This window comes from Mus caroli, unplaced genomic scaffold (genome assembly GCF_978045245.1).
Source record: "Mus caroli unplaced genomic scaffold, Mus_caroli_1 scaffold_15, whole genome shotgun sequence".
Taxonomy (NCBI): Eukaryota; Metazoa; Chordata; class Mammalia; order Rodentia; family Muridae; genus Mus; species Mus caroli.
This window is the reverse complement of record NW_028227270.1, coordinates 67,292,559-67,436,737: the sequence shown is the minus strand read 5'-3', so window position 1 is coordinate 67,436,737 and position 144,179 is coordinate 67,292,559. Positions and strand designations below refer to the sequence as shown.

At 45.3% G+C, this 144,179-nt stretch overlaps 2 protein-coding genes across 6 annotated transcripts; both read right to left on the bottom strand.

Moving 5' to 3' along the window:
* Nucleotides 1-35,351: 35,351 nt before the first annotated feature.
* Nucleotides 35,352-39,577, bottom strand: Nxnl2 (nucleoredoxin like 2). Its single transcript, XM_021181084.2, has 2 exons — nt 38,951-39,577; nt 35,352-35,917 (listed from the first exon to the last, which is right to left on the bottom strand). The coding sequence occupies exons 1-2, from the start codon at nt 39,250-39,252 to the stop codon at nt 35,749-35,751; spliced, it is 471 nt and encodes a 156-aa protein (XP_021036743.1). The 5' UTR covers nt 39,253-39,577; the 3' UTR covers nt 35,352-35,748.
* Nucleotides 39,578-60,498: 20,921 nt separating this feature from the next.
* On the bottom strand, nt 60,499-113,460 carry Spin1 (spindlin 1). 5 transcript variants are annotated; one of them, XM_085831075.1, is made up of 6 exons: nt 113,442-113,460; nt 91,259-91,459; nt 86,373-86,421; nt 73,999-74,252; nt 68,681-68,914; nt 60,499-64,086 (listed from the first exon to the last, which is right to left on the bottom strand). In XM_085831075.1, exons 2-6 carry the CDS (start codon nt 91,308-91,310, stop codon nt 63,887-63,889), a joined length of 789 nt encoding a protein of 262 aa, XP_085687201.1. In that variant the 5' UTR covers nt 91,311-91,459; nt 113,442-113,460; the 3' UTR covers nt 60,499-63,886. The 5 variants fall into 5 exon arrangements, with proteins under 5 accessions (XP_085687201.1, XP_085687203.1, XP_021035941.1 ...); XM_085831077.1 differs by lacking the exon at nt 113,442-113,460 and adding an exon at nt 112,937-113,160; XM_021180282.3 differs by lacking the exon at nt 113,442-113,460 and adding an exon at nt 112,675-112,795.
* Nucleotides 113,461-144,179: the final 30,719 nt, after the last annotated feature.

Sequence of the window (144,179 nt, the reverse complement as noted above, 5' to 3'; positions counted from 1 at the left end):
TACTTTCTAATGTCTTCAGTTAAAATATATAGTTTCGTTTATTTTATGTACTGCTCAACACAGGAAGCTAGCGACTGACTCTAGAAAGCAAACAGGTGAGCCGGCTGCAGACTCCTATTGACGTTCCTTCACAAAGAAAACTACATTTCCCAGCTGTCCTTGTAGTTATCTGAAGACCCGGTGACTGAGTGCTGCTGGCCAATGGAAAGCAAGTAAAAATTAGACATTTTGAGAGCCGATCTCTCAATACACCTCCCAGGGTTTTCTTCTTCTCTGCAGCTTTGAGATGTGGGAAGAGCACTCAGGGTGTGCTGCGCTGTGTGGTAAATGGTATCTGGCTTCTGTCATGTTGATTTGCTGCGAGAGAGTTCATAGTTTGTTACCGCAAGGCACTCTAACCTATTGCCTCATATGTTTGGAAACTCTAGCTGACAACTTTAATAATGAGTTCATAATGAAACCTAAGTGTGAATTTTGAGGGCTCCTGATTTGGTTGAGGGACCTTGATTTGCCAGTAGATTCAGCAGTATCCCAAAAGCATCAGCAAGAAAAGAAAAAATACCCAAGTTAGAGTTGGTTAAGATTTTAATTTTGTGCATCAAGGAAATTTATGGAGAAAATGAGAAGAAAGCTGAAGAATGGGAGACCATATTTGCCAAGGAGGTATTTAACAGGGGTCTGGTACCCAGGCTTCTGTCTACCCTTTAGCCCTACGGCTTATTGAAGACAGTGGATCATTTGAAACCCAATTGGGAACCAGAAACACCAAAAGAAATCTTAAAGCTGGACAACAAAACCCAGTCAAGAAATTGTCAAAAAGTGTCTGTAAGATGGCTCAGGGAATTTTTTTTATTAGATATTTTCTTTATTTACATTTCAAATGCTATCCTAAAAGTTCCCTATACCCTTCCCCGACCCTGCTCCCCTACCTACCCACTCCTACTACCTGGCCCTGGCATTCCCCTATACTGGGGCATACAAAGTCTGCAATACCAAGGGGTCTCTCTTCCCAGTGATGGCCGACTAGGCCATCTTCTGATACATATGCAACTAGAGACACGAGCTCTGGGGGTACTGGTTAGTTCATATTGTTGTTCCACCTATAGGGTTGCAGACCCCTTCAACTCCTTGGGTGCTCTCTCCAGCTTCTCCATTTGGGGACCCTGTGTTCCATCTTAGAGATGACTGTGAGCATCCACCTCTGTATTTGCCAGGCACTGGTACAGCCTCGCATGAGACAACTATACCAGGGTCCCTTCAGCAAAATCTTGATGGCATATGCAATAGTGTCTGGGTTTGGTGGCTGATTATGGGATGGATCCCCGGGTGGAGTAGTCTCTGGATAGTCCATCCTTTCATCTCAGCTCCAAACTTTGTCTCTGTAACTCCTTTCATGGGCATTTTGTTCCCTATTCTAAGGAGGAATGAAGTATCCACACGTTGGTCTTCCCTCTTCTTGATTTTCTTGTATTTTGCAAATTGTATCTTGAGTATTCTAAGTTTCTGGGCTAATATCCACTTATCAGTGAGTGCATATCTAATGACTTCTTTTTTGACTGTCCGGTTACCTCACTCAGGATGATATCCTCCTGATACATCCATTTGTCCAAGAATTTCATAAATTCATTCTTTTTAATAGCTGAGTAGTACTCCATTGTGTAAATGTACCACACTTTCTGTATCCATTCCTCTGTTGAGGGACATCTGGGTTCTTTCCAGCTTCTGGCTATTATAAATAAAACTGCAATGAACATAGTGGAGCATGTGTTCTTATTACCGGCTCAGGGAATTTAAAGCTTGCCACACAATCCTGAGGACCAGAGTTCGAATCCTAATACTCATGCAAATGTTTGCTGAGTGGGTGTGTAGCCTGCCTGTAATCCCAGCGCTGAGGAGACAGAGACAGAAATCCCCAGGTTCTTTGAAATATTGAATATTTATGATGTACACTATATAACAGAAAAGCATCTAATTAGCCATAAGCATCTACTGTACAAGCTAATAAAGGAATGGGAAGGGAAGGGAAGGGAAGGGAAGGGAAGGGAAGGGAAGGGAAGGGAAGGGAAGGGAAGGGAAGGGAAGGGAAGGGAAGGGAAGGGAAGGGAAGGGAAGGGAAGGGAAGGGAAGGGAAGGGAAGGGAAGGGAAGGGAAGGGAAGGGAAGGGAAGGGAAGGGAAGGGAAGGGAAGGGCCTTCGCTGAAGCACTTCCTCACATTTAGTCAGCAAAGACGGCAGCCGTTAACAATAAATATGGTGTGGGACTTGGCATGCTCAGTCTGTGACATGTCTGCTACATGAATACAGGGATCTGACTTTGGATCCCTAGAAACCACGGTTAAAAAAAAACAAGAAGCTAGGTTGTAGGTATGTGCATGATATCCCAGTCGGGAAAGCAGAGACAGGTAAAAGCCAGTAGCCCATTGGCCTTCCACACCAACCACAGGGGTGAGCTCCAAGTTCAGTAAGAGATTTGTCTCAATAAATAGATAGATAGATAGATAGATAGATAGATAGATAGATAGATAGATAGATAGAGGGGGGACTAGAGAGATGGCTCACTAGTCAAGAGCACTGGCTGCTCTTCAGGAGGACCCAGGTTCAATTCCTAACACCCATACAGCAGCTTACAACCATCTGTATCTCCAATCCCAGGAATCTAATGCCCTCTTCTGCCCTCCTTGGCCATGGCATGCACATGGAACACAAATATACCTTCAGGCAAAGTACCCATGTACATAAAATAAAATAAATTACTGTAGATAAAAATTTAAAAAGTAGAGAGCAATTGAGGAAGACACCCTGTATCAACCTCTGGCACACACACACACATAATCAAATGCACACATGTATATACATACACGCATGTTATTGCATACATAATCACACAAAAAATAAAGACAATTGGACAGATGTGTTAAATAAAACAAGTCTTCTCTCGTCAATGGTTTTCTTGCCATATTTTATGACTATGTTCGACTTCTCCTTTAAATCAGCACATGCTCTGGTTTCCGAGTGCCTACCCTGTGTATAGCAAAGCTTTTCAGTTGCCATTGGCTAAGGTAGAAAAACAAAACAAAAATCCATCAGGTGACCAGAAGTTTGTTCAGGGCCTGCATAAAAGCACAGGAAACAAGGACCCTCAGGATACTCAGTGCCTCCGTGACAACAGGTGACAGGAAAAGGAGGTGGCCTAAGGACTCCTAAAGTGCTTCTCTCCATAAAAGCCAGGAAATCTCTGACAACAATCAAGCTGTGCGGCCCATGTGCAAAAGAAAATCTGGGCTCTCATGAACAACCCTGACAGCGATTTACCTCACCCTGTCCAGTTGCCTCAGAGGAATTTTAATGGGCCACCTTTGTTAGAAACTGTCATTATTTAATCTGTCTGGTGACTGAGCAGAAGTTATGGTCACTGGGGGTTCGCTCAGTGAGAAAAGCTTTCTGGAACCTTCTGTAGTTACCTAGTGTATATGGGACTTTGGAGTCTATTCTCAGCACTAAAAAAAAAAAAAAAAAAAAAAAAATGGGCATGACCAATGGCTGAGACCTAAAATTCCAGTACTAAAGAGGCCAAGGAAGGAGGATTACAGGTTTCAGAGCAGCCTGGACTATATAGTTGTCTTGGTTAGTCTTCTTGACACAGCCAAAGGTATCTGGAAAGGGGACATCCTAACTGAGGGGTTGTGCAGATCAGATTGGCTTATATCTGTGTCAAAATGTCTTGAGAGCGGCAGAAGAGAGAGCACACCAATCATGTAAGAGCAGGGGAAGAGCGGCCCCAGGGCCACTGCTCTGCATTGGGTCTAGGGTGGGAAAGATGGGATATAGATTTTGGTAAGTAATAACTCAGGAGTATCAGAGGGGAGGCATCAGCAACATGGAAGTTTGGGAGCCCCGCAGCCGCCAGGGCGATTAGAACAAATTCATCAACTACTGCTACATCCATGAAGATGGCTCAGCAAGTAAAGATAAGTGATAACTTGATCTTAGCACACAGGACCCAGGTATGTGGCACACATCTGCAATCCCAGCATTCCAATGGTGAGATGGGAGAATCCATTGACAGAAAACTAGCCAGAGGTTTGCAGGTCGGCTAGTTTGGAGTACACAGCACAGCACTAGAAACGAGAGAAGAGAAGCCCTGTCTCAGATCACGGTGGAAGGAGGGAATTGACTCCCAAAATGTTGTCATTCCACCTCCACGCACACACTATGATATGTATGTACTTGTGCACACACATGCACACTCTCACACGCACACACTTTTTTTTTTTTAATTTTAAGAAGAATGACTAGAAGTTTCAACCAGAATCTTAGGGGGAAGGGGAGAGAACTTCCTAACTCCATGGGGTCAGCATTACCTTAAAACCACACCAAGACAGTATCATAGAGAGAAGAATCACAAGCCAGTTTCCCTATGAAAACAAGTGCAAAAGTGTCCCAGAATCAACCCACTCATTGCATTTCCATGGGATGTCAGATTCCCAGCAAGAACTAAGACCCACAGGCGCTCAAGACAAAGAAGATGATACCTGTGTATATAGCTCATATACATCTTCACATAGGCTTTAAATCCTCCTGATTTGTAACACTAATATGAAACAAAAGGGGTTTGCTTTGCAAATAAGTGTCAGACGATATCCTTTAGGAAGTAGGGACAAGCAGAAAAGGCTGCGTGTTTCACACAAGCTTAATTTTTTCAAATATTGTTGATCAGCAGATAGTTGGACTAAGAGTCGGAGTCCAAGTATATGGTGGACCAGCTCTACTAGCAAACTGGATCCAGGTACATGGTTACATTGTTGTCAGGAGTCGGAGGATAGTTCAATTCACAAAACTCAAGCGTCGCACTGTGTCAGCGGAGGGAAAGCAGAAACTCATCATCAGGGTGCCATCTCTGGAACTCAGTTCTCCACACTGAAGGCCGTCATTTCACCTCCAGTTGAGAGTCTAACAGGCTTTGGACTGGCTTCATTCAGCTTGAGATGTGGGCCCACTGACCATGTGTGTCTGGTTCTCCTCAGACTGCCAAAGCCTTCCTTTAGTGTCTTTTTTCATGTGTCTCCCTGGGTACCTTTTAAGAAGGAGCCTTCTCTTCACGTTCTTAGTCTAGTTAGCTTTAAGTTAACACCGCTTGGAATCGTCTGAGAGGAGAGCCTCGGTTGAGGAACCACCCAGATCACATTGGCCTGGGAACATGTCTATGGGAGAGTGTCTTGAGTGTTGATTTAGATAGGAAGGTCCAGCCCACTGCAGGTGACGCCATTCCTGGGCAAGAGGCTCTGAGCCATATGTAAAAAAGGTAGCTAAGCATGAGCCATTGAGCAATCCAGAAGTCAGACAACAAGCAGAAGGCTGATATCTCAGAAATGTTTCGTGCTAGCTGGTTGATTTATTCCTCCGTGGTTTCTGTTCCACGAGCCTGTTTAAATCCTTGCCCTGACTTCCCTCAAGAATGGACTGTGACCTGGAAGTGTAAGCCAAATAACAGCCACCCCCCACACACACACAAGTTGCTTTGGGTCAGGGTGTTTTTATCACAGAAGGGAAACTACAACAGCCAGTCATCTCTTCTCTGTGTGATCAGCAACTGTGTTATGTTTCCATTCCAATGCCTTCCTCTCCTCCCACTCCAGAGCCATGCGTCTTTCTGCCCACTCAACAATACAAACTGAATATGACGAATTTCTCAGGTTCCGTGTGGTTGATATCAGACTCATTTTCTACCCTAAACCTTCTACCCTGCGGAGACTTGTAACTGCGGGCTTTCCCACTCATGAATAAACTCCCCAAAATAATGACTCTGAGACTTCTTACATATGAATAAAATGCCTAGGCCACTGCTTTTGGCTTGTTTCCGATAGTTCATAATCTCTACAGAGATTCCTTGACTGTTTTAATTACATGCCTAATAGTACACAACCTGACACAGTCCTGGGTGTCACGACTGGCCTCTCCCTGTCACCATTCAGCATCCGATGGTCAGCAAACCCTGTGGGTTGTCCCTCAAACACAGCTCTGCCCACTTGTCCCCTAGATTTCCCAGTCTGCTCTTTCAGGTCATATATGGATTCTCCTTTGGCTCCTTCAGCTAATTTTACCCTCTTCACCCCTTTGCAGCCAAATGGTCTTTTCATTCCTAATTGGGAAAGGTGCAAAAGATTATCTCGGTGTGAGAACAGGAGGTTAAAGGAGAGGTTTAAATCTATACTCAACCAATGCCACTATGGCAGATAAGAGAGGATCTCGGGTTCCAGAAGTCCGTGCCTTCCTCTGCTCCTAATTAACTATAGAACTCAAAATCTTAAGCCCGAGCCTCCATTCCTGTTAAGGAAGCTTGAAACTTCCTTCCCTATTGTGACTAGAGCTTTGCTGCCAAGTTTGTAAAAACTTAAAATCGCTTCCCGAAGATAACCAATGGGCTGGAGGGGTATGGGAATCACAGTACTCAACCCAGGATGTATTAGTTTCTTTCCTGTTGCTATGGTGAAATATACAACAAAAAGCAACTTAAGGAAGTGAGGATTTATTTTGGCTTATGGTTCTGCAGGAATACAGTCCATAGTGGTGGGCAAAGAATGACTTTAGGAGCTGGGTGGGCTTGATTCCATCCTCAAAATCTGATCCCTCCCAGTGATGTACTCCCTCCAGTAAGGTTCCAGTAAAGCTCCTCCAGTAAGGTTCCACTCCCTAAAAGCTCCATAATCTCCACAAAGAGCACCACCAACTGAGGACCAAGTGTTCAAATATCTGAGCCCATGAGGGACATTTTATTTATTTGTTTGTTTGTTTGTTTGCTGTATATGGTTATATACAAGTACACTGTAGCTGTCTTCAGACACACTAGAAGAGGGCATCGGATCTCATTACAGATGGTTGTGAGCCACCATGTGGTTGCTGGGATTTGAACTCAGGACCTTTGGAAGAGCAGTCAGTGCTCTTAACCACTGAGCCATCTCTCCAGCCCCATAAGGGACATAAAAAAAAAAAAAAAACAAACCTCGGACCATTATACAGAACCTCTCTGATGTTTTGGTAAACTCTACAGCTCTGAGGTCTTTCTTTGCAGTGCCGCTGAGCATGAAGAGAAAAGTGCACAGGACACATCCTTATTGATGATTTTGTTTACATTTTTGTTGTAGAGGCTGATTGGCTTCAAACTTTCAATCCTCCTGCTTCAGCCTCCCCATTGCCAGTACTATAAACACTCACCAGCATTTCTAGCTTTCACTAATGAGTCTCTTCATAAGAGGAATCATGAGTAATAACCTTGCGAAGGGTTATTATATTGTGCCAGGTGTCACTTTTTGGTACAACAGAGCAGAATTTTGTTCCAGAGTGGTAGAGAGTCAAATGTAAGTGGGGTTCTGTTTTCCCATCAGCCTGAGCTCCCCTCCAGGAATCCGCAGGATCTCTTGCTTGATTTGAAGGAAACCACATTCTGGGAAGAATTCACTTGTGTTGGAAAAAGACATAGCAAATCCAGATGGCAGATCCTTGTCTCCCTGGATGTTCCTCCCTGTGGCTGCTCCAAGTCTATATTTAGCATGATCTGAGTAAGAAACACACGCTGGGCTAAACTCGGCCCAGAACATCAGCTGTGATTTGTGGCCAGTAGCAGTTATAAATCTCCCAGTTGGAATCTCATCCGGTTGCTACTGGATGGGCTCATTTTCCTGACACCCCACGGCTGTAAATATGTAGAATTAGACTGGACAAGAGGCAGCCCTGTTTATATCGTCTCTCTGTCTGTAATTGTATCTGTTTGCTCCACTGGTTGTTTAACAAGATGAATGCCTTTAAATCCCATTATTAATTATGGTCATTTATTCGAGGGCACTGACAGTGAGCCAACAGAAGAAGAAGAAAAAAAGGCAGCTTCAGCCACACTCACCCTGCTGTGGATTTTCTACTGGGAAAAATAAATCCTGCATAGCTACCAGCTACTGAAAATGGTAGGCTCACCACACAGGAGGAAAAAGACCATAGTAGGTAAAGATATTTGAGCCAAGCTAGACTTTAGGAACATGGTGACCTTGGGATGAAGCCAGTGGAACTGGCTCTGTGTCCATGTATGGGGATTGAATTTGTGTGGGAGTGGGGCTGGCAGTGTAGGCACACCAAAGCACAGAATTCAATGTTCACATTTCAGGCCTATTCCTGGATGACCAGCTTGGGCCCCTTTGCTAGCCCGGGGGAACGTCCCCACCAAGCAAGTGAGGTCTGGCTAGGTAAGAGAACAGCATGTCTAGCCAAACCTGGATAATACAACTCTTTATGAAGACTGTATCTGTGTTCATTGTCCACTTGACAGCATTTGGAGTCACCTAGGAGGGGCGCCTGCAGGCACACCTGCGAGAGATGCTCTTGATTAGGTAGGGATCGAGGTAGGAGGACACACCCTAAAAGCATCATTCCCTGTGCTTGGGCTCTGAACCCCCTGTAAAGGAGGGAGCTAGCTGGGCACCAGCATTAATTTGTCACCTTCCTGGATGAAGATGCAATGGTGTCAGCCACCTCCACCTTCGCTTTCCACATCATAATGAACAAACCCTCAAACGATGAATCAAGAGAAGCCTTTCCTCCCTTAAGTTGCTTTGACAGGGTGTTTTATTACAGCAGCAAGAAAGGTAATTAAAACAGGGTCTTACTATGTAATCCAGGCTGGCTTTGAGCTCACTGTGTAGCCCAGGCTGGCCTTGAACTCTGTATCTACCTGCCTCTGCCTCACAAGTTCTGAGAATACAGAACATGGCACCATGCCCGGCACAAGCCAACCCATTCTGTCAAGTTCGCGGACAGAATGCCTCATGGGTTTGTGCCTATTCATCCAGATTCTTTCTTCCCAGGTGTAGCAGAAGATCCTCCATCTACCTATATACTCCCACCATGTGCCCAGTTAGGTAGAAACTTTAGACCAGCACTTCTCAAACTTCCCAATGCTGTGACCCCTTAATTCAGCTCATCATGTTCCAACCATAAAATTATTTCCATTGCTACTTTTTTTTTAAAGAATTAATTTTATTTTATATATATGAGTTACACTGTACACTGTCGTTGCCTTCAGACACACCAGAAGAGGGCATAAGATTCTTTACAGATGGTTGTGAGCCACCATGTGGTTGCTGGGAATTGAACTCAGGACCTCTGGAAGAGCAATTAGTACCCTTAATCGCTGAGCCATCTCTCCAGACCCATTGCTACTTCTTAACTGTCATCCTGCTACTGTTATGAGTTGTAATGGAAATATCTGTGGTTTTTGATGGTCTTAGGCAACCCCTGTGAAAATGTCATTTGACCCCCCAAAGGGGTCTCGACCCACAGGTTGAGAACCACCCGTGTGTTCAACCATGCATTTATAGAAATGTGCATAACCATTTTTCTTTTTGTAAATGCATGTCGTCGTTGGCTGTGTGGTGTGGAGATCAGGTCCTCAGAGCCGACAGACTTCCTCCTGGCAATGCTGTCTACCTTACAAGCCATGAGTTCTCAGAAGAGGTGGTTGGGGTGCTCAGTTAGGAAAGCTCTTGCCTCACAGGCATAAGGAACTGAGTTTGAACCCTAGAAGACACATTTAAAAGAGGGGTGGAATGGCACTCACTTAAAATCCAAGACCTGAGGAAGCTGACAGACAGATCCCTGGGACTCACTGACTAGCCACCCTAGACTACTCAGTAAATTCCATTCTAGCACTGAATGTTCTTCCCAGAGGCCCTAAGTTCAAATCCCAGCAACCACATGGTGGCTCACAACCATCTGTAATGAGATCTGATGCTCTCTTCTGGTGTGACTGAAGACAGTTACAGTGTACTTAGATTAAAATAATAAATAAATCTTTTTTAAAAAAAAACAACTAACAAACAGAAAAGGTGTATAGTGATGGTGAGGAATAGTACCCAAGATTGTACACACACACACACATACACACACACACACACCCATACTCCTATATACACATACATGGACTCACTGCCCTGAACACAGATAGTGAGCAGTCAGTTGTTATGTAAACCCACCAGGGCCTAAAGCTTGGCAGAACCATGTAGGAACCAGTGGGTTCCTCAAGTTGAGAATACAGTAGTGCTGGAGATAAGGCAGCTAGGCCCATAGACAGACAGACAGACAGACAGACAGACAGACAAAGAGCTTCAAAGAGAATTCCCGAGCTCTGTGCAGAGCTGTCTCTGACAGCTCAGCTGGATAGCTACCCTTTCTTCAGGAGGACTCTAGCCTAGGCCAACTGGTTTAGAAAATTACTCCTCACTTGCCCGGGGCCAAGATTACCATGTGTCTTCACCAGCCAGTGAGTGAGGAACCTCACACATCTTAGATTCGAAGGCAGGCTCCCCACAGAAATCATGCTTGCGTGGTGGGGAATAACTAACCCTAGACGAAATGTTGCTATGGGTAAAATGTAGCTTAGGGCTCAGCCCTGAAGGGAACATCTATATAAAGCTGCAACCCAAAGCTCAAGGGACATCATAGAGAGGAGGCAGAGAGGACAAAAGCTGGAGGATGGGGAGGTTGCCTTGTAATGTTGTCTTCTGAACATATGGTCCTCATGCTCACAAATTCATCGGCCTGTGACTCCAGCTGCAGGAGACAGACACCCTCTCCTGGTGTCCGCAGGCACTGAATGGATTGTGGCATGCTGACATGCGCATGAGCAAAATTCTCACACATGTAAATAAGAATAAATAAAGTCCTTTAAAAAAAAAAGACCAGTGAACACTCTAGCATGCAGCACTAAGTGGATTCAATGGGGCCCCCATGTCCAGATTGACTGATCTCATCTGTCCCCTTCCATGCCATCTTGCTTTCTCTCAGGGCCAGTATAGCTAAAGACGGTCCCATGTGACAAGGGTAGTCCACCAAATCATCTCCCTGACCCGAGGTCAACTGTGCCAGGTAACACAGTCACACAAGGGAAATGCATCATGTTTACAGACCCAGGGAGGACAGTCTTCATGACGTCTTCTGATTCTGCCACTACAACAGTCTATAGATAAGAACATGACACGCTTTCATTTAACCGTATTTACTTCTATTTACATGTATATGAATGTATGCTAGGTTTGTGGCTTATTTACTTCTATTTATATGCGTATGGATGCATGGTACATATGAAGGGTTGCCACAGAAGCTAGAAGAGGGCGTCTGATCCCCTGGAGCTGGATTCATAGGTGTTTGTGAGCTGCCTGACATGGGCGCTGGGAACTGAACTCAGTTCTTCTAGAAGAACAGGAATTCGTATTAGCCCCTGAGCCATCTTTCCAGCCCTGAATATAACACATTTTTAAGACTCATAAACCAAAGGAAACTAGCCAATACGTGCAGCTGGGAGAACATCGATCCCTTTTGGAAAACAAATCACATTGGAGCCTTTTATGATGTACATCAAAGTAAACACTGATGATATTGGAGACTTAAATACAAAACTGATACCATGAAAACAGAGCAAATGGAACATGGAAGCAATTACTTTCCCCTGCGTTAAATAAGGACAGAGTTAGAGACGTGAGCCTCTCTGGGGTGGCTTTTATCTCCCTCCAGTTTCTGAGATGGAACCCAGGGCCTTGGGCTGGTTGGACGAGGCTTCTCGTGCTGAACTTAGAATGGCCTTTACCCTCTAAGTTGTAAAGCATCGGACGTGCCAAGACTTTGTGAGAGAAAGAACACCCCAGGAAAGTCACTCCTGCACACACATTCTGCCACCAGCGGAATTACAAAGGAGAGCAACGTGTTTGATAGTTGGAATGTAACCATCCATGTTTTAAGTTTGAAAAATATCTGGGCGCTTGTGTGTGTCCACAGTAGAGCACGTGCCCCACATGAATGGGGCATGAGGCCCTGAGCTTGGCCCCTAGCACCACAGAAGGCGATGGGTGTCGAGGAGAAGGAAGGAGAAAAGAAGGAAGGGGAAGAGGAAGGAAAGATAAATTCTTAAAATCTTTACACATTGAGACTACAGAAATAGCTCAATCCTTAAGAGTACCCGCTGCTCTTTCAGAGAACCTACGTTCAGTTCTGGGCACCAGAATCATGTGACTCTCAACTGCCTGTAACGCCAGCTTGTGGGAAGGATTCGACTCCCTCTTCCTGTCTCTGCGGTTACACACATACTCACAAGACTTACGTGCATATATAAGCAATAAAAATAAATATTTTTAAAATCTTCTGGGGCTGGGGAGATGTCTCGGTGACCAAAGCACTTATTTTGCAAGCGTGAGCACCTGAGTTCAAACCCCGGGCAACCACAGACAATCAGGCTGGGATGGCAAGCGCCTGTAACCCCATGGGAAGAGACACGCAGATCCCTGGAGCTGGCAAGCCAGTCTGGCCAAAATGCTGAACTCTGGGTCCAACGCGAGAACCTGCCTCAAAAAAAAAAAAAAAAGACAGAGAAGTGGCCTGGTGTGATGGCTAAGGGGTGTTGGTGCTTGCTACGGGGGAGGGGTGGGAGCCTGGGGGGTGTCAACCTGAGTTTTATCACAGAAAACACACAGGAGGAGAGAACTAACTCCTTGTCATTGTCTTATGTCTTCTGCATGAGTGCTATGGCTTGGGTAGACACATGCATGCACACACACACATGTGTGTGTGCACACACTCAGACACACTCACACAAACACACGCACACTAAATAAGTAAATGCCAGGCATGGTGACATACACCTTTAATCCAAGCACTTGGAAAGCAGAGGTAGGTGGATCTCTGTGAGTTCCATGATGGACAGGGCTGTGTGGAGAGACACTGTTTCAAAATAAACAAACAAAAACAAATAAAATGAAGAAGTGCTTAAGATAAACACTCATCATGAACCTCTGATCTCGACACAGGCGTGCACTCATGTACAGATGCCACACACACAAAATATTAATCCTTAAACATAAAAATATTCCCCGTTCCTCCCCTCATCCCCTTTCTCACCCAGTTCCCTCCCTCCATCCACCTCCCATGTCTGTTTTATTTCCCCTTCTGAGTGAGATTCGAGCATCCTCCCTTGGGCCCTCCTTGTTACTTAGTTTCTTTGGGTCTGTGGATTGTAGTGTGGGTGTCCTGTACTTTATGGCTAATGTCCACTTATAAGTGAGTACATACCATGTGTCTTTCTGGATCGGAGCAGCTTCACTCAGGATGACATTTTCAAGTTCCATCCATTTGCCTGCAAATTCCGTGATGTCTTTGTTTTTAGTAGCTGACTAGCATTCCATTGTATATATGTACCACATTTTTTTATCCACTCTTCAGTTAAGGGACATTTATTGACATTATTAATGATATTCTGCTATGCCTACAAACAGGAACCTAGCATAGTTGTCTCCTGGGAGGCTTCATCCAGCAGCAGATGGAAACAGATGCAGAGACCCATAGCCAAACATCAGGCGGAGCTCAGGGAGTCTTGTGGAAGAGATGGGGTAAGGATTAAGGGAGCAGGAGTGGTCAAAGACACCACAAGAAGACCTACATAGTCTACTGACCTGGACCCACAGGGGCTCACAGAGGCCGAAGCACCAACCAAAAGGCATGCAGGGGCTGGACATAGGCCCCCTACACATCCATAGCAGGTGTGCAGCTTGGTCTTTATGTGGATCCTCTAACAACTGGAGTGGGGGCTGTCTCTGGCTCTGTTGCCTGCCATTAGATTCCCTTCCTCTTGGCTGGACTGTCTGGTCCATCCTCAGTGGGAGAGGATACGCCTAGTCCTGCTTTGACTTGATGTGTCCAGGTGGGGTGGTACCCGTGGGGGCCTTCCCTTCTCTGGGATGGGGAGAGAGTAATGGGAGAAGGGATTTGTAAGGGTGGGACCAGAAAGAGAGGAGGGAGGGGGCTGCAATCGGGATATAAAGTGAATAAATAAATAAATTCATGAAAAAAATAAGTATTTTAAAAATCTTCTGGCCTACTAATTCCACTTCTGGGAATAGACAGAAGGGAAATTACAAGATAAAGGTAAAATGTCTATCAGCAGGGATGAGCAACAGGGATATTACAAGAATTTTGCATCTGATGTTCAAAAGCACAGCAACCGATGCTCAACCATCTGAGAGTAAACTGAGGTTCTCAAGGTGGAATACTACGTAGTCATTAAAAGAATCCAGGGAGACCTGTAAGCTGAAAGAACTTTTCAGCACATGTCATGTGCCTGCAGAGACTGGGCAGCTGTGGGACCTCTTGGCTTTATTGTATTTCCAGCATTTTGCAATTTTTTTTTTCCTCCTGGGGAATTCTTTTTAGCTTGGAGTGATGGGCCCCCTGCTGGTAGAGTGTTCTCTTAAAAACCCTCAAAACTTCATGACATGTGAATGCAGTCTCCTCTTAGGGAACAAACTCATGGGATGCTAGAGTCCTATCTACCAACCCAAGAGATAGAAGACTGGTTATTTGTTTGACAGTCTGCGGGCGTTTTAAATAAGAAAGCAAGACGGGGGTTGAAGGGTGTGGTTCAGTTGGTAAAGTGCTCAGCTGGCTTGCACAAAACCCTGAGTTCCATCCCTAGCACGTTATAAACAGAGGTGCTGGCACACATCTGCAAGGACAGCACTCGGGGACTGAAGGCAGGAGGGTCAGAAGTTCAAGGTCATTCTCAGCTGTATAGTGAGTTGAGTTTGAGGTCATCCTGGGCCACAAGAGGTTGTCAAAGAAAAGGGGGGGAGCAAAACAGGAAACTGGAATAGGAGCAGAGGAGGGAAGGAAAAAGGGGGGAGAGAAGGGGAAGAGAAAGGAGGGAGGGAAGAAGGGAGGAGAACAAGGTTCAAATTCCCTTTCTAGTGGCAAGGGGAAACATTTGGCTCCTGGGAGTGTCAACCCCAAGACCCTGCTCCCTCAAGGTGTCTAGAGACTCATGTAAAATGTGACACAAGGCCTGGTTCTTTGTCTTGCATCTAAGGAGGTGAGAATGTCCTGGCACACTGGCCTTGTCTAGCTGAAGGACAGGAGAGGAAGAAGTGGGGACATCTATGTGCCTGCTGCTCCAGGGGACATTTACTTGGAGCCTGTTCCTACACAACTGTTTTTCCTTTTCATAGAATCACAAGAACAAAGGCATAAGCAATTTCTTCCCTCTTGCCCTAGACCCTGACCATGAAATGCTCCCCAGTCCCAGTCATTCCTCTCATCTGGAACTAAACTACCAAAACAACAGATACAGGCACTGGGGACACAGTCGCACAGTCGTCTGCTGGCCCTGGAAAGACGCCTGGACAGACAGACTTTGATCTAGAATTCCAGGGCTTTAGTCCCAGAACACCTGAGCCTTATGTACGGTGAGCATATTCGCTTCTTGTGAAATTGTAGGGCTGGTTGGAAAGAAGTTGCACAGGGCTGTGCTGCCCTGGGCAACCGTTCTCCACACTCACTGAACGCCCTCAGAAACCTGTCACAGGGACCTGGATAGATGGCTCAACGGTTAAGAGCACTGAATGCTCTTCCCAGAGGTCCTGAGTTCAGTTCCCAGCAATCACATGGTGGCTCACGACCATCTACAATGAGATCTGGCGCCCTCTTCTGGCGTGCAGGCATATCTGCAGGCAGAACACTGTACATGAAGAAGAAGAAGAAGAAGAAGAAGAAGAAGAAGAAGAAGAAGAAGAAGAAGAAGAAGAAGAAGAAGAAGAAGAAGAAGAAGAAGAAGAAGAAGAAGAAGAAGAAGAAGAAGAAGAAGAAGAAGAAGAAGAAGAAGAAGAAGAAGAAGAAGAAGAAGAAGAAGAAGAAGAAGAAGCCTGTCACAGTGGCCCTCAGAAGCCTGTTACAGAGACCCCCATAGCAGGGTAAGGACTTCCTCAAGTGAAGACCAGACACCTTGAGTTTGAACACCTAGGGACGTGCTCTGACTTTGCCACTATGACAAGTGACAAACATTCACTCTTAGAACTTCTACTCTGGCTCCTTTAAGCGATTTCTTAAAAGCTAGAATTCTTCTATAGTGGCCTCTCACTAATGGCCACTTGGCAAAGGCAAGATTTTGTTTTGTTTACTCTTTTAATTTATTATCACCTTATTTACTTGTGTGTGTGTGCGCGCGTGCACACGTGTGCACGCATGCATGCGTACATGTGTCCATTGGTACACATGTGACATGGTATGCAGGTGGAAATGAACAACTCAGGAGGGTTGGTGATATTAGGGTCCAAGAGTCACTGAAGGAAGAGTCCAGACTCAAATAGTATGCAAAGGCAAACAGTGTTTACTCTGTAGAAATTACCAGCATCTGGGGGTCAACCATTCCTCAAAATGGCGAAGACTCCAGGAACTCACAGGTCCTTTTATGCAGGGCTAGGGGACTCGCCCAGAAGGGTTAGGTAACCTCTAATATGGTTGGTAGAGGCAGAGCAGTGATGTTAGTACAATTCTGATTGGCTACTCTGTTAGTTTCTCTATATTTGGTAAGGCCTTGGTAATTTCAGAAACCGGCTCCGTTCTGGCTTTGTTAGCTCCTGCAGCCAGGTGTCCCAGGAGCTGCTCAGCTCCAGACTTATCTTTCCTAAGTCAGAGTTGTCACTGATCAGCAACCCTTGGCCAGAGACTTCCTCTGAGGACCCAGTTTACTTCCCAGAGAAAATGTTTTCAATCCCAAGGTTTTGGAGCTCTCAGTGAGAGGAGCCCCCTTTCTTACTCTCTCCATATGCTCTCTGATCTTTCCTAGGTGGGCAGAGGATGACCACCAGGTGTGCGTAGGGGTTGTCACCTTAGAGAACCAGTCTCTTATAAGGGCTGTAGACACCATAGCCTGTGGCACTCCGGCCTGGAAGAGTATAGGTGGGAAGGGAAGGGAAGGGAAGGGAAGGGAAGGGAAGGGAAGGGAAGGGAAGGGAAGGGAAGGGAAGGGAAGGGAAGGGAAGGGAAGGGAAGGGAAGGGAAGGGAAGGGAAGGGAAGGGAAGGGAAGGGAAGGGAAGGGAAGGGAAGGGAAGGGAAGGGAAGGGAAGGGAAGGGAAGGGAAGGGAAGGGAAGGGAAGGGAAGGGAAGGGAAGGGAAGGGAAGGGAAGGGAAGGGAAGGGAAGGGAAGGGAAGGGAAGGGAAGGGAAGGGAAGGGAAGGGAAGGGAAGGGAAGGGAAGGGAAGGGAAGGGAAGGGAAGGGAAGGGAAGGGAAGGGAAGGGAAGGGAAGGGAAGGGAAGGGAAGGGAAGGGAAGGGAAGGGAAGGGAAGGGAAGGGAAGGGAAGGGAAGGGAAGGGAAGGGAAGGGAAGGGAAGGGAAGGGAAGGGAAGGGAAGGGAAGGGAAGGGAAGGGAAGGGAAGGGAAGGGAAGGGAAGGGAAGGGAAGGGAAGGGAAGGGAAGGGAAGGGAAGGGAAGGGAAGGGAAGGGAAGGGAAGGGAAGGGAAGGGAAGGGAAGGGAAGGGAAGGGAAGGGAAGGGAAGGGAAGGGAAGGGAAGGGAAGGGAAGGGAAGGGAAGGGAAGGGAAGGGAAGGGAAGGGAAGGGAAGGGAAGGGAAGGGAAGGGAAGGGAAGGGAAGGGAAGGGAAGGGAAGGGAAGGGAAGGGAAGGGAAGGGAAGGGAAGGGAAGGGAAGGGAAGGGAAGGGAAGGGAAGGGAAGGGAAGGGAAGGGAAGGGAAGGGAAGGGAAGGGAAGGGAAGGGAAGGGAAGGGAAGGGAAGGGAAGGGAAGGGAAGGGAAGGGAAGGGAAGGGAAGGGAAGGGAAGGGAAGGGAAGGGAAGGGAAGGGAAGGGAAGGGAAGGGCATTCAGTGGGGAACTCGGCTGCTCAGCTGCTTTGACCCCAGCCCCACCCCCACCTGCTCTGGGATCACTGTGGTGCAGTAAGGGACCAGAGGTGAACCAGTCTTAGAAACCAGTCTCAGGGAAGAGGGGTTGGCTATAAGTAAGGCTGCGGAGGGTTGTGCTTTCCACTTCTCTCCAGCATCTGGGATCCAGTGACACATGTGGCCCTGGTGACTGGCTCTGATGGCACACACCTTTGATCCCAGCACTTGGAAAGCACAGTCAAGAGGATCTCTGAGTTTGAAGCTAGCCTGGTCTACACAGTGAGTTCCAGGCCTATCAGCCAGTCAGGTCTCTCTGTCTCTGTCTCTGTCTCTGTCTCTGTCTCTGTCTCTGTCTCTGTCTTTCTCTGGCACTGTGTGTGTGTGTATGTGTGCGTGTGTGTGTCTGACTCTGATTTCTGTCTCTCTCTCTCCCTCTCTCCCTCTGTGTGTATGACCCAAATCTCTATCTAATTCTCTGTCTCTCCTCTGTGTGTGTGTGTGTGTGTGTGTGTGTGTGTGTGTGTGTGTGTGCGTGTCTCTCTCTCTCACACACACACACAGTGGCCCTGGTCATACACAGCTGTGATTCCTCTGGTAGGCCCCCCCTCCCCTTCCAAGTATTTGGGTTCCTCCCTTAGCGACCCCTACTTTGATGGACACTGACCCCCCCCCCAGAAGTTTTTCCAGTTTAGAAAGAATATAGTCATGAGGTGGTTCGTGGGCTTCTAACAAAAATATTAACAGAAAAAAAAGGCAATGTGAAAATGACAGAGTGTAAGTGGGGTTGACTCCTGTGTGTGTGTCTGTGTGTGTGTGTGTGTTCACTCACACTCGTGGGAAGCCCAAGAACTACTTCAGGTTTTATGCCTCAGGCACCATCTACTGTTTTCTTTTTGAAACAGGAATTTTATCTGGCCTGGCATTCACTAAATAGGCCAGCCTGACTGGCCAGCAAGGTCAGAGGGTCTATCTGTCTTTATATCCCACAATGTGTGCCCCATGCCCAGCTTTTCACGTGGGTTCTGGGGACCAAACTGAGGTCCTTATGCTTGGGTGGCACACAGTTTATTGACTGAGCATCTCCTCAGCCACTAGGCATTATGATAAAGGCAAATACTATTTGTATAGAATGAGGCCCAGCAGCCCTCCAGACAAACTTGTCATAAACACAGAGTGACTGTTCTGACACACCAGGTCCTGGCTCCCTGTCAGGTGAGTTGATGAGTGGCCTGTGGGGTGGGAATGTGCAAAGAACCATGTTAGACTCTTAAACTTTGCACCTTGGGATCAGTGAAGGTGTTGATTGCCTTGAATCCCTGTGAAGAGTCTAATCCCTAGATAATTCTGAGGAAAAATTCCTTTCAACTCGGGGTTCTAGGCTCGACAACACATTTGTCCAGTGTACAAAGCGTTAAAGACATTTCCATGCCTCTCCGCATACTTCATGTAACTGACCCTTCCTGCACCTTCCCTAAATAACTACTGGAGGTGATCTGGGCAAAACTGAGAAAACACGAAAGCAAAGAAATATTGACTCTAACCTGGGAGAGTTGAGGGGAAGCCGCAGCAAGTAAAAAAGATGCCACAGGCATAGAGATCAAACAGTCTGGATTTGATGGGTTTATAGAAGTTTCCAGACCTGAAGGTATCTAGGGAAAGAGAGAAACTAAAAAAGCAAATAATTGAAAACAAACATTTTGAGACAATATAACAAAATGTAGCTAGAAAATTATACAAGTGGAAAACAAAGCAAATAGAAAGTCCAGTAAGAACAGTTCTGCAAGGCAGAAATGTCCACATTATACATGCATTTACTCCACGGGGCCTCAAGAAACAATATTCATATCACTTCCCTAATCTTGTATAGCGTGTTGATGTAACTGTATTTGAATGTGAGATCAAAAGTATAAATGTGGGGGCTGGTGAGATGGCTCAGTGGGTAAGAGCACCCGACTGCTCTTCTGAAGGTCCAGAGTTCAAATCCCAGCAACCACATGATGGCTCACAACCATCCGCAACGAGATCTGGCGACCTCTTCTGGAGTGTCTGAAGACAGCTACAGTGTACTTACATATAATAAATAAATCTTTAAAAAAAAAAAAAAAGAAAGAGAAAAAAAGAAAAGAAAAAACAAACAAACAAAAAAAAGTATAAATGTGTGAGATTAAAAAAAATCTGTCATTATGAAGATCTAGTTCACAATGTCTGACACTGATCAAACAATAATAATATAAGCCCACTGACTGGAAGCATGGAAATCACTCACAAACAAAACAGCCAAAAGGGATGTGCTGGCTGGTTTTATGTGTCAACTTGACACAAATTAGAGTCTTCAGAGAGGAAAGAGCCTCCATTGAGGAAATCCCTCCATGAGATCCAGCTGAGAGACATTTTCTCAATTAGTAATCAATGGGGAGGGGCTTAGCCAGCCCATTGTGGGTGGTGCCATCCCTGGGCTGGTAATCCTGGGTTCTATAAGAAAGCAGACTGAGCAAGCCACGGGGAGCAAGCCAGTAAGCAGCACCCCTCCACAGCCTCTGCAACAACCTCTGTCTCCACATTCCAGTTCGCTTGAGTTCCTGTCCTGACTTCCTTCAGTAATGAATAGCAATATGGAAGTGTAGACTGAATAAAACCTTTCCTCCCGACTTGCTTTTTGGTCATGATGTTTCATTGCAACAATAGAAACCCTGGCTAAGATAGGGCAGATTAAAAGTGACCATCTCGGGGGCTGGATAAATGGCTCAGCGGTAAAGAGCACTGACTGCTCTTCCAGAGGTCCTGAGTTCAATTCCCAGCAACCACATGGTGGCTCACAACCATCTGTAATAGGATCTGATGCCCTCTTCTGGTGTGTATGAAGACAGCTACAGTGTACTCATATACATAAAATAAATAAATAAATCTTTAAAAAAAAAAGTGACCATCTCTGGGGCTAGACAGAGGCTCATTATTTACAGTGCTTGCTGCTCTTCAAGAGGACTTGAGTTCAGATCCCAGCACTTACATCTGGTGGCTCACAATGGCCCATATCTCTAGCTCCAGGAAATCAACACCTTCTGGCCTCTAGGGACATATAAACACATGTGGCATACATTCTCATAGACAAATACCTATACACACACACATACACACACACACACAACTTTTTTAAGTTATTATTTAAAAACTTATAAATAAAAACCATCACACGCTAAAATTGACCAGACTAAAAACATATATACATATTTGTGTGTGCGTGTGTGTGTCTGTGTGGTGTGTCTGGCTCAATAACTTGAGGAAAAGGTTATCAGCAGGAATGTACTTTTGCTCTCTCTTTATTAACAGGTTTGATGCTTAAGAGCCTATGTGTGGTGACTTTTGTCTCAACATCTGGAAATGGGATGTAATGAGTTCACTTAACAGAGTGAATAAGCCGGGCGTGGTGGCGCACGCCTTTAATCCCAGCACTCGGGAGGCAGAGGCAGGCGGATTTCTGAGTTCGAGGCCAGCCTGGTCTACAAAGTGAGTGCCAGGACAGCCAGGGCTATACAGAGAAACCCTGTCTCGAAAAACCTAAAAAAAAAAAAAAAAAAAAAAAAAAAAAAAACAGAGTGAATAAAATTGGAGTTTTCACTGGGAGTGGTTCACTTCTGCGATGGTTTGTAGTGGCACTATTAGAGGTGTGGCCTTGTTGGAGGAAGTGTGTCGCTGTGGGCATGGACTTTAAGATCCTCATCCTAGCTGCCTAGAAGTAGGTCTTCTCCTGTTTGCCTTCAACAAGATGTAGAAGTCTAAGCTCCTCCTGCACCATGCCTGCCTGGATGTTGTCATGCATCCTGCCTTGATGATAATGGACTGAACCTCTGACCTATAAGCCAGCCCCAATTAAAGGTTGTCCTTGTAAGAGTTGCCTTGGTCATGGTATCTGTTCACAGCAGTAAAACCCTGACTAAGACAACTTCCTTCAGCAGGATTCACCTCTAAACCCCTTAAGAAATGAAACAGGGATGTAGCTCCATTAGTCTTGAGCTTGCTCTGGGTGAGAGTCTCATCACCACATAAGAAGAGCATGGTGGTGCATACCTGTAACCCCAGGACTCGGGAGGTAAAGGAGGAGAAACTGAGGTGCAAGATCATCCTCAGCTATCTATTGAGTTCAAGGCCAGCCTGGGCTACATGGGACCTTTCTCAAACAGAAAACCAAATGAAGTGGGAGAAAAACGACAGAGAGGTTTTCCATCGGGCCAGCTCATAGATGCCCTATCTTATGGTGCAGGACAGCCAGAGGCAGAGTCTCCGATTCCTGGAGGTTCTGGAAACAGAGCTGGTACTCAGATGATTGGGTCTGAGGAGAGGGTTGACGGTGCTCTCTTTGCCCCACTTGGGTTGTGTTGCTCGCTGGATGTTAGAGGATTGGATCAACTTGCTCACACTGCCATGGCATTACGCCAGAAATTCCTCAAGAGCTTCAGCAACCGGGACTTATTTAGGAACATTCTAGAATTTATGAGTTCAAGTGTAAGACACCATCGGGTTTGCTTGTATTTACCTGGGGATGCATGCATCATGGCGTGCCTGTGGAGGTAAAAGGACAACCTGTGGAAAGCAGCTTCCTCCCTCCACTGTGTGGGTTCTAAGGATCAAACTACGTCATCAGGATTGGTGGCCTGTGCCTTTACCCACTAAGCAACCCCAGCAAACCTATTTCTCTTTTTATAAATGCGTCAATCCTAGAGGATGAAGACCTCACAATTCTAACCTCATTTAACCTGGATGACCTCCTAAAAGACTCCATCTCAAGATCCTTAGTCTGACTACAGGCCTAAATACAGAGTATATGATGGAAGGGGGCAGGGGGAAGCAATTCCCTCACACACTAGGGAGTTGTGCCCTGCTCCCCCCCCCAAAATGAGCCATAGTTTGAACTATGCTCTTTTACAATCTTTCTGATGTTTCTAGTTAGTTATTTTACCAGAGAAAATTAAATGGTTATTTTATTTTTAAGATTTATTTATTATTATATCTAAGTACACTGTAGCTATCTTCAGACGCACCAGAAGAGGGTCAGATCTCATTACGGATGGTTGTGAGCCACCATGTGGTTGCTAGGATTTGAGCTCAGCACCTTTGGAAGAGCAGTCAGTGCTCTTAACAGCTGACTCATCTCTCCAGCCCTAAATGGCTATTTTATATTTTTTAGTAAAACAGTATATAGTGTATCCCTACTAGATCCACAGTGGAGATACATGCTACAATAAAAATTGAAAGGGTCGGCTGGGCGGTGGTGGCGCACGTCTTTAATCCCAGCACTTGGGAGGCAGAGGCAGGTGGATTTCTGAATTCGAGGCCAGCCTGGTCTTCAAAGTGAGTTCCAGGACAGCCAGGGCTATATCTACTCATTACAGAAGGGGAATGGATGTCAGACCCAAGTATCAATACTACTGAAGTCAAACATGGTTAAATCAATAAGTTTATTGGAGTTACTTGTAGGAGCATAGACAACTTAAAGGAGGCTGAGTTACCGAAAGAACCTGTAGAAGGCCATTCTCTCCCTCTGCCATGTGGGTTCTGGGGATCCAACTTAGGTCAACAGGATTGAGTGATGACTCATAAAAGTTGCAGCCCTTGGGCTCTCTGCACAGCCTCCAGGCATCTAACAGAACAGAAAGTCTCTTCCAGGTGGTTCTGTTGCTCTGAGTCTCCACTGCAGTCCTTACTACTTATATTCCTTGGGGTTAGAGGAGTCTTGTATCTAGTCAGTTTGAGGGACTTCCTGGGGCTTATGCATTGTTTATTGCCTGAATCTCAGCAAACCTCCCTATAGAACTTTCTGAGTTTTCATAAACTTTCCTTCAGGATGGGATGTTTCAACTCACAGGAAATTGCTGAACGACCAGCAGTGGTGACATCACCAGCAAACCCCAACACCAGGAAGTCTAAGCCTCCACCCTGAGCCAGCAGCACATCAGTACCACCCATCATCTGATCCTTCCAAGTGGGAGTGCCTGTGTTAACTGATGTCTCCATTGAGTCACTCCACTCAGTGATGCTGAGCAGGGCCCAGAAAGGTAGTCCGTCTCAGGGCAGATTAACATGTGGTTTCAAATCTCCTTGACCTTGCTCAGATCTAAAGATAAAATGTGTGGATAAGAGGATGTTCCATGAGGTTCACAGAATGATCTATGATAGCTATGTTTTCAATTTTTTGAATGAGTGATCTTATGTATATAAGAAGCCAATGTAAAAGAATAAATAGCAAGTGGTGGATAGAAAAATGGAAGGAAGGAAGGAAGGAAGGAAGGAAGGAAGGAAGGAAGGAAGGAAGGAAAAGAAGGAAGGAAGGAAGGAAGGAAGGAAGGAAGGAAGGAAGGAAGGAAGGGAGGGAGGGAGGGAGGGAGGGAGGGAGGGAGGAAGGAAGGAAGGAAGGAAGGAAGGAAGGAAGGAAGGAAGGAAGGAAGGAAGGAAGGAAGGAAGGAAGGAAGGGCCAAAACAGGCACTTAAAACACCCAGCACAGCTGGGCGTGGTGGCGCACGCCTTTAATCCCAGCACTCGGGAGGCAGAGGCAGGCGGATTTCTGAGTTCAAGGCCAGCGTGGTCTACAACATGAGTTCCAGGACAGCCAGGGCTACACAGAGAAACCCTGTCTCAAAAACCAAAAAAAAAAAAAAAAAAAAAACCAAAAAAAAAAAAACACCCAGCACAAATAGATTGAGGACACTACTTTAGCAGCCTGCTGGAGTTCCCAATAGAGTCCCGGGCAGAACAAAGAGCCCCCTCCTGTGAGACTTCTAGAGAAATGGTTAAACGACAACAAATAGAGATAATATTATCAAACAGGTGCTCATCCAACAGGACTCAGCTGGGAGGTTGAGGCAGTCAGCTCCCAGGGAGCGTCCTCTAGTCCTCTCCGTGCCTGAGCTTCCAGCTTCCCCTTCCCACTTCAGGCCCTTCTCCATCACAGGATAAACATAACAATGAGTCACAAGAGCACAGAGTTTTCACTGTTGGGCTCTTTTGTCATTCTTTCCTCACTGTCATGGAGTTGTGGGTGGGGGGAGGAAGGCCATCCCTAGAGGTTACTTTGAGATAAACATGCTTGGGTCTGAAATAGGGTCAGGGACCAACCCTGCTTCCAGAGCCAGTTTCTAGGTGAGCTAAAACAGCACATAGAAATTTACCAATAGAATCTACACTACAGGGCATTGGGAACAAGCAAAAGAAACGTATTCTAAATACTACCATTTCGTTTTTCAGACTCCACTTAATCAGAGGGAGAAACTAAATTCAAGGTCCCAGGCCCTAGGGGAGCTGGGGACTTTTCTATAGTGGAACAGCTTCTGTTGTATAAACAGTTGTCTGAGTCCAGTCATCTCAAGGACAGCTTCTCCATCTTGCTGGCAGGGTCAAACAAGTTCAAGTTCCCAGGCAAAGGAATGAACTCCTATTCCACTTCTCCAAAAGTTTTCTTGTCTGTTAATCCATGAAGAATACAGAAATTTCTGTTATCTAAACCAAGATCCATAAGTGATAAAAAAAAATATGTAACCAATCACCTGCTATGCCCTAAATAACTACATGCAGCTGACCTGCTCCTTTGTCCCCTTATCACTGTGAGCTCCAAACCCAATGTCTAGGAGAATGAACTAAGGGCCTTGAAGCCAGGTGCCCTCACTTTATGTTCCCATCCTTAAAATGTTGTACAGGGGCTGAAGAGAGGGCTCAGCAGTTAAGAACACTGGCTGCTCTTCCAGAGGTCCTAAATTCAATTCCCAGCAATCGCATGGCGACTTACAAGCACCTTAAATGGAATCTGATGCCCTCTTCTGGTGTGTCTAAAGACAACTACAGTGTATATATAAATAAATATATATATATATATATATATATATATATATATATATATATATGTATGTATATATATAAAATGTTCAATCTCCTCTTGGCTTCCACTCCAAACCCAACAAGGGGAATGAAGAGGATCTTCTCTGGAACTTTGGTAGTTGCTCCAAGAAAATGATATGCCAGGCATTCAGGCAGTTACTGATGGTACCCTCTTCAAATACATGGAATTCAATCGAAATGATCCAGCTTCACCATTGATAGCAATCCTAACCTTCCCATTCATTTATCGAACTATCTCCTAATAGGTGCTAAAGAAATGAGGTGAACCAAAAAGTATACACTGAAAAGTAGGACAGCCACGCTGAAGAACACTGGCTTCCTTGTAGGATGGGCTCTGATTGACAGGCAGGACTCTTGGGAAAAGAAAGCACCCTAGGGCACAAAAGCTAGTGTCACCTCTGCCATGGAGCCTGGTGGGAGTTCTGAATGCCTGAGCACAGAGCATGCCTGGCATCTTCATGGCCACAGAACAACTATGCAGGCTCAGCTTCTTTAAAGGCCAGGGAGGGAGAGCCCAGCATTCACAAGGAATCCTGGCAGCCACACACTCTTCCTAGAAGGCTAACACAAGCCTGAAGGGCCCCAGAGCCAAAGGAACATTGCCACTGTTAATACCAAACGCGGTTACCATCTCCTGAGGGACACTGTGAGCCAGGCACTATCTGGGGTATTTATAACTGCTACCGACAACACCAGGCCTGCAGGGAGACAGTATTTGGGTGTCCCTAAATTCATACTTTGAATCTCCAGCGTGAGACAGAGGCACCAAAGAGTTGCATGTTGGGCTTGGGACACCGCCCAGTAGGGAGGAAGGGTGCATGCCTGGCACACACAAAGTGCCAGTTTTGATCTCAGACCTGTATAAACAGATCACAGAGGCACATGCCTGTAACCCCAGTATTGGTAAGTAGAGGCAGAAGAAGCAGAGGGTCCAAGTTACCCTTGGATGTTCAGCAAGGCTAGCATTAGCCTGGGATACATAAGACCCTGTCTCAAAAAGTTATTAAAAAATCAGGTCTAGACTATGACTCAGTGGATAAAACATTTGTACAAGGATGAAGATCAGAGTTCAGGTTCTCATAACCCACATAAAAGTTTGGTAGATGTGGCAGCCAGCTGTGATTCCCAGCACTAGGGAGGGAAAGACACAGGAACCCTGTGTAAGATGGCTAGCCGGGTTACCCTTATTGTGAGCTCTGGATTAAATGGGATGATCCTGCCTCAATAGATAAAGAGGAGAGCAATTAAGAAAGACATCTGACATCTACTTCTGAAAAAGTAAAACGTAAAAACAAAATTCTAGGCCTTTAGGCCCAGGCTTGGGAATGTGGCCTTTGTGACTCAATGTTCCAAGGTATGCTAATCATAAAACAGATAGCAACATTCCTCCACCCACCTGCTTCCTGGGTTCAAAGAGTGTTCATTCAAAGAAAGTCACCCTGACCATTACTGGAACCAGCTATGCAAATGTGCTATCGTTAGGGGCTCTTAGAAACTGTCTTGAGAAGTAACCCTCACAATTACCAGGTATTCCTCATGACTCTTGTGACTTTGCACTTCCTTGTGACTCTTAACTGGTATTTTTGGTATTTTCCAACAACACCCTCCCCACCTCCTTGAGTCGTGGTTTCTTCCTTTAAATACCCCCTTATCCAGCTACTCGGGCGCCACGGTCCTCTACCCCTGCATGGTGTATGACCGTGGGCCCGAGAGTGCTCTTGAATAAAAATCCGCAGTTTGCAGCAAGACCGTTTCTTGTGGGTGATTTTGGGGTGTCGCCTCTCCTGAGTCAGAACATGGGGGAGTCCTCACGTTGTCGGTCTTTCACTTCCAGCATCACAAGCACACACACAACATGGACACACAACTATGTGCACACACATGTGCACACAGACACAATACACATATACAATATGTGCCTGTACGCACACAGCAAATAAGTCTTTCTCCCTTTAGCATGCTTTCCTTTCTCTCCCCTGGTTCTCCATCCATAATAAAAGTGATCAGCCCAAAATCAAGCTGAGAAAAGGGGCAGATAAATCACCTGTCTGCGTAAGCTCTGCTTCCAACACACACTGGCCAGGTCACCTATGCAATGAGAGCCAAAGTGGCCCAGAAGAGGCAAGAACAGGGCTCCATTTGCTTGGGACTCTGAAGCCACCATGAGAATAACCCAGTCAAGCCTGCCAGAAAACAAGATGCAGAGGGACCAAGATGCCCAGCTGCCTGCCTGCCTGCCTGCCTGCCTGCCCACTGGCCATAGACTCATGGAACCGTCTAGCAGACACGGTCCAGCCACACCCTGAACAGAAGCCTAGGGACTCCTGTACTGATGGAAAGTTACAGTGTCCTCACTATTTTGGTGGGAGATTAGTGTCTCACTGTGTGAGTGTCAGACTGTATTAGTGGAGTGGGAGAAGGATTACCCCATAAGTCGGTAGACACCGCTGACCTGCCATCCAGAAAGATAAACACAGGTCCCTGTTTATACTCGTGTGCGTGTGTGTGTTCATATGTGTGCTGGAGCACATGCGAGTGGATTATGATTTGGAGACAGGAGAACAACTTCAGCTGTCTTTTTTTTTAGTACCATCCACCTTGCTATTTTTAAAAAAGATTTATTTATTTATGTTATGAATATGAGTACACTGTAGCTGTCTTCAGACACACCAGAAGAGGATGTCAGATCCCGTTACAGATGGTTGTGAGCCACCATGTGGCTCCTGGGATTTGAACTCAGGACCTTTGGAAGAGCAGTCAGTGCTCTCAACCGCTGAGCCATCTCTCCAGCCCCCCACCTTACTATTTTAAGATAGGGTTTCTCACTTATGCTAAGTTGGCTAGCCAATAAGCATTGGGGTCTGCCCCCTTGACATTCCCAGTGCTGAGATTAAAAGCATGGATCACCATGCTCAACTCTTTTTGTATTTTTAATTGGTTCTAAGAGATCTAACTCAGGTCCTGACCCTTGTAGAACACACTTTACAGACTGAGCTATAACCCTAGGTCCTGTTGTCATTCTTGTACCTTGAATCTATTTCCCAACAAAGTCCTATATGCATATATACACAGACATTTGATGCACTAATAAAGGCAGGCATCAGAGCTACTGACACAGGACTTTAGTAATATGGGTTGCAGTGTTCATAGACTGGCAGATTGTACAGACTTGAAAAGGAATTCAGTAAGAATTAGAGTTTCTACCATGCATGAGTTATATGGACCAGGCAGATTCAATTGCAGATGCAATTTCTGATCTGGAAGAGGTTTCGCTCTAATGAATCAAAGAGAAAGATTAGACACAGGTAGATATAAAGGCTGACTGGAATGGAAAGATGGCTCAGTAATTAAGAGCACTCACTGCTCTTGCAGAGGAGCCAGGTTTGTTGCCCAGCAATGTGTAGCTCACCCTACAATTGCTTATAACGCTAACTCCAGTAGATCTGACATCTTCTTCAGACCCCACACTGCACACACATGGTACATATAAACTCATGCAGGTACACACATATACATAAATAAAGATGATTGCGAGTACAGCACTTAAAATTGAATCAAAAATTAATATGGAAATGGAACACTTGTGAGGAAGAAACAAGGCATGTCTGTCTTAACCAGGGTTTCTATTCCTGCACAACATCATGACCAAGAAACAAGTTGGGGAGGAAAGGGTTTATTCAGCTTACACTTCCATACTGCTGTTCATCACCAAAGGAAGTCAGGACAGGAACTCAAGCAGGTCAGGAAGCAGGAGCTGATGCAGAGGCCATGGATGGATGTTACTTACTGGCTTGCTTCCCCTGCCTTGCTCAGCTTGCTTTCTTATAGAACTCAGGACCACCAGCCCAAAGATGGTACCACCCACAAGGGGCTCTCCCCCCTTGATCACTAATTGAGAAAATGCCTTACAGCTGGATCTCATGGAGGCATTTCCTCAAGGGAGGCTTCTTTCTCTGTAACTCCAGCTTATGTCAAGTTGACACACAAAACCAGCCAGTACAATTTCATTCAGCCAGTACATTCACTGCAAATGCTCACCTACAAGTCATGAAGCCTTAATCCCTAGAATTTATACTTAGCATAATAAAGGATCTATGTATATGCATTCATGTGGGTGGGTGGGTGTGTACAGGACCTTATGTGTCTCCCTAACCACTATCCCTCTTAGTGTTTGAGACAAGGTCTCTCATTGAACCTGGAGCTTACCAGTTTAGCTTGGCTGGCTAGCCAGCGAGCTCTAGGGTTTCTCCTGTCTCCACCGTCTCAGCACTGGGATTGTAGGAAAGGGTCGGGTTTTCAATGAGCAATCTGGTGATTGATCCAACTCTGGTTCTGGTTCTCATGTGAATAATAATAATAATAATGATAATAAAAAATCTTTAGCCAATTAAGTCTGATTAGCAAACAGAAGGTAGTTTAACACTGATAATCTTTCAGCTAAAATTAACATAGGCCATCACCTTGCAAGGATAAAGGCTTAAAAATACAAGTGCAGGCAGGGTGTTGAGTGAGTGGTGGGTACTTGCTTGGCATGCCTCTGTGCTTTGAAAGTCAGCCCAAGTGTGTGCAGCCGAGAAGAGCCACCTTCCTCCTGCCTGGCAAGCATGTCTCTTCCGTCTTCTTCCTCCCACCAAAGACGTGTGTTTGTGTTGTGTGTATATGTGGTGATGGGGCAGGCATATGGTATGTTATGTGGAGTGTGTATGTAACACAGTGTGTGATTGTTGTGTAGCAATTTCCTACAAATTAAAAAACCTCCATTCAGTGGGGAGGTTTGTTCAGATGCAATCAATTCTACAGACTCAGAAGTTCTGAGGGAAGGCTGGTGATGACCCAGGAAATTGTAAATGGAGGCTTGTTAAGATTCAGGAAGTGAACAACTCAAAAAGTCCCTGAAACTTGCCAGAGGCACAAGGCCTCTCCTTCCTTTAAGCTGTATAGGCAATAAAGTGTTGCCGGATATTTGATCATTCTGTTAACCCTGAGATTGTGTTATTTGCAGGGGGGGGGGGGGGAGACGACACCTGTTTTGGTGTGGCCCAGTCGTAGCACACACCTTTAATCCATAAGCTTTCTTTCTTTGTTTTTGTTTTTTTGTGTTTTGTGTTTTTTCGAGACAGGGTTTCTCTGTATAGCCCTGGCTGTCCTGGAACTCACTTTGTAGACCAGACTGGTCTCGAACTCAGAAATCCACCTGCCTCTGCCTCCCAAGTGCTGGAATTAAAGGTGTGCGCCACCACCGCCAGGCTACCCAAAAGCTTTCTGCTTGAATATTGTAAACAGGATTAAATAAAGTCAACCACAGGTCAAAGGGTGGAACAAGCAACCAGTTGATAGGAAGTGAGCATAGGAGTATTAAAAAAAAAAAAAAAACACAGAGTAAGAGGAAGTCAGGAGGATGGATAGAGAGACACACAGGAAGTAGAAGGAAGGGACGTTCAGTTTAAAGGAGGTTTTGTGAGATGGCTTGACAGAGAGGCATTCCTTGCAAGATGTTGGCTAGGAATCAAGGCCAGCTGGGTGCTTTCTCTGCCTCTTAGCTAGCAGGCTTTTATCACAGCATCTGGCTCCTGAGTCGTCATTGGTAAAATTGAATGATTGAGATTTGTTAAGACAAACAAATAATACTAGTGACTGCTGAGTGATAAGACACTCTTTAACCTATGAAGAATTTCCTGACAACATAGATTCCAGGTCCTTGTTGGGGTATGCATGTAATCTGAAGGAAGAAATCTCTGGCAGAGGGGAAGAAGTCCAACCCACTCCAGGTCTGCAGTGACCAGGCAGCCTGGCTTGTTATTAAATGTGAGACACTTATGGTCCCATGGCTTGACTTCCAAAAACATAGACATGACACTTGATGGGTCCTTAATGCGCAGGTTCGAGGGTGCATGATTCCCCAGGAGATCTGCCTAGAGGAGCGTCTGTGATCATCTCAGCTTGACTCCTGCCGCACATGTGCACCCCCTGCGGCACATGCGTACATGATGCTGCTGGGCGGGGACACACTGTGTGGAGCAGGGTGATAAAGGTGGAAATTGATGTTCGGAGAAAAGACAAGCATGGCTGTCATGAGATGAAATTGTTCTAGAAATTGTTCCCTCTCTTCATAGGGAGCGGTTATTGCTTTTGTAACAGAAGTCATGATACAGATACAATAGTTCTCTGCAAGGAAGCAGACATTCGGGAAACTAGTTGCCAGAGACATGTAATATTAAAGAATGTATCTCAGTGAACTAGGATTCTACTTCTTAGAAATGCTTGAAATGGACCCCTCCCCCCCCCCCCCCCCGCCCCCGGCCATGCTAGGCTAGGGCTCTTCGCTAAAAGCTAGCCCAAGCCCATCAGTATTGTAAATGATCCATCACTCCCCCAGCTCAAACCATTCCAGTGGGAGGAGGTCACCTTCTCTGCCCTTAAACCTTCTATGTGTGCACATTCCTCTGTGTGTGTGTGTGTGTGTGTGTGTGTGTGTGTGTGTGTGTGTGTGAGAGAGAGAGAGAGAGAGAGAGAGAGAGACTGACTTTCTGCCTGCCTGCCTGCCTGCCTGACTGACTGACTGTGTGTCTGTTTGCTAACCTCAAACACTCCCCAGGAGCTGTCCTGGGGAATTACCATACTTTTTTTTTTGAATTTATACAAAACTGAAGGACCCACTGAGCTAAAGCCAATTCAATCTTTTTATTCTTAAGAGTGTCTCTCATTGGCCTGGAACTCACCAGGTAGGTTACCACAGAGCCGGTGAGCTCCGGGAATCCATCTGTCTCTACTTCCCCAGTGCTGGGATTATAAACTTGTGCCACCACACCCTGCTTTTCACATGGGATTGAACTCAGCCCCTCATGCTTGCATGGGAAACATCTCATTCACTGAGCCCTCTCCACCCTTTAAGAAGAAATCTACGGTATAGCTCACATATAGACGAATATCTAGAAAATCCACATACGAGGAATGCTTACCTTTCAAGAACATGTGTTCAAAAATGTTGGGAGCACTGCATGACAGTCCTTGCACCCCTGGACCAACTAAAGACTGTTAGGTGGAGCTGCTCTGATCACTGTATTTGCCTCAAAAGACATCACACAGGAACACCATTTTCTTCCGAAACCAAGCCTAATGACAGTATTTTTGTGCCTCGCTCCTAATTTCCAGCTGAAGGACCCAGCAGGCTGACAAGATCCAAAAGTGAAAGCCGGGCTTATGGTGGATCATGAAGTTTCTATGCTTGTATCAGATTGTGCAAGAATGGCAGCACAGATGCACGAGACTCACAGTCCCGAGGCAGGCCAGCGCTCAATGGCAGGGGGCTGGATGCTTGAACTGTAGGCAGCCTTCTCTTACTGTTGGCAAAGAGAATGCTGTGCTCAGCCCACTCTCTCTTTCTCTGTCTTAAGCTTCATGTGCACGACCGTTTGTACCGGTACACGTTCACGTGGGTGCATGAAGAAGTCAGAGGAAAACCTTGGGTGTTGGTCTTCACTTTCTACCTGGACAAAGGACTTGTTTAGCTACTACATACCATACATTAATTGACCTGCAAGCTTCTAGGGACTCCCCTGTCTCTACCATCTGTCTCACTACAGGAAAACCGGCATTATAGATGCTCATTGCCACACTCAGCCTTATGTGAGTCCTGGGGTTCTGAATTCAGGTCCTTACACTTGCACAGAGAACTCCTTATCCAATGAACTGACTGAATAGATCTGAGTAGGAATGGCCCCTATCTGAGTTTGGGTCACTATTGCTGTGATAAAACATGATGACAAAAAGCCAATTTGGAAGGAAAGGGTGTTTTTGTCTCACACTTGCACATTGTAGTCCATCACTGAAGGAAGTCAGAATAGGAACTCAAGCAGGGCAGGAACCTGGAGGCAGGAGCAGAGGCCATGGAGCTGCTTACTAGCATGCTCAGCCTGTTTTCTTAGAGAATACAGGACCACTAGTCTAAGGAATAGCACCACCCACAGTGGGTTGGGCCCTCCCCATCAATCACTAATTAAGAAAATGGCCTATAGGTTTGCCTACAGCCTGACCTTATGGAGGTATTTTCTAAATCAAGGTTCTTTCTTCTCAAATGACTTTATCTCATGTCAAGTTGACATATAAAACTATTCATCTCCACCTCCATAAGCTCATATATGTGAATGCTTAGTCACCAGGGAATGACACCGTTTGAAAGGATTAAAAGGATTTGGAGGTATGGCATTGTTGGAGGAAAAGTTTCACGGAGCATGGGTTGTTAGGTTTCAAAAGCTTATTGATAGCCCAGAGTCCCTCTCTCTGCCTACAGATCTCTCACCTACTGCTCCAGCATCTGCCTGAGTGCCAGCATGCTACCTGCCATGATGATAATGGACTAAACCTCTGAAGTCAGGCCCTAATTAAATGGTTTCTTTCATAAGGGTTGCTTTGGCCTTGGTGTCTCTTTGCAGCAATAGAACAGCAGAACAGTGACTCAGGCAGACCTCATCCCATGGAACAGTGACACCCACATTCAGAGTGAGTCTTCACACCTCAGTTAACCTAAACTAGGAACTGTCACACAGACATGCCCAGAGGTTTGTCTTTTGTGTGTTTCTAGATCCTGCCCAGCTGCCAGTATTAACCACAGACACACATTGGAAAGTATTGTGTAATTTTAGAATATTGCAAATATCATAGAATTAACCAGGCAACAGGAATTGCTTAGTTCCATTATTAATCTTATGAGGCCACTGATGAAAATATAGACTGTCACCGAGTGACATGCCTGTATGCACAGCATGACCTTATAGCCTTAAAATGCTAATTAATTTCTGTCTAGGTTATTGTACTACTATTGAAAATAAAAGGGGCTAGCTGATAAAGGGCTAGGGGTGATGGCTCCATCAGTATCGTGGCTGCCACACAGGGGTGAGGACTTGAGTTCAGATCCCTGGACCATGTAAAAGCCAAAAGTGACATGTCATCTGTAGCGCCACATTGGGAGGTAGAGTCAAGGGGATATCTGGAGCTTACTGGCAGGTCAGTAAGCTTGGGATATAGCTCAGCAGTAGTGTGCTTGTCTGGCATCCACAGGGCCATGGATTTAATCCTCACAGCGTTATCCAAACATAAACCACTGAGGAGGCTAGAGAAGTGGCTCAGTGCGCTTTCAGAAGACCAGAGTTCAGCTCCGAGCACTCATCTGTCAGCTCACAGTTGCCTCTAACTCCAGCTCCAGAGGACCCGATACCCTCTTTTAGCCTCCACAGGCACCTGCACACACATAGACACACAATACACATAATTCAAGAGAAAAATCATAAAAATGTAAAAAGGCAAAGAATCATCAAGGAAGACACTGGACATCAACCTGTGGCCTCTGTGCACAGGCCCACATGTGCATGTCTCCCACACACAACTGTGTCCACTTATAAAACACATACATACACATGGGGAACCGATAGAGTGCTTGCCTAACAGGGGTAAGGATGTAGACTCAATTCCCAATTCCAAAAGAACAGAGGGAAGGAGGGAGGGAGGGAGGGAGGAAGGGAGAGAGGGAGGGAGGGAGGTAATGGGAGAGGAAGAAAATAAATAGTATTTAAAGAAGAAAAAGGAAGAAGAATGGGGAGGAGGAAACGAAGGGGGGAGAGAGAAAGAAAAGTGTGAGAAAAAACAAAGGTTAGAAAAATCTTCCAAGATGAGGCACATAGATGAAAGACCAGCTTAAGCACAGTATTTACTGACTTGACCTTCTGTTAGTACTTGGTTTGAAAGGAGAAAGAAGGACACCAGAGCTGCTTGAAGTGTGAGTGTTGGTTTATTAAATTACACAGTCTACAAACCTGAGTAATAAATACGTTTTACCAAAGCATCACAAAAATGTCATCAGAAAATGCATCACCTCATAGGTCAATTTACCAAAGAAATTTCCTGTAGGAAAGAGCATCTTGCATAGAGCTCTGTTAGCTCGTGGCTGATGTCTCCTGGATCCTAGGCACCGGTGGAGAAAGCTGTAAGAAATAAACATTCACTCCCAACGGAGCTCTAGGACCCACAGGGGGCAGACGGAGTTCTTTCCTGGGCAGTTTATGCTTTCTGTCACAGCATGGTGACTCTACAATGACATTCCTCTAGCAGAGAAGGGAACCAGCTAAGCCCTCTTTGAAGATAGTTGCCCTGAACTTCCAGCAACTGCCCTGGTCACCCTGAGAAGTTTTGGAAAACATCGGCTGCTTCCACCCAGTTCTGAAAGCAAGCTAGCCCGCGCTCTCGGATCTGCTTCCGCCCTTTGTTGGTGATGACAGCTCCGTTCTGCCTGATGACCACCAGCTTCGGGATGGCGGTGATTTCGTACCTCTTCTTCAGTTCACTGAGGACAGAGGGCCAGAGGGTTAGGGGTGCTGCAGGTCTGAAAGGAAGGGGGCTATCTGTAGGTTCTGTGCAGGAGCTGCCATTGTAGATAGGGATGCGAACGTCCTTTGGTTTCAGCAGCCACAGGGAATCCAAGATCCAACTCCTTTCAGATACCAAGGGACAACCATGCTATATCAATCTCAAGCTGAAGATATGATCAAAAACGCTTATGGAACTTAAAATACAATTATCCAAAACTCAAGTAGCCTGTAGTTCCAGCCTCTCAAGGGGCTAAGGCAGAGGGATTACTTTAGCTAGTACATTTGAGACCAGCTTGAGCAACATAGGGAGAGTGTAAGATGTCCTCTAGAAAGGATTTCGAACAAGGCAGGGCCAGAAAAGAGCTGCCTTGGTGCCAGGAGCCTGTGGAGATCAGGAAGAACTAGACATCTGAATCAGAGAGCCCTAAGCCACTGTCTACCCAAGAAATGAAATCCGAGCTGACCTACTTTCCTTCCTTCCTTCCTTCCTTCCTTCCTTCCTTCCTTCCTTCCTTCCTTCCTTCCTTCCTTCCTTTCTTCCTTTTTCTCTCTCACTCTTTCTTTCTTTCTTCCTTTCTCTCACTCTTTCTTTCTTCCTTCCTTTCTTTCTTTCAGATTTATTTATGTATTATATGTGAGTACACTGTAGCTGTCTTCAGACATCCCAGAAGAGGGCATCAGATCTCATTATGGATGGTTGTGAGCCACCATGTGGTTGCTGGGATTTGAACCCAGGACTTTCAGAAGAACAGTCAGTGCTCTTAACCACTGAGCCATCTCTCCGGCCCCTTGGTCTACTTTTCTACAACTCCAAACATATCAGCTAAAGGGAGAGGTACCCTAACACCTAGCAACGTCCCAAAAGGCAGATCAGAGGCTGGGCCAGCAGGAGGATGGGAAGGTGCCTGCTAGGCACCATGGACACTGCCCACATCCCAGCCTATGAGGACCAGCATTGCAGTGATGTCACTCTAAGCTCTTCAAAGGTTCTCATGGGAGTGGCAACCTGTAGCATGAACATCTGCAGTTGCTTAGAGACCTGGTTCCACCATGTATGGTAATGCATGTCTATAAAGTTAGTACTCAGGAGGCTGAGGCAGGAAGGTCTCTTTCTAGGCAGATAAACTCAGTCACAGAGAAGGGGATAAGATGAAGGCCAGAAGGATGTGACAGATGTCGTAGTTATTCTCTTGAGACAGTTCTCTCACCTAAGCTAAAGCTGGCTGTTTCAGCTGGACTGGCTGGCTGGCCAGTGAGCTCCCAGGATCTGGCTGACTCCACCCCTTTCTGGCTGACTCTGTCCCTTCATTACTAGGGTTACATGCAGCCCTGTTTGTTTTTGTTTTACTTATGTGCTGGGGATTTGAACTTAGGTCTTCACACTTGCACGCTTACTCGCTGAGCCAGTGCCCCATTCTCCCTTACATTGCTTTTGTCAAATATTTTGTCACAGCAATAAGAAAAGTAATACACACCGAGCCCTTTCACAGACTAGGTCAAGCTCATTCTCTGATCATCTTCTTACTTAGTCATAAAACGTCTTTCCTACCATCCTCGCGGGCAACCCAGCGCCCTAGTCTCCAGAGGGGCAGAGTTCTCCGCCTAATTAGCGCCACCAGCACCATCTCAACTGCAAAACAAGTGTGTCCCTTAAAGCTACATGTAATTGAGTGTGCCACTGAGTCAAGTCACATTTTAAAGCACAGCCCTTGAAGCAGTTCTCAAGGGAGTCCTTACGCAAAGGCGATCAGCTGTCACTTAGACTTACTATCAATGGGATTTTCATGGTACCAGCAGTAAGGCCTCAAGCCTGCCCCAAGGCTAAGCAGCTTCCCCAGGGTTCTCCACCTCCCAGGGAATCACCTAAGAGAATGAGTTCAGGAAAACCCCAGGGAGGTGGTTCAGACAGTAAAGAGCTTTGCGAGCATGAGGGCATAAATTCAGTCCCGAAAAACCACATAAAAAACACTCAAAATCCCAGAACTGAGAAGGCAGAGACTGCTGCCCTAGGGCTCACTGGCCCGCTAGCCTAGCCAGCTAAGTGAATTACAGGAGAGTGCAAGGCCCTGTCTCAAAAAGCAAGGTGGTGACATCTTCAAAATAACAGCAGAGGTTGTCTACTGACATGCATGCACAAGTGCACACGTGTGAACGTGCACACACAGACACATATACACACAGAGAGAATAAGGGGGCTTCTAGTTATTATGAATCCATGGGACATCGCAAAGTTGGCTTTGCTTCGTTTTCCAGAAAGGATTCACCGGTAGCATCGCAACTTGGATAACAAAGCCAGGACCCCGAGTTAGAGGATACCCAGGAACTGACATCTGTCCTAGAAGCGGGCCGGTCGGGGGGGCGTGTTATGAGATCTCCATCTGGACTCTTCCATACCCACCTCTCACTCCTTATAGCTTCTTCTCCTGAAACTCTCAAGCCCTGCCTACTCTAACATCTGTCTACCTCTGGTTCCTCTATACGTATTGGGAAAGCATCCATGTTAACGAAACTTTGTAGTTAGGGAACTCCATCGCTATAGGTAAAAATGAAGTCGCAGGGATGGCTAGCTAATATTTGACCTAGTTCTTCCCGCTATGAGCGCTATGAGGCTCTCCCCACTCCTCCCGGGGTACATCCGCTCCCCCCAACTCAGCTCTGTGGATAAGACGGGGATCCACAGCGTCAGGAGGGTGGCTTCCCACCCTTCCTTCTGCCCACTGATCAAGGAGCCTAGCTAAGGGATGCCAGCCAGCATCAGTACCAGTCCTGGGGCTCCTGAGACATGTGGATCCCTGACACTCCAATCGTAATAGGCAGAAAACGCTGGCAGACTGAAGCCCTGTGGATGCTGAAACCAAGATTCGGGGGAATTGGCCCGCATTGAGATCTGAACAGCAAAAAAGGCCAGATAGGAAGTTACGGGCCCGCGTCTGAAACAACAGCAAGGTACAGGAGCAGTCCTGGGGGAGCCAGAGCGCCAGCCCCGTGACCCCTGGGTCCCCACTCACTGCCGGTAGGGGTCGTGGAAGGGCAATGCCAGCCAGGAGCCGTGCAGCTCGCGCATGAAGTCCAACATCTCCTCCGCGCTGCCATCCGCCGACACGAAAACCACCTCGAAGGGCGCGGGCCGCCGCGCCTCGCTCACCAGCTCCGTGTAGAAGTCGCAGAGCAGCGGCGTGAAGTCGCGGCTGGGCGAGCACCGGCCCGCCGCAAAGTACAAAGCTACCACCTTGTTCTGCAGCGCCGCCTCGGCCTCCACCACCGTGCCCTCCCGGGTCACCAGGCGTCGCCCGCCCAGCACGTCCACCATCGCCACGGAGCTCGGCGTGAAGAGGACACAGTGGAGAGACGAGCCCTGGGCTGCACGGGCACCTGTTAGCTGGAAGATGACACTGAGCCTCCCGCAGCACTCGGCGCCTCTCAGCCCCGCCTTCTGCTGGAGCAGCTCACCTTGAGCCGGAGGGAGGAGGGAGCACAGTGGCCACTTCAGAAGCTGCGCCAGCAGCGATGACAGCTGGGTGCCCCGCTTCAAAAGCAGAGCCACGCCATCAACCTCTCCCACCACCCTCTATTTTATCCTGCCTTGCAAACCCGAGACCCTCTCTACCCACCCGAGTCCCTTAACATCCACCAGAGCCCTGCCCCGATCCACCTGCGCCCCGCCCATCGGCATCCTGTCTTGCTCACCCGCAACTAGTTCGGACATCCGAGACTTGTTCGGGTCCACGCCCCCATCCCACCCCACGCGCCCAGTTCCACCCCACCTAATCCACTCCTGCTCTGTTCTGCGGACGGGAGTTCTGTTCCGCCCACCAGCCCCTCCCCACCTCACCCAAAAGAGCCTAGACTCTCCAGGGCTCTGCCCCGCCCGCTGCCCCTACTCCTCCAACCACGCCACGCCCCTCACCCTCCCTTAGAGAATCTTCCTGCCCCAGATAAGCCTTACAGTTTTCCTGGCTCCAGCTGGCCATCTCCAATCCGCCCTCCCAATCCAGAAAAGCATTCCCTCATTGAGCCTGGAGCCCCGCCACCCCCACCCCCCCCCAAGCTGTTGTGTCTGCTTAGGGCCTCTGAAAAGGGTTGAGGAAACTAAAGGGTTCTTCTGCCTCTAATCGAAATAGGCAGGCTATGGGGAGCCTGGCCTCTTGTGTTCCGGATGTATACCTCCACCGCCCATATCCTGGAGTTCTGGAAGAAAATTGAGGGCAGATCTCCACGTTGCCCGAGGAGAGCCAGAGTGCTAAAGATACGCAGGCGCTGTGAAGGTCCAGAAGTTTTTACAGTAAGAAAGTTTCAGCTCCCTGCCAAGCTGGAGGAGGCACTCTTGTGGGTCAGCGTGTACCGGCACACCCAAAACCTTAGGCATCTAGATAAATAACTCTCAAGAGCAGTATTTTAAAAATTAAAGAGTGGGATCTGGAGAGATGGCTCAGAGTCATTAAGAGCGCTGGCTGGTGGCTCTTGCGGAGGACCCGTGTTCTTTTGTCAGCACACTCAAGGTGGCTTACAAAACTTCCGCAACTCCAGTTCTAAGGGATCACACACCCTCTTCTGGCTTCTAAGGGCACCAGGCACACACGTTGTACAATGCAGGCAACACATTCATACACCTAAAGTAAGAATAAATAAAACATATTGCAAAAAGGTTCTAGGAAATTATTAAAACTTAGAGGCAGCCGGGCGTGGTGGCGCACGCCTTTAATCCCAGCACTCGGGAGGCAGAGGCAGGCGGATTTCTGAGTTCGAGGCCAGCCTGGTCTACAGAGTGAGTTCCAGGACAGCCAAGGCTACACAGAGAAACCCTGTCTCGAAAAACCAAAAAAAAAAAAAAAAAAAAAAAAAAAAAAACTTAGAGGCGGTGAAGGAAACCAGCATATAGGATCCCAGATCATGCCACTTTGGTGCGCTGGTTGTTTGAAGTTCTAAGCACTCTGAAAACAGCAAACCAAGGAGAGGTTTTCCTCTGTGCCTCCCCATTGTGGCCTCAAGGCAGGTTTGCTGAGAGAACTGAACTGCCATTGACAGAGACTTTCACAATTCCCAGACAAACTGCCTGAGCCTCCTCCATTTCCTGTGTATTCCTCCAAGGACCTGTTCATCTCCAGTAAGTGAGCTACGCCTGCCTTTCCCCTGCGGGGGTGGACTAAATCCCTCGACCCTGTCACATTCACGGGTAGTCAATCTTCTATCCCCACATCAACTGCTAAAGAGTGGATTTCCCCTATGCACCTGCCAAGTGTGGCTTATTCAACAGACACCATGGAGTGTCTGTCCAGCCTGATTTTGGAAGCCTTCAGCTGCCCTCCCGCAGAGGCAGCCTATCAACTGCAGGGGTGATGGGACTCTACATTGCCTGGGTGCCCAACTTGACTGGTCCCCTCTCAGAGCTTCAGTGGACTCTGTAGAGACGTGGAGGGATGGTGACTTTCGATGTAGAACTTCAGGGGTCAGCAAGCTGGCTCTGTGGCTTTAGATATTTGTGGTTAAGTTCTAAGCTGAGTTCGTCCCCTGATCTCAGTGGAAGGAGCAGTCTTACTCCCAAAGGTTATCCTCCTGCCTCCTTTATATGCAAACCACAGCACTTCAAAGAGTCAGAGCTTCAAGCAAAGCTTCAAGTTTATTGATGAAGAAGGACGGACACACTTGAGCCAAGTCAAGTGCGGCATCAGAACAGGAGCTAACTGTTGTAAGTGTGATTTAGCATTTGGTGTTCCAATGTTAATATGTTCTCCATTTACCAAAGCTGAGGGAAACTTAAAAAAAAAAAGTGTCCTTGGTCTTATTTCCTTGTTGTAAGATGTGAGGTTTTTTTTAAAAAAAGGTTTATTTTAGAATTATTAATGTGTCTTTCAGTTGTACAGGTGCCCGTAGAAGCCAGAAGTGAGCACTGGCTCCCCTGACGCTGGAGTTAGAAGCAGTTGTGAGCCACGTGCTTTGGGTTAGAACTCTAATCCTCTTAACACAGGCTGAGCCCACAAGTTTTTTGTTTGTTTGTTTGCTTTTGGGTTTTTTTTTTCCCCTGTAGGTAAAATTATAAGGTGATTCACAGACAGGACTGTATCTGAGCAGAAGATTTGGTTAATAAAAAAAAAAACTTTTTAAAAATCAAAGTAATTTTGTGTGGGGAGCGGGTGTGGCCACGGCCCCAAGATGGCGCCCAGGACTGCAGCCAAGTCTTAAGACTTGCAACTGACTTCCTCAAACACCTGAAAATAAGCCACGTCCATCATGAGAGCTGTGCAGGTGCACCATGACTCAAGATCAGGCCATTTGACGAAGGCCAATGAACTGAGATTACTCGGACTGGGCTGATGGGGCGTAGTTGAGGGGTTATATAAGGGATTGCGATTGGGGGCTAGAGAAGATTCCTGCTTGTATGTTGAAAGGTTCCTCAATAAACTGCTTTGAGAAGAACGCTGTGTCGTCGCTCTTTTCTGCTGGTCGGAGACAGAAGCGACAATTTTGCTCTTCAAGGTCACAGAAAGATCCAGACCTGTTTTGATATTGAGCATGGCTCGCTGGATGGCTTAATCCTGTGATATTTTCAGTGAGGGAGCGAGCGTTCTTTTTGTGTGTAGTCTCTGTGTGGGTGAGCCTCCATTGTGCTGTGTGCTCAGCCAGACACAGGTGGTAAGTATGGGGCTCGTCCTTCCCCATGCCTGCTTAGCTGTTTCCCTGTCTTTCTATCTGGCCTAATCTCCAGATGGCCTTCTGATCCAGAGAAGGAAAATGAAGCGGGCCTGCGAAGATTGCTCAGTTGATAAGAGTGCTGGTCTAACATGCACAAGGCCCTGGGCTTCATCCCAGCTCCTTATAAACCAGGTGTGCTGGCATGTACCTTGCAGTCCAGCACTTGGGAGGGAGAGGCAGGAGAATCAATTTAAAGCCATCCTCCACTTTGTATGAGTCTGGGGCCAGCCTGGGCTACTTAAGATCATTTTTTAAATAATGAAGAAGGGGCATGGGGCGTGTATTTTGAACATTGTATGAAAGAACCTGAAGGAGGGGAAATGTGCCAGAGGGGTACAGGTGTGTGAGGTGAGAGACTCCTAGGTAACAGAGCCTTCACATCTCAGCACTGAATAAGCCAGAAATAGCTGGAGGCCTCCTCCTGCTGGCTCAGTCTGTCTGGTGTGTGGGTCAAGTGGGCTTGGCCAGGGAAGATGATCAGATGGAGGTGCTGTTCCGTGATGGTTCATGACCCTTTTGGGAAGAGGAAAGGCATAGACAACTGGAAGGAGCTGAGAGGAGTCGGTCAGCAGTTTTTATTTTGCGTGCAGAGGCCAGACTTAAGCTAAAACTCCAGAATGAGAGGGTGGGCAGGAGAGAGGGGACTAGACACAAACCAAAGCAGAAGCGCCCCTTGTAAGGGAGAGAGAGTATGGCTCAGCTCAGAAACTTGCTCCTCACGTCCTCAGGTGCAGTGGAAAGCCAGGTACTCCAAGCAAAGGAGTCCTTTGGAGTGCTGGGGTCCTAAAGGGACAGACTCACCCCATCCCACCCCGCAGGACATGTGCCTTGGCCTGGGGCTGGTGTGGGGGAAGCTATAAGGAGCTCCTTCTAGTGTGCCCAGAGATCTGGACAATGGAGTCCCACTTCTTAAGGTCATTGCTGACCACCCCAAAGTAGCCAGTCCCCAAAGACCTCCCTGAGGCCCCACCCCACCCCCAGATACACACTGCAGCCATCTGCCCCCAATCCTGCCCTCTCACCTAAGGTGGGAGCAAGAGTAAGGACAAATCGGTTCCCACCAGACTTCGGCTAGTCTCAGCCTGCCCTGCAGGATCGCAGGAAATGGGCTTTAATGATGGCGTGAGCAGTTTCCCTCTCTAGGATCCTCTCCTCCCATCCTGCCATGGAGGCCATGGGAGGTTCAGTTCCACAAGCAGCTGGTGAGGCTGGAGCCAGCAACGGAGGGCACAGACACAAGTTACCAGGGAGACACCCAAAGCCCATTAGTTGTTGCAGGAACAGTGATGCAGCCAGAAGGTCACTGGGTGTGAGCATAAACTTCTCAGATTTCTGATCGGAAGCCACAGGGCTCATTCAGGAGCTTTGCTCTTCCCCACATTCTTGTCAGGAGCAACTATCTTCGTCCAGCGTTTGGGAAATGAGGTAAAACAGAAGCAGTGAAAACAGACTTGAGTTTAAGGAGTGATTTAATCTACCCACTGTGTTTATAAAACAATTGCATTGAGACTCAGGGCGATGGATGCTCACAGCTAGAGTGTCTGCTCAGCACGTGCAGGGGTCTGGGTACCATCCCCAGGACTGTGAAAAATATTGCTCCGAGCTTTACAAGTCCTTTCTAATCTTCTTTTCAAGTAGGCCTCCTTGAGTCCATACTGGGCCTGCCTAAATCAGACTCAGAGAAGAATCCTGCTAAGTCACCCATCCCCCATTGCTATCTGATTTCCTTGACCTGCCTTCAGCAAGAATGCCATTAAGTGGGCTCAGCAAGAACCACCCCCCCTCCCCCCCAGAATATGTGTGTGCACAAAACAGTGACCCAATGATTTCTAGAGGCCTACTTACGAATACACAAATATAATTATGGGATTTTTATCTGATTAGCAAACAAATTAGACATGAGGGTACAGACACCACACTGAATTTCCTGGCTTTGAATATTCATGTTTGCGTTATTTTCCTGTATGGATATGGTGTGTGTGCCCAGGAGTTGACAATGTTAGGTCTTCATGACTGGAATACACACATGAATACCACATACTATGCTGAGAAGTTAGTGCCTATAGTGAGATATTAAGAGGACAGAAACTTAATCAGGTCAGGGCTGGGGAGGGGACAGAAGGGTGACTTAAAATGAAGAATGCCATTAGAATGTAGGCTCATGATGAATTCATGTGGTTGCATAAGAGAGAGAGGGTAGATATGGCCAAAGTACAGAATGCACATAAAATGAAAAATGTCATTTTCATTTACAGCCATTACTGTAGTCTATCACAGATTCACCCAGAGGCTTGTCTCAGAGAAGAATCCTGGTACACTGCACACACACACACACACACACACACACACACACACACACACACACACCATTGGCATCCCGGTCACTTTCCACCTAGCAGCCATGGTCAGAAGTCCCATCTGTCCTAATAGTCAGACTTAGCTCTTCTCCCTCACTGATGGTGGGTCCTGAAGAGTCTGTCAGTGCCACCTTCAGATTCCAGTTCTGTTCCTCTTTAGCATTTATCAAAGGCCACGACACCTTGGCATCCCTCTAGCTGCAACACAGACTATGTTCTTCGTGGCCTGGGATGTGTGGCTCAGTAGACTGGTGGAGTGCTTGCCTAGTACGCATGAGGCCCTGGGTTCAACTTCCAGCACCATGCAAACTAGGTGTGCTGGTACAATCCAGTATTCCTAGCACATGGGAGGTAGAGGAGAGGATCAGAACTTCAAGATCATTCTTGGCTACATAGTGAGTTCAAGACCAGCCTGGGACACATGGACTCTGTTTTAAAATCACGAGGAGTTTCATTAAAAGCGCATGCACGCACGTGTGTGTGTGTGTGTGTGTTCATGCACACACATGTGTGGCTGGGCATGGTGGTACTTAGTTGCAATCCCGAAGAGGGGAAGACAGGAAGATTGCTAAAAGATTGAGGCTACATAGCAAGAGCTTGTTTAAAATAAATGATAATATAGGTATAATTCCTCTCTTTGAAAACAGAAATTACAAAGTCAGACAGGGAGACTTTGACCTTACTGAAAATGAGAAACAGGCTGCTGAAGCACTGCTCAGTGGTAGAGTGCTTGCCTAACATGCACAAAGCCCTGGGCTCCATTCTTAACATCACAAGAATAAACAAATAAATAAATAAATAATGAATGAATGAATGAATGAATGAGGGGACTGCTCTTCTAGAGGACACAAGTTGGGTTCCCAACATTAGAAACACAGATAGGCAGGCAGGCAGAAAGACAGACAGACATGTGATAGATGAAGGGGCTGCTCTTCTAGACACATGGCTCCAGCTGTATATGTAGCAGAGGATGGCCTTATCCAGCATCAATGGGAAGAGAGGTCCTTGGTCCTATGAAGGCTCGATAGATGCCCCAGTGTGGGGGAATTGAGGGTGGGGAGGCAAGAGTGGGTGGGTGGGTGGTTGGAGGAACACCCTCATAAAAGTGGAGGGGGGGCTGGGAAGGGATGGGATAGAGGGTTTCTGGGATGGGGGGGGAGAACCAGGAAAGGGACTGGTTACACTTGAAATGTAATTAATGTAATGTATTACACTTGAAATGTAAATAAAGAAAATATCCAATAATAAAAAAAAAAGAGAGTAACAATGCTCTGGGGGCTAGTTGGGAAGAAAAGGAGTGGAGGGTAAAGAAGAAAGCCTCATGAGAAAGAAGAATAGGATTGAAATAATATACAGGTATGGAAATGCCATAATAAACCCATTATTATGTGTAATTAATGCATGCTAATAAAAACATTAAAAAGAATCCCTTGCCTAGTGCAGTCCTCTAGATTTTTATTTATTTGGGGGGAGGTGAATGTCAAAGGACAACTGGCAGGAGTCAGTTCTTGCCTACCATGTGGGTCCCAGGATTAACTCAGGTCATCGGGTGTGACAACAGGGCCCCCACTGGCTGACTCTTGAGTGCTGTGTGAGGATGGGATGCTGGAGCTGCTATCAGTACAGGAAAAAGCCACAAAGGTTTTTCTGAGATATCTGCCTGAACGTAGCACTGCTAAGCCTCAAAATAAGTGGTGATTTGTCGTCTAATGATCAACTCAGACAGACAGTCTTCAAATGTGTTCTACCCAGTCTTTGTAGAAGGAATCTCTTAGGTGTGTTTGGAAGCTTCACCTGTCATATAAAGCTGATTGGCCTATAAGCTTAGGCAGGGACTAGAAGGTGGGCCATCCAGGAGGGAGACTGGATTCTGGCAGAGAACCAAGCAAGGAGAAGGAGGCCGGGAAACAGGGAGGACAGAAGATGGGAGCTGAGCAGAGGTAACCAACCACGTGGTAGAAAATAGATTAGAATAAACAGGATATTAAGTTATGATCTGATTGGGACACCAGACAAAGCTTATGGCCAAGGCGTTTGTATTTATCTTGAGTCTCAGAGCCATTATTCCAGGACCCTAGAGCCGTAAGGGAAAACTGGGTTTTTATAAGTCTTTGTTGATGTTTTATTATCCCACAGAGGTAGGTTTTCAAGGGCAGAAGACACTACCAACATATTTGGCTCCTTTCCCCTGCTTAGGTTCACCTCGATAGAAGCTGTGCTGGAGAAAGAGCTGGTAGGACCTAAACCAAGTCAGCGGCACTGAACTGCTGCTACTAATCACTGCACGTTTCTATAAACCACAGCACAGACAGATGCACTGCGCCACCATGTTTCCATGGCAACGTTTCCATGGAGCCGTTTTTCATGGCTGTGATACCACAAATGCCAGGCCACAGACACAAGAATACTCTGTGCTCTGCAGTGCAACTGTGTAGTCAGTGACTGTTTGGTGGCTTTCTCCATGAAACACTCATGTGCTGTTGAGTTACCAGCTAGACTAGCCACCTTTTGAGGCAACATCTTATCTTGTATACACAACTGGTATGTGAAGTATGCATATTTAGCCTTAGGACGTTATCTCAGGGATGAAATACACTGGGCTCATTCAAGAAAAACAAGTGCTGTTATTTGTTGTCTGTGATCCCTCAGCATCTTTCAAACAAAACATAGTTTGGATACATTTTTACACAGATTCAAGAGCTCAACATCTCCCCAGTGCAGGGGACTGGTGGTGGCTTACTGTGTGTTGATAACAATCTTCTCAGGCTCTAGGGGTCCTGCTTAGCCCAGGGACCCATCCTCCCTGAACAATCCCTTTTCTTCTGGCCCCAGACAGCTGTACCAATGTTTATCTTTCAGGCTCTCCTAGAGTCACTGTCTTCATCCTCCAACCCAGGGTGACAACTGCTCTGGAAGTGGTTAAATGGCAGCCCTGACTCGAAAGCAGAGTAGGGCAGGACCTGAGTTAACTGAGGTAGGAAGACCCACTGAGAACTTGGGCAGCAGCATCCCTCTCTGCCTCTAGACTATAATTCAGCGCAGGGGTGTGTCCTCAAACTGTAAGCCAACTAAAGTCTTCCTTCATTTGCTTGTCAGATAACTTTGCCACACATCAACAAGAAAAGCAACAACTGCTTACACTGGAAGGATGTGCTCTGTGCCACAGCCACAGTTATAAGGGGAGCATGTACTGAGGAGGTGGAGGGGAGGGAACTCCCACAGCCACCAGCCAGTCAACCACTGAGCTCTGCCTGGGGACTTCTCTCCAGCCCCATCACACTTGAAGCTTGCAGGCCTGAAACCAGTTTCTAAGCGTAGATAGCAGTCTCGTGGGAGTAACTGAGACTCAGCCAACAGCTATGGAGCAGCGTACAAAAAGCACAGTACAAAAAGCAAGATCAGCATCCTGATACCATACACGACGTTGTCATCTCCCTCTACCCCAGAAACCACTGCAGGAAGCTTTTGCCTTGCCCCACTGCCCTCTTTTCCCTCTCCCCACCCCCAACCCCACTAACACAAACACATGAAATAGTTCTGCTCTGCCAAACACACCAGCTTGCCAATAATTGACTCTCTAAGGAGAAGATGGTTTTCCCTAGTGGGGAAAAAGTAAAAATAACATCAAACACTCCGATGGGAGTACTGTGGAAGGGAAGCGGGGTCCCTTCATGAGCTGAAGAATTCTTGCTTTTGTCTTTGCAGTGTTGTGGGGGGGCGGGGTTTCAAAAGCAGAGCCCCGGTGAATGCCAAGCAAGCCTTGACCACAGAGCCACACCCCAGCCCCAGGTTGTTTTGAGGCTAAAAATGTCTCACTAACTGCCTCACAGGCTTAGGCCTTATAACCTGAAGGGTATTCTCTGTGCTCCTGGAAACTCCTTCTAAGGTACCAACCCCTGCCCTGCTGTGCCTCCCAACCATGCCGGAGACCAGGGATCAGGACAGAATTAGGAACCGAAAGGCATCAACAGCCACGATACTGAAATACAGGAAATATCACTGGCCTTCTTAGACTCCTGATGTATACACACAAACTTCATAAAGAATAAAGGAGCCGGGCGTGGTGGCGCACGCCTTTAATCCCAGCACTCGGGAGGCAGAGGCAGGCGGATTTCTGAGTTCGAGGCCAGCCTGGTCTACAAAGTGAGTGCCAGGACAGCCAGGGCTACACAGAGAAACCCTGTCTCGAAAAACAAAAAACAAAAAACAAAACAAAAAAAAAAACAAGAATAAAGGGCTGCAGAATGATGTACATCTGTTGATGGAGTTCTTACTAAGCACTCGACAGTGAAGGCAAGAGGACCAAAAGTTTAAGATCATCCTTGGTTATGCATCTAAGGCTATCCTGGGCGACATCGCCTTTTTTTTTTTTTTTTTTTTTTTTTTAAAGTGCTGCTCACTGCTGGAGTTATCATTTTTTTTTCTAAGTAATTTTACAGTCAAGGCTTAAAAGAATACAAAGAGAAAAACAATTCTTTTCATGTATTCTGATATTTATCATTTCAAAACCTAAAGTTTCTAAAATTCTTTCAGATCTGAAACTTCAGGGTCATCAAACATTTTAGAAGGCTGGTCTTCTGTGTGACTTCTTGTGGTCCCCACCCCCACCCCCAATTGAAAGCTCTGCCTTGCTTTTTTCAAGGTATGTTCCCGAGTCTCACTACTAAAACCACTAATTAAGTGTAAACTGGGATTTGTGGTGTTTACTCTTGTCATTAGTCTGCACCTTGCTGAGGAGCCAAACACTGTTTATGAGAACAGTCCCTAGCCCACACCTCTCCTGGCCCTTTGTTTACTTCCATCTCTATGGAGGGTTTTTGTTTTGTTTTTTTGTTTTTTTTTTGTTTTTTAGGTTTTTTTGTTTAACAGCTACAGGCCTGCGTGAGGGATTTTTAAATTATATTTTATACTGTGAGTTTTCATTCCCACTTTTTCTAGAAAGTTGCCTATTTTGCTCAAAAGCATAAAACTGTTGATAACCTTCTCATAACTATTAAATACTTCATCCACAATGGGACCCTCCTTAAATGGTTTCTGTATTCCTTTTTAGAATTATGTATGTGTGAGGACATGACTGTAGGTGCCAGGGGAGGCCAGAGGGCTCTTAGAGGCCTCCTTGGAACTGGACTACAGGTACTGTAGACACCGGAATGCAGGGGGCTGGGAACGGAAAGCTGTTACTCAGCAACAGTACGTACTACGCACCCTTATCCAGAGCCACTTCAGTCACTCTCTCGTTCCCCACTGCAGAAGCTGGGCACTGAACCTAGATCACTCACGCTTGGGCTACTGAGACAAGTCTTACTATGTAGCTTAGGCAGGCCTTGACTCCAAGATCTTCCTGTTTCAGCCTCCCCAGTGCTTGGGTGGCCGCAAGCCAGACTATGGTCTCTTTGAAACAACCAACCTAGCCTGGCTGTGCCTTGTCAAGTCACCCTGTTGGCTCTCCTTTAGTTTTTAGCTAAGACCTGTGTCAGTCCCAAGTGTCTTTCTGCTCTTTTGGGCTTACATAAGGCCTTGTGTTCCTACTGAAAGATCACAAATCTTGATGAAAATATTTGCTGGATTTAAGGTATTTTGCAGCTTTTGTGATTGTTTTCCTTTTATCAGCCTTTCAAAGAACAAGCTTTCAAAGAGCTGAAATTTAAAGGTTGGGTCGCTTTTTGGATGGCTGTTAATAGGCATGAAGCGTGAAGGACATGAGAGTCCATGCACGGCATGACAACGGACCCTTTTGGGTTGGCTGCTCTGAACCTTCTGTGCTATGAAGAAAGAAGAAGAAAAATAAAAAGCTTGGTTCTACCAGTTTGATGACAGGACACTCATCTACTGCCTTCTTGTGGAGGTCAGAGGACAACTTGCAGGAGTCTGTTCTCTCCTTCCACATGGACCGACCTGCTGTCAGGATTACACGGCAAGAGCCTCCGCCACCAGCCAGCTTTTTAAGACTCTGGTCAGCTGGAGAGAACTCCCTTCTAACTTAGCTTTTTTCCAGGGTTTATCCCAGATGCTAGATCTCACCAAAGGTGCTTTCTCCCTTTCCAGATGAGCTGAGCCTTCTGTTCCCTTATGTTATCTATTATGCACTACCTGTTTTTCTATTGTTAGATTCGCCTCACTTAACTGTGTACCGTGCCTTCCTGTAGATCATTGTTCATGACATTACCGCCACTATTCCTGGGGAGTGACCTGCAGTTTTCATGTAATATTTTGTCTGGATATGGTATAACTGGGGTAACACTGGCTTCAGAAGACTCAGTAAGTGTACTCTGTTTCCTTATTAATGAAATATTTGAGGTAATTAACTTTTAGTCGTTTATTCTGCCTATCAGTCTGGAGGCTTCAGGACCAAGAAGCCCGGCTTACTTGTCTCTATAAGGCAGTACACCCTCCTTTTCTGTATCCACAACTCATCAGTAAAACCGTCATGAGTCAAGTCCGAATTCTTATTACAGGAATCCCTTTCCTTCCACTTTTAAATTGCGCGTATGGGTGTTTTGTCTGCATGTACCATTAGTGTGCAGTACCTACAGATGACAGCTCTCTCCCAGACTGAATTGCAGAGGGGTTTGAGTTACCATGTGAACACTGGGAATCGAACCGGAGTCCTCTAGAAGAGCCAGAACTCTTAAGCACTCTAAGCCTTCTCTTCAGGCTCATAGTTAAAGGGATCTTTAAAAAAAAAAAAAAAGATTTACTTATTATTATTATACATAAGTACACTGTAGCTGTCTTCAGATGTGCCAGAAGAGGGCATCAGATCTCATTACAGATGGTTGTGAGCCACCATGTGGTTGCTGGGATTTGAACTCAGGACCTTCGGATGAGCAGTCAGTGCTCTTACCTGCTGAGCCATCTCGCCAGCCCCATACAGGAATCTTTTCATGATTACTTATTACAGTCTGTAATAAGAACACCCCACCCCCCACACACACCAAGGAGTTTAACATTAAGGGGGACTGGGATGTAGCTGGTAATGTTTTCCTAGGGAACACTGGGCCCTGGGACCCTATGACCCAGCATGGGGACTCACTCATGTGGCTCAGGCTGTTTAGAGCAAGTGAGCTGGTGCTATACCTCACAACTACAGCCCAAATGCCTGATAAAAGGCTCAGCAGAGAAAGTGCTTGCACGCAAGAACCCAAGTTATCCTCAGAATCCAAACAAGATTGTTTTATAACACAGGATTCTTCCTCAGTATTGAGACAGGCTGACTCCATGACAGGCTTCAAATTGGCGGTTCTGGAGACTAGGCCTAAAATCTGTTTCCAAGAACTGGGCAAGTCCAGGCCTCAGAAACTGCCCAGCCACCTGTCCTGAGGCAAGGACAATGGGTCAACAGCAGTTTCCAGATGGCCCCAGCAACAGTTTGCAGCACTCCATGCCTCAGCAATGGTTCTGGAATGTCCCTAGAGACAGAGCCAGCAGATTAAGATAGAGGTCACCTATCCCCTCCCTGGAATTCCCCTAATGTGCTTTAAATCGGGCCTGTGAGCTCACTCGGGTGCCTCTATCTTGGAAGATGGTAGACCCCAGCATGCTGAACTGACTTCTGCAGAATAAAGCATTCTTTGCTTTTGTATACTACTTGAGCCCAAGGTATCATTCTTTGGCAAATCATGAACCCTTACAGTATTGCCTTTAAAAACCATCAAAGGGGTTCCCGATTGCTCAGCCTTAAGAATGCCTGATGTTCTCATAGAGGACTGCAGTTCTGTTTCGAGCACTCACATCAGGCAGTTCACAATCCCCATAACTCTAGCTTCAAGGGATTCCCACTGGCTTCCTTGAGCACTTATAAGCACACAAGTACACTCTCTTGCACTCACTCACACCCCTTTAAAAAAAGCACAAAATTATGCTTAAGTGATTTTTTTTTAAAGATTTATTTTATGCATGAGTACACTGTAGCTGTCTTCAGACACACCAGAAGAGGGCATCAGATCCCACTACAGATGGTTGTGAGCCACCATGTGGTTACTGGGAATTGAACTCAGGACCTCTGAAGAGTAATCAGTGCTCTTAGCCTCTGAGCCATCTCTCCAGCCCTGCTTAAGTGATTCTTAACTAAGAATTTTTAGTGTTAACAAAGTTGTACAGAAAACAAAACAAAACAACAACAACAACAACAAAAAAAACAACCACCACCACCACCAAAAAAAGCTGGGCGTGGTGGCATACTCCTTTAATCCCAGCACTCAGGAGGCTCAGGCAGGCGGATTTCTGAGTTCAAGGCCAGCCTAGTCTACAAAGTGAGTTCCAGGACAGCCAGGGCTACACAGAAAAACCCTGTCTCGAAAAACAAAACAAAAAAACAAAAAAAAGAGAAAGTTGTACATACATCATTTTCAACTTAAAAACTCTTATTACAAAGGAATCTCTTTTCTTGGGGGGAAATAATTGTCTCAGATGAACAAATTGTGTTTATTGGAGGCCCCTAATATTAACTGTGAAAAGAAAATTTAACTCAGTTTAGAACTAGGCCACCATATAGATGAATTCAAAGCTACTGTTCTTTCTACAGTGTAAAGAAAACATCAACACAGCCCTGGCTCACTGAAGCCCCACGTTAACAGCTTCGTTCCTCAAGATATATTAACCTTTTCACAATGAGTTGGATGAAATCTCACAGTATCCCCATCAAAACCGTCAAGCTAGCATTTCCTCACAGGTAGGGGGGAGGAGGAGGAACAAGGATTAGGCTGAACACAGTAGCGTACCTTCAATCCTAGTACAGAGAGGCTGAGGCAGGGGGATAGTCTCTCAAACCAGATTGGGATACACAGTAAGAACCTGTATCCAAAAAAAAAAAAAAAAAGGTAGTTTGTCCAGTCACCTTGAATATGGCACCTAGAAAAAAAACAAAAACACCCAGCACCTTACTCTTCAGCCCCACTTGGATACTATAAAATCAGGGATGAGGAATTGGGGGCCAGCAAGCTGTTGTGGTGGGTCAAAGTGCTCCCCACTCAAGCATGGACCTGAGCTTGGACTTCTAGAACCTATGAATGAATGAATGAATGAATGAACGAACGAACGAACACTGGGTACAGCATTATAACCGCTGTGCTGGGAGATGCCAATAGGTAGGTCCCAGAAGCCTGTTGCAACAGTAAATCCCATTCAGCAAGTTAATGTATCAAAACCCAAAGCCAGACTGTGAGGTGGGCCAAGTGAGATTCCCTCATGGGCTCTAACATTTGAATACATGCTCTCTGGTTAGTGGCACTATATTAGAGTGGGTAGTGGGTAGGTTTAGGAGGTGTGGCCTTGTTGGAGGAAGTATGTCACTGGAGATGGGCTTGGAGGTTTAAGAACCACACTCTATTCCCCATTGCTTGCTGCTCCAGGCACCACGCAGTGACCCTGCCATGTGATGAACTCTTGACACCCTGGAACCCTAACCCCAAACAAACCCCTTCCTTCTAGAATTTGCCTTGGTCATGGTGCTTTATCACAGCAAGAGAAAAGTAACTAAGAAACTGGTACCAGGATCAGAGTCCTTGTGGGAAAGCCCTCACCATGCTGGCTTCTGGGTGAAATGTAGAAGACTCTGTCTGGCACTTTGCACTAGAAAAATGGCTGAAGGCTGTAGGCAGAGCTCAATGGGGAATATCCTAACCCAAGCCTGGACGACATTAGTCCTGAGCATCCGGAGGTTTCAGAGGGGAGCAACATCAGCAACGAGGCTGACGCCATTCTTATATTTTGGCAAAAAATGTGGTTTCTTTCTACCCATGTCCTTCATGAAAGACACACAAATAAAGGGGTTGTGCAGTCCTCCTCCACGGTATCAGAGAGCCACTGAGGCCCTCCCCCATACACTTTAAAAAAGAAACTTCCACATCCTATAGACAGAAATGAGAATTTGGGGATTTTTCTGATAGTCAGGGGATGGACTGGAAGCACCCATGTTTCATGCATGATGAGAGTGAAGGACAGTGCACGTGGGGCACCAGAGGAGTCACCACTGGGACTGCCTAGCCAGCAATCGGCCTGACCACGGTTCTGAGGATCTGGAACACTATGGCTCCTAGCCAGCCAGCACTCTGCTGTACAGACTGCCAACCCTTTCTAAGCTTTTGAAGTACTACTGCAGCATCTACTAAGGCAGCAACTGCAAGCCATTTGTGTTTTACTTTCCCCTTCTAAGAGCCACACTCCAGAGCTGCTCTCTCACAAGGACTGGGATGCCTCTTGGTACTGGCTCCTCAGTGCAACACGGGGAAGAAGAACCCTGGAAGTCACAAATGTTACACATCACCACCCACTCTAGCAGGGACAGTCCGGCAGAGCCGCCTAGCAAGTCTGTTCACGTAGCAGCACTCAAGAGCAGGCACCATGATGCACTGACACAAGTTTCTTAAGCTTCTGGATAGCTTTAGTCTTGTTTCTGAAATTTAGCAAAAGTAAGTTTATTCTCTCCCAAACAGACACTCTTATTATTTACATATAAAGGAACTAAGTGTTCAGAGATGATCAAGAAAATCCTGTAAGAGGCTCAGAAATGTTTTAAAGGGCAGAGCCCAGCGTGCCAAATCCCTACCAAAGGCTAGTCTTTACAAAGCCCTGTTCATTTATCTGTGAAGTCCAGCAGCTGCCCATCATGGCTTCCAAGTCGCTCAGCATAACATCAGGGAACTCCACTGACAACTTCTAAACATGTCACGGAGACTGTGGTCCAGTGAGGACGGTGCTTGCCTAGCAAGCATGACATCCTGAGTTTGAGTCTTAACTCGACATAAATCTGGCATGTTGGTACACACTTATAATCTTTGCATTCAGGAAGTGGAGACAGAAGGACCAAGGTAGTGAGTTCAAAGCCAGCCTGGAACACAACAGACTGTCTTAGAAGACAAACCAACCAAACCCTCCCAAAATGTGTAACAGAAGCCATCTTAGAAGCCATTTCTTCTGTCTCTGAGGTTTGATGATGTCATACTTTATCAGTTCACATTATTTGCAAAAACACAACTAAACAGAGAAATAGCAAGATTAGTCACATACCTATTTATTTCGCTCCACTAAGGTATTTTGACTGAGTAAAATGATGCGTATATGCTCGACCTATGGAAAAATAACACAGGTGAGGGTGTAGCTCAGTTAGAAGAGCCCTGGAATTGTGGTGGTGCACATTGTAATGGGGAAGCAGATGGGGAAGAACAAGTAGGAGGCCATTGGAGACTTAGAGGTGAGGGGTGGGGATGCGCAAACTGAGTATGTCAACGGAAAGCACAGTTGTGCCAGTATCCGAAGAGCATTAAAGCCACAGCAGGAAGGCCATCAGGCCGGCTCTCTGGCAGGAGAGAACGAACTCCCACACATGCTGTCCTCTGACACCCACATGGTTGCGCCACACTAACAGTGCCTTCCACCCTAAGTAAATGCAACTAGAAACATTTTACGTCAACCTAGACTAGAAACAACTTACTTTGTCTTGGAGGACAATGTTAACATCCCTAAACAAGTTTAAACCCTCCCAGGTGTGTTTTCTAAAGTGTGGAACTGCTAATCCTCATGAAAGGCAACCTACTAACTGTCCTCTCTTGCAAGAACCAACTGCTGACTACTGCTGGTACCCACGCGGTACGGTGCATGGCACCAAGCCCTGTGGGGAAGAACATGGAGGGTTTGCAATGATACCTCAGAATTTGTAAAATCAGAAACATTAAGCACTTCGGGCATCCGTAAACAGAGTGAGACTCGGGAACAAAGCAGTTTTTCAGTTGGGGGATGAGGGAGAAGCACACGACAGACCCACACCACGATCTAAATCTAAGGTGAAAAACTCCTCCAGAAAATTCCTATCAAACCTCTACAAAGATGAGCCATTTGGAACCTACCAGGGGAGGGGGGAGGCTGACTGGAAACACAGCACGGGAAGAACCTAACGGAGGCAAGGCTAGTGAGCGCCACACTCCAGCTTCACACACACACACACACACACACACACACACACACACACACACACACACCCCTTGCTCAAGGAATGTGGTTTTCCTCTAGAGGCCAGGAGTCCATTCTGAATGGCCTTTGCCTTTTGCTACCTAGCCAGGTGCTCCCACTGTCAGCTTCACCACACATTACAAACACAGAGGTGGCACTGCCTGGCTCACCACCTTCCACAAAGCTGGGATCCCAGGTCTCCTTGGCCTCCATAGAGCAGAGGGTGAGATTTACTGTCCTTTCAGCTTGCTTACCTCATGTGTGCCACGAAAGACACTAGCCTGCTTGGACAGTCAGGAAAGAGTCGTGGCGCTCTTTCCTGGACCCCAGGCTGAGCACTGCAGTCCTGGTGTGGTGCCGACAGGACATCTCAGACACCGAGCAGTTAATGTGTAGCTCTTCTCTGCAGGTAGAATCTGTGAAAATTCTCGTTCTTCCTAGTGTGAAGAGTCAAACTTAGCTTAAGAAGGGGGTAGAGAGATGGCTCAGTGGTTAAACATTTAGGGCTCTTCCAGAGGACTCCAGTTGTTTCCAGCTTGCTTACAGCCACCTGTAATTGTACGGAAGCAGCACTCTTCTGGCCTTGGAGGGCACCCACTTTCACGTGCACATGCTCCACCCCAGACACACCCACACTCAGTATTACACATAAAATGGTCTTAAAAATTAGATTAAGTAGGAAGCCCATGGTTGAAACCACTTCACCTCATGGGGAAACTCAAATTCTGGTCTCCAATCAGTGGGTAAAGGCGCTTGCCACCAAACCCAAAAGCTTGAGTTTAATTCCTGGAACCCAAATGATAGGAAAGAACCAGCAACTGCCCTCAAACTTCCAAACGACCTGTGGCACGCGAATTCTCCCCCCATTAAAGAACAAAAAACGGGTAAATAAGCAATTTTTAATAAAAAAAACCCCAAACACCCCAAAACAATAAAAAAAGCCCCAGGTCCCCAGTAAATAGCACGCAGCCATAGTTAATACAGCACCAAGACACAGGGCAACTGTATCAACAAAGCTACAGGTACTGTCCCCCTCTTCCTGGCTGTCCTAAACTTTCAAAACTATTTCCAGTATTTGAATCTGGATATAAAAACAATCAGGAGGTGCGCCCCAGTCTGGAGTCAGCAGTAACAGCTGCAGCTGTCTATGTGAACTTCAAGGCTTGAAATTGGCCTTAAATCCTTTCTCTTCAGTCCGCTTCCACAGTTCCAGCGCAGAAACCAAACTCTCAAGTCAACTTATGATGGATTTGGGGTAGTTCATGCGCACCTAAAACTTAGTTCCTTAAAGAGATACAAAGTCAAAGGAGCCACGACACTGCAAGAACCAGGATGAGCCTATTCAACCACTGGGCCAGCAAATGCCACGTGAGGCCATGCAGGTAGAGGATCCTCCCTGCTGGGTGGGCAGGAACTGTGATCTCACCTAATGAAGCATGCGCCCAGATCAGACCCACCTGCTGTGGCTTATTGGCTCCAGTCTGAACCAATCTAAATGACTGGTTGTCTGAAACATTGTAGCTGAAAACCGGTGTGGACACAGCATAAACAGTGTAAGAAGGCATGTGCTGGACCTAAGAAATTCCCTTCACGACATAATCTCTTTAAAAATAACACTGGAGTCAGGCGGTGGTGGTGCACGCCTTTAATCCCAGCACTTGGGAGGCAGAGGTAGGCGGATTTCTGAGTTTGAGGCCAGCCTGGTCTACAGAGTGAGTTCCAGGACAGCCAGGGCTATACAGAGAAACCCTGTTTCAACCCCCCCCCCCCCAAATAAAATAAAATAACATTGGACTAGGCATGATAGTGCATGACTGCAATTGTAGCACTCAGGAGGATTAGGAGTATGAAATCAGCCTGGGCTGTGAAATCTGGTGTCCAAAATCCAAAATAGGATAGGGAAAGAATATGGACTAGAAAGTATCTTCTACAAGAGAAGGACCCGAGTCAGGATTTCCAGAACATTGTAAAAAGTCAGAGGTGGCTGCACAAATCTGTAACCCCAAAAGTGAGGGAGTTGACACGAGCGGTCTAGGATCCCTGATGCTCACTGGCCAGTCAGCCTAGATGAACTGGTGACTTGAAGCTTCGGTAGGAGACTGTGTCACATACAACAGGGAGAAATCAGGACAAACCCACCTGCCTTCTACTTCCAGGCGCTACTGGAGTTACCCACACTAACAAGTACACACACAGAATACACGCAAAGCCACCGAATGAGCAAATAAATTGAGAGCAACTCTGGAACCAGTTCTTAAAGTCACAGAGAAACAAAAGGCCTGAATCCTAGAGACCAAGAAAACTGTGAATCAAGTTCAACGTACTTCCTTGCAAGGGGTGGCAGTGACTCACACCTGTAACCTTGGTATTCGGGAAAATTATGGATTTGATGAGGCCAGCCTGGGGTAACGTGAATCTTTACCTCAAAATACAGGCATATAAGCATGCATTATCGTTCTAACCATCAACTCCTAAGTCCTTAAAAAAAAAAAAAAAAGACTCCAGAGGCATTAAAGTACTGATTACTGAAGTAATTAATGATTAAGCCTAAGGCCTCAAGAGACCTAGACAATACAGGGTAAAGTCCACACTCCTCTAAAATACCAGATACCAGTCTCCATGCCTTGCTCTTCAAAGGAGGGAGAAAAGGGTTACTAGTAATAAAATGACAAAACACTCCAAGAGGATTGTCAGCAAAGCCCTTACAAAGTAAACATCTCCGCAAGCCTCATTAGTATTAAACGCTTTTATCATCAGTGTAGCTTCCCAGTCTTCCACAGAGCTGCAGCTTATTTAAATACATACCCGATTCATTGGCTAGGAGTGCCCAACCTTCAGACTAAATTTTGTTACTTTTTCCAGAAAATATTTACTGAGCAGTATCTTCTGTACACAGCACAGACAGTGACTCATGTGCTAGATAGATAACACCCTCACCCCAGATTCTGACAGGCCTGGCTGCAACCACTCACTGTGACCCCAGTAGTACCAAGCCCTGAAGCCATCAAACACAACCATTCTAACAGCAGAAGAATGCAGGAAAGTTCTCTATCTTAGCCTTAAACACAGTTTACGTTAGTCAGGATAAATACAGAGACACTAAAACAGATTCTATTTAAGAACATTGTTCACTCTCTACTTACTGTGTGGATTCAGATTCCCATGGGGCAGAGCACAGGTGCTAATAGCATCTTACACTACCTACCAAGTCTCACCGACTGGTATTTTAGAACAAAAGCACTGGAGGCAATATTTGAAGAATGGGTAGGTATGAAAACATTCCACACACATTACTGAGTTCTATGTACAGTGATTGCTTGAAGTTTAAAAGTCAGGGTTAACTAACATTTATTAATGTCGAATCAAAACATCAACAGTTGGACCCGAGAGGACAGCAATGCCTGCCCAGGTCAGATGGCACTGCTGTCACCTGAGGCTCAGGCAAACCTTCATTTCCTCCTTTTTCTATCCACCCTGACATTTCCATGTGGTGGAAACACTGCCTGCCTTCCGGACCCCTTACAGCAGATTCAACACAGCAGCACAAAGTTCACAGCCACAAGTTGCACATAAAGGGTTTATTTGTAATGTTTTAAGGGAGGATAAGAGTTACATCATAATTATAAAAATTACTTACAGAATTAACAGTTGTACTGTGTATACTTCTAAATGCAGAGAACAGGGAACCGTCTACACGTTGTATAAAATAAAATTAAAATTAAAAATGAATTCAAGCTCAAGAAAATGAGGTCATTTCTCTAGTTTTAAATGTGAACACGAAGACCTCTGAACTCTACTCATTCGTTCGAACTGCACCAGTGATGGAGACTACAGAGAGCGCAGCATCCCCAAGGAACACAGACATTTCCACCACGATTACTTGGAGTATTTTTCCTGTGTCATCTTTGGAGGACTTTCATCTCTTAGACAATTAGTGTTAAGTGTTTTCAGGCACTACAATTTGTGACGATCAGAACAATCTTCCTTCTAATGGGTCTACAGTGTTCAGAGATTCAGGCCCAATGCACTTTGGGGTTTGGCACATAAAACAAGAATAGAAATGAAATCTGGCTTAGAAGCAACTGTGATTTTTAGAGCGTGCACAGTCCCTTCGAATGCTGCGTGACATATACAACTGGAATCACCTTCTGTCGGCGCTACGACTGCTTCACCAGTGCGTCTTTACCCTACAACCACTAGAACAGCACAGTAAGCAAATATACAGGAAACCAAAAGCAAACTCAAAGAAAGAAAGAAAGGAAGAAAGAAAGAACCTAGGTCTCTTTGACATGCAATTTTAGTTAGTTACATTGAACATTCTACTTAGAAGAGAGCATGCAAAAATGGATGGTCTGCTTTAAGGTTCTTCTCTGAAGTTTACGTGGCAGCCTGACGTCACACACGCACGCACACACGATACGATACTAGAGCAGGTAAGTGAAGAAGGCCAGTAAATTTTATACACAGATTCACGGCCCATGTTGCCACAAGCCCCATGAAAATTTTGGAAATTAATGCTGAACTCCTAAATGAGGAATCAACATTCAGATACCAGAACAATGCAAGCAATGCATGCAGATCTGAACTGTGAGCCTAAGGGAAGTCCAAGGTGGCAGGCCCAGGAGTCCGTCACCATTAAGGGTGGTGGAAGCCACCAAAAGAAAGGGGGTGGGGTGGGGGAATTAAAAAAAAAAACAAAAACAAAAAACAATTAAAAGACAAACAAACCAAACCTTCCCCTTCCCTCAACCTTATGTAAAGGCAATAAATGGAATCGTGATCAAAGTCATCCCCGTCCTCACGCGTTACTCCTCCAGACTGGGAGTTCACGGGGAACCAAAGTTAACTGAGGTGGCTTGCAGAGAACCACAATGCAAGTCATCAGATAGTGGCAGACAGGTTGTAACTGATCCAGTCCTTGGGACACTTCAAAAGGAGTTTTACTTTCTAGTCACCATGCCATGTTCTGCACTGTTAGTGCATGCAGGACGTACTCACACCCACTTGTACCACAGATGACAGCATGGGCTGTGAGAGTCAGACTCAGCTTGGAGATTTCCATGCAGGATGACACCTGGTCACATATACTAGAGGCACCAAAGACTAGGGTATATCATACTGCATTGAGAAGCCTGTCCCTGGTGCCTATGAGAAAACACTAAACACACGGTGATTGCAGCCAGGGACAGAACTGAGGTACGATGTTCACATGGTGAGCAGCTGTGACCACCCAGCAGTGTAAGGCGGTCGGCCTCTGTGAAGACTAAATGGATAGCCAATAACCATGCGCCTCGAACAGTGAATAATTTCTTGCATCAGGAAGAACCAACTAGGTAATCGTAACGATACTTGGCCAAGCCTCTGGTGTTTGCTTGACAGTATCCAAGACTGTCCAGCCACAGATAGGTTCAACCTCCGTGAGAAACTGGTTTTACAAACCATCTTTCTACCAGCTGACAAGCTACCATGGTTCTTCCAAAACAAAGTGAGAGCAAGCAGATGTTTGGCTAGTCTACCAACTGCATTTCAGTCCTATTTCAGCTTCAAGCAACCTCCCAGGAACAATCCTGAATGCACTTGATGGTGAAGAGCTGCGATCCACCCATAGCTGGCAAGCATGACCTTCTCAGCGACACACACATCATAGACATGCAAAGCCCAGAGGCCACGGAGGGAATAAACCTGTGTGAATAGCACACTTGGGGCAAGAACAGACACTGCCACAACAGGATCAAGGCAAGAAGCCATACTGGTCTAACATTCTCTGTGGGGAAAGCTAGGAGGAGAGGGAGTGAGGGAGGGAGGGAGGGAGAAGAGGCCTTCTGACCATAGTCACATATCAATAGTAGCAATCAAAACTAAAAAGTCCCAGGGAACTTGATAGAAGGCAACAAGGCCACCCTTAAAACTTACATTTCTAATACAAATGCACTGTTCCTGTGGGAATTCACCACACATACAAAACCATTGATGTAGTGTTGCCTTTTAAGTCCATGTACTAAGATCCCGATGACAGGTGTGTACAAATGGACCAATGTGCCATCTAAAAACACATCTTTATTATTCCATGTGAACCAAGGACCTGGGTTCTGGGTTTAAAAGTACTTACGATTAAAGAGTAAACAACAACAGAAACAAATAATAACAACAACAAAAAACAAAGCTTAGAATTGAAGGCAGCCTTTTACCCAGATTTCTCAACAGTTTACTAAAGTCTACTGTGGGTCATTGACTGTTTATGGCTAATTTATACCTGGACTCAGCTAAAAGCCTCCAGACTGAAATGGTACTCAGAAATTCTGACTTTTTAAACAACCTAAATGTCTCTGTGTGCTTCCTGTGCCCAAATTTATTTTAAACAAAGAGCAGGCATATTATAAATATGACTGACTTGGGTCAAGCACTCCTGTTGAACTGGAGAAAACATTATCACCCCCACCCCAATCCCCAAGGAAAGGAGTGCCAGCGGTGAGTGCCTCTGTGTGTGTATAATATATACATAGGCACACAGATGCAGATCTAGACAGGTAGCTATATAGATACATAATCTCTCAAAAAAGGCAGTAACAAAAATAACAAACTATGCTTGCATTGTGGCAGCAGAATAAGACAGTGTCAGAGTGAAGGGAAAATGGTTACAATCTATCCAGGTTTAAATGACTATGATACTAGCTTAACTTTTACCACCTTGCTTGTAACCCCCAACAGACAGCCTTCTTGTAAGAGGGAAGACCCCCTCACACAGATGCTTTGAAGAGGGAGGACTCCCCTCACAGATGCCTTGTGTTCGAATCAGTCTGCACTATTCAGAACAACACCAGCTCTGCTGGTCGAGATTGTGGGTTCGCAGGGACATCTAAGCTTTCATTAAACTGGAAAGCAATCAAGTCTTTATGTCTACAAATTATACATTTAATAGTTCCACAAATTTGGCAAAGTTTGTGATGACATCTAGGATGTTTTCACCAAATCGTAGACGTAAATATGGAAGTCGTCATCAAACTTGATGAAATAGACAGAGGGCTTGGCCTCTACTTGGTGGATGACCATGCCAGTCCTTTTCGAGCCGTCTTCTTTGGCATATTCCACTTGCTTGCCTACCAGGCTGTCCACAACTTCTCCTGGCTCCCTTTCTGCTGGAGGCGAATCATCTGTATTTAAAAAGGAAAAGAAAAAAAAAAAAAAAAAGTCAAGTCAATATTTAGATAGATCACTACCACATTTTGCAGCAAATATAAACACTTCTAAGATACCCTGAGTTCATCATGATCTCGTCAGGTTAACACTTCCTTAAAGGGTTACTCTTAAGTATTTCAGGCACATGGTCCATGTCCCCAGACTCTCATATATGAGAATGCAGCACCAAAGTGGCCAAGGGCAGCAGTCTGGAAGGTAACTGCCAGGATGTACTTTAGCAAAGCACTTCTCACGTGTTTACTGAGCCCCATCCAGACAGATATACGAGTGATTTAAATATTATAACTCAATCTTCTTGGGATCACATCAAATTATAACCACAATCATCTAAAATTAATTTTTAATGGCTTTGAAAGCGACTTTCCTACAGGGCTTCCTGAGAACACGCTGTTCATCCCAGTGCTGAGGCCTGCCCATTGGGGCCCGCCCACCTGTAGGTCTTATAACTTCCCCTCCTGGACTTCCATGCAGCCAACCATCTTCCACCCAGTTTCAGAATAAAGGAAATAAAGTCTCCATGCTTTACAAGAAAGCACTAGGTGAACTAACTCCACCCAGGGCAGGAAAATGGGAAATCAGATCCCAGAGGATAGCCCAGGTAGCAGCACCATCCCCGAGAGCCTTAGGTTGTAGCTGCCCCTAGGAAAACACAGACCGACAACAAGCCAAACAAAGTGGGATGGGGACAAGACTATTTTAAACCTCTTCTTAGAGGAGCAGATGGGCTCGTGGGTGGCACACAGGCAAACTCTATTACCTTGGCATACTCGGAAGTGCAGGAGTTTACCAGCACAGCGTCCTAGTGTGGCTTACAGAACAGGTCTATATTAACAACCTTTACTTCCAACCACAGCAAGTCTCTCACTGAATGACAATGTGGCACCTACTGTAGTGATTCCTGGTACAAACACACACAATGTAAACTACACATGACCACACAGTCAGCTCTTTTAAACTGGAAAGTGAAAAAAGAAATACTTTTTCTCAAAAATTCTCTTCCCTCAGTTGGCATTATCCTATTAACACACACTTGCACAGAAAACTTCCAAGTTTACCAAGAAATTCCAAATGTATGATCCCAACTGATTGACAGAAACTCTAGAGTCCAGACCTTCTCCTGAGGCTTACAAAAAGACTGGATTCAACCCAGTGATGGGGCTGCTTGAGAACTACTAGAAGGTCAGCACCATTCTAATGGGAGACAAACTGTCTGTACAACAGACAGGAAATCCAGAAACTTGGAAAGGCACGAGGAGATCAATTCATTAGAAAAGATGCAGCATTCTGTGTCAAGGACTCGCATGTCGATTCTTAGAGTAACAGCACTTGTTTTGATGGGCATCTCTCTAACGGCTGCAGAATGCTTTTAAAGAACATAGTTCTGAATATAAATCCTACAGCATATAAACAATTCCTTTGTAAATACGAACAAAACGTTTTCAAAAATGAAGCAGTCATTCCAGGCCAGACATGTTCATCAGTAATTCCTCTTAACTGGCTTCCTTATAGAAGAACTTTTTAAAAAGTTTTTCAAAGAAAAATAGAAATGACTGTCACATTGCTCATGGTGTGTGCCTGCTAGCCATAAGGTCTCAGGTCAAGAGTCCACGTGTCTAAGGAGAGGTCCTTTTAGAACAGGTTTAGCCTGATGGGCTACAGTTCCAGCACTCAGGAGGCTGGGCTAGGGAATCCAGAGTTTGAGGTCTTGATAAAATAGCAAGTCACTCTTTCAAAACAAAACAAATCAAATACTAATTATTAAACCAACAGGTTTATCCAAAAATCACATAAGAAAACAATACCATTTATAGTAACTTTAAAAAATTCTTAGGGGCCAAAGAAAGGAATGTTTAGACTCTAAAAATTATAAAACACTGCTGTAAAACGTCACACACCCAAAGCTTTAAAAAGCATCCTCAGTCACAGACTGGAAGACTTGCTAACACTTGTTAATAAAAGAGGGCAGCACACTCTGCAGGCAGACATGACCGACACAGTCAGAATCCCAGTAGACTTCTTTACGGACACTAGCAAACTGATTTCAAAATTCATATGCAATTGCAAAAGACCCAGACTAAACAGCCCAGGCAGCCCTGGGATGAACTAAGGCAGTGGTCTCACACTTCTGATTTCAATATTTACTACAGAACAATGCCATGCAGTGTGGGAGCTGCAAGGAGAGAGAGAGAGAGAGAAACAGGGAAACAGAACTGGGGATCCAGTCACATTCACATTTCCACGGCAAAGGATTCCCAACAAGATGTCAAAGCTGCCATTCTAGGGAAGAAAGAGTAGTCTTTTCAATACGTGGTGCTCAGCCACATGGGGATCTACACAAAAAAGAGTGAGCTGACCTCTCTACCCTGACCTCACACTATACCACATGTTATTTAAAAAACATATCCAACTATGAACCATGTGAAAGAAAACAAAAGAGCTAACATGAGGGTCTTTATTCAGCAAACCTAAAAACAGCAAAAGCACAAGTAACAAAAGACTGAGCCGGGCGTGGTGGCGCACGCCTTTAATCCCAGCACTCAGGAGGCAGAGGCAGGCGGATTTCTGAGTTCGAGGCTACCCTGGTCTACAAAGTGAGTGCCAGGACAGCCAGGGCTACACAGAAAAACCCTGTCTCGAAAAACCAAAAAAAAAAAAAAACAAAAACAAAAAAAAACAAAAAAAAAACACAAAAGACTGGAACCGGACCTGAAAGTTAACAACCTCCGTGTCTACGATCCTCAAGATGAGAAAAGACAGAGGAAATGGCACATCACACCTGCAATCCAGCACGGGGACATGATCACAGAGCAGGAAGACGGGGACTTTGAGGCCAGTTTGGATCATATAGACCTGCAGGCCAGCCTAAGCAACATGGCAAGGATCTGTTGTGATGGACCCCCCACCAAGTGAAAAGACAGCCCAGAGAAGGAGAACATCTTGAAATCCGATTTGTAATAAAAGACATGTATCTACTGACTCTAAGCATTCATTTCACCAGAGATACACAAATGTCTACTAAGCACACAAAAAGATTCCTATGGCATCACTGGTCACCAGGGAAACACAAAGTAAACCACAACGGGAAATTACTTCATCCTCAGTAGAAGAACTATTAGAATGAAAACAAGCACGTGCTGATGAGGAGAGCAGACCCTCGCTCGCCCACTTGAAAGCAACACAACCTGGAGAGGACACCAAGACCAAAGAATTCCACTTAAAAGTATACACTAAGGAAAAATATGAACACACACCCACAGAGAATCTCACATACTGTGTTTATAAACACCAATATTCATAGTAACCAAAAATACAGGAACAACCCAAATATGAATCAACAGCTAGACAAATGAAATACAATATAATCCTAACGCTTGTTCCAACATGAGGGAAATGCTAAATAAAAATCGAGTCACAAAAGACCACACAAGACCCATTCACATGAAACTCCACAGCAGTAAAATTACTGGCTGCTTAGGGCTGTGAGTAAAGGACAGGGAGATCAGAAATAAAAAAGCTGGGCATGGTGGAGGCAGGGGATGAGGAATTCAAAGTCATCTTCAACTAAGGAGAAAGGTGAAGATCATCCTAAACTCCCACTGCAAACTAGGGGTGGTAAGCAGCAGGGCCTTGGTGATGCAGCAGTGCTCTGAGGCTAACGGCCTGGACAAGCATGCATAGCTGTGAATATACTAAAACCCACTGGGTTGACTTTACAGTACAAAAACAACCCCCCAAACCAAAAACCAAACCAAACCAATTAAACGGAAAAATGAAACTGCTCTGTTTGAAGCAAAACCTGCATAGACGGCCGGGAGGCCTTCATAATCCCAGCAATTGGGAGGCAGAGACAGGTGGATTTCTGAGTTCAAGGCCAGCCTGGTCTACAAAGTGAGTTCCAGGACAGACAGGGCTACACAGACACCCTGTCTCGAAAAACCAAAAACAAACAAACAAAAAAATCCTACATAGACACAGGGTGCACTACTGTTAATCCCAGCACTCTGGAGCTCAAGGCAAGAGATTGATTAAATTCAAGGCCAGTTTAAGTTATAAATAAGTTCAGGGCCAACCTCTGCTACATGGCTGTCTCAAAGACAAAGCCTGTCTCCAGAAGCCCATGTCACTACTCCACTGCCCACTCTTCCCTGTGTCAGCTTTGCTTTTGTGGTGCTAGGGATATAAGACAGGGCCTCACGGGCGTTTGGCAAGTCCCCTCTCTAGCACTGAGATTTATCTAAAGGCTCCAATTAACTGTTTTCTGAAACCAGTTTCCTTACAAATTCAATATACACAGATTAAATCATCAATGTCAACGACCTGCTCCAAAATAAATCATCTAGGGGAAGGACTAGACTTACAATGGAACAGCTACAGAAAGCAACAGAACGGATTCACTTTATTCCTACCATGGCTACATTCTTTCCATTAATAAAAAAGTCTTCACTGAAATGTCTCTAAAAATTTAAAATAACCTTTCTAAGTGGTCATTCTGTCATCTAAGATACACAAGTAAAAATTCCTTTCAAATCACCAGTGTGTGAGACTTACTGGAATCAGGCATGATGCGGAGGTCGCCTTCTTTGTAGTCATCGAGGAGCTGGTACATGTACAAGACAGGGTCTTTCTCATAGGTGATGTAAAACCATGTGTTCATGACAGGCGCTCGTGCCAAGACCATCCCCCTCCACTCATCTTTAGAGCCATCCTCTGTCTCAAACATGTGCTCCACTGCTTTGCCAATCATTGTGTCCGCTAAGTGTGCATCGCTGATCCGAGATGTTGCTGGAATTAAAAGAGCAAAATACTTCAGCAAGTATTTACCAAAGGATCTCAGACGAGCAACTAAATGCCAGGGTCTAGCACAGATGTGGATTAAACAGGAAGAAACCTGCCCCAAGGTGAGCAACAATCTGTTCTGTTACTCTGGACTCAGGTGCTCAGTGTTCTATCAGTATTCTATAGCACAGGCTGTGGGTGCTTTCACTGGTTAGCTGGCAGTTACTTTAAGCTATGAATTAGCATGAGACCCACTGGTAGCAACAAGAGCAGAGTCCTCATGCACAGCACACATGCTGCCTCTTCCTAGTATCATGTGAAGTCCTCTGAGCTCTCCATGTACCCACCCACCCTCACATACATAATGCAAAGTACTAACCTAAGATGCATGTGTTATAGTTTTTAAACAAACAGAGGTTCACTTCTCATCACTGCTCTTGGGAACAGTTATTCTTATGCCTATAATGTATTCTCTATAGCAACTAGAGTCATCACTTATCGTCCCTAAAGAAAACTACCATTTAAAATGTCTCCATCGGGCTGGTGAGATGGCTCAGTGGGTAAGAGCACCCGACTGTTCTTCCGAAGGTCCAGAGTTCAAATCCCAGCAACCACATGGTGGCTCACAACCATCCGCAACGAGATCTGGCGCCCTCTTCTGGAGTGTCTGAAGACAGCTACAGTGTACTTACATATAATAAATAAATCTTTAAAAAAAATAAAAAATAAAAAAAATAAAATGTCTCCATCCTTCAGCCCCTCTGTCCCTCCTCAACTTGAAAGTTGGCTCAGTCTACCCAGACAAAGTTCTTCCTATCTTCAGGGGACAGGCTATTTCCTTAGCAAGATTGCTAGAGCTCTCCAGGACAACTAGGGACAGTGGCACCACCACCTTCCCCATGTGCTGATCTGTTCTTAGTTAGCAGTCCCATTACCTAACGCTACTTTGTTTTATGGAGCTGCTGACCTGGGTAGTGTCTGGATATTCCCCACGAAGCAGGGCCATTTCTGTTCCTAGCACTTAGAGCAGTTTCAGGATGCCTGAGTGGTACCATAAGGCAGCCCAGGGATAGCCCTAGGTCTACTGTCATTCATACAAAAAGCAGGTGAAGAATTACCAGCCTTTTTGTGTGTTGCTTTTAATATGGGACAGGTTATAAAGGGTGTCTCTCCAGTCCTCACAGTCTAGACAACTATCTTTCAAACTACTCAGTTCTCTTTTCTAGTCACTCACCCAGTTTCTCTATTAAAATCCAAAGGAAAAGAACTTTGGACTTTCTCGGCAAGTATAATGCTATTCAATGTGCTTAGGACATACAACTCGTTTGTGGGGTTACATATATAACAGCAATCAGAAACAGCATGAAATAGGCCCTGCAGAACACTTAAAACATACATGGACACACAAGCGCACCCAATGGCTTCTTCAAATTAGGAATCATTAAAAATTTAGTAAAAGTAAAAAATGGGGAGCAGGGCGGGGGAGGGTATAGGGGACTTTTGGGATAGCATTTGAAATGTAAATGAAGAAAATATCTAATAAAAAAATCCAAAAAAAAGGTAAAATAATTTCACATTTTTTGATTTTGGGGGGGGGGGTTTGTTTGACTTTCTGTTTTTCGAGACAGGGTTCATCTGTGTAGCCCTGGCTGTCCTGGAACTCACTCTGTAGACCAGGCGGCCTCGAACTCAGAAATCCACCTGCCTCTGCCTTCCAAGTGCTGGGATTAAAGGTATGTGCCTCCACTGCTTAGCTATATTTTTGAAATCTTATTGTCTAGTTAAAAGTATTTAAGATATTGCTTGTGCGTATATGTATGTATATATGCATGTAAAGGCCAGAGAAGGGTATAAGATCCCTTGGAGCTGCTGTGACAGGTATTGCTGGATACCTGTCCTGTTCAGCAGTTGCTGAACTGGCTGAGGTCCTGTTGAATGCTCAGCAAATATTAAGTGTTAAGCCACCTCTGGCTTCCTTTATGTGTAGTTTTTTAAAACAACTTCATTCAAACTATCATGTTTTTAGTTATATGAGATCCAGCCTCAGTGATCTGATGTTGGAGAAAAAAAAAAAAAAGATTTTTAGTGGGCTGGTGAGATGGCTCAGTGGTTAAGCGCGCAGACTGCTCTTCCCAAGGTCCCGAGTTCAAATCCCAGCAACCACATGGTGGCTCACAACCATTCTGGAGTGTCTGAAGACAGCTACAGTGTACTTACATATAATAAATAAATAAATCTAAAAAAATTTCTTAATTTTCCCCCAGATAATTCTAGCTATTCATTCGATACTACAAATTATACAAGTAATAGCTCCTCAAAGGACAATTGCAACATAGTCTGAAACAGTTCCCACTAAACTCTTCAAACTGTTACAAACATATGTCTTAAGAATAAATATACAAAGAACTACAACTCCTCAATGACCACCATAGCAAAAGTCTTCTAATTAAAAAACAGAATTTGAAGGAACACTTCTGCAAAGACGATAGACAGATGGCTAATAAGCATGCAGATACACTCCACCTTCTTAACTACATACCCTTACACCTACAGCGGGCTCCTATCAAAAGGAGATCTGAAACCCTGTGCACTGCTGGTGGGGCTGTAAAAAACGCCAACAACGTAGGAAACATTGTGGCAATCCCACTGAAAAAATATAAATTAGAAGACCCCATGATCAAGCCAAAGCACTTCTTGGCAGGTGGTTTTGTTCTTCACCCAGAAAAACAGGAAGGTTTCAGAGACACCAGACAGTACATTCGCAGCAGCTTCCAACATGGAAGGGCTCATAGATAAACAAAATGGTGTACTCCTGTATAAACCAGAGTATGACTTTCAGTACTGAAAGGGAAGGCACTCCTGCCACGTGCTACTCTGTGAATGAGCCCTGCGTGCACAGCACTAGATGAAATCAATCAGTCAGCGAAACTCAATTCTCTATGACGCCATTTACAGGGTGTGTTACAGAGTAGCCAAATCCCTAAAGACAAGAATGGTGGGCAGTAGGGAGAAAGGGAAGAAGCTGCCTACACTTACAGAGCTTCATACCTTAACATGCTAGTGTTGATCACTACACACATACAAATAGTTCTAAATAACACACTCTGCACTGCATTTGCCGTTTCACACTAGCCACCTTGCCCTCTGAGTGAATCTTTATCTATCTTGATCATGCTTGGCTTGGGTGTGTGTGTGAAAGGTCTGAATTATGTAGACCTTCCTGACAGACAAAGGGGACTCACACTGTGTAACTAAAACAATGAAGAGGGTAAGGGGGACAAATCCTTATCTTAATGTTAGGGAAGTAGCAGGTATGAGCACCCTGGTGCCACTACATGCTCTTCAGCTAGCTCCTTCCCATCTCTTGCATCATTATACAGTTCAATGTACACACCAGTGAGCTAGAAGACTGTCTCCTCAAAAAGCAAATAACCTTATAGATTCTACTCTCACAGTGAGCATTAAAGTTAAGATTTGTAAGTGTCTAGCCAAGTATAGTTGTTCCTACCTATAACCCTGGCCCTCCAGAGCCTAAGGCAGGAAGAGGGCAGTGAGCTCGAGGCCAAGCCCAAGAGCACTGAACTACTTACTAACTGCATCAGACACACAGGATCTTGAACCATCATTTGGATTTCTCTCTTCAAACCATAATCCATGTCATCTGACAAACACCAGACAAGAGAAAACTATAAAGAACACATGCTGCCCTTGATGATACACAGCCAGGTATGCTCACATGGTCTCTTTCTGTCCTATGAAGAGGCAAGTGAGAAGTCTTGCCCTGCAAAGCAGACACAGACTGAAATCCTGGGTCAGAAGATTCACCTCAACACCTCTTAACCACCACTTAACACAGCTGAAACAAAGTAGTTAAGGTAGTTAACCACCACTTAACACAGCTGAGACAAAGTAGTTAAGGTAGTTACAGCTTTGTAAGGTGCCAATAAGACCTTTAACATCCCTGTTTCCAGTGGGAGACCTGACCTCAGATTAAAAGTACAAGGTATGCACTCAAGAGCTGTCACACTAGGAAGAGTGAGTGCCAGGTACGTGGCACACGCCCATCATCCCAGCTACTCAGTCAGGAAGCTTGAGACAGGAGGAGGCTTAGCTCCTGAGTTGAAGACCATCCTGAGTAAGGCTCAAGTGAGCTACAGATCTGCCCTAGATGGGATTATAACCATTTTTACATCTTGTCTAAAAATAGTTGAAAATGTAAATATAAAACTTTGTGAAAACGGAATTATGCTTTACTGTAATGAGAAGACTTTCGAGTTCTGTGGGGCTTAATTTTCAAAAGTCGCAAAACCTTAAAGACAATTCTGAAAGAAAATAAATTAGTATTTTAAATAGCAGTAACAGCCGTAAAATGTTCTGAAGCAAACTTCTAAGTAACATTACTTGTGTATATCCTACTTAAAACTGCCATCAGCCGGGCGTGGTGGCGCACGCCTTTAATCCCAGCACTCGGGAGGCAGAGGCAGGCGGATTTCTGAGTTCGAGGCCAGCCTGGTCTACAAAGTGAGTTCCAGGACAGCCAGGGCTACACAGAGAAACCCTGTCTCGAAAACCCAAAAAAAAAAAAAAAAAAAACTGCCATCAATAATCAGTAGTTTTAGACTTTGTGCCTTAAGGGACATTTTATAAAGCAAAACGGAGACAGCATGACATAACATCAAAGCTTTCCACTTTCAAAACTTCCTAAAAATGGACAGAGTGTACATCCTGGATGCTTGTGCTGCAGTTCCAAGTACAATTACCATTCGTGACAGGCAATGAGTGAAACAAGCCAAGTCTGACTGAGCTGTGACGTCAACACACCATGCCAGAGAGCCTATCCTAATTCCTGATGACACTGAACAGCTAGAAGACTGGAAACCTTTAGGTCCAAGATGTATCTCATAAAGGCTCTTCATCATGCTCTGAACTGTGGTTTCAGAACATCTGCCCTGGATCAGTTCTGTGTGTTTAAGTGATGTTATCAGAGGTGCTTGAGATCAGATACAAGTTAAAACACTGATAAAGAAAATCAAAAAGCATCCAATTATCACTTTTAAAATAATGTTTTTAAAATAACTTTAAAAACTTACCAACTCTATCAGGGAGGACTTCCAGTGCAGAAACTCTTTCATCCTTATTAAGTTCTAGTCCATAAACACAGTCAAATCCATCGTACTTTATAAGATACAGGGAAGGATTCACAGGCACCTGGTCCAGGACAGTCCCCTTCCACTGGGTAACAGGGCCATTGCCCTCTCTCCACCCATGCTGGATCCTGCAGCCTACGATGTTCCGCCGGGGTTGGGACACAGGCTTGCTTGGTCCCACACTGGTCCGATGTTTTCTGTATTCACACATACAATGTATTATTCTCACAAGAATGCATATCTGAACCCAATATAGCCATCAGTTTGCATGTTCTTCATTACATATGATCCTAAAGGAACAGACAAACTCCTACTGGTGAGGCAGGACTACAAGTTTAAGGCCAGCCCAGGCTGCATAGCAAAATGTGCTTCAAAAATAACGGGCTGAAGAAATGCCTCAGTAGGTAACAACATTTGCTGATCTTACATATGACCCAAATTCTTTTATAACTGCCTGTACTCAGTTCCAATGCCTTTTCCTGGTCTCTTCAGAAATCAGGCAAGCATGTAGTATACATACATGTATGATGGAAGCACTCACAAGCTCATTTAAAAAAAAAAAAAAGAAAGAAAGAAAAAACAGTATTTCATTCCTCCTTATGTCCTGGTAAATGAGCTGGACTGTATGTGCGTGCACTTCAGTTCACTCAGAAGCACAATTTCCTCACATACTTGAATGTTTCACAAGTATATTTTAATAGTTTATGACAAAATACTAACATATGAAAACTATTACAGTAACATCAAATGATGGTGTTTCTGTGGTTGAAATATTTACATAAAATGCTAATACTCTGGCTATTTTTTATGTGTGCACACATGCACATACAAGAACGTGTGTTCATGAAGAGGCCAGGGGTGCTGTTAGGTGTCTTCCTCCACTGCGTGCTCTTCACCTCATCTTCTCTCTCTCCCCTCTCTCTCTCTCTCTCTCTCTCTCTCTCTATATATATATATATATATATATATATATATATATATATATATATATAAAAATTTGGAACTTGCCATTTAGGCTAGACTGGCTGGCAATGAGTTCCTAGGATCCACCCATCTCTGCCATACCCCAAACAACTGAAGTTAGAAACAAATGGTCCATCTGAGGACCCAAACACAGGTCCTCATGCTTCTTAAGAAAGCACTTTACCCACTCAGTCATCTTCCCCGGGCCCTTATCCTGGCTTCTGACATGGGGGGGAGGGGGATGGGAGGAAGGCCACACTTCATTTCACTTTGAAATAAAAGGACAAAGGTCAAGATTGGACGCAACACAAGCCACACCAACTTGACAGTTGCTGCTATGTGCCGAGAGTCAAACAGGGCTGAAGAGGTTTCCTTCCCATTTTACAAATATGTATGACAATTACAATTAATTTCTTAAAAAAAGAAAAAAAAAAAGAAATCATAGTTACAATAGCTAAAAATATATAAAAGAAATGCATTGTTTGCATGCTCTTAGCCTTGCCAGAGGTTCTGGAAACAATGGTCTCTTGAAAACATGAGGAAGGACTTCAGAGCCAGTAAGCTTTGGGAGGGAGGAGGGAGGGAGGGAGGAGCTGAGGCACTGTGGAACTGGGAAAAGGAGTGGGGAAAATGCAGCTCCTAGAAGCCAGACACCTCCACACCTCCTCCCCACCCCTGCCCTCAAAGCAGCACACCTTCCTCCTAGGGAGAGCCATGTCCCCAGGCCACCCCACCCCCACCAAGTGTAAAACCCTAACTGGGTGTGAATAGAGCCAGGAAATAAAGTCCAGAGGCAGATCCAGAAAAACAAACAAAACAAAAAACCCCACAGACAAAGCAATAAATAGACCCAGGTGGCTAAGGAAAAGCCCTGTTTCAAATCAGCCAGCATGCACTGAGCTGAGGAAGCTAGGGAAGTCATCTGGGGCAAAGGGGGCATCTGCTTATCTTCTCACCTCCCTTCCAGCCCTGGAGTCCTGCTGGACAATATGCAAAAGCACTTTAAAGAAGAAATGTTCTTGACCGAGTTGTGATTGGCAGTAAAGGCTGGCCAGGAAAATATATCCATGTATTAGATAAAACTGTTACTGGCACTAAGCAAAGGAAAGAGACACTGTCCAGTTGACTGTGCCAAGAAGTGCCCAGATTGGATGTTTGTTTCTGGGTGTTGTCTGAGAATGTTCTGGAAAGAGGTCAGTATTTGAACTACTGGACTAGGGGAAAACAATGTGACCTCAGCAGTGCAAATGGGCTTCACTCAGCCTGCTGAGGGCCTGGACACAACAGGCAGGAAGATGTTTTTCTGGCTCCTGCTTCTCCAGCCTTGAACTAGGACTGAACTATACCATCAGCTCTCCTGGCTCACACACTGCAGACTGAGAGGACTTCTTGCCTCCTCCATATTGCATGACTCAGATTCTCATTATCTCATGCTCTTCTATCTCCTACTGGTTCTCTTGCTCCAGAGAATCCTTACATAGGAACATGTACCACAGAATGGGAAGATAGCTAGGCAAGACAACATGAAAGAGCTAGGCAAGGGAACAGACAACTGAGAGGCATGTGAGGAAACGGACACATGGGTTTCTGTTAATACAAGCCTGAGTGGTGAAGGGAGGCAGGGGTAAAACCTGAGGTGGCAGGTGTAAGGACTACAACAGACGCTGCACAGCCTGCTGTCAAAGGCCAACATACACAGCACGTATGCACATAAGTGTGTGCACACCACAATGTGGAAGTCAGAGTTGGTTCTCGTCTTACACATTACATGTGTTTAGGGAGTGGAAATCAAGTCACCAGGCTTAGGAGGCAAGCACTTTTTCTCTCTGAGCTATCTCACTAGTTCCCACAAAATCACTTAGTACTGAGATTGCTAATTGAGTGGGGACAACTGCTCCTGTGGGAGTGGGCAGCAATGGATGGTGGCGATTCTAGCAGACCTCACAAGACTCTAGTTCCCCTAACAAGAGGAAGTAGCTGAGGAGCCTGGAGTGGCAGGCTGGTGGCAGCGGCTAACAGTACTACGATAAGGTGCTGTACTTTTACATGTGTTTACATGTCTCTGACAACCGCAAGTTTTAAAGTGCTTTGTGCAGGTCTCACATATTTTGTGTACTTAAAAATAAATTGTGTATTTTATGGCAATAAATTATGAAAATATTATTGTCTGCAGACTATTTTATACAGGACATACTTTCTTTATCCCCTCCATTAATCACCAATCCTCCCAGGTCAACTTCAGGTGTAAGGGACTCATGTCAGTCTCATAGTATTTGAGAATCAATCAGAATATGTAACTGTTTTGACACTACAGTTGTAACACAATTCTCAATCTCTCTCCACTCACACAACCAATATTACAAGAGAAGAAAAGCTTCTAACTACTAAATAACACTCAGACTCAAAAGAGGACTTCTAGGCATGTGAAGTGTCTAGGAACAAGCATCTGTCCTCCTCAGGAGTGAGAGTGGGTCCTTAGACAGGTCTTAGAACACTAGATCTTCTCAGTTTTTACCTTTGTCTTCAGGCAACAGTCATAAGCCATTAAATTTTTACACCCATGTCCCAGTGCACTCCCCTCCATAGGAACAGGTTCACAACAAAGGCTAAGGCAGGTGCCTCACCTGACCAAGGAAACAGTTTGGTCATACATACCAGGTTCCTAACTTCAACATGGGCCATTGTAACTTCCCAAATCCTAAACAAGAGACACTGTTATTTCTTCTTAGGAGTGCTTTGTCCATTTTGAATGTCTGCTACTTCCATATGAATTAGGAGGGGTATTTTTCTAGTTCTGCACAAGAAACATCACTGGGATTGTGATGGAGATTGCACCGAGTCTGTAGATGGCTTTTATTTCCACAGTATGAATTGTATCAGTGCGTGCCTGAGTCAGAATGGAAAGGCGGGCTTTTCCTACTGTCTTCTACTTTACTTAAATGTTGATTCTAACACAAATCATGGTTGAGTTTTCTTTTCATTCTTATTTATTTTGTGTGCAGCTGTGTGGGTGCATCAGCACCACAGTGTGTGGATCAGATAACAACTTGCATGAACTCAGCTCTGCCCTTCTACCATGTGGGTCTTGGTGCCAAGTATCTCTTCTGGCTGTGGCCCTTCACCAGCCCTTTTCAGTTTTTGAAGGCAGGGTCTGCCCTTGAACTCACGGTGATCCTCCTGCTTCAGAAATCCTGAGTGCTGGAGGCGTGGTCTGCGTGGAGGAAAGTTGTCCTTAGGGGAGGGCTGTGAGGTTTCAGAAGCCCACACCACACCCAGTCTCACTGCTTCTCTGCCCTACTGTGTAAGATGCAAGCTCTCAGCTACTGCTGTGCGTGTCTGCCTGCCACAACACTCTCCACTGTGATGACCATGGACTCACCTCTGAAACTGCAAGCAAACCCTCAAATAAACGCTTTCTTCTTTTTTTTTTTTTTTTAGTTTTTCGAGACAGGGTTTCTCTGTATAGCCCTGGCTGTCCTGGAACTCAGAAATCCACCTGCCTCTGCCTCCCGAGTGCTGGGATTAAAGGCGTGCGCCACCACGCCCGGCAACGCTTTCTTCTTATGAAAGAGGAATCCAAGAAATATTTGCTCTTTTGGCTAAAGAAAACTCTTTTCCCCTCAATATTGGAAGAAAGTGGCAGAGAAACAGAAGAAAGATCTTTATGAAGCTCTTAACGAAATGGGAAAAATTTGGAGGTGAGAGTATCCTTCAAGAGTGGAGAAAATGTAATGATAGAAAAGAGGGAATGATAGAAAAGGAAAGGTTAAACGGGTAACACAGAGGAAGGAATGTGGAAAGGATAATTAATATCAGAGGCTTTTAAAACTACTTGACTGACAGACAGACAGACAGACATGGGGAGGGGGTGGGGAGGCAGTCAGAAGAGGAGGTCAGAACTGGAGTTTTAAGCGGAGATTCCAAGCTGCCATGTGGATGCTGAAAGCTAAACCCTGCTTTCCTGAGGGGTATTAAGTGCTCTTAGTTACTGAAACCTCTCCCCAGCCCCCAAACCCAAACAACAACAACAACAAAGACCACCTGGGAAAACTAACTTGGCCGCTAGAAGACCTCTACAGTGTAAGATTTGCAAGACCAAAGAAAGAAGATACTAGAAGGTGATGTCTTAGTCAGGAATTCTATTCCTGCACAAACATCATGACCAAGAAGCAAGTTCTCAGCTTACACATCCACACTGCTGTTCATCACCAAAGGAAGTCAGGACTGGAACTCACCTGAGGCAGGAAGCAGGAGTTGATGCAGAGGCCATGGAGGTATATTACTTAATAGCTTGCTTCCCCTGGCTTGCTCAGCTTGCTTTCTTATAGAACCCAAGACTACCAGCCCAGGGATGGCACCACCCACAGTGGGCCTTCCCCCTGTTGATCACTAATTGAGAAAATGCCTTACAGCTGGATCTCATGGAGGCATTTGCTCAACTGAAGCTCCTTTCTCTGTGATAACTCCAGCTTGTGTCAAGTTGACACATAAAACCAGCCAGTACAACTGACCCCTTGTCAACTTGACACACAAAAATAACTCTTAAGTCTTAACCCTTACTTTCTCATTCATTCCCAAGATATAAATAACGTTAAAAGTCCCACAATCTTTACATATTAAAAGTTCAATCCTTTTAAAATATCCAATATCTTTTAAAATTCAAAGTCTCTTAACTGTGGACTCCACTAAAATACTTCTTTCAAAAGAGAAAAATATCAGGGCACACTCACAATCAAAGCAAAATCAAACTCTAACTGTCCAATATCTGGGATCCACTCATGATCTTCTGGGCTCCTCCAAGGGCTTGGGTTGGGTCACTTCTCTAGCTCTGGCCTTTGTAGCACATACCTTGTCTTCTAGGCTCCAGCTACCTATACTCCACTGCTGCTGCTGTTCTTGGTGGTCATCTCATGGTGCTGGCATCTCCAAAACACTGCTGTCTCCCTCTGTAACTAGGCTTTACCAACAGCCTCTCATAGGCTTTCTTCATGGTGACAAGCCTCAACTCCTTTGCATAACCCCTTCAGTCCTGGGCCATCAATTGTAACTGAGGCTGCACCTTCACAAATGGCCTTCCATGGCCTATCACAGTGCCAAACCTCAGCTGCTCTGCATGACCACTGCATGTCTTCAAAACCAGTACCACCTGGGTGACTCTCATTACCAAGTCCAGCCACAGGACAAGATACAACCTTGGCTATCCCTGGAACACAATCTCTCTGTGCTCTCAGAAAACACTTTCCAGAATATTTCACCTCAATGATGCTGGTCTCTTCTTAAATCACCACTAATTTCTTAGTTCCAGCTAGCCAGCATCAATAGTCCCAGTAATGCAAAGGTTTCACTTTAGTAGTTCTGGTATCTTGTTAATCACAGCTGATTCTTCAGCCCCAGCTAACCAAAACTGAAGAATCTTCACAATCAAAACAGCAATGGCCCGGATAAGAGTCCTTAATTTTCCCTCTGAAATTCCACAAGTCAGACCTCCATCGTTTGCACTGTTCTTAACATTATCTTCCAAGCTCCTATACAACATCTGACAGAGCTCTTAACACCAAATGGATCTTCTAGCCCAAAGTTCCAAAGTCCTTCCACAGTCCTCCCTAAAACATAATAGTCAGGTTGTCACAGGAATACTAGTTTGTCTTAGTCAGGGTTTCTATTCCTGTACAAACATCGTGACCAAGAAGCAAGTTGGGGAGGAAAGGGTTTATTTAGCTTACACCTCCACATTGCTGTTCATCACCAAAGGAAGTCAGGACTGGAACTCACCTGGGGTAGGAAGCAGGACTTGACACAGAGGCCATGGAGGATGTTTCTTAATGGCTTGCTTCCCCTGGTTTGCTCAGCTTGCTTTCTTATAGAACCCAAGACTACTAGCCCAGGGATGGCACCACCCATAGTGGGCCCTCCCCCCTTGATCACTAATTGAGAAAATGCCTTATAGCTGGATCTCATGGAGGCATTTGCTCAACTGAGGCTCCTTTCTCTGTGATAACTCCAGCTTGTGTCAAGTTGACACACAAAACTAGCCAGTACAGGTGGAAAGATCTTCGTGCTCATAAACTGACAGAAATCACACTGAAAACTAAAGCCCCATACAGATTCCGTGCACTCCTCATCAAAATCCCAATGACATTCCTTAGAAAACTAAAAAGAAAAAGCAATCACCAAACTGATCCGGGACAGATGGGCAGAGCAATCCCACCTAAGCAGACCAGCAAAAAGGGGCAAAGACCATGTTCTCTCTCACATATGCTCCCTAGATTTTAAGTTTTGCATTTGAGAGGGAGTGCAGCTAATGAGGACAGTGAGAAGGGAAAAAAGGCTCAAGGCAGAGTTACGTACAAAAAAAAAAAAAAAAAAAAAAAGGGGCTGGGGGGTAAGAGAATACAGATTGCATGGCTTGACAGGTGAGGGGTTCACAGGGGCCAACAAACTGGGCATACACCAAAAGCACACAATGAAACCCATTACTAATTTTAAAAGGAAAATACAGAAAGAAGTACTATTCTGGCAGCCAATACTTACTCATATATATATATATATGAATGAGATATGCTAGGCCCAGGGAGTGGCAGTATTAAAAGGTGTGACCTTGTTGGAGTGGGTATGTCACTGTGGGTGTGGGCTTCAAAAAGCCTCACCCTAGCTGCCGGGAAGCCAGTATTCTGCTAGCTTCTGAAGATGTAAAACTCTCAGCTTCTCCTGCGCCATACCTGCCTTAATGATAATGGACTGAACCTCTGAACCTGTAAGCCAGCCCCAGTGAAATGTTGTTCTTTTGTAAGAGTTGCCTTGGTGTCTGTCCTGGTGTCTGTTCACAGCAGTCAAACCCTAAGCAATGTACAATAACCTTGTCAACCACCACCGTTCTAACATTAGTCAATCTTCCACACACTGAACTTGGCTATATGGCTTAATAGTAATGAAGTGATTTTTTTCCACTGTAGTTGGTACTGTTAGGTCAAAGCAACTCTTCTTCTTTGGAGTCTACAAAATTTAGAAATAAATAAATGAATAAATAAATATCTTTGTCTTTTGCAAGATGCAAACAATTAGAAAGAGAAAAACGTGCTTCCCTAGCAGTTGTTAATTTGTAAAATTCCTAGGTGATACTGCCATTTCCTGATTTTAAATGACAACATAAAAAGATGAGCTAGCACAGTCTCTTCATCGAGTCACTGTGGTTTCAGTAAAGCCTCTGAGAACAGCAGCGATGCCTGAGTTAAGCAAGGTGACAAAGCATCGCCCGCTCTGACGTCACAGCAGCGTTAACAATGTGGTGCACTTGGATGCTGCAGCAAGGTCTGTCTGGCCTGAGTGTCTGCGACTCAGCCTGTACTCAGGTGAGGCGAGGACGCACAAAGGCCGATGGATGTGATGTGGTATTTAACCCACTTCGAGACCTAGCTCAATTACTGATCACTAGGCAAGCCTCAGACAAGTTACTGAATCTTTTTGGCCTCAGTTCTTGACTCTGTCGTGAAGATTTTACGACTCCAACTTGACAAGGGTACTATGATCAGAGCACAAACCAACAGAGGGGTAGTGGATGACACTTTCCATAGTGTTGGTGTCTGCATTGTACTTACAGCTCACTCCTTTAGTGGGCATTTCTGTGGACGGTCTGCCTGTGCATGTGCACACACATATGTATGGAAGTTAGAAGCTGAGACACCTGCTGTCTTCCTCATACTCTCCACCTCATTTTCTGAGACAGAATTCCTCATCACACATACAAGTCAGAAGATTAGGTAAGGTGACCCGCCAGGGAGCTCCAAGGGTCTGCCTGTTTCAGCACTCCCACTCCCACCCCGGCACTGGGACCACAACTACTGCAGCTGACTTTTTAACAAGGTTGTGATCCTTGCCAGGCAAACTGTACAGACTGTTAATCTCGAGCATTTATTCTCTAAAAGCAAATTACTGGGTTGGATGTGGTGGTGTTCACATTTAATCCTAGTGCTTGGGAGGCAGAAGCAGGAGGATCTTTCTGAGTTAGGCCAGCCTGATCTACATGAGTTCCAGGCTAGCTAGAGGCACATACATAGTGGGAATTTATATCTTTAAAAAAAAAAAAAAAAAAAAAAAAAGAGTCAAAGCAAATTAGTGAAACACGTGACACCTCCTTTTTTCAAGATAGTACCTTAAATTGAAGACCTATCACCCATTCAAGCGGAGGCGGGGAGAATTAACATGACATCTAAAAAATAACAAGAGTACCCATTGTATCTGAGTTCACCTGGATGCTTTCCCAAGGCAATTCTCAAAGCAATAGTATCTCAAATAACTTCATGGGGAAAAAAATGCAGAAAAGCTTGCCTTGATGCTAGTCTCCCAAACCCAGTAGGTACCCAGGTGATCTCCACTACAAACAAAGCTAAAGGCTGGCTATAGGAGTTGCCTAGCCCATTGAGGCCCTGGATTAGACCCCAACAAAGACAGCAGTCAAAACAAATTCAGCCATTTCCACTGCCCAGGTGGAGTTGAACCTTAAATCCACCTAGCACCTCCTAGGGACAGCTGTGGGGGCTCTGACTGCAGCTCTGCTGATTTCCCTCAGCTTCTAAGGTCTCCCCGAGCCTTCCCACTACAGGGGGAAACAAGCCAGCCCTGTCAAGGATGGAGTGATGAGAGAACCTGAGGTTCTGGTGTTTTGCATTTAGTTTGCATTTTTAAAAAAAATGTAGAGGGGCCTAGCAAACACAGAAGTGGATGCTCACAGTCAGCTATTGGATGGGTCACACAGCCCCCAATGGAGGAGCTAGAGAAAGTACCCAAGGGGCTAAAGGGAACTGCAACCCTATAGGTGGAACAACAATATGAACTAACCAGTACCCCGGAGCTCTTGACTCTAGCTGCATATGTATCAACAGATGGCCTAGTCAGCCATCACTGGAAAGAGAGGCCCTTTGGACTTGCAAACTTTATATGCCCCAGTACAGGGGAACGCCAGGGCCAAAAAGTGGGAGTGGGTGGGTAGGGGACTGGGGGAGGGTATGGGGGACTTTTGGGATAGCATTGAAATGTAAACTAGGAAAATACCTAATAAAAAAAAAAGAAAAGAAAAAAAAATGTAGAAAGGGGCTGGTAAGATGGCTCAGCGGAGCCGGGCGTGGTGGCGCACGCCTTTAATCCCAGCACTCGGGAGGCAGAGGCAGGCGGATTTCTGAGTTCGAGGCCAGCCTGGTCTACAGAGTGAGTTCCAGGACAGCCAAGGCTACACAGAGATGGCTCAGCGGTTAAGAGTGCCAACTGCTCTCCCAAAGGTCCTGAGTTCAAATCCCAGCAACCACATGTTGGCTCAACCACCCGTAATGAAATCTGACGCCCTCTTTTAGAGTGTCTGAAGACAGCTACAGTGTACTTACATATAATAAATAAATAAATAAATAATTTTTTAAAAATAAATGTAGAAAGAAACCTATGCTGAAAAGCTAAACACTCAGTGATCCGGTCAACACCCCACAACAGGAAAGATCTGCAAAGCACAGTGTCCTCTCACTGCGATCAAGACATTTATAATCAGCACCCAGCAAAGGAACGTTTGCTATTTCTCAGCCTCTGTCCACCTTCAAATCTCCAGTGAGAACGACTTTCATTTCACTTTCTGGGGCACAGCAATACTCTCAAGCTCCTGGTCTTAAATAAGCCTATGAGAGAGCAGATGGAGTTCCCCAAATGTGAAACACACATGAACTCTTCGCTGGGTGCCTGTGAACCCTCAAGTGTTTGATTTTAATTTATCTTTGACAATTTTTTTTTTTTTTGGTTTTGAGACAGGGTTTCTCTTTGTATCCCTGGTTGTCCTGGAACTCACTTTGTAGACCAGGCTGGCCTGGAACTCAGAAATCCGCCTGCCTCTGCCTCCCAAGTGCTGGGATTAAAAGCGTCCGCCACCACTGCCCGACTTTATCTTTGACAATTTTATACATGCATAGCATATACTTCGGATCAATTATACTAACAGCATTGAGAAGTGGGTGTTTATTTCCTGTGCCTGAAGGAGTCAAACTCAGGAGATAACGAATGCTCAGTTTACTTAGGAAAGGGAACTACAACTCCCTTGTACAAAATGCATGCACAATACTGTGGGATCAAACAAATGTCTAACCTCTTAACCCAATGAAATTGTAACCAACAGTAATTACTTGGAAATAGGTTTTTCCAAAGGGATGGGGTGCTAACACACTATACCTTAACATTCTTAACTGCTTTTAGGAGGAAAAGTCTCATCTGAGTGAACTGCCTTGACCTTACTAAGGTGGTATTTCACTGTTTCCTACCCACTGCATAGTGTTTGTGGGTTACATGCCTGCCATTTGAGGCAAGAGTTGGCTGACCATTTGCACCATGCCAGTGAGTAGAGCCACCACATAAATGATCACATCACGGGATACAGCAAAACCAGGAAGACAGTAAGAAAAGGTCAAGTTTATCCAGTCTCAGGGGAAGGTACACTTACCTAATTTTCAATCTCTTGTTTTCTAGGTCATATCTTTAGGTGAGTATTACATTTACATTATATACTCATCTGAATGTGAGACAAGTCTGGTTACAGCATCAACCATTACCGAAGGCATTCCTGTTTTACAAAGCCATGACCAAGAAACCTATTCTCTCAGCTGCACTGAGGCATAAAGTCTGTAACTATACAGACTGCTTACAGTATCAGAGCGGGGCGGGCCTTCAACGGTAACTCACATTCCTTAAATTCAAGTCAGTGTTGAGTGGTATATCCATGATGCAGGAATGCAGTCACTACAGCATAGCAACTACAGGACTGGGGTACACTTGTCATTTTAAATAGACGACAAATGCCAGGCCTGGTGACACACGTGATCCCAGCAGGTCAGAGATTGAGTCAAAATTACAAGTTTTAGGTCACCTCAGACTACACAGTGAGGCTATGTTTTAGAAAAAAGATGTTTAATTCTATTTTAAATGGATTTAAATTATATTACATATAAATATAAATACTAAATCATAAATCACAGGTATAAGGCAGAACACAGCAGCTAGCTAGGTATACCCTAGCATCAGATACTTCTGTTCAGCTCCTTGGCTGACAGCAGATCAAGACCTGGAGGTTTAGATTTTGCATGTGCTTTCCCCCACTGTGGTTTCCCATTAAGACAGAGGATGGCCACGGCCAAAGACTTTTAAGAGCTTAAGTACACACTTAGCACACAATCCAGACCAGGGAAAGAAAGAGAATGGAGGGGGTGGGAGGTGGAGGTGACCACGAACAGTTACAAGGCTTTAAGTGGAGATAAGATAAAGATAAAAGCCCTGGCTTAAGAGGTAGTCCTGGTGCAAGTTATCTAAAAACAGGCTTAAGCATTGCTTACTTGTGAGATGTCCTCTTCTTCATCATGTTTGCAGATACTCCAGCATGGCCTACAAGAGAGTTGAGTTATAGTCAGCAAATAATGGGTTAAAAACAAAATCCTACTTCATAAAGCTTGAAATTGATCATTAACAACCAACATGTTAGAGCCACATGTTTACTGACTTCTGAAAAGGAGATACTTTGAGCAGACAAAATGACCAGTGATTCTTCACCAGCTGCATGTGTAAAATTAATGTTCACTCCTGACCATCCAACAATAAACGGTACAGGACACAACTCGTCCTCCCTCTCGTAATCTAGGAAACCTAAGAACCATCTGGCTTGAGACACCAGGCAGCAAAGGCCTACAGGAGCTGACAGCAGACCAACAAACGAGGTGGTGAATCCATCTCTGAAAGCCCTTTTGGATTATGGTATTTGAAGTGGGCATGACCTTGCCAAGCAGAGTGCCACACTGGAGTTAAGGAGGACTGTCTGTTATTAGCATGTAGCAGTATAGTGTATATAAGGAGAGATACTCAGAAGAGAACTCCCAAACTTAGTGGTGTGGGGTCCAGCAGGGGTCCATACTCTGGCTAAACAGGAATCTGAACATGAATAAATTCTGAGAAATCACAAATCCAAAACACTGTTCAAAGTCCATCTAGTCACTTCTTAGACATGTGGAGTAATCAGAAACAAAACAGAATCAAAACACAAGACTCCTCAAGAAGTCCTCAACAGCTTACATCAAAGAGAGTAAAATCCACCCTTCACACCAGCCTATAGAAAACAGTACCAAATTCACCCTCAGCACCTGCTTGACAAACTTCAGTGTCCTTTAAAATGTCCAACTTCCTTTCTTAAAAACTATTAGACAAGAAAGGCTAGGTGTCTAACTTACTGCTCAAGCATTTGCTAGAATATACAAAATCCTTGGTTTGACCTTCAAACACACACACATAAAAACACACCACACATGGTGGGGGACCTTGCTTGGTGCCACATGCCAGTCATCCTAACATTCAAAAGGGGGTTATAATCCAAGTAGGTTACAATCAAAACAAATGTTTTGCATGCAAGGACATTAAAAGATAATTGCACCCAAATAATCCCTAAAATCTGGAAATATCATGAAAACAAGTCAAACCAGTAAAGAGTAAGCCACTTGCACCGTGATTATTAAGTAGACTATGTAGATCAGTAAGGTCAGCGTTCAACACAGCAACACAAACTCTCCAAACATACATGCAATGCATGTATACATACATAAGTGAGACTGAAACCAGACCTACCTAGGAACCCAGAGAGCAACACCCACAGGCCTAACCCAAGGGAACCCAGACTGCCATAAAGAAAGGAGGAGCAGGGAAAGCAACGGCCAAAGTAGACTTTTGGGGAAACTCATAAGCCCAGGCTGCCAAACAAGCAGGGAGGTAGCTGTGCACAGGACCCCTAAACTAACTTCTGAACACTGATAGTATCTTCACAAGAGCAAAACAAACAAAAAGTACTTCTAAATGCATCAGATACAGGGAATTGAAGACTTGCTGTCAAGCGGAACTTAAACCAGACAGCAAGCAATTCCACCCTCAATCCACCCACTGACAGGAAAGTATCTTCCAGCCACAACAGCAGCACTGCACACAAACAAGTCCAGCTCCACCAGGTCTGAGACAGACTTAAATTCAGGACAAATGTCTCCATGGATCACAAAAGATACTGCAAAATCGTATGGTTAATTAATCAAAAAGTCACAAGAACCCTAAGTACACACAAGCCTAATTACAGAGCCCTGAGCCCCCCACCCCACCCCCAAAAATGGGGGGGAAAAACCACATCTGCACCATGTATATTTAGTTACATAAACTCTCTTGGTGTTCATGGTGTGAACTGGAGGGCAGAAAACCAGAAGGGTCAGACACCTGAGAACCACTAGAGACAGCTTGAAAGTCATGTCATATGCATTTCCTTTGGACCCCATGTTAACACTCACCTAGATGTACTGGCTATATACTGACTCACACCATGAATCTAACAATATCCTTAAAATATCCTGAAATCATACAAAATATATTTGCTTACCCAGGTCAGCATTATTAGGGCATAATTACGGAAAAGGTTCTCTGAGCAGTTAAACCAGGTCCTGAACTCATAGTGTAAGACACAGTCACAATGAGAATGGGAAAAAATTAAAAAAAAAAAAAAAAACAAACAAGTATCAGGGCTTAGACACTGTAAAACAAGCAGCGCTTTTATTCATCAGGTGTCTACATTAAATGGCCAAGTATGAAGATGGCTTTAACACGGGCCAGAAGCAGGAGGGCTGAGACAGGAAGGCTCCTTTCTTCACTATTTGCAAGCTCCCTTCTCCCTGGCCTTACATGAAGTGGTGGTACGTATACAACTTCAATACTAAAGGTACTACTATGCAGCCATTACAGCTTTCAATCAAGAGACAGAGATGGCACGCTGGTACCTGGATCAACTGAGGGAAGAGCAGAGGGTAAGAGGAAAAGGATAGTTAAGTGTGTGGCAGCCACAGGGTAGGCCAGGAGTGAAGAAACCATACCTCAAGTGTTCTCTGACAAGCTGCAGAGAAAGGAAACACTCGAGGCATGCTAGAACTGTATATACTGTATGTACCAGGTGTGTCCACCCTCTCTCCCATCCCATAGTATCCTAATCCTCATCCCACACACACCCACCATCCTACTTTGGGCACACAGCATGCTGGCTTCAGGAAACGGGCACCTTGAATGCCAGGCCGCTCACTGTCTCTGTCCCTCGAGGCAAAGCACTTCAGGGTGCACTACAGACCAAGTCCCAGTGCTGACTTTTTACTAAGAACCTAGTTCACTGAGTAAGAAACGGTAAGCACTATGCCAAAATAACCATCTAATCGTTATGCACAGTGAGATGGGGCACTGCAGACAAGCAGCGTGGCTTCCTGCGGTAACCTGAGAACAAGAGTGCAGTCAAAGGACTGATGAGCCAGAGGCCATGCACGAAGTCCAGAGCTCCGAGAAACTACACCATAACCAAGACAAATTTCCAGTTTCTGGCCCAACTTGTACAGTTTAAGTTGTTCCTGCTCCTCTGTCTTTATCACAAGTAAAACACTAAAAAATCTCAACCATGCTTCTAAGATTGATCAGAGAATATAAAGTCACAAGACAAGAGAGGAAAGGATGGCAACCTAGATAGTCAGAGCCTGCACAGGAAGCTGTATAGAAAACTTCAACTGATGCTGCTGGAGTTAGTAGAGCCCAGTCAGCCAGTGGGATTGAGGCACACTCTGAAAGGGGCCCACACTTTAGTTCTGTCTGGAAAGGCTGATAATCTGACCAAGCTGTCCTGTGCCCTAAGGCAGGGCACTCTAAAGTATAGGTTTGACAAAAGGTTGAGCTAATCACAGAACCAGCAAATGAGCTAATGGATAGAACGACACACACACACAATAAAAAACAAAAAACAAAAAAATACAAAAAACAAAAAACAAACAAACAAAAAAAAAAAAAACCAGACCTACCGGTAGGAGGAAACAAAACAAAATCATTATAAACAAAGAAAAAAGCCAGACGTGGCTGCACACATACAATCCCAGAAGTGGGGAGCAGGAGGAACATATCTACATTCAAGGCCAGCAAAGGGTAGGTCTGAGGCTCCCTAGGGTGAGACTCTTATCTACAAAAGCTGGACTTCTTTAAATTAGAAATACTCTGTGTGCTGACTGTGGTGCCCATGGGCAAGAGAACCAAGGACATACATAGGCCAGCCTGGGCAACAAGTTCTGAAACACTAGCAACTTCACTTAAACCTTATCACAGACTTTTTCCAATGTTCAAATGCCACAAGTAAGTACTGAAGAGTATTATTTGTCAGCACAGTATGTGCAACACATCTGTGATCCCAAGGCGGGAGGATCAACATGTTCAAGATTCTGTGGCCAAAAGGGAGGGAGGAAGGAAAAGGAAAGCAGGGTACCTGGTTCATTTGCTAATTTTATAAAACATTCCACATGGTCTCTGCTTGTTTGGGGAAAGAAGGTTTTAAAAACCTACACTTTTGGGGGGGGGGATGGGGGACTTTTGGGATAGCATTGGAAATGTAATTGAGGAAAATACTTAATAAAAAATATAAAAAAAAAAAAAAAAACCTACACTTTTAAACCAAGTGGTGGTGGCATGACTTTAATAATCCCAGCGCTGGAAAGGCAGAGTTCAAGGCCAGCCTGGTTTACAGAGTGAGTTCCAAGACAGCCAAGGAAAAGAACGCTGTCTCAAAAATCTACCCTTTTATTCCTGTTTTTAGTCATGTGCCACAAAAACAAAACAAACAAACAAACAAACAAAAAACAGAGTGGATTACTGTTGTAGAGGAGGTGTACAGGCAGGCTTGGCTTTTGTTGTTTCTGAGACAAAACTTCATATAGTCCAGGATGGCCTGGAACTTGCTGTGTAATAAAGGACGGCCTAGAATTCCTGGTCTTCCTGACTCCATTTCAGAGCACTGGAATTACAGGCTCAATGAGGTCAATTTCAGATCCAAGGCAATACAGCCGCTTTAAATAAGTATACAAAACTGAGTAAGATCCTCCTTCTGCCCTACAGCCACCCAATCGCCTAAATCTCACTAAATCCAACAAGCTAACTGCTTGCCTTCTTCTCGCAAAAATAAAGCCTTGATTCCACTATATTCTGCTACTTGAAATTTACTTGTTTAGCACTTATTTGGTTATACAGAAAACAATATTTGGCATAAGGGTTCTCTTTTTCAAGACATCAAAGCTCTTGTTTCACATGCAGCAAGGTATAAATCACGGAGAAGGGTCCACACGGCCCAGGTGAAACCACTGTTCTAAAAGGTACAGCACACTGACACACACAGCACTCCAGTGCTTACCTGCATCAGCTCTGGACCGCTGGCCAGGTGTCTTCCCGAATGGGGTCTTCATTCATCTGTATCTATGTGAGCAGCAGAGCTGCTGGACTAGGGTGAAAATCCAATGTTCTCAGCTATGAGGCTGCCCACAGGTTCGTGTTAATCCACCATCCAGGTGTCTCCTTTACAAGTTCAGCAAAAACACATGGAATCCCAAGCACTCTGTAAAATGAGCATCAAGACAGCAAAATGCCTAGTGAGCCTCTAAATGTAAATGGAAATGTAAGCCTAATTCTCAACTAAAGGCACTGATCCCTGGAGCAATGACAACGCAAAGGCAACGCCTCACAGTGAGAAGGGGATGTCGGGACAGGTCAGACCCCGTAGGGAGAAGAGCCTGTGCAGAGACTAGAGAGCCCTGTCCTAAATAAACCACCTTGCTGCTAGGGCCCAGGGTAGCTGCAGGATCACAGGAGAGGTGATCAGGGTACAGGTCACTCAGGGAGGGGAGATGCATCTGGCAGACTAGGACTTGGAAAAAAGACAACATGACCTTGTTTTCCCCTTTCTGCCCCGAACCTCTCATAAAGATCCATTAAATCCAAGAGAAAAAAAATTCCAGGAAAAACGATCCCACCCACGTAGATGCTAAATTGTTTCACAAAAGCAGTACCATTTACATCAAATTTGGTTCCAGAAACTTTGAAGCTCAGGTAGTAACCCTTTTCCATATATCTTTCCCAAGCAGACATTTTTCCAACTGCCATAGCGTCCTGGTGCTGCTGCTCCTGTGGTCAGGCTTGTATGTTACTGCTAAAGAAACAATTTCCGAGTTCTGTGTATCACCACCACTCCATGGCTTTATTCAGTCTCTAGCTGAGATTACAAGGACATCACAACCCACTTGGTCCTCCCTGCTGTATTTAGTTTCCCCCAGCCTTCCTGCCCGTGGCCCAGCTCCCCTTCTGCTGTGCTTACAGATAAAGCACTAAACTTGAAGGCAAGACATGCAAACTCTTCTGTCATGTTCAACTCTCTCGCATGTAACCTGAGCAGCATTCAGCACTACTAGCCAGAACCCAGCACACAGGCTTGCTGTGCACTACAAAGGACTTCCCACTGAGGCACTGTCCTGAGCCTCCCAGGCTCAGCCCTGTCATTGGTTCAGCCAATCCTAACCTTCCTCTAGTGAATTTCATCACTAGAGCATCCTCAGCATATAATAAACATGATGCAGTGTATCACAACTTTAAAGGCCAACTCCTGGGGCTGGAAAATAGCAAAAGAGCCAGGCTTAAGTTCCAGCACCAACTCAGAGGCTACAATGCAGAAGCTACAATTAATTCCAAGAGGTCTGACACTCTCCTCTGACCTTGGGACCAGGTAGACACATGGTACACACACAGGAAGGAAAGCACCCACTACACATAAAATAAAAGCAAATCTTTTTTTGTTTGACAGGATCTTACTGTATAACCAGCCTCTGCCTCCCAAGGTTTTCTGAAGTGTGTGTGTCCTTCTCACTAGGTTTCAACTATCATGGCAACATTTTCTGTTGCTATTTGAAGTTGAATTTAACAAACCTTTAAGAGAAACTGAGGACTTGAAACATGGGTCTTCTGTTTTCTGTTGTCATGTGTGTATACACATTGTTTACGAGCATGCAGAACAGGGGTGCAGAAATCTGAGGGCAGCCTGGAGTGTCCATCAGTCTTCCTTCACCCTGCCCTGTCTGTCTTCTTTAGCGGTGCCTGACCCCATGAGCTGCTGGGGATCCTCCCATCCCCATCTTCCTAGGGGACTGCTGGACGAGATACGCATGCTATGTCAGCTTTACATGGCAAGGACCTTTTACAGCTCAGCCGTCTCCCCAGCTCTACAAGGGGACTTTTGGAGCTAAATAATGTGCAGTAAAGTTCCTAGAAAAAAAGCCACACCTACTGCTGACTAATTACAATTTCGTGATTGTGGAAAGAGCCAAAATGCCAAGTTCCATCTTGACTTCCTTTAGTCCCTTTACAGACCACTCACAGTCCACCTAAGTGTCTGACCTAGCTTCCTCACGACTATCAGGTAAAACCTTTTGGAATATACATACAGAAAGTCTTCATAAAGTACCTGAAACTTGTAACATTACCATCTTTGCTGTAGCTTGCCTACCTGATATTTCCACCAATATACTTGAAAATGTCTTGCCTTATGATTTTTTTTGTTCCCAATCCATAAAAATTCTGTTTCCACATTGATACATGGCATTCAGGTAAGTCTTTCATAGGCCAGCCACAATGCAACATTCCTTCTACCTTCCTGAGGAACCATCAGTCTAGGCTCATCCCAACTCCTGTTTAAAACCATCAGGAAATGCAGTCCCCTCGCCAAGACACTGAGTGGAGTTGCTGAGCCCTGTTCATGTCTCAATAGATGTCACAGAGTGCTTTGAAAAGTCAAATAACAGCATTCTGAAAGTAGAACTGTCTTTTGACTGAACTAATTTAATTCATTCACGTTTTCTAGAGACACAGATCATCTTTAAGTTATCTTATTATGTGGTTAGTTTAGTAAAAAAAAAAAAAATTAAACAAATGCAGTCGTTTCTAGGATAGCAGATGCTATACTGGTCTCCCTACCCCAGTGCTCCAGGAAAGTCACCAAGTGTAGCTTACTGCCATGTTGCTAAAAAGGATCAGGCTGCTGGAGAGGTGGATCGGTGATCAAGAGCACAGCCTGATCTTCCTGGGTTAAATTCATAGCATCCACATCACATATAGCTCACGGCCATCTGTAACTCCAGTTCCAATGTATCTGACACCCTTTTAAGTCTCCTCCAGCTATGGTGGAAATGCATATAGGAAAGCAATACACCCACATATACATTTAACAACAACAACAAAAGTAAGGTAAGAAATGGAGAACAGACAACAGAAAGGTTCTTAGGTTACCTACTTTCTCTCTCTCCCTACACACGCAACCAGGACCCTGGCTACGGTGAGAGCACACTCAGGAAATCATAGTTAAGTACTCACAGCTGACTCTTGACTCTACAAGCTAGGGTCAAATGATTGGAGACTCAAAACATGCACAAGATACAGTGACTACAGAAAATATTCACCAACGCACAAAACTTTTCATAGTAATACAGAGTTGGGGGAGATTCTATCTCTTCTGGAAGTCCATCTTTGTTAATTAAAGCTAATTACCCACCCACGATGGTTACTGATCTTTAATATATTTCTCAGGAGGTTAATTTCCAAACAAGATTATCCTTCAATAATTATCCCAAAGATCATTTATAAGATGCTGAATTGGCATAAAAATGCACTGTACTGAGTGGACACAGCATAGCAAACCCGACTCAGTGTTGTGCTTTCCGTGGGCTCTTTCATGCCGTCCACACAGCATGCTGCAGAAGCCACGGCTGCATCATCACGGAAGCATCAACTGGAAACTGAAAAGGCCAGCAAAATACAATACCCTGATCAAGGTCATAGGACCTCACTGAAATAAATGCTCTACCATAAACAAACACGCACATAAGCAGGCATGGTAGAGCATGCCTGTGACCTGGCACTGAAAGTGCAGAGGCAGGAAAAAGCCCTCCAGGCAAGCCTGAGAGCTGTGTGAGTGGGGCAGGCACACCTAAACCAATGGCAGATATTGTACCAAAGAGGTTAAGAAATGGGCATTTCAATTTCTCAGACATCAGGCCTGATGGTTTGGGCCACCTATTATCTGAGCGCTCACAAGAAGGTAAGGCAGGAGGTGCTCAAGTATCAGGACAACCTGAGTCTAAAGTAACAAGCAGGAATAACCATGTGTGGAGAAGGGACATGAAAAGACTCTGCCAACTGCTATCACCAACACTGTTTTTAAGAAGAGATTTGGTCACTGCTGAAGCAAAATCTTAACACCAGGTCCTCTCTCTCATGAATAATATGTACACAGGAGTACTAACAACCAAAAACACCACATGTCAATGGTAACTGCCAAATGAGAAGCTTAGAACTTTCAAGCTGTAACCCAAACTTCCAGAGAGGGAAAAAGGGCTGCAAACTCAGCCACCAACAGCCAACAGTGCACCCACCCAATCCTGCCAGGTAAGGAGGGCTCACTAAAACTCAACTCTCTTCAGTTTCCATGTAGGTGAGAACAATGGTAGGTATCCCAGAGGGCCTTTGTAATAAACCAAAAATATAGCAAATACACACCTTTCCTGAGGCCCAAGCTATTCGAACAAATCATCAAACTCAATAAAGCACAGCCTATGGGTTAAAAACAAAGATGACAACCTAGACTCACAACTCGGCATGAAGTGTTTGTGAAGGAGGCCAGGGCTTCATGCATGCTATGTGTGCACTCTATCACGTGAACAACATCTCAATTCCATTATTCCTAATACAATATTAAAAAACAAAACTAACAGAACAGAGCCTGCCAAATGGTTCAGTGGGTACAGGCACGTGCTGCGCAAGTCCAGCAGGCTGAACCAGAATCAAAATAAGACTGGAAGGAGAGAAGCAACTCCAAACCTCTCCTCTGACCTCCAAATGCACATTATAGCATGTGCCAAGCAGAATCTGGAGAGAGCCATATACAGATATTTGCCTGCTCATTTCAGTTTTCCCAGCATTCTTGAAACCTCCCACCATAAACGGACAGTTACTCTGAGACAAAGTCACCTAAGTCCAGGTGCCAGGCTGGTGAGAGCCCACTTTGAAGAACAGAAGTCAAGAGCAAAAAGGGTCAGTGGGTCAATAGCTTTAGAGTCTGTACCTCTGAGAATTGCAATTCAGAACCTTCTTGGGAATAAAATAACACTTACTAGAAATCCCAAGTAAAACTGTTCTAACATACACTATCTAAGCCTAAATAAAGGCCTCTGTACATCAAAGTTAATGTGAACAATCAACGGATGGAGTACCCCATGATAGACCACTTGCATGACTAAAGTACTTCAAGTTGTTGAAAAACTTGGCTGTCATAAACTTTTAAGTAGTATCTAAGTTCTTCAAACCCCAAAACACTCTTAACAATTTCAGCAAAATTATCCCTTGGTCTAAACCCACAGATACCAAATTTTATCAATGACCACAAATCCAGACAGTGACACAAATCCAGGAACAGCTACACTCGGATTTTTTTTTATTTTTTACCTTCCTTCTGAAATATAGCACCCCTTTCCCCAGGAAGACACAACACAGTGCAGCTGACTCTGAAAAGCCACCCCAGATCTTACCAACCCTCTCTGTACGCTGTAGACCTCAAAACACCTAAACCCCACCAATTGTGTCAGCTACTGACCTGCTATTCCAGCAAATAGACCTGTGCCAAAGGCACCAGGCACTCAAGCACCAATGACCACGGTGCAAGTCATGGTCGAGTTCTCAGCTACCCTGGAGAAGCAGAATTATCGATGGCACACTAAAGCTAGCGGCCTTTATATAGATCCTCAGAAAGTTCCTCTATATCTTGAAACTTCCAAGGATGAGACTGTCTCAGAGTCAAGGTGAGTGCCCAGATAATTAACAGTAATAATATGATTGGGAAAGGGGGCTGGCCATACAGAGCGACCAACGGAGGGATTGGAGACTGCAGTTTTGAGCCCCAGACAGCAGGCAGACATCTAGGGAAAGGAGATACCAATTACTCAACCAATCAAGATGACACATGAACCATCAGTAGTCTGTGGACACACAGGGTCATGTGAGCGCTGCTGACTGACAGCACTCTGTATACTAGTGTATGGCTGTGCCAGGAGTCATCTGACCTGACTCCACAGGAGGATGCCCTCACAACCTTACTCTGAGGACCTCCTCTGGCTGGTCCTTTATATCCTTTCCTGACACAAAGCTATAATCATAAAAGACTGTACTTTCTCTGTGGCTACTGAGTGAATTATGAAACCACAATGATGCAAGGAGCAGAGACGTTAAGGTGTGTCTCAGGACTTCCTCAACTTTTGCAAGAGAAATTTTACATAACCCTGAGTATAAAAAATATTTAAGTACACAAATTACATTTATTGAAGAGTCACAAAGAAATTTACTTCAGAACAACTATTTGGTAGACTCTGATTTTATTATTAAAAATTAAAACAAATTTTCATGCTAATAAGAATGCACTTCCTTAGCCGGGTGTGGTGGCGCACGCTTTCAATCCCAGCACTTGGGAGGCAGAGGCAGGCAGATCTCTGAGTTCGAGGCCAGCCTGGTCTACAGAGTGAGTACCAGGACAGCCAGGGATACACAGAGAAACTCTGTCTCGGAAAAAAAATAAAAAAGAATGCACTACCCTTTTACACAAAGAATTAAATCTTAGCTGAGATGATTATGACTACAAGATGAAGCACATCACCATGTTCTCACAGGTGGCAGGTATTTCTGACTCTATGATCATCGCTGCTGAGAATGCACCATCGGGACTGCAGAGAAGGCTCAGAGGTTAAGAGCACCCACTGCTCTTCCAGAGGTCCTGAGTTCAATTCCCAGCAACCACATGGTGGCTCACAACCATCTGTAATAGAATCTGATGCCTTCTTCTGGTGTGTCTGAAGACAGTGACAGTGTACTCATATACATTAAATAAATAAATCTTTAAAAGAAGAAAAAAGAATGCAACATCACAAGAAAGAACAGTACAAAGAATTGGGCCAATTCAGAATGTTTGAAGTTCTGTCCTAATTCTAAATCAAAATTCGCTTAATCATTTTTTAATAAATCCTTTCAAACAGCAACTTTAAAGGTCAAAAATACAATACAAAGCTACACTGATTTGATGCTTACAAGCTAAGAAATAACAGTAGGAAAATAATGTCTTTGTTTTCTGAAGAGCAGAAATTTTTGTATATACAGTGAAAACACTGTGACTCCTAACTACAGCAGCTCTAATCTGAGCAAAGGCAGCAATTGGACACTGGGATTGGCTAAACCCCAAGAGCAAAAGTACAGTACCAGACTACAACACAGTGAAAGCTGTAACAGACAACACAGGGGAGTACTGTCAAATGCCTCAGATTCATTCGCTGTTTCTCTGAATATTCATTTTGGGTCACAACACACCCAAACCTTTTGATGCTATTAACACCCTCCATGTTCAGTTCTATGACTCTCTTTAAGAAGGAGTCAAACTTCTAGAACTTTATTATAACTAATGGAAATATCTACTAGATACTGTTGGAGACCATACTGTAAGGAAGTAATCCTTCCGCAGTTTCCCACCCTAATAAGCCAAATGCCCTTGTGTTAAGGAGTGGTCACCTCCTCCTCCCTATCTCTTCCTGGCACCTAAGACCCTAAAAAGCTGAATTATAGACCCCTCTTCCTTATCTCTTCCTGACTCCCAAGACTTGGAAGGACCTGAGTTCTGTGCTGAGCCCAGCCTGACACCTGGACTGTTAAGGAGGAACCTACATTCCGGAGATGAGACTCCAAGTGCCTCCCGCCTGCAGTCAGAATTCGGCCTTCAGGTTCCCAGATGCCTGCCTCTTTGTTCTTTGTTAATTCCCCCTCAGCCCCTCCCTATTTCCCCTCGCTGTGTGCTTATAACCTGGCTTTTCAGCCTAATAAACAGAGACCTTGACAGGAATCCTCCTTGGTCTCCCCCCCCCCCCATTTCTCTTGCAGGTTTGTGGTTCCCCTCATCGTACCCACGAATAACTGGGTCCTGCTGGATTGGACAAGATACTTTTTTTCACATCTTTGGGGCTGGGGGGTGGTCAGTTAAGATGAAGGAAAGATTCCATAGCCTTTACTTCACTTTCTCTAATAATAAAATAAATAAAGTACCACCTTGTGATGGTTTGTATACACTCAGCCCAGGGAGTGGCACTGTTAGAAGGTGTGGCCCTGTAAAGCCTCCTCATCATAGCTGCCTAGAAGCCAGTATTTTCCTATCAGCCTTAAGATGAAGATGTAGAACTCTCAAGCTCCTCCTGCACCATGCCTGCCTGGATGCTGCCATGCTCCCACCTTGACAATGGACTGAACCTCTGAACCTGTAAGCCAGCCCCAATTAAATGTTGTCCTTATAAATAGGGCTTAATGGGTTATCCTAGAAGGGATGTAGAAGATTTTGTGAGTGTGATTTGAATTGTACGGACCTGGCCCAAGAGGCTTCAGTGGAGATTTTCAATATGTCTGGCCTATGTTTTGTGGTATTTTGGTGAAGAAGATGAGTATTGTTTGCTCTTGTCTGAAGAGTCTGCCTGAGGCTAAGAAGAGACTCAGATTGCATTCATAAAGGAAGTCTCAGAAACGCCCATCATGGACTTTGTTCTCTGGTTAAGTCTCATGAAGAACATTTTAAACAAGCCAAACAGGCTGAGAAAGGAAAAATGTAACATATATGGTTCATGTATTAAAGGGGCACCAGGAAGGGAAATGGAGCTGAATCCTGTATTCAAGGATATTAAAGAGAATTACGGGAGTTGTGACCTTGAGGCAAGATCCCACCCCAAGTTTAAGCTAAATTTAAGTCCAGGCATGGCAAGCCTTTAATCCCAGGAGGCAAGAAGATCTCTGAGGTCATGGCCAGCCTAGAACACAAATTCTACGTGAAGAAAAACTTAAATCCAGACTTGGTGGCCTATACCTTTAATCCCAGCCCTTAGGAGACAGGCATCAGATCTTTGAATTCAAAGTCAGTCTACAGAGCAAGCCCCAGGACAGCCAATCTTAGGCCAAGAACGAGTTGGAAAACTGAAAGCTGGTGATTATGTAATAGGACAAGGGGGCCATGTTCCAGCCCCAGCAAGCAGCAGAACTCGGTGGCTTTGGACACACACGTGGCTCTGGCTTTAGAGTGCAGAACAGAAGGGACTACTGGGACAACTGATACTGGCTAGCGGTGATTTATTAGAGATCAGCATCACTGAGGTGAAATCTTCTGGGGGGTGTTTTCTGAGAGGACAAAGAAGCTATGTTCCAGAGATAGCCAAGGTTGTACCTCCTGCTGCAGCTGTACTTAGTAATGTGGAAGTCACCCAGGTGGTACTGGTTTTGAAAGCATGAAGGGGTCGTGAGAGACCATGGAAGGCCATTGGTGAAAATGCTGCCTCAGTTGCAGTTGATGGCCCAGGACTGAAGGGGTCATGAAAATGAGTTGAGGCTTGGCACCATGAAAAGAGCCTATGAGAGGCTATTGGTGAAGCCTGGTTGTGGCAGAAGACTCCAGCGTATTGGAGATGTCCATAGGATGATCACCAAGAACAGCAGTGGCAATGGAGTGGATCAACCTGAGCTTAGAGTGCTACAGAAGGCAAAGATGGAGAAGTGATGCCTGCCCTTTGGAGGGGCCCAGAAGATAGGTTGATCCCAGACATTGAAACAAAAAGCTGTAATTCTGAAGTAGCCCTGAGACCCCAAGATCTTTGAGATGCCAGAGCTGTGGACTATCTACTGAGGAAAGTTGCTAACAAGGAGTGGAACTAGCCCAGGAGAAAGAAGTTGGTTGCAATCAACAAAGATGAAAAAGGAATTGGAGATCTGAAGACCACTTTGACATCAGACATGGAGATGCAGAGTTTAGAGTTTGCCCAGCTGGTTTCCTGTCTTGCTTTGGGATTGCAGATAAGTGATTGGATGAATCTCAGAAGAGATTTTGAACTTTTAACATTGTTGAGACTGCTATAGACTATGGAGACTTTTGAGGTTGGACTAAATGTATTTTGCATTATACTGTGTTTAGGTATGGCCCCCACAAACTCATATGCTTGAACAAGCCTTTGGGGGCCAGGGAGTGAAATATGATGGTTTATATATACTCAGCCCAGGGAGTGCATTATTAGAAGGTGTGGCCCTGTTGGAGTAGGTGTGTCACTGTGGGTGTGGGTTTTCAGACCCTCATCCTAGCAGCCTTCAGATAAAGATGTAGAACTCTCAGCTCCTCCTGCACCATACCTGCCTGGATGCTGCCATGCTGCCACCTTGATAATAATGGTCTGAATCTGTAAGCCAGCCCCAATTAAATGTCCTTATAAGAGTTGTCTTGGTCATTGTGTCTGTTCACAGCAGCAAAACCCTAACTAAGACACACCAGTTATCAAAAGAGAATAAAGAACCTAAAAACTTAACCTAAGCCGGGCAGTGGTGGCGCACGCCTTTAATCCCAGCACTTGGGAGGCAGAGGCAGGTGGATTTCTGAGTTCGAGGCCAGCCTGGTCTACAGAGTGAGTTCCAGGACAGCCAGGGTTACACAAACCCTGTCTCGAAAAACCAAAAAAAAAAAAAAAAAAAAAACAAAACCAAAAAACCAAAACTTAACCTAAGAATTTGTTTGAGAAAATGATATTCAAAGGGTGACCAAGTCTGAAAACAGAGCGGGGGGTGGGGGGTGGGGGTGGAGTGGGGTGGGGGGTGGGTGTCAGGGGTTCAAGGTCAACCTGAACTGGTTACACCAGACAATGTATCAAAATCCCAAAAGGAGTAAAATGAAGCTGATCTTCTCACTGAAATTCAGCAGTAGGGCTAGAATGGACAGCTACACACTAAAGACATAGAGTCTGGAGATCTTCAATCCTTTGAAGTTTGTAGACTGTGTAGACTGATCAGTAGGGCTAGAATGGACAGCTACACACTAAAGACATAGAGTCTGGAGATCTTCAATCCTTTGAAGTTTGTAGACTGTGTAGACTGATCAGTAGGGCTAGAATGGACAGCTACACACTAAAGACGTAGAGTCTGGAGATCTTCAATCCTTTGAAGTTTGTAGACTGTGTAGACTGATCAGTAGGGCTAGAATGGACAGCTACACACTAAAGACATTAGAGTCTGGAGATCTTCAATCCTTTGAAGTTTGTAGACTGTGTAGACTGATCAGTAGGGCTAGAATGGACAGCTACACACTAAAGACGTAGAGTCTGGAGATCTTCAATCCTTTGAAGTTTGTAGACTGTGTAGACTGATCAGTAGGGCTAGAATGGACAGCTACACACTAAAGACATAGAGTCTGGAGATCTTCAATCCTTTGAAGTTTGTAGACTGTGTAGACTGATTACTATGCACAGCAACTGGTCAAAATTTCAGGTGTAACTAATTAATTTCATCACTACTACAGTTAAGAATTTTTCAGAAGAAAGCCAGATAAATCCAAAATTAAGTAATACTGAGTTAATGTTTAGAGAGAGAGAGAATGAGAGTTCCCCCTAAGGAAAACCAAGATGCCTTTCAGGAAGAACATGGGGGTATGTCTGGTACCTTATTAGCTACACACAACAACGATCTTGCTCAGTAAAGCAAAGTCCTTTCTCCCATAAGTGACCTGTCTGGACAGAAAGGCATGTAGGCAGCCATTGTTTAGCACAGGAATAGACAGTGCTTTTATATTAGTCTCTCCTTTTCTACTTTGCCCTGAAATTGTGCTCAAATTCCCATACTCCTCAGATAGAGGGGGGCCTTCCCTGTTCTAGTCCCCCAAAATCTACTTGAAATGCCACAACGATGCCTTTCTCACTAAGAGCCCTGGGACTTCAGCCACCAGAGTTTTACTCTTGCAGGTTAGATCCTGTTTTTAACTCTATTCTTCATATCTCCTAGCCTCTCTTCCTCCTGTTCCTGGTAATTCCCCAAGCCTCATTTGAACGTTTTTCCTAACTTAGTCTTAAAGTAACCAGAAACCAGACTATCACTTGACACAGTATACAGAACAGAGAATGTAAAATATAGCATAGGCCTTTAATTCTAGCATTTTGGAAGCTAAGGTAGGAGGATTGCTAATTTGATGCTAACCTAGATTACACAGCAAGGTCCACACAGCAGTCTTAGCTACATAGCAGTAATCTGTCAAAGAAACGAATGCCATCAGTGTATTAGCTCTACACCTGAGATGTACAAAAACATGGGCTTGGGTATCTGTCAATCACCTTGTATAATACACAAACCTGCATACATCTTTTGTGGGTATATGTTCTGTCCATAATTATGCCAAACTTCTCTCAGATTTTCGTTTGCACAGTGCAAGACTGTACAATCTTCTGATAACTCACTTCATTACATGTCTAGAAGACTGATGGGGCAGGCTGTGAGAAAAACGCCAGAGGATAGCCCTGGGGCTAATTATATTTGATGTTAATTCCCTTTCCTGTTGAGTCAGCACTCAGGTGATTTCCTGTAAACCTTCTTCCCACCTAAATGTATAAAATAAAGGCTAGAGCCGGTGATTGGGCAGAGAAAGAGGGGAAGATGGAGCTGAAGGTTTGGGGAGAAGAGGAGAGAGAGAGGGGATGACAAAGGGGAGAAGGAGAAGGAAAGAGGCCTGGAGAAACCACAAGTTCTAAGGGGTCTCTCATATGGGCAGATAGTAGATCTGCCCAATCTGGGCGCACAGCATGTATTCATATTAATTGAGTTGTGTTTTCATTGCAGGGGCATTTGGAGATTTTCGGCAACAAGGAGGAAGCAGAGGTAGGTCACTGTAGGCTGGACCAGAAAGGCCACTCCCACTGGCCCAACAGCTCCCAAGGTCTCCAGCTCTGCTGACTCTGAGAACCACACACCACTCATTGGAGTTGACTTTAAGGTTTCAGTGCTGTCCAGTCAATACCCTCATCCACCGTAGTGTAGCTTCAGGGTTAGACTTCACTACTGCAGTTGTGAAGCAGAGCGGCTGAAGACCCATGTGTGCAGAAGCACCACATGGCTGAGCACACTGCACTGGTTTCTGACCCAGGCACCCTCTAGCCCCTCTGCCTCATGAACTAAGTGTAGGCACAGGTGGTGATTGCCCTGGAGGCCCTCAGGGTCAATTACCAACATTGAAAAAAGGAGTAAAAGCAGTGATTGTTCACTCAACCATCAGCACAAGGTGAATACCTGTACAGTGGACTAAGAACTTTAAACTCACAGCCTTGAGTTCCTTACAGTTAACTCTAGCCATTGTACTCAGAACCTAGAGAGTGAACTAGAAAAGTAATTAAGGGCAAACGCAAACAATCTCTGCTTTTCTAGAACTCAACCTTCTTGAGAAAACGAGTCAATGTTGTCAAGCAAAGTGACACTACTTTTGAGGACTAAACAAAGAATTGCAGAAACCTGTTCATGACTATAGCATGCACCGGACACATCTCCACTCCAATTCACACCCAACAAAGTAAGGCCTGAGCAAAACATCCAGAGGAAGAGAAGGGATTTTAAATAGAAAAGCAACAAATACCAAGATCCCTGATCTTCCCCTCAGAAGGCAGAAGGAAAGGTACACAGGCTTCCCTCGGGCGGCTTAACCAACAGTGCAAACTGAGGCCGAAAACAGTGTAAACGCCACACTGCTGAGTAGCATTATGAAGTCCTGCCCTTTGCTGCCCAGAAGAGTAATAACCCTTCTGCCCACCTACCTATGCAGTACACTAACCACCCACACAGGGGTCACTTGGTAGGCACAGCGGCTCTCAGATCCACACTACTGCAGAACCTGCAGGCTCATGTTCCAATCTTATTGTACTTACGAAGAGTACAAATACAGTAATGTCAGTTTGGATATGCCAAAGGAAAGTCATAGCACACTTCCTTTAACAAAAAAGGTGGAAATTCTAGACTTAAAGGGAAAAAACCAAAACAGCAAAAAACCAGTATGCCAGAGTTGTCAGGTTCTATGGTAATAGTGAACCCAGGACTGCAGAGATGGTTCAGTACCTTAAGAGCCAGCGCTGCTCTTACAGAGGCCCAAATTCAGTTCCCAGCACCTCCTAAAGGTAGCTCACAACTGCTGGTAACTTAAGGGGATGTGATGCCCTCTTCTGGTCTCCACCAGGAACCACAAACACATGACAAAAATACACTATAAGACAAACATATTTCTATGGAAATAAAAATAAATCTTTTTTAAAAAGATCTTTAGATTTAATTTTTTTTTTAAAAAAATGAGAGTCATGCTAATTTTGCTGTTGAACCTCAAACTACAAAAGTTGGTCACAGTGAAGAGCCACTGAAGCAGGATGGAAGGCAAGCAAAAACAGCATTTCTACCTGATCCATTGCTCCACAAAACACTGAAGCAGTATCAAGACTTCACCATGGATTCCCCAGAATCGTTGACATCAAGCAACTCATGGCATAAAAAAAGGAAATTAAAACACGTGTGTTTCTATTTTCAAAACTCAAACACTAAAGGAACAGAAACATATTACTGGGGCAGGCAGGAAAGATGACATACCAACAGAGATTGCACTATGACTTCTGAAAACTGTTCTGAATTCTGAATTACTTTAATGTTCACAGGGATGGGGGGGGGGGGAAGCAAACAGAAACACAGTAAGAAAATTAAAACAGGCATCACAAAGTGGCCGGGTCTGCAATCCCAGAATTTGAGGAGCTAAGCCAAGAGGGGCATAAGACCCTGCCTCAAAAAGCCAAACATTAAAAATATTATATGAACTGGTAAAGACTAAGAAAGAATTTAATGCAAATAAGCCAAACTTATACCACAACTGAAATTTTTTCAAGTGAGCTTTTACTTATTTATTTATTTATTTGTGTGTGTGTGTGTGTGTGTGTGTGTGTTCTCATGACAGTCTCATGAGATGTGGAAGCTGATTTTTCCTTCTACTGTGAGACATAAGGATGGAGCTCAGGTGGTCAAGTCTGCCTAAACAAGTGCTTTTACACTACAGAGTCATCTTACCAAGTCAGCTAATATTTTTAGATGGCTTTCTGGTTCAGAATATCAACAATACAACCAATGTAGTTAAGTTTCTAATAAAGACATAAAGAACTGTCAGTCACAGAGCCTACAGCTGTTCTACTAACTTTATTTCCAAACGACTACATATGCAATTTGGGGGAATGCGATTGCACTGATGTTGCTAAGACTATACATTTTTACATCAAAGAAAAGAAGATGAATTCAATGTAAAACCTTAAAGTACTAACCTTGATTCCACAGAGCATCAAAATGTATGTATGTCCCAAGTCAGTTCAACGGAAGCGGGTCAGTAGCAGTAGCAAGAATATAACAGAGCCGACAGGCCCTAAACTCCACTCCCAACCACAGGTGCTAAAACAACATAAGCATTTGGGAGGAAACTAAAACTTGAACCCTAGACATCTCACGGTAGAAAAGAAAAACTCACATGTCTAACATTAACACACATATCAAGTGAAGGCCCACTATGCTCTCAAGTTGGGACAAGCTGAAGAAAAGGACTGTGTGATTAAAACACTGGATATAAAAAAAAAAAAAAAAAAAAAAAAAAACCTCATGAGTGTACAATAATTCAGATGAAAGCTAAGTAAACCTCACACACATACAAGAAAAAAAGACTACTGCACAGTACCACAGCTTCTGGTCTGCTGCTGTGATAGAATAATTCCCTGACACAAGCGACTTGAGGGAGGAAGGTTTATCTGGCTCAGAGTTCAAGGGAATAAACGCAAATCAAGGTAGCAGGAGGCTGAAGCTGCTGGCCACAGGGCCCCGTGACCCACAATCAGGAAACAGAGATGAATGCATCTGCTCTCTGTTCCCTTTTTTCTTTTCTACAGTCCAAGATCTCAGTCAGGGACCCATGCCAGCTGCAGTGTGTGGGTCTCCCCACAGCAAGTAACTTCATTAAGATCATCTTGCACAAAGCTCAGAGCCTTTCTCCCAGGTAACTGTCGATTCTGTCAGGGTGACAAATCCCAGGAACCATCACAAGTAGGGAAAAAAATATTCTTTCCCTATTACCTGGGTCAGGACCCAAATCAAGCTAGTTGTAGCAATGTCAGTATACAGTGAGACTGACAAACCCAACGTAAGACATAAAGCCTGGATTTTACAATAAAATAACTACAGGCCAAAACTACAGACATGGGAGTGTAAACCTGGAATCCAACACTCTCAGCACTTGGGAAGTGTAGGCAGGAGGAACACATGTTTGAGTCTAGCCTGGACTACGAGAGATCCTAACTTTAAAAAAAGGGGGTTGGAAGAGGGATGGCTCAGTGGTTAAAAACACTGGCTGCTCTTCCAGAGGTCTTGAGTTCAATTCCCAGCAACACGGTGACTTACAATTATAATGGGGTCTGATGCCCTCTTCTGGCACGCAGGTGTACATGCAGATAGAGAACTCATACATAAAGTTAATGAATCTTGAAAAAAAAAAAAACCTTAAAAAATATATTAAAAGTATTTTGTTTAAATACTTACTAGTCTCAAGGCCTTGTTCATCACAAAGCCTGATCCTCAGTACTTAGAAAAATAACAACCTTTGTTTTTTCACTTACTGTGCCAAAATGTGACTAATGCCCACACTGACTAGATCTACTTCAACATGACATGAACATGCTGGTGAGTCCAGACCAACTTCTCAGCCTCAGCTGACTTCATCGACGCTCTAATTAAGAGTTCCACCCACCTTTCATGGTGCTCTACAACAGAAATCTAGTCCTGGTCCTATGTTAATATGGTTTCCTGTCCTAAAAAATTAAGCACCTGACAACATGTGGAGGCTTCCTTTAGCCCCAGCACTTGGGAGGGAGGTGGCAGGCAGATCTCTGAGTTCAAGGCCGGCCTGTTCCACAGAGCGAGTCCCAGATAAGCAAGGGCTGCACTGCTGTGGGTCCATGTTCTGTCTTACAGCTGAGGTGTGGGACAGAACATGGTAGTCTAGCCTGGACTACAAGAGATCCTGACTTTAAAAAGGGGGAGGGGGTGGCTTGGTGGTTAAAAACACAGGGAGGCAAAATGCAGGGAGTGCTTGATGCCTGAGTCTCCCTGTACACCCGCCATCTGGTGCTGGGCTTTGGGGTAGTGTTGAGACACTACTGGGGGAGGTTGGGGAGAGAACGAAGTCTAAGATGGAGCAGGCTGAAATTGGGGTTCCCTGACCTCCAGCACCCAGTCACCAGTGGAGTCCTGCACAGACGAGTCAAGAATGAAGGATTGGGGACCCACGGGCTGCGACAGAGGGCTGAGAACAACAAACGGAGCACTCCAGCTTAGCTCATCAGTGAAGGCAGGCAGTTGTCTGGAAGTGCAGAGAGGCCTTCTCCCCACAGAGGTTTTGATGGAAGAGACTGCCCATGTTTATCCATACCGTTAATTGACTGTTCATCATGGAAAATGGATGCTTACCAACTTCTCAGGGTGGACCAGAAATTTTGCAGGGAGGAATGTCCAGGAAGGGAAGCTTATTGGCTAAACCTCCAGAATCTCTAGGTACCTCAGCAGCATAGAGAAACCAGTTTTGGGCTACATGACCTCCATGTGGAGAATAATTGCGTGTTCTAGGCCAGGAATCTGGCTGGGAGCACGGAGGAACCTCTCAGGAGGATACTGGGGTCTCAAAATGGCTCTACTTCAACAAGTTTCCTGGCATGGTCCTATGTCCCACACATAGTGAAACACAGTCTCGAATATTACTAACAAAATTCTACTATAAATACCAACTACATTCATATAAAATACAATATTTAAAATCTGGCCCCAAATTTGTTCTCATACAAGTATCAGACACATGATACACAGGTGTTATTACATCTCAATGTCCACTGGAGTTACTGTGCACCAAGAATGAACTATAGTGAACTTTGGCCTGCTCCTGATAAGGTACTAGGGCCTCCAGGGAGTAAAGGTAACATCCACTGACTTTCAGCTGGAATTCAAAGCATGAATGAATGCATAAATTCTCCTCTCCCTGAAGACTATTAACTGCTACCAATGTCGACTCTGTCCCACCCACCACCACAACTCTTCTTTCCCACTGCACACCTTCCTCTTCGCAGATGTTCTTAGGCACATAAACCCATCACTATAACCATAACTATGACTTCTCTATACATTATTAGATTGTACAGACAAACTCATTATGTACTTTAGTCCTACAGGACTCATGGAAAGGAAGGACAATGCTATTTTTTTAAAGATTTATTTCTATCTTACTACATTCATGGATGTTTTGCCTGTATGTATGTATATATGGATGTATATGTGCACCATGTGCAAGCAATGCCCATGGAGGCCAGAAGAGGGCGATGGAGTCCCTAGAACTGGAACTACAAATCTCTGTTTGCTATCGTATGGCTGCAGGGAACCAGAGGGGAGTCCTCTGCAAAAGCAGAAGTGCTCTTAACAGCTGAGCAATCTCTCTAACTTTGACTCAGGACTATTTTAAATTAGGTACCCAGTAGAAACAACTTAAACTACATTCAGTATGAAGACACTTCCAAGCGAGCTGTTTAACTTCATGCCGCAGACAAAACTGACCCTAGTTAACGGAGGCAGAGCTGGGAAGGAAGGGGAAGGGATGGACACTGACTTGTCCAGCTGTAGTTCTACAACTACACCGAGGAACTCTACAAGTCAATAAAGTTTGGAGAAAGCCTTCCTCCCAGGCTGCAGCTCAGGGGCTGAAGGCTCTAAAGTCTCCCCTCCAGGTGAATGTCCACTGCTGCAGAGGTGAGCTTCACCCAGAGAGGAAGGTACTGAACAATGTTTTACACAACACCAGGCTTCCAAACTGAACAAAGCAGCTAGAAAAACAGACGTTTAGCTGAAAAAAAAAAAATACCTGTTTTTAAATATCCTCTATCAGACTGAGGTTCTACTAATGTGCATGCAGATATCATTTCCAACCTCCCAATTCTCCACTATAGGTCTGTGTTGCCTGAAACTTTCATCCACCTGCCTTCTCCATCCCTTGGTATTGGGATTGCAGGTGTGTGCCATGCCTGGCTCCCTTCATGTCATTTCTAACAGAGTAGAAAAAAGTGCTGCGAATAATTAACAATACTGTCAGTCCAAACCGTGTTAGCTGCCCCAAAGATCAAACTCTACAAAGAAGTTTTTCCAGGACACTAACTCTTACAAATGGTTTAAGGGTGAAATTCTGGACCACCCACAAAACAAAGCAGCACACACAAATCACATCAACCCCACATTACCATTCTCTCATGGGAGGACGCAGCTGAGAGACATCCTAAGGACACAGTCAAATAAAAAGTCGAGATGGTCTTCCAGCTCAAGAGATCAAAACAGAGTCACTCCTATGGAAGCTATCCAAACTGAAACTAAGTTGTTATCTGACCTTCAGAAAAGTCAAAGACAACCATCATTTCCCCAACAGGCCAGTTCAACCCACAGGGCAAGAATCCCTCAGTGAGGTGCTCGCTCTCAGTTCTGATCCTTGGCGAAGGCCATCCGGAAGTGAGTGGATGTGGAACTAGCTGTTTTTCTATGGGATTTTTCCGGGGAAGTAACGTTCAGTCCACAGAGCCCTTTCATCCTTTGTTTTCAGCCCTCTACTGCCCCATAAAAGGAAGTCCCAAGCTCACTAATAGCAGTATTTTTCAGAGTTCCCAAAATGAAAATGTGAAATGTGATCCTAAGGAGAGAAGAAGAGGGCGCCTCATCCCTCAGAATGACAGACCGGCAGGGCCTCAGGCACAGGGCTGGCCGAGCATACCGCCTCAGACTGCTGTTTGCTCTGGAGCTGGCAATTAAAGACACTACCTAAACAGCCACCCAGCCTCTATCCACAGATTGGGGACACATGCTGGGGGGTGTATCCACAACATGAAAGAAATGCCTTCATTCCCTAAAACAACCTATTCTATTTAAGGAATGTTTACATGGTAGTTAGTTTGTTGTACTGGGAGGCAAAACCTGGAGTCCAGCATGTATGTGCAGGACAACTGCTCTACCACAGACTTCTGACTTTTTGAAACAGGACCTTAAATTATACAAACTGTCCTTAAACTTCTAACCCTCCTCAACAACTGGGGTTACAATCCTGTTACTAGGCCTGGTGAAGGGTGACCACCCTATCCTATGTAAGAGATGGGCAGCATCAGAGCTTAGCTATCCCAGAAAGGCTTAAAGCACCTCCTTTGAACACTAAAGTGGGCTTGACTAGAGAAATTCCATAGTGAAAAATCTATTTTTAAAAAACCCTAAGCATGGCTCAGCGGTTAAGAGCACTCACTGGCTGTTCTTCCAAAGGACCCTTGTTTGATTCCCAGCACTTCCATTTGTCCAACTCCAGTCCCGCTAGTTCAGAGCCCTCTTCTGGACTCCTTGAGCACCAGGCACACATGTGGTACACAGACAAATATGCAGACAAAACATCCACACACATACATTTCAAAAATCCTAAATTATAAAAAGACAGTCCCTCACTCGATTGTACTCCAGGCGGAAAAAGGACAGTGAGCTCAAGGCCAGTCTAGAGTACAGGAGACCTCATACAAATTAATTTAGACTGAAAGCCCTTTTGCTTGATCCATTTCTTAGGCATGTCAGTAGGATTTTTAAGCTAATTCCGTTTTACTTATTGGGAGAAACACTACACGTTCTTATAAACATAGCAGGCTACGTTAATACACAATTATCAAATCTGATAACGGACATCCTGTAAATCGTGTTCACCCATTAACTAATACTGAAGGGGTGAAAAGGGCTAAAGATGTGCCTCCTCTCTTCTATCTTTCCAAAATTTCACCACCTCAGAGGTGTGCTCAGGATGTATAGGTAAAAAAAACCGTCTAAGATCCGGTTTCATTTTCACTCTCTAACAAAAGCTATGCAGAAGGCAATTACTCTCCATCAATCCTTTCAGGCTGCAGCTTCTTCCAGAAAATTCCAAGGAAAGTTAGTGAGGCATTCGCATTTCGATACGGATACCATCTTTCTCGCTAGTCACACTAAAATCCTTTACAACACTTAAACGTATCTTGTATGGCTTTTGGATGTACATGATAAATAAACAAGCCTTTAAACCAGAAGTAAGACTGCACACACACACACACACACACACACACACACACACAAACACACACCGAAAAATCCTTACAAAACCCGAAACCCAATTCACAGACCATTGAAACCAAATCAATATAAAAACAATTGCGTAAACAAACTTTGAGATGCGCATGCAACGTCGTGGATGACTGAAGCCATTTCTCAACCCGACAACCCCCCCCCCCCCCGCCTCCCGGAAAGGCCCAGAACGCACCATCCGTGCAGGAAGCCGCCAGGGACCGCGACCCCCGGCGCTACGCAGTATCCGCACCGCACATCTATCGGGCGCATTCGGGGAGGCAAACCCAAGGTCACGCAGGCCCGCGCCCCGAGCCCCCCAGGCAGGGCGTCACCGGGATGACCCGTCGCGGGGGTCCCGCCACGCCCCTCCCCCGCCCGGTTACGCAATGCCCCCGCCCCCGCCCCCCGCCCGGCACGGAACAAAGCGCGCGGGAAGCGGCCGCGGGGCTGGGGCAGGGACCCCGCGAGCGCCATGTTGGCGGGGGCGGCGGGGACCGGGCGGGGGCGACGAACAAAGGAACTCGCGCACGCCCCGGCCTCAGCCCGCCGCGCCCCGGCCCCACCGAGCCCGGCCGGCAGGGGGCGCTGAGGGGCGCCGCCCGCGGACAATGCGCCCGGGGCCCCGCGGGCCGTGCTCACCTGGGTCCGCGCGCCGTGAGAGGCCCACTCGCTTCCCCCCTCACGGCCCTGCAGCCAGCCCCACGCGCGTCTCACCTGTCCGCCACCGAGGCTGCCCACGGGGCCGCCGTGGTTCGCTCGTGCTCCCCGCCGGCCCAGCCCGAGCCAGACGGCGCCTCCCCACCCCCGCTCCTCGCCGCGGCCGCCGCCCGCCCCCCGGCCGCCACGGCGCACGCGCACTGCGCCCGCCGAACTGCGACGGCCGCGCCGCCCCGGCGCCCGGCGCCGCCGGACGCACTGCGCAGGCGCGGGTGGGAGGCGGGGCCAGGCAGCGGGGGCGGGGCCTGGCGCTGCTCACCTGGAGGGTGGGGCGCGCACCCGGAGCGGCGAGGTACAAGCTGGGGAGCCGCGGGCCCGGCCCAGAGCCGGCCTCTCTTAGAAGCGGAGCAGGGTCGGGAAGACGAACGGAGAGTAGCGGGCCTTGGTATTTACTCTTGCATGGGAGGACGGCTTCCAGGAGCTATCCTGACTCTTTGTCCTAGGACCTTACGTCTGCTGTCTCGGGTAGCTGCTTGGCTAGCTGCGGAGATGCAGGAGGCTAGGTCACATGACCGTGCGCAGCGCAGGTGCGCTTTCCTGCGGAGCAGCAGCTTTGGGCTGCAGGACGCGAGCCCTTTAAAAATATGGATAGGCTCCCCCATGCTCCCTTGAAGACACACCGCCTTGCTGCACGCCGCACTGCGCAGAGGCCGAGGAACTAGGCTCATCTTGCAAAGCTCAGGGCCTCCTGCGAACACCTGCGGAGGGTGCCTGCTGCAAACACCTAGCCTTGGCCTAGCTGCAGCCGCTGCTCTAGAACTCACCCCGGGCTCCTCGCGAGGCTGCAAGCCAAGACTTCCCACGATCGCACGGGAATCCGTGCGACTCTGGTTCCAGTTAAGACGCCTATTGAGGATCAGTTTGGCTGTGGGCAAGGAGAGAGAGAAAGAGAAAACGTCCGGGATGGTTTGGTTTGAGGGGAAGTGAAATGCGGGACCTGAAGCTTCATCTGGGTTTGCATCCAGCCTGGCGCGCTCTAGTCTCCTTCCCTCCTCTAGCCCAGTGTCTGGATCCAGGCAGTCACCGACCTGGTTCCTCGAGTGCTGTAGCACTGCCGCATTGTAATAAGCCTCCTGCCAGAGTGTTGCCAGGTCGAATTACGAGACGTTATTGGAAAGCCCTTTGCGCACTCCAAACCTGCAGCACGGCTCTTAGTTCGCTGTGCTCTTTGGGATTCCATTGGCACTTTTTTTTTTTCAAAATAAGATTGATATGTGCCTGCTCAAATTAAAATGCTTGTCTCAGATGACATTCTTGGCAGGGGCAACGTAGTCACAGACCGAAGAGAGGGCTAATTTCAGTAGAGATGCAGCGAGCCTGGAGATCACTGAGAGAAGATTAGCTTTTGTTGTTGTGTTTAATGTTTGATCGTGGAGGCTGACAGGAACAAGGAAGGGTGTGATAGGGAAGGAGGCTGGAGTGACAGTATGGAACACTTCTGTTTCCTTGGTGACACGCCTGGGTTTTTTTCTGTTCTCTAGAGGAACAGAACTTACAAAATGAATATATACATATGGAAAGAGTATGTATTAGAATACCTCACAGGCTTTGGTCAAGTTAGTCCAGCAATGGCTGTCTACCCACAGAAGATCCAGGAATCAGTAGTTGTTCGGTACTCAAAGCTGACTCATCTGGTCCTCAGCATACGCTGGAATCTCAAGCAGGCTATAATGTCAGTGAAGGAATGGACTTGCTAGTGAGACAACAAAGAGCAAAAGCTTCCTTATTCTGTGTCCTTTAAATAAGCTGCCAACAAGTGTGCCCCAGATTAAAGGTATGTCTTCCTACCTCAGAACATCCACATTAACCGTGTCTCTTCCCACCTAAAAAGTCTGGATTAAAGGTATATCTTTTTACCTCAAAGATCCACATCAAATGATTTAATTAAGCAGGAATCCATCACTGGTGGGCCCATCCATTTTGGAGTTTTGGTTCCTGATGTCAAGTTGACACGCAAAAATAGCCTTCACATCTGCCTAGCACTTACTGACATTTTGGGACCTGGTAACTTGGGGAAAAGAGTGTTGGGTGGGTTGTTTTGCCTGAACCAGGGCCTCACTATCTAGCTGGCCTAGAATGTGATAGGTAAGCCCAGGCAGGCCTGTAATTTAAGGTCTTCCTGTGTAAGCCTCCCCAATGCCCGGCCACGTGGTAGGGCATTTGGTGCCATCCTTGGCTTTAACCTATCTGAGGCCACTTGCAGACCCAACTGACCAATCAAACCCTTCAAGCCTTGCTTTCTCCCCCTTCTTCACAACAGGTTTAAATTTGCCTCTACTGATGATCTCCAGCAACCTGTCAAAAATAACACGGGCTACATTCTAGATTTATGAATGCCTAAATTGGACTCAGGGACAGAGTTGGTTTTTGTTTTTAAGATGAGGTCTCATATAGCTCAGGCTGGTCAGAACTTTTATACAGCCAAAGACAATCCTGAACACCATTCTTGTCCACCTGCCACTCTCCTCCCAAGAGCTGGGATGGCAAGCACATACCAGCATACAGATCAAATTGCTGGGCAGTAGTGGTGCCATGCTGTGTGTCTCAGCACTCAGAAGTGAAGGCAGGTAGATTTCTGAGTTCAAGGCCAGTCTGCTCTACATAGAGAGACCCTGTCTTAAAAAACAAAACAGGAAAAAGAAAAAAAAAAGTTATTGGCAGCAAGTGCTTTTATCTCTGCTGGCTTCAAAAACATTTCTGTGGAGCTAAAGCAAATGTAACAACTAGTGAATCCAAGTGATGGGTTTGTTAATTGTCCCTTCAGGCTTCTCTGACTTTTCTGAATAACTGAAAATTCTCGTAATATGACATTACACAAATAGGTTCAAAGTTATTTTATGAACATTTAGTATCCTTAGCCAGAGGGCCTACATACAATTTTCCTCCCACCCCTAGCTAGTTGATTATGCCTGCTAGTTTTATGTCAGCTTGACCCAAGCTAAAGTCATCTGAGAGGGAATCTCAATTAAGAAAATGCCTTCATAAGGATCAAGTTCTAAGCATGAATTTCTGTAGGGCATTGTCTTAGTTAGTGATTGATAGGGAAGGGTTGAGCGCTTTGTGGGTCCCTCCCTTGGGCTGGTGGTTCTGAGTTCTATAAGAAAGCAGGCTGAGAAGCTGGGCGTGGTGGTGCATGCCTTTAAGCCCAGCACTCGGGAGGCAGAGGCAGGCGGATTTCTGAGTTCGAGGCCAGCCTGGTCTACAAAGTGAGTTCCAGGACAGCCAGAGCTATACAGAGAAATCCTGTCTCGAAAAACCAAAAAAAAAAAAAAAAAAAAAAAAGAAGAAGAAAGAAAGAAAGCAGGCTGAGCAAGCCAGTAAGCAGCAGCTCTCCTTGGCCTCTGCAACAGCTCCTGCTTCCAGGTTCCTACCCTACTTTTAGTTTCTGTCCTGACTTCCTTCTTTAAGGATGGACTACGATGTGGAAGTGTAAGCCAAATAAACCCTTTCTCCCCCAAGTTGCTTTTGGTCATGATGTTTTATCATAGCAATTACCCTGACTGAAACACTGGTTAAACACAAATGAAAACATCAAAAAGTCTCAGCCGATGCGAGGACAAGATCTGTTTTGTCTCTGTGTTCCTAGATTCTTTGGAGTGTTTTCCTGCTCCAGGAGGAATACACTTGTGATACAGAAAAAAAAAAAAGAGATAGCTATCAAAGGCAGAGCCCTAAATTAGACTAGTAGGGTATCCACCCCATTGGTATTAATACAATGTTTGAAACATACCTTAGTCCTTGTTATTGTATAATTATTTAGCACAGCCAAAGTGTTCAAAATCCAGTAGATATGCCAAACACAGAATAACTTGACTCAAGCTCTGTGTTGGTGTTGTTGATAAGTGTTACCCAAAGGTTTTTCTGTCGGAGGCATAGTCTGTCTTTTGGTGCTATTAAATGGTGGGAATTTCAAGGCCTAACGTGTTACTGGGGCCGATGAGATTACTCAAGGGGTAACGGTGGGGGCTGGAGAGATGGCTCAGCGGTTAAGAACACTGGCTGCTCTTCCAGAGGTCCTGAGTTCAAATCCCAGCAACCACATGGTGGCTTACAACCATCTGTAATGGGATCTGATGCCTTCTTCTGGTGTGTTTGTATTCACGTTTAAAAAGTAAATACATCTTTAAAAAAGAAGGAAAGAGAAAGAAAGAAGGAAAGAAAGAAAGAGGAAAAAAGGGGCGGTAAGGGTGTTTGGAGCCAAGCTTGACAACCTGAGGGTGATCTGGGATCCACATGGTGAAAAGAAAACCAACTTCTGAGGGTTGTCCTCAGACCGCCACGTGTACACTGCCACTCACACCAACACAAATACAAAATTTAAACTTTACATTGAAAATCTAACAAACTCTAGCTCTGCTTCCTCCTGGCTCCTCTTCCTTCTCTCCCCCACGCCCAGCCCCTACAGTGACATCAAGGATCCCCCTTCACATTCCTGAGGGCCTCTTAAGGATAAGTGAACTGTTTGGGCTGCTGGCAGCCCTTGTAAGCTGTGTCACCTACGAACCAATACTCTCACGGGAAAAGGTTGACCTAAAAGTAAAGCTGCTGGTTCTCCCAGCAACTGTAGATTTACCAGTCTGCTTGTCAGCACCCTTTCACCAGAGGATCTCAAGAGGACATGGGTCTTACACGGACAGAGGCAGTTCCGTTGGGCCTACATATGTACTAGAGACAGAATTCTTAGAGCCAATCAGTATACTCTTGTTAAACTAGGCTTGGCCTACATCCACCTCTACCATAAAGATAAAGTTTAACCTATAGCTGAGTATGCTGCTTACAAATGACTCTCGGCCACAGACGGCTGAGTACACCAGGTTCTATAAGGCAAATGTGGGCTCTGAGTCACTGAAGGTATTTTCTGAATGACATGTCCTTTTCTCTAGCCACAGGCATAGTCTGTGAAGAGCCCACAGTAATTCTAGGCATTGCTCTGCTGACCCCATCACTGTAGCTGTCTTCAGACACAGCAGAAGAGGGCATCAGATCCCATTACAGAGAGTTGTGAGCCACCATGAGAATTGAACTCAGGACCTCTGGAAGAGCAGTCGGTGCTCTTAACCGCTGAGCCATCTCTCCAACCCATGGAACCCCGAACCCCCGTCTTTCTGCATGTCCTCAAGTTCCCCATTGTCGGTTGCCGTGAAACCACCTGGCCTTTGTTGAGCCCCATAAAGGTTAAGATAAGATTGCTGCTGCCAAGAGCTTGCTATCCACCACACCCTGGGCTGGAGAACTAACCCTCAATTTACAAATTCCTCCTTTATTATCACCTGAACATCCGCTCTTGGGTTTATGCTTCAAAAGGAAACTGCTCCCCTCCCCTTCAAGGTCAGGTCAGCTCCCTAGACTGACTGTGAGCCTAACTGGTTAGAAGCACCCTCCCCTACCCCAAGTGAATAAGTTGCTTTTGGTTTATTTCTGACTTCAGTGGTCCTTTCCTCATTATTTGCACACCCCGTGACCCCAACCATCTGGATATGTGGTAGGGCCGAGCATGCTAAACCCACTTTGATTCAGAATGGTGTTCGTTTAATAGAACGTTTGTCTTACTCATCAACTGCTTGTTGTTTGATTGCTTTCTCTGACGTAGAATCTCATAGATTTAGGCTGTGTCTCCAACCAAGAAAGACCTTGTGTAACCAAGAAAGACCTTGAACTTCTGATATGACTGCTTCTGCCCACAGAGTGTTGGGATGACAGGCATACAGTACCACACCATGTTCATTCTGTTGGGGATGGAACCCCAGGACTTCATAATGCTAGGTAATCTGTCAGCTGAGCTGCTTCACCGGCCCCGAAGATTTTAAACATAACAATCCAGTTTCTCCAACACTCATTACGATAGTGTCATGGGGTGTATGGAGGGAATTAGGTCTCAGGCCACTGCAGCCTGTCTAGATGTTGAAAGAGGTCAAAAGGTCACAAGTGGAGAAAAGATGGGATCAGACACAATTGAGAACAGTCCATGAGCTCTAGCAGGATCCTCTCCAGGTGCCTGCCGTACTTGGTATCAAGGTGTAGAGGAATTTTAATCCAGCAACATGTGTTCTTGCAAGGAGTCACATCCAAAGACCTGAGTGCAATCTGGGATCCACGTGGTGAAAAGAAAACCAACATCTACATGAGCATCTATCCAGGTAAGGCCTGGATGGAATGCAGACACACCCTTAGTACATACACCTTTAATCCCTAACAGTGAAGGTAAGGTTAGTTTGTAAGAAGGAAGCAGCCATATTTGAAAGTGACATCTACTTGAGGGGCAAAGTCACCAATCAAAGAAAGATCTGATGTGATGAGTCAGAGATAGTACATGCCCAACTCACACAAGAATGGCATAGGAGAGAGAGGGTACTGAAGAGGAGCAAGAGAGATAAAAGGGTGGTGGTGGTGAGTATATAGCAGTTTTAACAGACAGGTTACAGAGAGAACAAGCTAGACACAGGTGAAGGGAGAAGAAACCAGAGAATGAGAAGGAGCCAGAATATTAGAACATACTACCAAAGTTAGTTTGAGGCCAAGCAGAGCAATTCAGGCAAAAGCTGAGAGAAGCCAGATTGAATCTGTCAGTTTGGAAGATTAGATTGTACAGGGGCTAGAAGTTTCCAAGCCTAGGCCTAGGGTTGGTTAGAACAGTGAAAGAAATGCTCTGGGCTCAGCCCAAATCATAAATTTGGATATAGCTCTCATCCCTGCATCAAAGGAAATAAAAGAGACATTTACATCAAAGGAGGCTGAAGATTAGAGTGTATGCCCCAGGCCTTGTGATGCCTAAAGTTATGTTTCAAGGCTGAACTATCCTGCTTAAGAGATCTATAAAGCGATAATGTCTCTAACCTATAAGCCCCACTTGCTCAAAACATAAGTTCTGAGAGAGCCGGTGGAGAGACTAAGCCAGGCAGGCTCCAAATTAATAGTTTAAGAACTAGGCCTCCTACTACTGGACAAGTCCAAAACAAGTCAAATTCCAGGAAAAACCACCCCTTGAGGGCAGCCAATCAGGAGCTGCGGGGAGCTGCACTGCCACCTGTCCTGAACCAAGCTTGAGTCAAGCTTGAACCAAGAGTTGTTAATCAGCAAAAAATATGTGGCTTGTTATCTTACACTAATGGAAGTGTATGTGATTGGACATAGAGCTTTTTATTCTGTAGAAATCACCAGCACTCAGAGATCTCTCCATCCACCAAAATGGAGATGCTGAGTGAGCTTACAGGCTCACTTGTAAAGCCTGTTAGGGGAATTCCAGGGAGGAGTATGTCAACCTTACCTTTCTCTACCTCTATTGGTTGGCTCTATTTTCAGGGATACAGGTGTCTTGGGTATAGGTTAAAGTTCTGGGGGAATTCTGGGAACTTTCCTCAACTCCACAGGATGTACTTAATCAAATGTAGGCAGGAAGTACATCAGGATGTGTGCTTGCCCCTTATTGGATGAAGGCAGGGAATGTGTGTGTGTGTGTGTGTGTGTGTGTATACATATATACATATATATGTGTATATATACATATATATGTATGTATGTATATATATATATATATATATATATATATATATATATATATATAGTCTTGTGGGGTTTGCCTTTATAAGCCTCTGACTAATGTAATTTGGTGCCATTTCCTGGGAATCCTGGGTTTGGACCTAGCCAATATTTAATAATGTTGCTTCAGGTTTGGCTCAGAAATTATTGCCACTCAGTGGATTAATAGCCTCTGTTACCTCAGTTTCCCAGGTCTTTTCCTGTAAGCATCCTTTTTCTGGCATCCGAGGTGTCTCCACTATCCAGATCAAAGCTTTGCTGAGAAAAGGAATTAACTCTGTGTGGTGGTTTGAATATGCTTGGCCCATGGGAAAGTGGCACTACTAACAAATGTGACCTTGTTGGACTAGATATGTCTTTGTTGGAGGAAGTTCATCACTGTAGGGATGGGCTTTGAGAGCCTATGCTCAAGTCCTGCTCAAAGTGGGGGGGGAGGGGAAGGGGAGCCTCTTCCTGGCTACCTACAGAAGAGCAGTCTCCTCCCTGGCTGCCTTTGGATCAGATGTAGAACTCTGGACTCTTCCAGTGTTGTGCCAGGGAAATGTTAGTGATCCCCAAAACACACACACAGGAGCCGATCTGATACAACTCACAGCAGGGTCTTTATTCTATTCAAGCTAGCTTGCTTCCCCCAAACACATCGCCATCACACAGGACAGTTTTGGTGGTGGTGGTAGAGCCCCAAATGTCTATCGGGGCAAGGCTTTATAGTAAGCAGTAAGCAGGGAATGTGTGCAAGCATCTGATTGGAAAGCTCCTGTGGCCTTTAACATAATTGGCTGGTGCTGGGAGTCATATCATAAACTTAACTCCTCCTCCCCTCTGCATTGGTGGTTGTTAGGCAAGGGTTGGGCTTGTAACCTGGAGTGCAGGTTTGTTGGGGGAATAACCAGGAGACACTGGTCTTGTGGAGGGTGTAACCTGGAGACACTAGTCTTGTTGGGTATTAGCCTAGAGACTGGAGCTAGGCTCAGGTTTTGTTGGAGGGCAACTTGGAAACTAATGCTAGATACCAGCCTGTTAGTCTACCTGAGTTCAAACTTAGGTCAGGTTCTCTAAAATGAAGTTTGGCATCTCACCAGCATCATGTCTGCCTGGACACTGCCATGTTTCCCACCATCTGAAACTGTAAGGCAGCCCTAATTAAATATTTTCTTTTATATTATAAGAGATACCTCGGCCCATGGTATCTCTTCATAGAAATAAAACCCTAATTAAGACGTCCTGGATTTCCCACAAAAATGTCTTACTGAGGCTGTGATAAAATACCCCAACAAAAGCAATTTAAGAAACAAAGGGTTTATTTTGTTTCACAGTTTGTGATAAAGATGGAGAAATTAGAGTGGAAGGAACTCAAAGCTTCTAGTTAGAATAAAGAGCAATGAATCTTATTTGTCCATGTCTAAAATCTAAGATTCAACCAAGAAATATTATCATGCACAGAAGACAGATCTTCCCACCTCATTAAGATAATGCTTCCACAGACATGCTCAGAGACCCATCCCGCAGACACTAACCAGCCTTGATCTTGTATATCATCGAGAACAGGGTGCACATGAGCCAAAGTCCCTCCCTCTTCAAGTAGACTGGCTGAAACTAGTTTTGATCTAAGAAGGCTGGCAGGGTGACCTCATAGAACTTCTAACTTATTTATATGCAATCAACATATCTTTAAAGCCACACTAGTCAACAATTTCCATGACAACAAGAAACGAATGCTCTGAAAGCCAAGAAAAATCTCCAGCCAATTCCAGAAAGATGCAGGCATCCCTCCCTTTACTAGCCTAACATCCTAAGGGTTGAAAAGTTGATTCAGGAGTTTATCTACCAACGATAAAGTCTCTTTGCTACTCGGTTGGTCTGGGTCCACATTTCCAATCAAAGGAGGAAAACACTGCGTCCTTACAGAGATCATTGAAGACTCTACTGAAGAATGTTTAGAAGCTGTAGATGGAATCCTTAGATTTTCAAATTGATCCCCAGCCATATCCCACAGGTGCCGAGGTGAGATAGAAAATAAGGGACCATAAAAACACAGACATGGGGGCTGGTGAGATGGCTCAGTGGGTAAGAGCACTGACTGTTCTTCTGAAGGTCCTGAGTTCAAATCCCAGCACCACATGGTGGCTCACAACCACCTGGAATGAGATCTGATACCCTCTTCCGGTGCATCTGGAGACAGCTGCATTTAACTAGTTATAATAATAAATACATCAAAACAAAAACAAACAAACAAAAAAAAAAAAACAGACGTGGAAAGGAAGCGGAGCCCCTTCCCCTGCTGGCTGAGAATTTAGAGAGGGCCAACATTCCATAAATCTCTCCCACTTTATAAAACTTGTTTTAGGCCTGCTGTATTCCTGGGATTTAATGGCCTTCCCATTTCCTTCAAATCCTTTGTGCTGATTCTTTTAAAGCTAGCCAATCATTAAAGGCTGTAGGATCAGCCCCTATGTAGAAAGGAAAAGACACAACCTCTTCCTGAATTAGAATCAAAACCAAGTGAGCTTCCTGCCCGGGTATGCTTTCTAATATAGTCTGGGCTGTGGTGGGAACTGGATTACAGGCATGCTTCACTACAGTGCTGGAGTGAATACAGGGATTCATGTACGCCCTGAGCTACATCCCAGCCAAACACAATCATTTTCTACCATAGCTTAAAGTCTGACAACTGGAGAGGGTCTGACACCCCACCCCCCCCACCCCCAGGCTTCCCTCCCAACAACACTGCTGAATGATGAGAGCCACAGCCCCTCCACATCCTGGCCAAACATATATCAAATGAACCCCCAAGAGATCTGAAGGCACCCTCCCCCAGGAGTGTGCATGTTCAAACATGTTTCTGCTGTGTGCAGGGAACACCACATGGTGCTGGGGAATGTTTACTGCGTGCAAAGCTCTAAAGTCAGGCACAGCAATTAGCACAGTCAGTCCCTCCTGCTCCCTACCTGGCCTTCTTCCCAGGTCCCCTGGTGCACTGCCACACCCTTGAGTTACTGTCTGCACAGCCCACAAATAACTGCGTTTAAGAGTTTCCTTCGAGAGGCTTCCCCTAACAGCACGTGATCAGAGCATCCTCCAGATTCCTCATCTCTATTGGGTGGCAATGATTCTATCTGTCCTGACAGGAGGGTTTGTTTGCTTTTCTATTTCCTGGGCCTTAGCCCATGATAAAGGTCAAAGGGCTGGGATGACATCCACATTTATCATCAGTCTACCTCCTAGACAGCAGTTGGGAATCAACCCCTACGTCACATAGATGACTGTAGGACTTGTCCTGAGGATACTGGGTCGCCTGGGTGTGTTAGGTCAGAGCGCCGGTGAAAGCCTTTGAATGTGAGGATATTGGGGGATGGGTTAAACTCTTCTTATTCACTTTTAAGGAGTTGTGTCAAATATCAAAAGTTCATAGAGCTAGTGAGACGGTTCAGTGGCTACAGCCTCACAAGTGAGGACCAGAGATGGGATCCTCAGCACTGATGGACAAGATGGTGGCTATGGTCATTGTCATATGCTGTTTGAAGTCACTAAGACACTGACTCACCATTACAAACTTGTTTGTTTGTTTGTTTGTTTTTGTTGGTTTTTCAAGGCAGGGTTTCTCTGTTTAGCCCTGGCTGTCCTGGAACTCCCTTTGTAAACCAGGCTGGCCTCAAACTCACAGAGATCTGCCTCTGCCTCACCAGTGTGGAGATTAAAAACACACGAACCACCACTGCCCAGCTCCATTCCAGACTTTTAAGCAAGTTTGACTAAAAGTGTCCTCCAAGGCCACTGGCCTGAGAATGGGCTGGCCACCCCCAGAAAGAGCAAAACAGCCATAAATGAAAAACATCATGTCCTTGAGAACAGATAAAAAGTAAACTATTCCTAACCGTGGTTACTATTGTTTTTCCCAAGATACAACAGTGCCTGCAAGGGGGGTGAGGTAGAAGGTCTCCTCTGGGAGGCTCAGCCGTGGAGTTGAGGGCTCAATTAGAAACTCCATCTGACTGACTCAACTTCCCCAGCCAGCTTCTTCTGTGTATTTTGGGCACACCCTTTGATATGATCTCTGTCTGGTGCTGTTTGTTCTTTTACTTGGAAGCTTCCCTGAGGGGACACTCTGCTCTGCTTGGGGATTCTCGGTTGTGAAATCCAGCGGGCTGTCTCAATGATACCTCTTCGGTTGATTTCTGTTCTTTGTTTTCAACACCACACTTGGATGTTATTCTTTCAACCTGCCTATCTCCCTAGCTCTTGTTATTTACCCTCTTACATTGCCTTATTCTCGACCTAAACTCATTCAAAAATGGCAGCATGACTGTTGATCATTGTACACACTGTACAGAGCAATACCCTTTGTGTTCCTGTTCACAGTGTTGTATGTGTGTGTGTGTGTGTGTGTGTGTGTGCATATATGTGTCAGGTCTAAAGGAAACTCCATTTCCCCAAATCCAAAAGGCAGAAAGCACACATGGGTATCGGCAGTGCTTGTTAGCATACCAAAGCACATGCTGGCCTCCAGGCTCCCTCAGTAACACAAATACCTGCTACACATTTCTAAACTCTCCTCCCCGTGCCCTAATGTTTGGATATTTTGGCTATACTCTATAGTGAGAATTTTGGTTTCTTGAAAAAAATAAAACAGAGAAATATTATAAAACTATGTTTTCCTTTTATCCCCAGGTGCAGGATGTGGGGCTGCTTCAGATTGTTCCCAGCAGCTCACTATGATTTGCCTCGTGCTCTAGCAGAGGCATGGTTTCACCAGCGGCAGATAGTTTCTGTGATTGTGTGACGTTTGGAATTCTGGGGACTTTTCAGAGGATATATAAATGCTGATTGGGGGTGGTGGGGTGGGTTGTTGGTTGCAGTTTGTTAAGTAGTTGTGTGCAAAACGGAAACAAGAAGAAGAAAATAGATATCCTGATGGTGAAGATCAAACTTGCCCCAAGGAACTCAACGCCCCTAGTCAGCAGGAAGTAGTCTAATGAGTAATCATCTAATGATAACATCAGCCCCCACACTTCTATCCTTTTTTCTCTCTTATCTAGTATTAGAGGTTTAAAAGGGTGGAGGGAAAAAAAAGGTGAAGAAGAGGAAGAAAGAAAAACCCACAAGGTAGCAAACACAGGCTGTAATACTCTCTAGGTCTCCCTCTTCTTTCTGTCTCTCCCTTTCCCCTCCCTATGGTCTTCTCTTCCTATTTCTGCTCAGCTCTCGCTAGGCTCTCTCTATTTTCTCTCTCCCTGCTATTCTCTCCTCTCACAGATAACCCTTGCCAGATCCAATCTGCTGCCCTCGTTCAGTTGAAAGACCCCCGGAGGGCAGACCCTCACTCAAGCCTCGGGACAGCCGCGTACCCAAGAAGACACTGAGACCGAACTTAAGATGTAGAGAGTAAGATTTAATAAAGCAACAACAAGAAAGCACATAAAAAGCACATAAACCAGAGCTCTGGGGTCGAAACTCATACACCAGGCATGGTGTAGAGGAGAATCGAACACGACCCAAATTTTTCACAGGCTTATATAGGAAAAAGCCAAGTGGAGGAGTGGGGCAGGGAAAAGTACAAGTTTGCTTAACTGAGGGGTTTTGCCAAGGGTTTTACGTAACCAAGAGGTCGTGTCCTATATTTTGGCAATGTACCCGATCTATTGGAACATTCTGGGGTTGTTCCAGGAGGCCCTTATCTCAAAAATGTTCTTGGAACAGTCCTCAGTTAGGAGGGGTAGGACTCTGGGGCGAAGAGTTCAGGTCTTCAGTTGGGAGGGGTTGGACTCTGGGGTGAAGAGTTCAGGTGGCCAGTAATTTTCCTCCTTCACAGTCTACTTCTTTCTCTCTCTGCTCTGGACTCTTCGAGATGCCTCTGGTCATTCTCTCGATGTTCTCTCTCTTAGGTCCACTATAAAAACTTTCCCTTAATCATACCATGGAGTGGTCATGTTGTCAGTTTATATAATATGTATATGTGGAAGCCAGAGGTCAACTATAGGTGTTATTCTTCAAGCAATATTTTGCTTTGTATTTTGAGATCTGGCCTCTCATTGGAGTTTGGAGCTCATAGATTTGACTTTGCTTGCTGGCCAGCAAGTCCAAGATTTCCCCTGAATTATAAGAATGTAGCATCACCTCTGCTTTTAGTGAGAGTTCTAGGGACTGAAATCAGAGTCTCATGCTGGCACAGTAAGCATGTTTGCACAGTTTATGGACTAAGCTATCTCGTCTGGTAAATATTTTTACCCCAACATCTTGGGCTCATTCTTTCTGACAGGACAGCTTATATATCTCTAAGGACCCCGTACCTGCTGTTAGAAATGTAAGTGAAATCAGTTTGCATGACTTGGGATGATATAATGCCTGTGAGAAAGGAGCTACAGACCAGACATCGTTGATAAGAACGATGCTTTGCCGCCCTACTTGATCTCAGTCGTGGGCGTCTCAAAGTAAGTACACTGATCAAGGATTGGGGTCTTACAGAAATGGATTCTAGCGCTGAGCTGTGGTGGCGCATGCCTTTGATCCCAGCACTTGAGAGGCCGAGGCAGGTGGATCTCTGAGTTCGAGGCCAGCCTGGTCTACAGAGTGAGTTCCAGGACAGCCAGGGCCATACAGAGAAACCCTGTCTCGAAAAACCAAAAAAAAAAAAAAAGAAAGAAAGAAAGAAATGGATTCTAGGATCACACGGCCATGCTCCTAAGACAAGACTTCTCTAACCTCTGTGTTCATACCCATAGGTGAGAGGACTGGAGATTGGTGATGGCCTCTGTGACCACTGAACGTCAGGCACCTTCACTGGGTTCACACATGCCAGCCTGTCAGCACTACCCGTTGGCCAATGCTCTTAAGGAAATTTGGAACTCTGTCAGTGCCATCTTCCTATCTTACCACAGCTCAAGAGGAAACCTGTAAGGGGGGGGGGGGGATACTAAAAAAAACCGCCGCCGGCAGTGCCTGGCCAGCCTGCTCTCATTTTTGGCCAACTCTCTGACCTAGAGCTCCAAAATCTCTCCACCCGACTGGTTAAGTTCCCACTGGTGGTTCGTTAACATGCCAGCTCCATGCTTCCAAATTCCCACAGCCTTTTGGGATGCACTTCTTGCAAACCCACGCTTTGCCGCCCTACTTTTCTCACTGGAACTCAGTTGAGTTGCCGCGGGAAGGAAAACACCATACAAACTTAGTTCTGAATCCACAGGTAACTCAATCGATGGGCTGGGTGCAACAACTAAGCCCCCTGATCCTGTAAGCTATATGAAATATAAATCCCCCGATTTGCCACCTAAACTGGTGACCACTTGTTAACTACACACTGTCCTCCAAGCTGTCCTGGTCCAAAAGCAAGACACTTTTTTTTTTTTTTTTTTAGCAAGACACTTATTTCTGCTTCTCCTCTTCCTCCTTCTGTTTCTGGAAATCCCGCCTACCAGTCCCGCCCAGTGATTGGTCCCCTGAAATCTTTATTCATTAGGGGAAGGTTCACAGGCAGTCACCTGAGTCCATGATTCACTCCTTGTCTCTGGCAGACCCTCTAGGTGAATCAGAATTAGCAACAAAATACAGACAACACCAGGGCTATCCACTACATAAGCCTGCGGGCTTCTGAAGCCTCCTCACTGGGGAAGATTTGTTAATCCCAACTGGTGAGAATATGACCATTACCACAACTTTTGAGCCAAATTTGAAGCAAGTTTTATTAAACACTGGCCAGGCCTATTCCCAGGATCCCCAGAGAATGCCACTGAATTACATTAGACAGGATCTTATAAAAGCAAAACCTACGAGACTATGTACTTCCCGCCTTCGTCATCTCAGGGGTAAGCAGACATCCTAGCATACTTCCAGCACCTCAAAGCCTACCCACAGTGACTGACTTCCTCCAACAAGGCCACACCTACTCCCAAAAGACCACACCTACTAATAGTGCCAATCCTTACAGGCCAAGCATTTACACACATGAGTCTGTCGGGGCCATTCCCATTAAAACCACCACAGCCAAACAATAACCCCCTTGTTCTGCATAGAGCTGGTGGAGTATCATATTATAGAACTACTTCAGCTAATGAGTCTACTTGTTGATAGATCTGGGTCTATTTGATTTTAACCTTTCTGATAGTGAGCCTGGAGGCAGACATGATTCCTCGGATGTACAAATAGGCAGTCTAGGCGCCATTTTGCTCCCCTTTCTAAGAAGTTTCCTTTGAACTTAACATTCTAGCTTTATTTGCTGAGGATACAGGGCAACATACTCTTTTCTGTAACTACTTCCTGCTAAAGTTAGAGCGTTGTTGTCGGGGCCCAGAAGGCTGGAATTCTAGTCAAAGGCCAGGAAGGTATTCAGGCAATGGGTCATTCATAAGAATCATCTGTTTCATTGACCCGGCTGAAGAGACAGAGAACAATGACCTCATCTGGGCAGCTTCCCAGCAGCCTTCAGAAGGCCCAGAATTCCCAGCCACTTGGAGTAGTTTTTAGTCTGCAGCTGATTCCTGTTGGATTCCTGTCGTGACTCCAAGTGAAATCCTTTTGGGATAGATACAGACTAGAGACAAGAAGTTAAAGTTTAGGAACTTAAAGGAAAAATCTTACTTTGGGAGCTTCCAGGCCCATAGTCCTGGTAGATGGGGAAGAAAAGGAGTCCCAGGACCAGAGGAGAGAATGAGACCCCACCCTCAGGAACAGACAGGTTGGGAGGGTTAGGACTCCCTGAACTCTCTGAAGCTGACATACATTTTTCAGTTTCCAAATAAATAAATAAATAAATAAATAAATAAATAAATAAATAAATAAATAAATGTTTTAGTTATATTATCATTACCAATGTTTGTAATCTGTACTGACATCCACATCGTAGAAAGAGCAGCTAAGAGATGTCTGTAAACGAGCTGGAGTAGGCTCACACCTTCAAGTCACAGCAAAAGTTATGGCTGTGGGTTAAAAAGCATGACTTTTTTTTTTTTCTGTCCAGAAAGCTGGATATATAGACTGGGCAGGCATCTTTTTAGCCCAGTGAGAAGCGCCATTAAGTTTATACTTAGATGATAACCAAGATATTTGAAATTTTGTGCTTGTGACTATAGGGTAGTCAGTGATTTAACAGGGCTAGATTAATAGTTTATTAACTCCATTAATGTTAAAACTCTGAGTCTTTTTTTCTTTTCTTTTTTTTCTTTTCCCGTTTTTTCGAGACAAGGTTTCTCTGTGTAGCCCTGGCTGTCCTGGAACTCACTCTGTAGACCAGGCTGGTCTCGAACTCAGAAATCCGCCTGCCTCTGCCTCCCAAGTGCTGGGATTAAAGGCGTGTGCCACCACTGCACAGCTAAAACTCTAAGCCTTTGAATTCTTAGTATAACAAGAACATTGAAGGGAGTAAGAAATCTGAAACATTTTTTTATAACCTCAAACTACTTTCTTACACCATTACAACTTGTATTTACGTATCCTAAGACACTTTATTAGATCCTTAGGACTCACATAAACTTAAAACCTTTTCATTCATTTATTTATTATGAGACACACTGGTTGAGAGCAGTCATTGCAAGCAAGTTCCTTTAAATAAAGGATGCCTGAGACTTGTTTATCCTTTAACATGAAGTCTATTAGCAAGGCAAGCCTGCCTGTCTTTCTCAGCAGGACAATGCTCTGTAAAAAGCAAGGCCTGATTTTTACATATGACGTGAGCTAATAAGGTAGCTACAGCCTTGGGGATGGAGCCGGTTTGCCTTTCGCTGCCAAATTGACAAAGCTACCCAGCTCTCAACACCAGAGATCCCAAAAGAAAGAAGTATAGCAGGAAAATAAGAAACCAAATGGCCTCTATATCAATTAAAATGATACCAGCTACCTGGACAATCACTCTAATAGATTCCCATGGCCTCGATACCTTCGTTGTGAGGCAGAGGTCTTCATTTGTTACACAGAACAGCATAGACCTGGCTGCCAGACCCAGAAGGTGTGAGGAATTTCCATGTGTATGAGGAACTTGAGAAAATCGGCCTACGTTGACTTAGGCAGAGTCAGGCAGTCCATCCAACAGTGTCGGCAGTTTGCAGGCAAGGCATGGGGCAGTGCTGCCCAGAGGTTAGCATCATCACAATCCAAGTCTGTGGCTCATCCGTCTTCTTTGGAGACCTCAAGGTCATGGTCAGGCGCTGGCATTTTGTCTACCACAGGACACTTTTTCCATTAAACATTTTAAATGGCACGGTCAGCAGATCTCTGATAAGTTTAGAGGGCCATATATCAAGGGCACCTGATTTGTCTCTGAAGTCAATACCACATGGGTGACTGTTAGGTAACAAAGTTCACCTGCCAGCACCAGGTAAGTTCTTATGTATGAATGCCTGGAGGTATTTAAGAGGCAGAAGCTAAAGGATCAGAAGTTCAAAGTCATCCTCAGCTGCATATTGAGCTTGGAGCCAGCCTGGGCTACCTGAGACTGTCTTCTTCTCTCCTACGTCTCTGCCTCCTCCTCCTCTTCCTCCTTGCTTTTGGAACAAAATCAAAGGGACTAGGGGAATCCAGGATCTGTGCGTAAAGTGCCTGCTATCTATGCAGAATGACCTGAGTTCGGATCCTCGGCAACCATGGGAAAGGAGAGTGCAGCATCTGTGCCTGTAACCCTGGTGTTGAGGAAGCAGAGGCAGGATGTTCTCTACGACTCACTGCTCAGCCAATCTAAATGGTGAGCTCTGGATTCAGCAAGAGACGCAAGGAGAGCAATGGAGGAGGGCACCCAGCGTCAGACTCTGGCCTTCACATGCACATAGCAAGCAAGCATGTATGTTTGCGCATGCACACGTGCACACACACACACACTCAATCATAAAGAACTTCTCCTTTTAAATAGGTGGGAACTGGACATAAGCAAAGCTGGGATGTTCTTCAGGTTTTCCCTGAGTTCTGCTTGGTTTTCCTTCCTCTATCTCATTTTCATTTTGTTTCAGATTTTGGCTTTTCTTCTCTTTCCTCTCTCTCTCTCTCCTCTGCTCTACCCTTTTCCCTCCCTTCCTCCTTCTCTGTCTTTTCAGATAGAGTTTTACTGTGATATCCAGGCTGATCTAGAACCATCAATCCTCCTGCCTCAGCCTCCTCAGTGCTGGGATTACAAGTGTGCACCATCATACCTGGCTAGATTTTCTTTGGTTTGTTTCACAATTGACCAACTACAGATTAATTGCAAGTGTGTGTGTGTGCACATGTGTGCATATGGAGGCCAGCAACTGATAACCTAGTCTGCTCTGGGATCCACTTTTGAGTCCTAGAATTACCTGCACGCTACAGCACATCCTGACTGTCAAGTTGAGAGGATTTAGAGTCCCTGAGGTGCCTCTAGGTATGCCTGTGAAAGTGTTCCCACGGAGGATTAAGTGAAGTGAGAAAACCTACCCTGCATGCTGGTGGCTCCATTCCATGGGCAGAGTCCCAGGCTGACCCAAAAGGACACCAGCATTCACCTTTTTGGCTTCCTGACTGTGGATGCACTGTTACTGACTGCCTCAGCTCCTGCAGTGACACCTTCCCAGTTACAATGAACACTCTTAAACTGTGAGCCAAAGAAACCCTTGAACTGCCTCATCAGGCAGGGACTTTGTCATAGCAATGAGATAAAGTAACTAGCAAACTACCTCTTGTTTCTGTAATTTTAGATGTAAAAACAGCCAGTGTTTCCAACAACAGACTATTTTTCACTAAAAAGAAGCGAGCAAGGAAGTGGAGAGATACTGAGGCTTCCCTGCCCAGCTGTGGTGGTTTGAATAAAAACAGCCCCATAGGCTCATATTCCTGACTGTTTAGTCAGTAGGGAGTAGCAATACTTGACAGTGATTAGGAGGTGTGGCCTTGTTGGAGTGGGTGTGGCCTGCTTGCAAGAAGTGTGGCACTGGGAGTGGGCTTTGGGCTTTCAGAAGCCTAATCCAGACTCAGTGTCTTACTCTTCCTGTGGCCTGCTCATCCAGATGCAGAAGTGTCAGCTCCTTCTCCACCACCGTGTCTGCCTGTGTGCTACCATTCTCCCTGCTATGATGATAATGAACTAAACCTCTAAATCTGATCAAACATTTTCCTTTATACTAATTGCTATGGTCGGTCAACATGTCTTTTCATAGCAATAGACACTCTAAGCCACCCACCAAACTTTTTTGAAAATGGTCTATTCTCAAATGCTAAGATAGAGATCTGCTCAAGTTTCTAATGAAACTGTTTCTCTAAAATTAAATATCCAGAGGCTGGAGAGATGCTAAGATAGCTGAGTATAAGACCCTCGGTCAGTGGTACTTACTTCAAGATGCCTCCAGTGAGACACCAAGATCCGGATCGAAGCAAAAGCAAAAGGTTTACTTTCCAGAGCATAGGGATTGACTTTCAATTAGTTCCCTAAGGCGAGTGACTAGAAGGTGACCTCAAGTGGCTATTACAAGCCGTTTTTATACTTTTTAGAGGCATAGATTACACCAGCAAGGTTACAGTTCAAACTTACTGACTAAGCATATTGACCTTAAATCTATTGGCTGGGGGGTTGGGGGGGGGGAGGCTGGAGAGATGGATCAGCAGTTAAGAGCACTGATTGTTCTTCCAAAGATCCTGAGTTCAAATCTCAGCAACCACATGGTGGCTCATAACCCCCACAATGAGATCTGATGCCCACTTCTGGGGTGTCTGAAGACAGCTACAGTGTACTTTCATATACTAGTAAATAAATAAATCTTTTTTTAAAAAAAAATCTATTGGCTCACAAGCATAGGCAGATCATGACACACATTTTTTTAAAATTTATTTTATTTTATTTTATTTATTTAATTTTTTTTTGGTATTTTCAAGACAGGGTTTCTCTGTATCCATGACACACATTTGAACTCGATCTGGGACTTTCCAGAGGACCAGGTGACTATAAGTGAGTACATTCTGAGAATTTTTTACTCAAGAATGTTCCTGTGGGTCCTTGACCCCAGGGAAAGGGGGAAGCTGTAAGGAGAGTGTGGGACTGGGAAAAGCCCTTAGGGTCCCTCAAGAGCACTAGCTGCTCTTCCACAAGACCAGGGTTCAATTTCCGGCACCCACACAGAGGTTCACCATCATCTATAACTCCAGTCACAGGTGATCTGACTCTCCGTTCTGGCCTCCTTGGGCATTGCATGCATGTAGTACAGAGACATGCATGGGGGCAAAACACCCATTCTCATAAAATATAAAAATTTAAATCTTGAAATAGTCAAGTGAATAAATAAATTAAAATAAAATGAAATATCCAACCATGCTGGGCATGAGAGTGCATCCCTGTCTTTCCAGCACTTGGGAGGCAGCTTACGTGCCTGTGCAGTGTAAGCATTTGTGCCACAGGGGTACTGGAAACTGAACAGCTACGGAGAGAAGCATACAGTGACAGCAAGCACCATCTTTCTACACAATGGTTAAGAAAAAGAAAAATGGAAACCAACTCTCCTTCCCTGGGCCGCCATCAATAGCCAATAGCTAGGTAAGCACTGAGCCCTCTGCATTTCAATGGCTGATTCAGAAACTACAAGTCTTTCAAGTTTATTGTTTCATAAAATAAATAACACTCTGATTTTTTTTTTCAGAACTCATCTTTCTCCTCTGCACTTTCCCTTTTGCTTTGCCCACTCCAGTGAAGTCTGCTTGATAGGCCGAGAAGCCTGGAGGCAGTCACGAGGCAAAGAGTTTCAAGGAAACTCAGCCTCCTGGAACCTTGGCATTCTCATAACCCGTATACTCAAACCCTATCATATGGTGTATGCTCTCTTTCCGTATTGTTTTATTATAAGTGCCTTTAAAGATTGAATTTTAACATAGGTGAGCCTCCATCAGTGTTCCAACGTCCTAGAAAATCCTTGAAGCCTACAGAGTTTGGAATTCAGTAGGAATTCAGTGAGAAGGTTACCTATTCAGTAACATTCAAATTTACTTCTAGTAGAGACCACGAAACTAATTAGGCATTACAAAGAATGGAGCTAGAATAGCTCAGGGCTAGTCTGCAGAGGGATTACTTAGGACAGTAGCAGAGTCTCACCCAAACAAGGGAATACACAACGGCCTAGCAAATAGGTGGCCATTGTGGGTTTACCATGAAAGAGTTAGGGAATCCCCCTGAGACAGGGTTCTTCACTAGGCCCAAAGGAACAGCATAATCAGGCATTTACTAAGAACCCCTGGTGGTGGGCTTAACAATAGACAAGCATTAAACCTAGCTCCCTTCTTAGTGGTAAACAGTGGCCTCATCCCTGCCATCTCTTGATGTATACATTCCTTTTGTTTTGTGTCACTGTAGCTTGGCAGATGTGTCCTGCCTGACTTTTCTTTTCTTTTTTCTTTTTTTCTTTTTTTTTTTGGGGGGGGGGTTTCGAGACAGGGTTTCTCTGTATAGCCCTGGCTGTCCTGGAACTCACTTTGTAGACCATGCTGGCCTCGAACTCAGAAATCCGCCTGCCTCTGCCTCCCGAGTGCTGGGATTAAAGGCGTGTGCCACCATGCCCTGCTCCTGCCTGACTTTTATTGTTTTTTCTTCTGTATAAAAAAGTCTGCTGTTCCTTTGGAGGATACACTCAGATTCAACACGCTCTCTCCTGTCGTGACTGTTTGTCATTTGCGGACTCCTTCGCCCACCTGCAACCAGAGATCCGTTCCACGCAGATAGGAGACCCAAAAAAGGGTTTAGAACGTTGGTATGATTTCTCTTCCATTCTTTGTTTTCTGTCTAGGGTTTAATAAGGAGTGTTTATCTTAGCTTACAAAAAAGGGTGAAGATTCTTTAACCCCGTCTAATTCATACTTCTGTAATTGAAATTATCATTAAATTCTGCTCATGGCTAAATAATAAGACAGCATTAGCCGAGCTGCTATGCTCTGACAAGAACTTTGGGTCAAGTGGGTTGGTAGTCTTTCTGTCCGGGCGGTAGAATTCCTGAGGTTATCAACACAGGAAGAACAAAAGGTTTCTTTTGTCTTGGTTCTTGACAGCTCTAGTCCACGGTCAGGAGCAGGGTTATCCACACAACCACCTGGCATTAGTGTTTTCTTGGACATTTTTACTGGAAGGCCTACTGGAAAGAGTGGGTGGAATAATCTTAGATGTAGGACTTTTACTGGCAAAACTTCTCACCTCTTGCCTGCTAGAGAGGTGAGGGAGACCCAAACCTTGTAGCTTCTTTCCTCGAGGTCACACCTTCAAATGTCCCTCTCACTTCCCAGTACTGGCACACTCAGCCTTTACCGTATGGGCTAAACTACAGTATAGGCTAATTCACTTTTAAAATATGTTACTTAATATTGTGTGCCTTTACACACAAGTGGGGGTGTGGCCCAGCCATTTCATGCAGAGTCAGGCAGGACAGCTTGTGGGATCCGTTCTCCCTTTTACATTTACACGGGGTCTAAGTATTGAGCATAGGTCGCCAAGTTCTCACCACTGTGTGGCAGGTGACTTTACCCATGGAGCCATCCCACTGGCCCTCGTTGTATTTTTTACAGCAGCTTTCTGAGGTATGTGCATTTGCTGTAGCCATTTAATCATGAGTCAGTAGAGGCCTGGGAGGATTCTAGAACTTGCCCAAGCTTCTGTGCCTGAATGCAGCACATCTGGAATCCCAGGTCCTCTAGCACTATGATTTGCCTTAAATCTGGACAACTGGGTTTTTTGTTTGTTTTGTTTTTTTTGGTTTTTCGAGACAGGGTTTCTCTGTATAGCTCTGGCTGTCCTGGAACTCACTTTGTAGACCAGGCTGGCCTCGAACTCAGAAATTCACCTGTCTCTGCCTCCTAAGTGCTGGGATTAAAGGCATGCGCCACCACTGCCCGGCTTGGACAACTGGTTTTTTTTAGCTATGATCAGAACCTGGAATTATTAAGTGCTTGTGCTATTGTTATGTTCTGAATCCTTTCTCAAAATCTACATGCCGAAACCTTTACTTGAAGGCGATATTAGGAGGTGGGCCTTTGAGTGGAGCTGAGGTAACAGGTACTTGTATTGAATAATTTTCCCGGTCTTCTGTTTTTGTTTTTGTTTGTTTGTTTGTTTGTTTGTTTGAGACAATTGTCTCTTGTAGCCCAGGCTGGCCTTAAACTCACTATATATCTAAGGATAACCCTGAGATCCTCAACCTCCTGCCTCTGCTTTCTAAGTACTGGGAGTATATTGCCAGGCCTGGCTAGTTCATTTTTCCATAAGTATAATGGACCACCTGAAGCTGGATAACTTATAAGAAAATAAGTTTCCTTAGACCATAGTTCTGGAGGTTTAAGGGTGTAGCATAGGCATTGGCTCAGCTATGATGGGATTTCATGGTGGGATCTTTCTAGAGTCTCACAGGAGTTTGTGTGGTGGGGGAAGATCACAGGGTGAAGCTAGAGGCCAGGGAGAACAGGGAGGAGCCAGTCTTGCTCTTCTGTCAAAACTTTCTAAAGGGCCGGGCATGGCCTTTAATCCCAGCACTTGGGAGGCAGAGGCAGGCAGATTTCTGAGTTCTAGGCCAGCCTGGTCTACAAAGTGAGTTCCAGGACAGCCAGGCCTACACAGAGAAACCCTGTCTCAAAAAGCAAAACAAACAAACAAACAAACAAATAAACAGAGTGGGACCCATGAGAAGGCTCATTTGGTAGAGGTGCTTGTTCCACAAGCCTGGTGAGCAGAGTTCAGTCCCCAAAATCCATATTAAGGTAGAAGGGGAGAACCCAACTCACAGAGATGTACACACACACACACACACACACACACACACACACCAAGCTACATTCAAAAATAAGTATAAAGGGGGTAAGAAGACAGATGGCTCAGTGGTCAGAGCACTGGCTGTTCTTCCAGTGGACTCAGGTTTGACTCCCAACATCCATATGGAGACTCAAGCCACATGGAACTCCAGTTCTGGGGTTCTGATCCCCACTTCTGACCTCTACAAGTGCGAGTCATACATGTGTTACACGTGCAAACAGGCATGCTGTAAGTGAAGGTATGGTGAAATCCCTGAGCTAGACCACTCCATGGTAGAGAGAAAGGTTTCTTGAGGATCAAACTGCAGCAAAATTTTGGGAGTCCGCCTTGGATCTAACACAGACAAAACACAAACACGCATACAATAAAAATAAATATAACAAATTTATAAGTTTAAAACACATAAAAACTTGTTTGGGGCTGGCAAGATGGCTCAGTGGGTAGAGATAGGCACTTCCTACCCAATCTTGAGGGTTTGGGTTGCATCTCTGGGACCCACATGGTAGAAGGAGAGACGCAACCTCCGGAAGTTGTCTTTTGATCTCCGTGTTTTCCCCTGTGGGATGTGTGTCTCACACACATTATTATCTCTCATAATAAATAATATGTAGTAAAGGCGTCTTAAATGAAGCCCTCATAAAATAATGAAAACACTATACATGAAAATAAAAATTTTTTAAATATAAACAGGAGCTGATGGAGCTGAATGTTTGCCTAACATTCACAAAGCCCCGGGTTTGGCTTCGCAGAACTACAAACAAACCCCTTCAATAGGATCAACTCACAGAGGTGAAAGGGTTATTTTGACTCCTGTGGTCAGAGGCACACTTCTTGCTATCATGCCTCCTTATTAGACCTAGTGACACTGCAGCACATTGAAACGGGTGGAGGGAACTTCTCTCTTCGTGGCATCTGGGAAGCAAAGGGAGGCAGAGTCCTGGGTCCTCCACTACTCTCAAGTCTCAGCTCCAATGACCTGGTTTTCTCCAACCTGGTCCTGTATCCTAAGAGGTTCGCTAGCTCCCAGCAGTGTCCCGTCCTGGGCTGAGGAGCAAACCCGCTAACTCTCCAGACTTGGGAGCATCCAGATCACAGCAGCACAGTTGAGCAGGAGCCTCCCACACTCGATGACTCTTCTTAGTAATTTTCCATCTTCCTCCCACTTCCCTGAGCTTTGGCTATAAATCCCCGAGGTCTCTGTTTCACTGGGGGTTGAGCCTACTCTCCAGTCCCCATTACAATAGTCTTCAGTAAGGATTCCTTATTTGGAACTGGGGAGATGGCTCAGCAGTTAAAGCACTTGCAGCAATATGGAGACTGGGGTTCTGATCCCCCCAAGGCCATGTCAATGCCCGGTGGGCCTGGCTGTCTGCCAGTAATTCCAATTCTGGAAGACAGAGACAAGGGCTCCTCAGAGCAAGCTGGCAAGCCAGAACTCAGTGAATAATGTGAAGGGTTATGGACAATGCTTCCAGGCATCAACCATGCAACACATGCTTACACCCATGCACCCCACATGTACACACATGAACGAATAAAAAGAAGTCTTCCTTATTCACTTGAAATCCAAATGCCCAAGAGGTTGAGGCAGGCACACTCTTGAGTGTGAAATCAGCCTGCGCTGGAGAGAGACCCTGGCACGTGCCATGAGCACTCTCTCTCTCCCTCTCCTTCTCCGTTATATGTATGTGATACCTACATACATATGTGTGTGTCTCACATGTCAGAATACCGTTCCTTACACATGGCTGAGAAAGAAGAGGCTGTTGTGTTTCTGGTTCTGTTCATTCCAGTGACTGGCCACCAGCAATGTGACTTTTGGGGAGAAAGCTGCCCATTTCTTTATTAAGCCAGCACAGACCTCAGACTCTTACACCTTTCTGCTCCCTGACTGCAGGAGAACAGTGTGTGGGAAAGAGTGTGTTTAGGAGAGCAGAGGTGTGGTTTTTCCCAGGGGACTTGATAGGAAAGTAGTGTTTACTTTTCATTCTGAATCAGAGGTGAAACACAGGGGGCAGCAGCAGCCTAGGGTCCTGCAGGGAGACTTAGGGCTGGAGAAAGCTCTGTGTGTGTGTGTGTGTGTGTGTGTGTGTGTGTGTGTGTGTGTGTGTGTGTGTGTGTGCATGAACTCTGCACATCATGTCCTGGAGCTTAGGCTGCCAGCATGTGGACATGGAAATATTATTTCACCTGACTCAGCTAATTTCCGTGTTTGAGAGTTATTACATGGGAAAGAGTTTTCCAACTGTTCCTCCTTGGGGGACAAAAAAAATCAAGTCTTTTGCAAAGAGAAAGACAAGAAAGAAATAAAAATCTGGGTTGATTCCTGCACCGGCACAAATCAGATAGAGGTCAATGTTACTTTAATAATCCACCATCCGAGTGCTGCCCAGCAATGCAGATTGGTCAATTAAGCAAAGCAGTGCGCACTAGAGCGACGGGTGCAAATATTGACACTGTTTCAGTCTCCGCAGAGTCCCGGCACTCAGTGCTCAGCGCTAAGGAAGATCAGTCACTGCGCAAGCAAATTACACTGTGTACTGCTGGTGAGTGGCCTTCTCTGGGAGGCTTCTCAGCCCGTGTTTGACTAACGGAATCCCCACTACCAGTGAAGAGGGATTCCATTTGCCCTCTCTGAAATAGGGTCTTGAGTAGTCCAGGTTTGTCTTGAACTTGCCATGTAACTGAAGATAGCCTTGGACTCTTGATCCTCCAGCCTCTTCCATGTACCGCCATGCTTGGTTTTATGCAGTGCTAAGATTGAAATCCAGGCCCTCCAGCATGATAGATAAGCACTATACCAACTGGGCTGTAGCCCCAGTCTCCAAGGAGCTTTGATAGACACTGTTGATGCTATGGAGGTAGGACAGAAGACTTCTGAGCCGTCCCCATTAACAAGACCATAAACTGCATATGGAAACACGTGATCTCCACAGCTAAACAAATGGATTAGAGTTCTGTAGAAAATAGCTTCCAAATATGAAAGACAATGCATGGGGAAAAGTGAATTACAGTGTTTACACATTACGCGGTTTGTGTCAGTGCTTGAAAGCGCTGGATATAGAGTTCAGAATAAGACTGCAGCGGAGAATACTCAGGTTCCTTTGCCCTGCATGGCAAAAAATAAAAATAAGAAAAATAAGAAAATAAACACAAAGCAGAATATAAATATATGAACTTAAGGTATGTATGTGCAGATGGATGGATATATGTGTGGATAGATGGATGGATGGACATATGTACATATACACACATAGGCACATATACATATATACATTACATATGTATGGATAGACGGATGGATGGATTTAACATGATGGCTAAGGTGGAGCTCACATGCTCATACATCCTAGGCAAGGGCTATCTCTGGGTGAAGCTAACTCACACATTCACATTTTGGCGAGTGTCACTTCCTCTTGACCTCAGAGATGGGGACAGAGAGCTCAACTGTCAAGGAAAAAGAAGAAAAGGGGAAGAAGAAGAGGCAGCTGTGGAAGAGGCACAGCTTTCGTTTTAAAACCATAGTCTTCGGTGTGCGTCGGGAGGGGGACGGAGCTACAGATGCCAGATTGGTCTGAAACAGAACAAAGTGCGGTCAAGCATCCAGATGTTCCCTTTTGGATAAAGACCATCTTGCAGTTACTCATTCAGAAACAATTTCTAGGTGACTGGGCTTCCTCCCAAGCATTTGCCAAGTGTGGATGTGAATTCCCAAAAGCCTTGATAAATATTTAACTTGTCTGGCCCCAGGTTGCTTGGGGTGTTGAGTCTCAAGACCAGGCCTTCGCGCATGCTCGGCACATATCCTGTCACTGAGCTGTATCCCCGGCTTCTCTCCATTTCCCAGATCCTAATGTTGTAAATGTGGAAACTACTAGACTATAAGGCTCCTACTTTCACTGCTGGTCCCAGCTTATGGCTTAATGGGTTTCCTTTTATTAAATCTCTCTCTGTCTCTGTGACTTTCTGTCTCTGGTGTGTGTGTGTGTGCGTGTGTGTTGTGTGTCCAGAGTGTAGGCATGCATGCACGTGGTAAAGCATGTGTCCAGAGGTCAGAGGAGCACGAAGCATCTGGTTATGCTGTGTCAGCGTTCAGAAAGCAGAGGACAGACAGGAACCGGGCCTAGGCTAACAAATCGAAAGGCGAAATCACTAAACTATCTGGTGAAGCTCTGCCCTTCTAAAGGTTCCACAACTTTTCAAAACCCTGGGGACTAAGAATCCAAATTTATGAGCCTATAGGGGACATTTTACATTCAAACCACAACAGAAAGTTCCGGAAAGGCTAGCTGCTTAGGTCTTTGGAACCCTCCTTGGAAAAAGGCCCGTTTCCCGTTGCTTATCTTTCAAGAGCAACTACATCTTCCCAGTTGCTGTTCTCAGTTTGGCATAAGTTCTAACCATCCTGAGACTGGAGAGACAACTCGGGAGGACCCCAGTTCAGTTCCCAGCAGCCAGGTTGGGCATCTCACAGAAGCCTCTAATTGCAGCTTCAGGTATTCTATCCCTTCTTCTGGCCTCTGAGGGTACCTGCACTCACTCACACACACACACACACACACAATTAGGTAGCTAACTAATCTATTATACATGCATATATCTATCATCTATGTATCTATCTATCTAAATACATATATTGTAAGCATCCTGAGTCCAGTGTGACTGAGAACAGTGCTCATCTAAGGTGGTTTTGGAGTGTTCACAGAAAAACCCAAGGTACAGATGCAGCATAATGGGAGCGCATGGAGATGCAGACACCAGCACACTTAGCTGTGACAGAGACACCCAGATGAAGTTAGGAGAAACTGGGTGTGGTGCTACATGCCTTTAATCCCAGAACTCAAGAGGCAAGGGCAGACAGATCTCTGTGAGTTTGAGACTGGCCTGATTTATATAGTGAGTTCCAGGAGAGCCAAGGCTCTACAGTAAGACTCTATCTAAAAAAACAAAGCTAGTCACTATGGTGATAGTCTCTGCTCTATTTACTTTTGCTTCCTTGGGTCCCTCATCTTTGTGGAAGATACAGCTGTCCAGCCACCTGCAGAAGGAACAAGGGGAGGGGCTGTTTGGGGCTAGTTAGTTGGCTTTTGTTTTCAGACTGGGTCTTATACTGCCTAGGCTAGCTTCAGACTTGCAAGGTAGCTCAGGAAGACCTTGAACCAGTCCTTGCCACCAGTCCTAGAATGCTGGGGTGGCAGGAGGGCACCATGTCTTGTTTTTGCCACAAGCTCCCTACCAACTGTACATCCCCATCACTCGGTTTTAAAGTAGATATTTGTCTTTCTGCAGTGGTGGAGACAGAGCCAGGACCTTATGCATGCTAAGCAAGTACTCTACCACTGAGTCACTATCACCAGGGCCAAGTGGAGCCACTGTTAACCACATATATATCAACACACATATATTTCAGTGTGTATATATACATATATATACACATATGTGTGTGTATATATATGTATATATATATATATATGTATGTATACATACATATACATATATTTCAGTGCCATGAAGCTGCTGTCACCAGGTGTGGGCCACCGGACTGCCACCACTTTGAGGTGTAAAGGAAAAAGCTATTCCTTCAGCCTTTGTAAGCTTTTCTCTTGGGGCCTTGCTAATTAACCTGACAAAAGACAGATTAACAGTAGAAAAACAGGTATATTAACACGTGCTGTGTGCATACCCATTGGGAACAGGGGAGAACTCAGAGGGTGATTTGAAATTAGGTCTGTATGTTATCAAAGATAAATTTGTAGAAAGGTGAGAAGAAGGTGGGGGGAAGGGCTGGGGAGAGAGTGTCCACTGGGGAGGGGTGTCCTGCTGTCTCAGGTGTTATGGGGGGTGGGGGAAGAGGGTGTCCTGCTGTCACAGGTGTTACAGGAGGGCAGATATGAAGCAGAAACTAGCAATACACAGAGATTGTTTTTATGTGATCTGATGCCCACTTTGGGTGCAGTGCTGCCTCTGTGCCGAGGTCTCAAGAGAGGTTCCAGGCAAATAAAGAACTGTTCGGCACGTGCTGTCAACCAATGTTTTCAGCTCAAAAGAAGAATTATGCCAGAGACATATTTTGGGGTGTCAAAACCTAATCCCTCCCAAATAAAATGCTATCCTTATTAAATAGTAACTGTTCTTTTATCCTGGCTTTATCTTATGATGAAAAATCTGACAAGCAAGTGAGAGGCTTTTGCCTACGTGTATGTCTGTGTGAGGGTGTCAGATCTTGGAGTTACAGATCGGTATGAGTTGCCATGGGGGAATTGAACTCAGGACCTCTGGAAGAGCAGTCAGTGCTCTTAACCACTGAGCCACTTCCCCCTGCTCAGTATCAGAGATTTTTATACTCTCCTGTTCCCTAAGTTCTCATGTGTTCTTTTTTCCTCCCTGCCTGAGTCTTGATCTTTAGTGCATAGTGATCCATGGATGTTTGTTAAAAGTGGGCTCAGAAGTTTATGTAATTGTTTTTTAAGAAGTTTATACCCCCCTCCCCCAATCCTCCAGGGATCTAGGAGGAGTAGGTTTTGATTATGGGCTCAGGGAAACTACACACTAACTGACAAGCCTCACCATAGGGGTATGTTCCCAGGGATTCCTCCCAAAAACTTTGGTGTGTGTGTGGTGTGGTGTGTGCGTTTTTGGTGTGTATGGTGTGTGTGATGTGTGTGTGTGGTATATGTGTATAATGTGTGTGTGAGAGAGACAGTAGGCACACGTGTGTGAAGGTCAGAGGACGATGTGTGCTAGTGTGCTAGTTGGTTCTCTCCTTTTTTTTTTGGTTTTTCGAGACAGGGTTTCTCTGTATAGCCCTGGCTGTCCTGGAACTCACTTTGTAGACCAGGCTGGCCTCGAACTCAGAAATCCTCCTGCCTCTGCCTCCCAAGTGCTAGGATTAAAGGCATGCGCCACTACGCCCGGCTGGTTCTCTCCTTATACTCTAGAGTTCAGGCATTAAACTCCAGTCGTTAGGCTTGGGAGCCAATTACCCGCTGAGCATCTTGCCAGCCCATAGTCATGGCTTTAGAGGAGAACTGTCTGACCAAGAATGACGTCAAACACTTGTTATCTAGCACTTAGGAGGCTGGGGCAGGGAGATAGTGAGTTCAAAGTCAGTCTGGGTTAAAGAGCAGCTGCTAGGCAACCCAGGCAACATGCCGAAGCCCCAATGTCAACTTCTTTCCTGTTCCTGAAGAAAAGGACAGCATCTATCAGTTATGTACCGTTACTGCTTCTTATTGTGGGAAATGCCAGAATATTTGGGAAGTAA

Excerpts from the sequence above, each read along its gene's own strand:
- Nxnl2 (XM_021181084.2), bottom strand. The coding sequence starts at position 39,252 with ATGGTGGACGTGCTGGGCGGGCGACGCCTGGTGACCCGGGAGGGCACG. Across the intron at positions 35,918-38,950 it reads TTCCACGACCCCTACCGGCA|TGAACTGAAGAAGAGGTACG; the intron begins GTGAGTGGGGAC and ends CTCTGTCCTCAG.
- Spin1 (XM_085831075.1), bottom strand. The coding sequence starts at position 91,310 with ATGAAGACCCCATTCGGGAAGACACCTGGCCAGCGGTCCAGAGCTGAT. Across the intron at positions 86,422-91,258 it reads GCGGTCCAGAGCTGATGCAG|GCCATGCTGGAGTATCTGCA; the intron begins GTAAGCACTGGA and ends ACTCTCTTGTAG. Across the intron at positions 64,087-68,680 it reads CCGCATCATGCCTGATTCCA|ATGATTCGCCTCCAGCAGAA; the intron begins GTAAGTCTCACA and ends TTTTAAATACAG.